This window comes from Pseudorasbora parva, chromosome 23, assembly GCF_024679245.1.
Source record: "Pseudorasbora parva isolate DD20220531a chromosome 23, ASM2467924v1, whole genome shotgun sequence".
Lineage (NCBI taxonomy): Eukaryota > Metazoa > Chordata > Actinopteri > Cypriniformes > Gobionidae > Pseudorasbora > Pseudorasbora parva.
In genome coordinates, this window is record NC_090194.1 from 17,594,937 (window position 1) to 17,739,115 (window position 144,179).

General features: G+C 41.7%; 1 protein-coding gene across 2 annotated transcripts in view; it reads right to left on the reverse strand.

Moving 5' to 3' along the window:
* zgc:195170 (uncharacterized protein LOC100170800 homolog) overlaps positions 1 to 285 on the reverse strand; it is a 1,095-nt gene extending 810 nt beyond the window's left edge. For both annotated transcript variants that reach the window (XM_067433971.1, XM_067433969.1), the window contains exon 1: positions 1 to 285. This exon is cut by the window's left edge and continues 21 nt beyond it. In XM_067433971.1, the coding sequence (XP_067290072.1) occupies positions 1 to 200 (200 nt within the window). In that variant the 5' untranslated portion in view covers positions 201 to 285.
* Positions 286 to 144,179: the final 143,894 nt, after the last annotated feature.

Below are 144,179 nucleotides of genomic sequence, written 5' to 3' on the forward strand. Positions count from 1 at the left end.
GGCGCTTCATCAGGTTCGTCTTCACTTTCACTTGTATGTATGTGCGTGTCCAAAGGTTCGAACTGATAAGGCATTGGACCTGCGCTGTCATCAATCTGCTCACAGTGCGATTCAGGTGAATCTGGTGGGGAGAAGTCTTCCACTTCCAGACAACTCTCAGAACCGCTGTAACTGCTGCTGTCGCTATCCATGTCGGTCATCTGTGTCTGTGCATTGCCGGTTTGCAAATTAGCTAATTTGAATGCGCCTAATGACACTCCCCTATTTATGCAAACCTTTCCCTCTTTCCAAACAATACCCATCCCACCTTTCGCAGTCGACCACGCCCCTTTTTGGAAACCTTTTCAAATCGAAGGTGTGAAAAAAACCCGCTGCAGCAGGGGGGTTTCATGACCCTTTAAAGCCTCCCCTGGAGTTAAGGGAAGGGGGGTCTTGGGGGGGACAACTGCCAAGCAAGGCCCACGTCAATTTCTGACAATTCACGGCAGTTTTCGGTGTCGCCTGCAAACTGCCGTGTACAGTCGTAAACCTGATCTTCCACGACAATCTACAGTGCTGCTTACTGACGAAAATCCCACTTTTCATGCAGTGTACGGTGCGCTAGGTGGAGAGCGCTAAAAAGCCGTTCTCACGGCTGTTGAAAGCGTCCTGTGAGAGAGAGCGCGCACGACAGGCTGCACTACATTCCTGTCTGTGTCGCCGCGGCCCCACCCCCTGCGTGTTTCAGCACCAAGGAGAGCATCATTCTAAAAGAGCAACACAGATAGAGCTTGCGTCTTTTTAAAGATGACATTCTATCTGTGTGTTTCTGGGTAGGGTGGGTTCATTTCACCGCGGGATGGTCATCAGCGCTGTATCTCGTGTTTGGGCGTGCAGCACGCTGAGGCAGCGCTGATGGATGACTCATGTTCTTACTGCGGGAACATGACCATCTCAGAGTTGCGGTCGCGGCTCCGTCTTGCAAAAGGCGGAGTCCCCGTGCCTCTGCCGCGATCTAACCCTCCACAGAGGGTTACTTCCGGTAGTAGCGCGGCCGATTTGAGGGTGACGGTGAGCGCGCTTCCTCCAGGGAACCAACCCGCGGGGAATCCTCACTCCTCCCGCGCTCCGCAGCCAGTAGAGCTGCCGTTGGAATGAGGTGGGCCGTCCTCGAGATGCGCACCACCCGTATCCTTCGGGGCTCCCCGCGATGACGAAATGTCCATCGCTGCATCGGAGGGAGGGTCAGAGTTGTCTGGAGATGATGTGTCGGCGCAGGGGGCTCCTTCGGGAAGACCCGCTGTGCCCGATACCGATCTGGAGATGATGGCCATGCTTTCCCGGGCCACCGAGAGGGTCGGGCTCGTGTGGAACCCTCCACCGTGTCCCGAGCCGTCGAGGTTGGACGATTGGTTTCTCGGGGTGGCCCGTGCTGGTTATCAGCGCCCCACCCCGGTTCCTTTCTTCCCGGAGGTGCACGAGGAGCTCACTAGGTCGTGGACGGCACCTTTAACTGCCCGAAACCGGCCCAGTGGGTCCTCCTCCCTCACCACCCTTGATGGCGGACCTGCAAAGGGTTACACGCAGGTTCCTCCCGTGGAACGGGCCGTTGCTATGCAACTGTGCCCTAACTTCACATCAAGGGGGAACCCGTGTCTCCCCTCCCGGGCCTGTAGGTACTCCTCCGATCTGATCGGGAAGGCCTACCAGGCTTGTGGAGAGGCAGGTTCCGCCCTACACGCTATGGCGTTGTTGCAGGTTCATCAGGCCCAGGCACTGAAGGACCTGCACGAGGGTGGTCACGATCCCGCGGTTCTACAAGAGCTGAGGGCGACGACGGACCTCGCGCTTCGTGCGACGAAGGTTACGGCGCGTGCCGTGGGACGTGCGATGTCCACTATGGTGGTCCAGGAGCGCCATCTCTGGCTGTGTCTGGCGGACATGAGGGATACCGACAAGATCAGGTTCCTTAATGCCCCCGTGTCCCAGACTGGCCTCTTCGGCGACGCGGTGCAGAACTTCGCCCAGCAGTTCTCGGCCGCACAGAAGCAGACTGAGGCCATCAGTCACATCATGCCGCGGCGGTCAGCTGCTGCCTCCACCCCGCCGCCGGCAGCGCCTCAGCCAGCTTGTCGCCGAGGGCGGCCGTCTGCGTCGGCCTCCGCTCCCGCGTCGCAGCAGCAGCCTCCACCCAAGCGGCGTCGTGGAGCCGGGCGCAAGCCGGCCGTCCCGCCCGTCCAGGCAGCCCCGAAGAGGGGCAAAGGCAAGGGGAAGCGGTCCTGAGACGGGCGACCCGGAGATGAGGAGGACTGCTCTCCGGGAGACGGTGACCGCACCGCTCCTTCCCCCGGAGGAGGGCCGGGTGGAGAATCTTGTGTTCCGTTTTGTTTCTGTTCCCAAATTTTCAATAAAAGAGCAGTTTCCTTCATCTCCGGGTCCCCAGGGGGCTCGGAGAGTTGTGGCCGGTCAAACGCCGGACCACTCTCATCCTCCTCCTGTGTCGCCAGTGGGCAGCAGCGGACGATGCACGGACACCCCACAAACTCCGTGCGGACCCTCTGCCCAGCCGTGGAATCAGGTAGGTGTCGCACGGCACACTCACACCTCTCTGCGGGCCGCCTCCACGAGACAGCCGCCCCAGACCGGTGCCTGTATTCCACCTCGCTGCCCCTCGGTGGGTACGCCGGTGGTCCCGATGATCCCGCTTGTTCGGTCTCTGCGAGCCTGGTTAGAGCTTCCCAGTCCGTCTCGCTGGCTCCTTCGGACCATCAGGCTCGGCTATGCGATTCAGTTCGCCCGGCGTCCCCCCAGGTTCACGGGCGTCCGCTTCACTTCGGTGAAAGCTGCAGACGTCCGTGTCCTGCGTGCGGAATTCGCAGTCCTACTGGCGAAGGACGCGATAGAGCCGGTCCCTCCAGCCGATATGAGGACAGGCTTCTACAGCCCGTACTTCATTGTACCCAAGAAAACCGGTGGGTTACGGCCAATCTTGGACCTGCGAGTACTGAACCGGAGCCTTCACAAGCTACCGTTCAAGATGCTCACGCAGAAACGCATTTTCGAGTGCATCCGTCCCCAAAATTGGTTTGCAGCGATCGACCTGAAGGACGCGTACTTTCATGTCTCGATTCTCCCCAGACACAGGCCGTTCCTGCGCTTTGCGTTCGAGGGGCGAGCATATCAGTACAAAGTCCTACCCTTCGGGCTGGCCCTGTCCCCCCGTGTCTTTACGAAAGTCACGGAGGGGTCCCTTGTGCCCATGAGAGAACAGGGCGTTCGCATCCTAAACTATCTCGACGACTGGCTCATCCTTGCACAGTCCCGGGAGCAGTTGTGCGAACACAGGGACTTGGTGCTCAGACACCTCAGCCAGTTGGGTCTTCAGATCAACTGGGAAAAGAGCAAACTCGCCCCCGTGCAGAGGATCTCTTTTCTCGGTATGGAGTTGGATTCGATTAAGCGGACTGCGCGTCTCACGAAGGAGCGCGTCCAGTCGATGCTGAACTGCCTGAACACGTTTCAGGGCAGGATGGCGGTTCCACTGAAACATTTTCAGAGGCTCCTGGGGCATATGGCGGCTGCGGCGGCAGTAACACCGCTCGGCCTGCTTCATATGAGACCGCTTCAGCATTGGCTTCACGGCCGAGTCCCGAGATGGGCGTGGACACGCGGCACGTATCGGGTGAGCATCACTCCGTCCTGCCGCAAAACCTTCAGCCCGTGGTCAGATCCCGGGTTCCTTCGGGCCGGAGTGCCGTTGGAACAGGTATCCAGGCATGCTGTGGTCTTCACGGATGCCTCGTCCATGGGCTGGGGTGCCACGTACAACGGGCATGCAGTGTCAGGGGTTTGGACGGGCCCGCACCTGCAGTGGCATATCAATTGCCTCGAGTTGCTAGCAGTACATCGTGCACTGAGCCGACTCAAGGGCCGGTTACGGGGCAAAGATGTACTGGTCCGTACGGACAACACGGCGACCGTTGCGTACATCAACCGTCAAGGTGGTCTACGCTCACGTCGCATGTCGCAACTTGCCCGCCATCTCCTCCTCTGGAGTCAGAAGTGTCTGAGGTCGCTTCGGGCCATTCATGTCCCTGGGGTGCGCAACCGGGCGGCCGACGAGCTGTCACGAGCTGCGCTTCCGGGAGAATGGCGGCTCCACCCCCAGGTGGTCCGGCTGATCTGGGTTCAGTTCGGGGTTGCACAGGTCGACCTGTTCGCCTCCCCAGAAACGTCCCACTGCCAGTGGTTTTATTCGCTGACCGAGGGCACACTCGGCACGGATGCACTTGCGCACAGCTGGCCCCAGGGCCTACGCAAATATGCGTTTCCCCCAGTGAGCCTACTTGCACAGACACTGTGCAAGGTCAGGGAGGACAAGGAGCAGGTCCTGTTGGTGGCCCCGTATTGGCCCCACCGGACTTGGTTCCCAGAACTCATGCTCCTGGCGACAGCCCCTCCTTGGCCGATTCCTCTGAGGAAGGATCTTCTAACTCAGAGACGGGGCACCCTCTGGCACCCGCGTCCAGACCTCTGGAAACTTCATGTCTGGTCCCTGGACGGGACGCGGAGGTTCTAGGTGACTTACCTCAAGAGGTAGTTAACACCATCACTTCAGCTAGAGCACCGTCTACGAGACGGGCCTATGCCTTGAAGTGGAACCTGTTCGTCGATTGGTGTTCTCTCCGCCGGGAGGACCCCCGAAGATGTTCGATCGCGTCAGTGCTTTCCTTCCTGCAGCAGGGGTTGGAGCGGAGGCTGTCGCCCTCCACCCTCAAGGTTTACGTTGCTGCTATTTCTGCCCATCATGACCATGTAGAGGGTAAGTCGGTGGGGAAGCACGACCTGGTCGGCAGGTTCCTTAGGGGGGCGAGACGGTTAAATCCTCCTCGTCCTCCCTCCATACCCTCTTGGGATCTTGCTCTGGTGCTCCGAGCACTGCAGAATGCCCCATTTGAGCCTTTGCAGTCAGCAGAGCTGAAGATTCTGTCCATGAAAATTTTCTTGTTGGCTGCATTGGCCTCCATCAAGAGGGTGGGGGACCTGCAGGCATTTTCGGTCGACGAATCGTGCCTGGAGTTCGGGCCGGGTGACACCCACTTGGTACTGAGACCCCGGCCTGGCTACGTGCCCAAGGTTCCCACCACTCCCTTCAGGGACCAGGTGGTGAACCTGCAAGCGCTGCCCCTGGAGGAGGCAGACCCAGCCCTAGCTTTGCTCTGTCCCGTCCGCGCTCTGCGGATCTACGTGGACAGAACCCAAAGCTTCAGGACCTCAGATCAGCTCTTTGTCTGTCACGGAGGCCAGCAGAAGGGAAAGGCTGTCTCCAAGCAGAGGATGGCCCACTGGATAGTGGATGCCATCACCTTGGCTTATCAGGCACAAGGCGTGCCCTGCCCGCTCAGGCTGCGAGCACACTCTACTAGAAGTGTTGCATCCTCCTGGGCGCTGGCACGTGGCGCCTCGCTGTCAGACATCTGTAGAGCTGCGGGCTGGGCGACACCTAACACGTTCGCTAGGTTTTATAGCCTACGTGTAGAGCCGGTCTCCTCCTGTGTTCTCACCTCAAACGGGTAGAAGCACTGAGAGGCCCGGCTCTTGTCGGCTTGCTGCGCCTTGGCGCTTAATTCCCCAGAAGCAATCTCTGTGAGTCCTCCACCGCCCTCGGTGCCGGGCGTGGCGGAGCGTCCGGCATCAGGCCCCTTACCGCTGAATCCTGGAGAACCGGTAATTGGCTGGGGCCATGTGAGTGACCCTACGGGGATCCCACACTTTTTCCACGGTTGCTCCTCTCGGAAGCCCGTGTCTTTCCCTTGGGAGAGCCCTCCTTTTTAGGGATGGAGCCCCCCTCACGGCGGCGGGCTACGGCTTAGCTCGGTCCCCACATAACTCCCGTGGTATGATGTGGTTCCGCAGCGGCCCCCCATTGGGCACGCTTTCCCAGTGTTATCCAATAGTCACTGAGCGGGTCATGCGGAACAGCAGTGATGGACTTCTCGGTGTGAGCCCCGTCTCATCAGGTAAGAGAGCTCAGGAGGCTCACACAGGGCACTGGAAGGGGGCAGAGTCCATGGCGCTTTGGTAGGGATTCCTATTCGTCGGTACTCCGACGTGGCGTCGAGAGTGACCGACTGAATGGGAACGTCTCGGTTACGTATGTAACCCTCGTTCCCTGAAGGAGGGAACGGAGACGCCACGTCCCGTCGCCATGTCCTCTGTCCCTGCCGGGGCGCCAGTCTACCTACTCGGCTCCTCAGCAAAAAAGATAATTTGATGCAATCACCTGTGTCTCATTTATACCCGCGTGGCGTGGCATGAGCACCTGGTGCAATCATTGCATGCCAATGTGCATTGGCTCGTTTAGTTAGACTCGAAGTAGATTGGCTCTCGCAAGCGAGATTCCTATTCGTCGGTACTCCGACGTGGCGTCTCCGTTCCCTCCTTCAGGGAACGAGGGTTACATACGTAACCGAGACGTTAGTAAGGTAGTTTTTGTAGCATTTAAGTTTAGGTATTGGGTAGGATTAATTGATGTAGAATAAGGTCATGAAGAATAAGGCTTTAATACTCTATGTGCTTTATAAGTACTAACAAACAGCCATTATCCTAGTAATATGCATGCTAATAAGCAACTAGTTAATAGTTAATAACTAAACCCTAAAATAAAGTGTTACTGACTTGGGTTTATCTCTCCTCATATCCACATCTCTCTTTTACTCTGTTTTTATCTTTCCCTGTCTCTTCCCCTTCGAAAGCTGAGCTTTGACTGATATAGCCTTTCCATTTCATCTATATTTGGTTAACTGATATTTATATGTTTTATGAATAACTTTTGTAGACATGTTACAGTTTTTTTTAATCGCTAACAAGCGCTTAGCTATACTTCAGATAATTTTTCTAAACTCTTAACACAGACTCACACCTACAAAACACAGTTGGCCAAACGGATAATTTTCTTCTCAAAAGAACATATTGTTAAATATACACTAACTCTTCATTTCCAAACTACCAAAACACTGGAATTCTGACTCAAGATGAAATTATTCTGTCAAAGAATAACACTTCTTTTCACTTCACAAGGTACATGCAGTCAATCAAAGTAAGATACTGGCTATTGTTAACATTACAAAAATTGCATAGACTTTTATGTTTCAGTTTTACATGTATTTGCATGAAAAACATGCAGTCCACCATTTTTACACTACTTGGTTGGGAACTGTATGTCCACATGTACAGTAATGTTCAAATTCAAAAGCATTACAGTAAAAACCACATTCGTTTTTTCCCCCCTTTACTATTTACTACAGGAGGTAAAGTAGAAACACGCTATGATAAAACAGAAAAAGTTTTACAGAAATTTACTGTATCCAATCTCTGTGATCTTCAGGATTAGGCCACATGTTTTCATCAACATCACATATGATTTTATCCAAGGGTTTTATGCACCTGGGATAAAACTGCTTGGTATGTCCACCCTTGAATCCTACACCTCTCACTGCATCTCTCACTGGGCCTGCTCTTCTCCTCGGCCCTTTGCTCTTACTCTTGCTTGTCCAGACATTACAGTGTTTGTCTTTTTCTGTTTCTAAAAACATTACTCCTCAAAGTCCTCCTGTTACTGTATACGTGTCAATGTAATATAAAAAAAACCCTGTCACTGAGTCTAAACCAGACTGGAATCAGCTGTGTTTTTAATTATTCAATTGTTTGTTTATTATCAGCTGATATATTGTTTTTTAACTGCTATCTCTGGAGAAGCAGGGGTTTTTATACTGTATCTAAGGTTTGGAATATTGTTTTTGCTATTGTGGGATGTTGTGTGTTAACATTTGTAAATGCTACAAAAATAATCCATAATTTTGTTGGGAGGTATAGCTTGTCTGTTAAGAAAATGTAAGAATTGTGGAAATGTATTAACTCACTGCATATTGTGTGAAAACGACATGAAATGTGTGAAAGGTATGGCCACAAAAGGCTGATGCTGTGCTAATTGTGTTTAGAGTTTTGAAAATGTGACAACTGATTGGACAAACTGTAATTTACTGAGGGCTACCAGGAAAGCTTGGTAACTAAGTTTATTAAATTAATTCACAATATGCACACATTCATTCATAATCGTAGGGTCTATGCCTAATACAGGCAGAAAAAGCAGAGCTTTTTTAATTTACTGAATGGTACAAATGGAATTATGTTAATTTACAATATGTATATATTCATTATTAATCTTATGCCTAATCTGATGAAAATGGCTTTGTTAATATTTCTTGTTTGTTAATTATGAATCACATTACTTAGGCCTATTATCAAGTCAAAATGGCTAAATTATATTAGTTTGCCTGATTATATTTGTCAGTTGTTTAACATTTCTGACCTAAAGCAGCTGTCAAATATGAAATGTTTAGTTTAGCTACTTACATATTTCACACTTGACAGTTAACATAAAGCGTCGAGTTACACTGCTAAAATCCGCACTCAGCCTCGGCAGATTCTGTGTGAACTTAAAGTCCACCTACTCTGATTTGATTGGTTTTCTCAAATAGTTTGACATTGATGAGCGGTGACAAACCAGTGAGGCTCAGATGAACGGACACACCTTGTTTGTGGCTTCTTCCGCTACGGATTGAAGAATTGGCAGATTTGTCCACAAAAAAAAAAAAAAAAAGATGAGCGGAAACACTTGTAGAAGCAACTAAAATGCTGTGGTTGCTTCATTCTTTTGTTAAAGCTACACTGTGTGATATTTTCTCCCATCTAGTGGTGTAAAGGTATATGACCATCCAGTGAATAATAGTTTCTGCTCCTCTCAATTTCGATTTCGTTTCAACTCCTACGGTGGCCGATTTAGTCATGGCTTTCAGTTCGACCTCTTCGGTGAGTGTTGCGTCAATTCAAGTGATGAGGTAATTTTTGAAAACTATTATAATTTGCAGTTATTTAATTTACCAAATGATCTATGATCAAGTTAATCTATGTAAAATGAATAATAGAACTGAATAATAACCATTTCATTGCTAACAACAGCTGTTCCCAGACGAATGCAAGCTCTTAGTAAAGTAACTTTTATCAGTGCTATCGTTATTCTGTATATTGTACAACACCACTAGCGTAAGGCAAACAAATTATAATGCAATTAAAATATTAATCTCATGTTATCCGTCATAGAACACGGATTTATGTTATAAGGTAAACAATACTTTTTCATCATTGACGCGAGGAAAACTATCCTAGACGTCTTTCTAGTGTTATGCACAGCACACCATGATATAATTAGCCAAGCAACAATAAAACTTCCAATATACACAAATAGGCTGAATTAATATTACCTGTCGAGAAGAAAGCAGGCAACGTCGGCGTTCTTTTTAAAATCGTTGCTCCTCATGAGCTCTTTGCATCTTGGAAAGGCCACTCCAGTATTTACTTTTGTCTTGTTGATTTGCCTGTCGCGTTGCCGTCTTAATTCTCTTTTCCGCTTCCTTGGCGACTCTGATACATATCCCGCAATGTTACTAGGTCCCCGACCGGGGTCGAATTCGGTAATCAATTCCGGGACGTGGTTGCTTTTACACAGAAGGCGACCCGGCAATGTTCCGGGAATATTGCGGGTCCGATGTGCAGTGTGAAAGGGGCTTAAGAGTGATGATCCTCCATCATCATAAAGCAGCCTCAAGCAATCCTCCTCTTCACATTCGACACGGTGCCATCGAGTGTAAAAACGCGAAAAGCGAAGCTTGAATTTACGGGTATGTCCCTCTTTGGCAAATGTACTTTCAAGATGGAGGAGCAACATGGCGACCGCCATCCGAACCCTCAACACTTATGTATTTTCAATGGTATATTATAAAATTATGAGAATGCATTATTACTTGAAAGAAGTAAATATACATTAATGAGCACATATATTTTTGAAAGAACTAAGTGATTTTAGCTAAGAATAAACTAAAAAAGTTACACAGTGTAGCTTTAACATTATTAGTTTATGGTGAAATTGAGTGTGTGTGTGTGTGTGTGCGTGTGTGTGTGCATGTGTGTGTGTGTGTGTGTGTGTGTGTGTGTGTGTGTGTGTGTGTGTGTGTGTGTGTGTGTGAGTGGGTGGGTGGGTGCATGGGTGGGGTGGGGGTTGCTATTTTCAAACACAATAGACCCTTAACCTTTTGTGTCATTCATTCATAGACTCTGGACCACAAAAACGTAAAGGTCATGAAAATAATGAATTATATATCATCTAAAAGCTGAATAAAGATTTAAATTGGTGTATGGTTTGTTAGAATAGGACAATATTTGGCCGAGATAGAACTATTTTAAAATCTGGAATCTAAATATTGAGAAAATTGCCTTTAAAGTTGTCCAAATGAAGTCTTTTGCAATGCATATTTCTACTAAAAATAAATGTTTGATATATTTACGATAGGAGATTTACAACATATCTTCATGGAACATATTTACTTATATCCTAATGATTTTTGGTTTAAAAGAAAATTGATAGTTTCGACCCATACACTGTATCGTTGGCTATTGCCACAATTATACCCATGCAACTTATGACTGGTTTTGTGGTCCAGGGTTACCTTTCATTTTTGAACTGCCATGATATGTTCAGTAATTAAACGTTGCCATTCAGAGTCGTCTGTTTCGGATAAAACTGAATGTGTTTTTAATGCCACTAACTGGAAGTTTCACTTTAAAAAGTATGTGCATTAAGCAACATGATGATCGCGTTATCTCTCAAGGCTTCAAACTGTATATTTGCTGGCTCTTTCCCAGATGATGATGATGATGATGATGATATGAAACCATTCTAAATTAATTAGTAGAAATGACCTACTCATAAAATATACAGATCTTAGTTATACTCATTTAAAAAGAAATGAATATAGAACGCACTAAGGTTGCCTAGATTATTTGAAAATAAGGTGCAATTGTTAGGAGGCTTTGAAACAGAAGGGGAAAAAATACGATTGAAAAAATATGCTCATATGGTCGTACAAATGACCTGTGACAAAATAGCCATGGAAACCTGGCCAGTAAAGGCGCTTTTATAAATGGAAAACACACACTTCATTAAATGCACAGAAATGCGTTCATGCAAAAGGGCAGTTATGTGAAGGAATGACTTGCATTATTAAGTTGGCTCAGACATTTGTATTGGGTTTGAGAACAAAGTGGTTGACGATCTTTATGATTTTACTAAATAGACAGTGGACGAGAGGTCACGTTTCATTTTGAAGAGTGCACAGTGGGTGGATTAGTTTGTTAATGAGGCCTTTGCGAGCAGAACAAAGGAAGCAAATTGGTGCTCTAAAACGCTTAGTGTTTTGTACTTTGGAGACATGCTTGTCTTTAGCTAACAAAGGAAGTGCCTAAGCCTGTGACTTTTATTAATCAGTTATTTACAATCTTACAAAATGCATGATTTCTAATTATTCCCATAATGAAATAAAGCTTCCAGGACAATTTTTTGAGTCAATTACATGATGCTCATTTTGTTATTAGTCTGGATCTAATTAAGAAAAAAATACAACAAAAAACAATTCAACCAACTAAGTCATGTGGTATGACTAACATGTCAAAACATGCAGAGACAAAACAAAACAAGGAATTCAAAACTGTCTCTTAAAAGGTCTTGTAAGACTGGAGACGAGCCATCTGGCTTAGAGAAAGGCTACTCTCTCAGAAAACAAATTACTTTTCTGGAAATTAGCATTAAAACCCTCTCTTCAACATTAGCATCTTCACCTTAGACTCAAGTTGATCTCACCTCAGAATTGACTTAATCTACATTTCCATCCCACACCCCCTCTTCCCCCATCTCTTCTCTTCATATGTTGAGATGACCAGAAATCTATCTGGTTTAATGTGTCATAAAACGCTATACATGTTTAGTATCACATACAGGAATGCTACTGCAATGGAAATCACAACATGGGCTCAGGAATACAATCCACCGTGCCATTCGCTGTTGCCGGCTAAAACTCTATAGGTCTCAAAAAAAAAAAAAAAAACATATCTAAACATGATACAGAAGCACAGGTATTTTCTCTGGGCCAAGGCTTATTGGCCAAGGCTCAATGGACTGTGGCAAAGTGGAAAACTGTTCTGTGGTCTGAAAATTCTCTTTTTGGAAAACTGAGATGCCATGTCATCCAAACTAAAGAGGACAAGAACAACCCAAGTTTTTATCAGCACTCAGTTCAGAATACTGCATCTCTGATGGTATGGGGTTGCATGAGTGTGTGTGGCATGGGCAGCTTATACATCTGGAAAGGCACCATCATTGCTAAAATGTATATCCAAGTTCTAGAACGGGGGTACTCAATAGGCGGACCGCGGTCCGGGTCCGGACCCAGACGCAATACAATTTGGACCAACGCCAAAATCAACATTATAATTTAGTTATGATCCAAGCGAGTTTTGGTGCGTGATTTCTTATAATGTTTTCCTACTAGATGTGGTTTATCTATCTTGTCGCCCCCAAAGATCCAAAAAAGGCGCTGTAATAACTGTAATAATCACCATGACAACGCACTCACTCAACTCAGGTTGTGTGTGTGTGTGTCATTCGCAAACAACGCAAGCGCTAATCCATAACGGTTACGTTACCCGTTTTCCTTGCTAGCGAATATCATGGCGTGCTCAAAACCTGACAAAAAGAGAAAAGTCGATTCTGAAAATCGCGAATTTAAGACAGAGTGGACTGACAGTTATGCATTTGTGCTGCCGGCGGGGAGCACAAAACCAATGTGCTTAATTTGCAACGAGACGGTTGCCGTTGTCAAGAGTGGTAACGTGAAACGTCACTATGAGTCAAAACATGGACACTTTGACCACAATTACCCCCAAAAATCTGAGGTAAGGGCCAGAAAAATCAAACAACTGCAATCATCATACCAAGCAGCATGCAGTGTAATAGTTAGATCAGCCACCCAACAAGAGCGTGCAACTGAAGCATCATTAAGAGTGGCATGGGTCTTAGGAAAGCACAAGAAACCCTTCTCTGACTCTGAGATTGTAAAAGAATGCATGAATGAAATAGCAATTGCCATGTTTGAGGGAACTCAAAAAGATGACATCATACAAAAAATAAAGCAAATATCTTTGTCTGACTCCACTGCTGTAAAGCGAACTGAAGTCCTTGCTGATGATTTGCTTGACCAGATGAAGTCTGCAATAAAAAAGGCTAAATGCATTTCATTGGCTTTGGATGAATCCACAGATAACACAGACAATGCACAACTTCTGGTGTTTGTCAGATTTTTTGATGAAGAGAAGGGAGAATTCTGTGAAGATGTGTTAGGCCTCACAGCCCTCCATGGACACACAAGAGGAGATGATATTTATGAAGCACTGATGCAGATGTTGAGGGACAGAGAAATAGACCTGAAGCATGTTATTTCCATTGCTACTGATGGAGCTCCATGTATGACTGGAAGAGAGAGGGGATTAGTGGCACGTTTGAGAGCTCATCACCCTGACCTCATAGCATATCATTGCATAATTCATCAGATGGTTTTGTGTGCCAGTCTTGAAGAAAAGTATGCAGAGGTCATGACAACAGTAATGAGACTTGTGAACTTTTTGAGGGCATCATCTGCTCTGCAGCATCGCTTGTTGCGCTCATTCCTAACAGAGGTGAATGCAGAATTTGATGATTTGCTCCTCCACAACAATGTCCGGTGGCTTAGTAAAGGCAAGGTACTGGAGCGCTTTTGGACATTACGGAAAGAGTTGGAAACATTTCTGTTGGATCAGAAGAGTGCAAAAGCAAAACAATTTGTGGAATTCATGCAGAATGAAGAAAAAATGGAAATTGTTGCATTTCTATCTGACATTACCTCCCATCTCAATGATCTGAACTTGAAGCTCCAGGGCAAAAACAACACAGTGTGTAACCTCACATCAGCTGTCTGTGCCTTTCAGAAGAAACTAGAGCTGTTCAAGTGCGACTTACAGCAGGACCTGCTTCACTTCCCAAAGCTTCTGAATCAAACAGCAGGAACACATCATCATCACAATCATGCTGAATTCCTGGACAAGCTGATTGAAAATTTTCAAACTCGGTTTGGGGATTTCCCTCTGGGAAAACAAGTCTTACTATGCATGGAAAATCCATTCCTTGTCAAAAACATTTCAGCATTTTCTGCTGAAGCCCTGAAAATCTGCCCATGGGCTAGTGCTGCTTCTCTTCAATCAGAGCTAATTGAGCTTCAAGAAAACCTTGCACTTCAGGAGTCTCTCTGTGACACTACCACCTTCTGGACTAAGATGGTCCCTGCAGCAGGTGTCCCTTTCTTGCAGAAGATGGCCCTTCAGATTCTCACCATGTTTCCCTCAACATACTGTTGTGAGTCTGCCTTTTCAACCATGAATATGGTGAAAAACAAATACAGGAGCACCCTTAGTAATGAACACTTACATCAGTGCCTCCGCTTGGCCCTCACACCTTTTATGCCCAAGTTTAAAGAACTGGTGGCACAAAAAAGGTGTCACTTTTCACACTAATAAGACCAGACCACAGCACCTTTTGTACATAGTTTGAACGTTTTGGGGGTTTTACCACTTTTGTTGTTGGAGTTCTTTTTTTGGATTTTGACCATCACTGTTCCGGACCCTGGACGTTAGGAAAATTTGGTGAGTGGACCTTTTAGGTTTCTAATTGAGTACCCCTGTTCTAGAACAATAACAACATATGCTCCCATCCAGATGTCGTCTCTTTCAGGGAAGACCTTGCATTTTACAACATGGCAATGCCAAGCCACATACTGCATCATTTACAACATCATGGCTGCATAGAAGAAGTATCAGGGTACTGAAATGGCCAGCCTGCAGTCCAGATCTGTCACCCATAGAAAACATTTGCCGCATCATAAAGAGGAAGATGCGACAAAGAAGACAGTTGAGAAACTAGAAGGCTGTATTAGACAAGAATGGGTCAACATTCCTATTCCTAAACTTGAGCAACTTGTCTCCTCAGTCCCCAGACATTTGCAGACTGTTATAAAAAGAAGAGGGGATGCCAGACAGTGGTAAACCTGGCCTTGTCCCAACTTTATGAGATGTGCTGATGCCATGAAATTTAAAATCAACTTATTTTCCCCTTAAAATTATACATTTTCTCAGTTTAAACATTTGATATGTCATCTATGTTGTATTCTGAATAAAATAAAGAAATGTGAATGTTCCACATCATTGCATTCTGTTTTTATTCAAAATTTGTACAGTGTCCCCACTTTTTTGGAATCGGGTTCGTACTTGTTCAGTCTATAGGTTCATTGCCAACTACTGGCCCGGCATGAATAATACAACAGTTTTAGTCATTTCCACGTATCTGTGTTACGGTCTACATGAAATCCAAATTTACATTTAGTATGAATATGTCATCCTTACTATTATCTATAAGCAATGGTGTGCTCCAAAATAATAACACATTTATAATTTAGAAGATAGAAGCATTCAAAACACTCTTTCTTCGACCAACATGGATCAATGATTTTGATAACAACACGCTGCACTTCAGCTTCTCATCAGATTTTCTGTTCAATCAAATGCTCACTAGGACATGAAGCATCCTGCACCCTACATTTTATATATAGACAGCTGATATCGATCACCTGTTCACACATTCACTATTTTCTACATGGTGAATGGCACATATTGCATTATATAGGGGCTAGGGAATCATTCAGATTCAGTGTAACTATGAATTCAGTTGAAGGAAGAGTGAATGAAGTCAAGATCATATACGGGAACCACAAAATGCACAGAACACAAAACTTATCAGACCCATTGAATTCTGCTATATTATAAAACGATATGGGGGAGATTAGGAGGAGAAATGGCTATAGGAGGAAACTGTTGCTTTACTGAGCTCAGCTGCACTGGCTGAGCTGTGATAACTAAATGCTATTGGCAGTTTAAAAAAGGGGAGGGGCTGTTTGATATGTCCCTCCCTCCTTCCTGTTTCTATGTCAACATATTAAATAATGCTGCATGCCGCAAAGCACTTGAAACTGGGCCTTTAACGGTGATCGGTTTGACAACATTGTCAACTTTTCCGTTTTTAGTTGTTGTCGTGTACATGTACCCTTAGACATAGCATTCTCCCAATGCAGAGGCTACATCCGTCAAAGGCTGCTTTCGAAGGCCAATTGTGTCATCGCTGCACAAAAAAAGGCTTTCCAAATTCGAAGGCTTCTTCAAATGCGGTCTGCAAATGCGTCCTTCATATCCTTTCAAATGAAGGATACAACAGATGGCTCTTTTGTGTCCTACCCCATAAATAATGCCACATATTTTGAGAGAAACTGCAAAATTACTAACACAACTGTAGTGTATGATATTGGAGTTATTTTGTAACTGCATAATACTGTTGTGTGTTGAATTAAATGCAGCCCAAGGGATCTAGGGCTTAGGGCATTCCATTTAAACACATTGCAAGGGTTCCGGCAGTAGTAGGCACTAATGCAACGCAAGCAATGACGTACATCTGAGAGAATGAGACACCGAAAAGTTAGCAAGGGAAGGGCATTAAACAGTTGGACAGAATTGGGACCCAAGAAACAGGGACTAAACATAGGAAATGTGCACAGGAACAACAAATTCAGAATAAGAGCCATATGTAAGTGAGATATGACAACAGTATGGGTGCTTCTCAATATCCCTCCACGTTTCATCGCTCCTCCGTCCTCTATCCTATACCCAGAAACTGATCAAACTTAGCCATCTCGTAGGACATCTCAACTCTCTAATTGCACCACGAGAAGGCAAGGATTGAGTAGTGATGAGGCTTCCTGAGGAGTCATGTGCGAGGATTCAACTGTCACGGTTCATCAATCCATCTTCTCATTCTGATTGTGTTGTGTGGTTGTGTTGGGGGCGTTATTTCTGATTATTATTTGATCAACATCTCCAGCTGCACTCATCACCTCTGTCTTCTTATACGTGTCACTGACAGCATTCATTGTCAGATCGTTGCAGGCTTCTGTGGTCCTTGGTGTCATCCCTTGTTCTCCCGGGAGATCGCCTCTGTTCCGGATCCTGGATTCCTGACGTTTCATCTGCTTCCCTGCGTCACGAGCCCGCTTTGACCTGATGCCCGCCTGTTCGCCGGTTCCTTGGACTGCCGGATCGCGCGCCATTTTTCCTGCCTCTGTTCTGAGTTTCTCTGTGGTCTTCGGACTTATTGTGAACATTGTGCAGTTCTGTCGAATAAATGAGTTTATAGCATTTGGATCTCTCAGTTTCCTTCTAGATCCTGACAACACAGATGTATCCTTTGCAGAAGTGTTTGTTTGACGTCCATATAAATTCTTCTCCCCCTTGTTGATTTATTTTTTATTATTACAAGTATCATCTATCTATCTATCTATCTATCTATCTATCTATCTATCTATCTATCTATCTATCTATCTATCTATCTATCTATCTATCTATCTATCTATCTATCTATCTATCTATCTGTCTGTCTGTCTGTCTGTCTGTCTGTCTGTCTGTCTGTCTGTCTGTCTGTCTGTCTGTCTGTCTGTCTGTCTGTCTGTCTGTCTGTCTGTCTGTCTGTCTGTCTGTCTGTCTGTCTATCTATCTATCTATCTATCTATCTATCTATCCCAAAATTCCTCAAAAAATTATCATATCATGAAAGCTTCTCTAAACGAGCTATTAACCTAATCATCTGAATCAACTAATTAACTCTAACTCTAAACACCCGCAAAAGATTCCTGAGGCTTTTAAAAACTGGTTCTGGTTCATTACTCAAAAGCGCAATCATGGGTAAGACTGCCGACCTGACTGCTGTCCAGAAGGCCATCATTGACACCCTCAAGCGAGAGGGTAAGACACAGAAAGAAATTTCTGAACGAATAGGCTGTTCCCAGAGTGCTGTATCAAGGCACCTCTGTGGGAAGTCTGTGGGAAGGAAAAAGTGTGGCAAAAAATGCTGCACAACGAGAAGAGGTGACCGGACCCTGAGGAAGATTGTGGAGAAGGACCGATTCCAGACATTGGGGGACCTGCGGAAGCAGTGGACTGAGTCTGGAGTAGAAACATCCAGAGCCACCGTGCACAGGCGTGTGCAGGAAATGGGCTACAGGTGCCGCATTCCCCAGGTCAAGCCACTTTTGGGCTACAGAGAAGCAGCACTGGACTGTTGCTCAGTGGTCCAAAGTACTTTTTTCAGATTAAAGCAAATTTTGCATGTCATTCGGAAATTAAGGTGCCAAAGTATAGAGGAAGACTGGGGAGAAGGAAATGCCAAAATGCCTGAAGTCCAGTGTCAAGTACCCACAGTCAGTGATTGTCTGGAGTGCCATGTCAGCTGCTGTTGTTGGTCCACTGTGTTTTATCAAGGGCAGGGTCAATGCAGCTAGCTATCAGGAGATTTTGGAGCACTTCATGCTTCCATCTGCTGAAAAGCTTTATGGAGATGAAGATTTCGTTTTTCAGCACGACCTGGCACCTGCTCACAGTGCCAAAACCACTGGTAAATGGTTTACTGACCATGGTATTACTGTGCTCATTTGGCCTGCCAACTCTCCTGACCTGAACCCCATAGAGAATCTGTGGGATATTGTGAAGAGAAAGTTGAAAGACGCAAGACCCAACACTCTGGATGAGCTTAAGGCCGCTATTGAAGCATCCTGAGCCTCCATAACACCTTAGCAGTGCCACAGGCTGATTGCCTCCATGCCACGCCGCATTGAAGCAGTCATTTCTGCAAAAAGATTCCCGACCAAGTATTGAGTGCATAATTGAACATAATTATTTGAAGATTGACTTTTTTTGTATTAAAAACACTTTTCTTTTATTGGTCGGATGAAATATGCAAATTGTTTTAGATTTCATGAGCTGTATGCCAAAATCATCAGTATTAAAACAATAAAAGACCTGAAATATTTCAGTTGGTGTGCAATGAATCTAAAATATATGAAAGTTTAATTTTTATCATTACAATATGGACAACTGTGATATTGTGTGGAGGTTGAAACTATTACTATATAAATTATTATATGTAATGTTCAAGAATCCTGACGTGCAAGATAAATCCAGAGGTGTAGAGTCATCATTAATTGACGATGCTTTGAAGTGATGCTGAAGGGAGCGAGAATATATAATTTCACTTGATTAAGTTCCTCTGTCCTCACATCTTTTCCTTGCATCCTTCCCTTGCATCCCGAAAGGGTGGAGCTAAGACGCAAGGAAAGGAAGCTAGGAAAGGAAATGAGGATGCACAAAAAAAGAATTGCGAAGCACCCTGTAGATTTAGGATGTCTCCTTTATTTCGCCCATCCATTTTAGGTCTTGGAATCTCTACTAACTGGCTGATAAAGGGTTAGTTCACCCAAAAATGAAAATTAGCCCATGATTTAATCAGAGTTATATTAAAAAAGTGCTGGTAAATCCAAGCATTATATTGGCAGTGAATTGTTTCCTCGTTTATGAAGTCCATAAAAGTGCATCTATTAATCATATAACTGCTCCACATGGCTCTGGGGGGTTAATAAAGTCCTTCTGAAGCGAAGTGGCACGATTGTGTAAGAAAAAGATCCATATTTAAAGATGTATAGACTAAAATAACTACCTTCCGGCAGAAAGCCATAGCAATTCGACTTCTGGCAAAAGAGTAACCCCTATTTCTCTGTTATCCTCTGCACTTAAGCGTTTGTTAATACACATACGTCATGTTCATGGGTTACTCTTTTGCTGTAAACTGATGTGTACAGTAATCCGCCGGAAGTTTGTTATTAGTCTACAAAAGTTTTCAGTATGGACATTTTTTTACACGAATTTATAAACCCCCCAGAGCAAGGTGGAGCAGTTATATGATGTATAGATTCACTTTTATCGACTTCATAAACGAGGCAACAATTCACTGGCATTTTAAAGCTTGGATTAGCCAGGACTTTTAATATAACTCAGATTGTATTCGTCTGAAAGATGAATGTCACATACACCTAGAAGACTTGAGGGTGAGTAAATCATGGGATAATATTAATTTTTGGGTAAACTATCCCTTTAATTTCATCAGGTGTATTAGATTAGGAAGATGTTCTTGTGCCGTGTTGAGGAACACTGTCCTATAATTCTTTCCACAATTTGAAGCAGTATCTGAAATGTTTCTTTCTTAAATAATTGTGCTCCCATGTTCTTCAATGAAATTCCATCGTCTTCATTGTTTGTTTTAATAGAATTGTCATTGCTTGTTTCTTGTCTATGTGATCCCATATGGCAGATTGAAGGAGGAAGATATTTGTACCTTACAGATTAAATTGAGATCAATGTAGACTAGCCAAGCATGCCCTTTCTTTTTGTTTGCTTATAGCTTTTTATAATTGCATATTGCTGCCAATACAGCTACCAAAAAGAAGCAGCTCACTTTCAATTATTTTGCAGTGGCCCTTAATATTTTATCATCAAACGATATTGAAAAGGATAGTGGCTTCGTGTTTCTGCACTCTTGGTTCATACTCATGTGTTGCAGTATGTCTATACTTGGGGGGCTCTCATTCAGTTCCCCTCTCTCTCTCTCTCTCTCTCTCTCTCTCTCTCTCTCTCTCTCTCTCTCTCTCTCTCTCTCTCTCTCTCTCTCTCTCTCTCTCTCTCTCTCTCTCTCTCTCTCTCTCTCTCTCTCTCTCTCTCTCTCTCTCTCTCTCTCTCTCTCTCTCATTTAGGAGCAAACTTTAGTATGATGACATCAGTTTTAAAGAGATAATAATATAATACAAATAATTGTGAAATTTGTATATATATTAGGGGTGGCACGGTACATTAAAATTAAAAAATGGCACGGTATGGTAAAAATTAACCGTTCGGAGCGTGTGCTTCGCACGGTTCGACACATGCGCAATATTGTACATATTCAATATTCAATAAAAACAACAACCTTACAGAACTGAATGACAGTAAAGTTAAGAATATATTCACTCCTATTGTCGTGTCTTCCATTGGCGTTTGAAAATATTCCTGTCAAATGCAGAAATTACTGTTTACATCCAGTGTTTCTGTGACTGCCCAAAGCGCAAAAATATAAGACACGTGATTGGTTGTCAGTTTCTAAGCATCTAGTCGTAACATTTTACAGTGATCGTTTCACAATGTACAAGTTTGGCAAAACAATGCAGAAGTAACACCACAAAAGCGGTGCTTACCATGTCATTTCAATTCATAACCCTGGGTAAAAAGCGGTGCTAACCCCCCTTCTAAATTAGTGTGAAACATTTCTTTACCCTGGGTTGAAAGCAGGGTTCTTGTCAGTTCATTCTGTAGTAACTTTAACCATATTTCAAAGACAATAAAAGTAATTATGAAATGAGATATAAAAATGTACTTAAGTACTACTTAAAATTCCTGATAATTGCACTTGATATACATGTAAACTATAATACAGCTAAATTGCAATTAATTTAGCATCTGATGACATTCCATTTAGTTAAAAATGTATTGTATTATTTTAAAGTGTATTATTTCTGTAATGAGTATAAAGTGTAGGCTACTTTAGGGTAGCGTCTCTTAAATGTTGCTTTGTGTTCCATTGATGCCAGAATTTTAATTTTTCCATGAGTTTTAATGGAAAGATTTTGCAGCCGTGTTTCCTAAAGTCTCTTTCTAAAGAAATTCCCTGATGTTCCAAGTCAATGTGCAAGCCATTCTCAGAGTTCACGTCTCTAATTTGGTGTTTTCCCTTCATCTGTGTACATGCTGAGACCACCTGCATTCATTTACAGACTTGACATTCAGATGAAATGCAGGATGAAATAATTTCTCACTTTTTCATGTGTCAGATGCTGAATAATTAGTTCTTGGAAACGCTCATCATTTTCGACACGAGTGGCAAAGGTTGTGTGATTTAGGAGACTAGTAAACAGCATACTGAAGCTATCATAAAGTTGACAGAATGGTTGATTCTTTTTTTATTGTTGAATGTTTTTGGCTGGTCTCTGATATTAAACATAGTTCAGGGCAGATTATTTAAATATGCTGACTTGTGTTCCCGTGGAGTTTAATTTGACAGTTGTGCTTTAGAGCGGTTGGGTTGTATGTAGCTTCCTTCTGAAGTGTCAAGCCATGATTTGGACGTGCTCTATTACAGACATAGAGATATTTTAGCTGGAGTCAGTCACTGATCAAAGTAAGCCAATCAGAATTAAGCATTCAATAACCCCACATAATTAGCCTGACAAGCCAGACCCACATCAAGATGTTTGGTCTGGAAACTCACCATAGACAGGGCTCAATCCGAGGGGCGGGATAAACGGTTGTCTTTCAAACTCCCTCTGCACGCGATAGGATAGCGCTACAGCCAACCAGAGCAACTAAGATGAAACAGAGCTTGTTGATAGATTAAACATTCGCCGTATCCGGTCAGCAAAACACATCTTCCCTTTTTAAGAATGACTTCAGTGCCGATCTTTGTTCTTTTCTCAGAGAAAAGCTTAACTCCAAGTCTTTCCGAGTCGTGGTCAAAGCTGATTCGAAAGACCGCCGTTCGCCAGTTTCTGTGTTTACTAGAAGCACGCAAACTGTCGTCATTATGGCCCCGCCCACCGACTCTATACACAATGTGATTGGCCCGGCAAGAGTTAGGCGAATACAGCTCAGAAGGGTATTGAGAGTTGCTAGACGACACTCGCGGGCAGATTAAATTTGCTAGGGTGCGTCTAGATTTCTAGGCTACCATAAATTGTGCTCAGAAAAGGCTTTTTTGAGTCTAGACCAAGTAAAACACAAAAGGGGAAAACAAATTCAGGATAATGAGAAAATTTAGTTTTGGTCATGAAAAGTTGTGTGCAGTCAATCGATTAAAACGAATTAATCGCAATTCACGAGTTCACACTTACAAATAATTCAGATAGAATAAATGGTATGCGTATTTGGCGTGCTGTCCGAGGAGAGGGCTCCGAGCTCGGTATTTGGCCCGAACCCAGAGTACTCCCCCCGTATTTCTGGTTAGGAAAGTTAACCAGGTGCGTGTGAGGTAGAAGGGGTGGTGGAGGGATGCTGCAAACTTTGTCAAGGAACGTTGGTGAGTTGACTGGGTATTTATGTGATCCTCCACTTGAGCTGATTGGTAGACATGTTGATTACTGATTGTTGACAGCTGGTTGGAATGACATCATGATTAGGTAGATCATTTGAACGTGCTTCTCCCGAACTTAGTTTTTTAAGAAACATCATTTAATTGCACATAACATTAAAATGTTTATATTGTATAGTTTCACATTAGAAACAGCTAATGTGGCTTAATTTCTTACTTTAAACTTTATCTCAAATGAACCTTTCCATGATAATAATATATTAAAAAAACGAAAAGTTTTTCCTTAGCATTTTTCACGTACAGACAACAACATTGTCAAAATGATCCCTGTACAGACGAATCCATGAAATTGTCTACAATTGCTGTATTATACTGCCAGGTCAGTAGTTGGCAATGTAACTGTATAAAGAAAAATTATGCACTACTGTACATAGACTTATATTTATATATTGTAATAAGCATTCATTTAGAAAAAGTGAAACAATTATATTTTGTGGTCTAGTTTATTCATTTAATTTAATTTCATTGTCATTACTATTGTGTAAGTTCTATTTACACATTTATACACGCATGTTGCACCACCAATGTACAATTTGGATTTTTGTAAAATGTACAAGACAATTTTGGTTTGACGCAAGCTAACTGACAACCACTGGTTTAGAAGCTGAAACCATTTAATACAATTATACAAATCACCTTGAAAACAGAAAATCATTTATTTATTATATATCAGTATTTATGTATTTATTTGGGGATGAGAAAATCCTTTACAATGGTAAGATGAAATAACATGCCTTGTTAGTCCCGTGAGTGAATCCAAAGCATTTATTAAATCTTGCAAAAGAGAGACATGAAAATTCCACACAAAAGATTGCCGCGATCCTGCTGTCAAGGTCTTATTCCTTAAGATGTTCTCAAAGCTGTCAGGGAGGAATTGCAGCTTTTGCATGTGCCGTTCTGAAATAATATCTGTGCAAGTGTTATATATCTGAAATAATCCAAAAATACCTTGACACCCACCTGACACATAAAAAAAAGTGTTCAGAGTGCAGTAAAAAAATGTTGCAGTGAAGAAAAATGGCATTGAAGCATGTAGCTCCTCCTCTCCCATTCCCCGTTATTCCCTGTCGTATCCTAGGACATTCAACTCACACTGAGTCTTTCACCTAGAGCGTGGACATGTCTCCGTTTGTGCAAATAATCTCCATGAATGTCTCAGTGGATAATGTTGCTCTTTCTGCCAGAACAGAGGTCTGAGACCTTTCAAAATGTTCTTTGTTCTCTTCCAAAATGATCCTTTCTCTCTTTCTTCCCCCCTCCACCTTTTCCCATATGACAAATACTTCCCCTCGGTCTGCGTTTAAAGAAGACACCTGATTGGAAAACAGCCACTGTGCCGCCAGGGAAACATGAATTTTGAGAGATGGATATTTGCACATGAGAGAAGCATACGGGAGTAATGAGGCCAGAGGCAGAGCAGGTTTCAGACGCTCACAAAACGCCAAGATAAATCTAAATCACTGCTTGATAATAATGTTTATTGTCATTTGGTATTTAGAATATTCAGTCAAAACACTTTTTTCCCCTTTGTGCTCAATCAATATGCATGCTGACAAATATTGCTTTCATATGCTGAACATTTATTCAGTGTTAGTTGCCGCTGTCAATAAATTCTAATCAGTTACAGCTGCAAATGAACATTTTCATCCGTCAGCAATGGAATTTGAGTCAGATCCTTTCCAACTGCACAGTTATTGTTGTCATTAGACTCAATTTTCTGAGTAACGCTGTCTATGTGAAAGTTAACACATGATTCAAGTTTACCAGGAAGTTGCTAGGATGTTCTGATTGTAATTTTAGAAGACTGTTTTATTATTGCTATATGCTATTAGGTTAAAAAGGCAGTTCTAATCTGTTAAGATTTTTGTTTAAGTGGATTTTTGAAAGCTATGGAATTTCTGTGCATTTTAACATGTTGCTGTGTGGCTGCTATGATATTCTGAGTGGTTGCCAGGGTGTTGCTATTTGGTTGCAAAGGTGTTCTTTTTCTGTTAGGTTGTGTTTCCACTGAAGCGTAGCCAGCTGAAAACATCACACTTCTTCAGGTCGCTTCTCAGATACTCTTTTGTTTGAAATGATACGGAATGTCTGCAGAAGTGGTACTAGCATCTGATTTTGCAGATAGTTTGTTCCTGAATATAAAAAATTCACCTAGAGACATGCTGGCTATATTCTGAGACCATGAATATTAGTTTCTCCTCCATTGTTGTGCGTTCGTGCTGTCATCTGTTGTCGTTATACAAGCAGGAAATGGTGATTGGTCTATGTGCTATTTTTCCCGCCCCCTCCTTCACTGTGATTGGACAGCTGGGTAAAAAGTGACAGTGATTAATGCTGCATTTTACCCAAAGCTGAACTATTTTTTTATGTCTCGGAGTCCAGAAAAACTCTTGTCACGCTGTTGCTGTTTTTAAATACACAGCACTCCCATTGAAAGTATAATTGAAAAATATGCTGGCCTTAAGAAAAAAAAATATATATTAAAATTGGTGGACACCGTGTTATGAATGGAATATAACTATTACCTTTTGCTAGGTAATTGCTCTGCGGTCACTAAAATGTTATGGGTGGTTTCTAGAGCAATATGATGCCAAGGTTTTTTAAGGTTTCCTGGAGTTGTGTCCCAATTAACGCATGTAGGTCCTGTTTACACGTAGTATTATGATACATTTTGGTCAATTGGATCATAATTCGACTTTGGCTTTTGGCTTACTCAGTTGGGGACACAGTTGGGGGCACATTTCAACTATATTACCAATCTGCCCACATTGACACTAGCCTGGATGCCAGCCAAACTTAGCCCCGCCCACAATTTTTTTAGGTCGGGCAATTCGGTCTGGCTTTGCTCCATAGAGGAGTAATTATCCCCGAACAGAAACTGTTCGGACCAATGAAATCAGGGCAGGCTTTAGACGATGACGGACAGATGATCTACAGTACCGTAGTCATCCACGTCACCAAAGAATCCTAAACGGAGAGCTTGTTTGTATCTGCATCACCTTCACAATTTCTCTCAGAAATGATGATCATGTTGGGTAAGTACTCTCTGTATCATTAAATTATTTAATTTTTTTACAACACCGGCAAAGATTGTGTATTCCAGCCTGATTTCAGCACGCGTAAAGACAGGGTTGCCAAGTTTTTACAACAAAACCACCAACTACTAGCCCTAAACAATAGCTTAGGGGGGGTTCTTCGGGGGAAAATGGCATTGGGGGGGGGGGGGGTGTAAAATGTGTGTTATTTTGGCATGGTTGCCTGCTAAAATTTGCACTCATGGGTCTATATATCACATAATAGTCGCTTCAACCCGCGGACATAGAAAACAAACCGAGGGGAAAAATGCGAACTTGGCAACACGGTGCAGTTGAACTATGTTGACATTTGACAATGCGTCGCTTCGTTGCTCTGATTGGCTGTAGTTCTATCCAATTGATGTCTTTCCTGGTTTGGTTGAAACACACCCCATAATCACAGCCCAATGGAGCAGTTTCAGACTCATATTCTGACTAGAATTGAGTATGACCACGTCAGGCTACATTAACACTATATGATAATTGAAATTAGTTGGATAACATCACCGTTTTCTTCAGAGCGGCTGGCTGTACAACCAAATCAAATTCTGTTGCATTATTTTCCTGTTAACACTGTGAAGCTACTTCAACAAGTGGACTTTTAAAAAGCACTATATAAATAAAGGTGACAAGTAGACGAGGCAGACACATTCCTGTTTACCTCTGGTGATTTAATACTCTCTTTTGTCAACTTTCAACCAATTCTCTCCTGATATCATCGAGGGGAGAGTCTATGGGCAGGTAAATGAATGTTTTGTTTTTCTTTTTTTCTTAGATCTTTCAATCTAATGGACAGAATAAGAAAATAAGCTTGTGGTCTTTTGTGGCTGTTCGACACATTCGACTACATAAGTGTTTACATTATGAAAGCAATCCGTTTTCAACTACTTCTGGAAGTGGTCCAAAGTGGACAAGCTCAAAACGTTTTAGACCATGTTTACACGTGTATTTACCTTTGTCCAATTGTGATTTGATCAACCACAATGCATCATAATACCAGGTATAAACAGTGCCTTATATACTTTAACTTTTGTACTCAACCATGTATTGTATGAGCTTTAACATTTTTTGTCATTCAACATTGGAGTCTGTTAGCCCCTCCCCCGCTGCTATGTAATTAAAGCTGCAACAGGTGAGAGCATGAAGTGTCCAAAATTCAACTCTTCAGCCTAATTTTTTGGTTAATTAAGTGCATCATTTGGGTATTTAAAGTATACATTTTCTATTTGGAATTTTCAGTGTGAACAATGTTTATATTACAAAACAGCATAGAGTATTACGATTTAGGACGCTGTAAATTTTAGAATACTTCTGTGTGGTTGCTAGGGAACTGCTATACATGTGAACGCGTTGCTAGTGTGCATGCGTTTGCTAATGTATTCTGGGTATTTGTCAGGGCGTTGCTTTGTAGATGTAAAGGTTTTCTGAGTAGTTTCTAGGGCAGTTTTTAGCTGCAAAGGTTTTCTTTGTGAATTGTAGCATACTTCTTTGAGTTACTAGGGAATTGCCATGGTGTTATGTTGTTGCTAGGGAATTACTCTGCGGGTGCTAAGAAGTCTGGGTGTACAGTTCTATTTTCTTGCATTACAATATGGTTGCTAATGTTAATTTTGAGTGTTTTTTTACTTTTTATTTTTTATCAAGTTACTTACTTATTAGGGTGTTCTGATTTGGTTCTAGGGTTTTTAGTCAATAGGATTTTCTTTTGCTTTCTTTTATCACCCACCAGATGATATCACATACTCATGATCTAATAGCATATTCCTCCTCAACGAACCACACAGTTTGATGTATCATTTGTGGCACAAGCATTGCAAGATGGGTCACATGCTGAAGTTTAGTAGGAATACTTTAGTACTAATTAGATCAAAACCACCTTTTTAACTTCATAAAATGTCCTCTAATCATAAAACAGATACAATAAGAGAAACTTTTTGATCAAGGTCAGGTTAAAGTAACTTTGTGAAGCAGATCAGGCAGCCCTCCACTGATTATTTGGCACTAGATTTCTGTATCTTCTCTCCTACAGTCACAGCAAACCCTGAAACTGCAACAAAAACAGCCGTCCTCATTGTTGGCTTGGCTTATCTCTGCCTGTCCTTGCCACTCACACAAAAACCCAGTGTTTACAGTGCAGTGGATTGGGCTGTCAGCTTCAGTAATTTAGTCATTTACCCAGCGTGCTTACTGACTTTTCTATACTGAGGTACGGGTTCGGTTTATACAAAGACACAGGTAGCTTTATGTACCATGCGGTGTTAGGGCATTCATGAGAATAAAATGGAATCACAATACAGATGCATAAGCCGTCTGTGTGAGTTCTGCCATTCACAACAGACACAAACACAAGGCTCTGGGACTTGAACGTATCCTTGCGGGGTTTGCACACATTATTCCAAATTTTTATTCAGCATTGAAGAATGGAAATTCAGCCGTTTTGTTTATGTACAGTATTTATTTTTGCCTTCAAAACCACTCTTTCAAACTTTTTGGGAACCTTTTTGTGTTCTCTATTCACTATAGAAAAATAACTTTTATCTGAGCATTCACAGCCCTTGGACTCTTCAATATACAAAGGGAATAACAAGTAACTGACCGCTGAATGAGATATTGCAAACATTCGGATTTGCAAGCGTTTGAGGAGTCATTTTTGCCAAGAATTTGGCCCTCGTAATTGAACTGCGGGGATGGAGATGACAAAGATATGATTTCATAGTACAGCAAACGTCAAGCTCTATAAAATGAGCAGTGAATTTGAAAGGCAACATATGGCCATCTTGAGAAACATGCCATGTGTGGATTCGGACCATGTTACTTGTAAATTCTGTATGATTTCACTTGTGCATGCTGCATATGGAAATCAATTCTAAACAAATCTTTTCATCCTTTTTCATTTTTCATTTTGTTTTACCAGGGCTTCACAAAAAAGTTAGCTTTTCGCGTACCATTGTGACCAAAAGTTATGTTCGGAGGGTAAGATTTGCAGAATTTTTTGCTTTTAATGACACTACAGGTTCAATCAAACAATCAAAATATGAGGATTATGTTATATTGGAAATAATACACTTAACTTGGTTAAGGTATTAAAATGACAACATTGTTTAGCAAGAAAGGCAAACTACAGCATATAAATAATATTGGTTTTATTGTATTATGCCAAACAATCTAACAGAAAATAAAATATAAATTGACTAAAATGTAATTAGTTATTAATATGGTGTATGTTCTCCCTTGTTTTTGATTAAAGGGCATTATCTTGGGAATCAAATCACTAAACCATGCATGTGTTATGCTTAACTTCTTTCCGGACCTGCTTAAGATCTTCCAAAATGTAAGCTTCATTGGAAGACCTGCATGACTTATTATAATTCAAGTTTATAATTTCCCACAGGTTTTCAAAGGCTTTTAAGGTCAGGAGAATGAGGAGGACACTTGAAGACTTCAAAATGCTGAGCATAAACACTTTGCACACAACTTCATTTAATCTGCGATGTCTCTGGGGTTGGTTATCATGTTTAAAAGTACAAATTTGCTCAGTAAATAGATCCTCCATACTCAGATACATCAGGTTCAACAGGATTCTAAAGTTTTGGTGCATTTTTAAAGTGCCAACAACTTTGTAGATCCTTCCAACACCTGCAGTAGACATACATCCCCAGTACCATTACTTTTTCCCGGCTGTGCTTAACGGTGCCACACATGCATTTGATATTAACTCTTTCCATTCTTCTTTCACCATTGACGGAATTGATCTTTTTTGCTGTTATACATTGGGACAAACAAGTATTTAGTCAGCCCCCAACTGTGCAATTCTTCCACTTACAAAGATGAGAGAAGCCTGTAATTTTCATCACAGATAAACTTCAACTATGAAGAGACAAAATGAGAAAACTAAATCCATAAAATAATATTGTTTGATTTTTAAATAATTTATTTGCAAATTATGGTGGAAAATACGTATTTGGTCACCTACAAAAAAGCTAGATTTCTGGCTCTCACAGACCTGCAACAATGTTTTTAAGAGATTCCTATGTCCTCCACTCATTACCTGTAATAATAGCACCTGTTTGAACTCGTTATCAGTATAAAAGTCACCTCTCTACAACCTCAGACTGTCAGACTCCAAACTCCATGGCCAAGACCAAAGAGCTGTCAAAGGACATTAGAAACAAATTTGTAGACCTGCACCAGGCTGGAAAGACTGAATCTGCAATAGGTAAGCAGTTTGGTTAAATCAGTATGTACATTGATGATTTAAGGGAAATATAATATCAATTTAACATGAAACCTTGAAAAAGCGCTCTGTGGTGCGGCAGGATTTTAAACAACTTCCTGAGTGGCCGTGGACAGGCGCTGAATGCTGCTGCCGTTGTGTGTGTGTACATTCATTGAACGTGTTCAAATTTTAAAGGTGTGGTGCGACTCCCTTAAAGGGGTCGCACACCGGATGCTCAGCTCAGCGCCGCGACACGTCTTTAAAATATTGAGCACCCCCATATTGCCAAAATGGTATGATCCTCGTTTCATAACACCCTCAAAGATTCAACCGTGAGATCGGTGGTCGAATCAGGCTCCGATTATCGATGCATTAAATCTTCGACTATTCGGGGTCACCCCTAACTAATATCATGTTAATACTATCCGATTGTTAAGTCTGACGTCACACGGCAGTGCTTCCGGGTCCAAACGCTCTATCTCATACCACAAGAAAAACAACAAACGGTGCTAATATACACACACAATGTGGTGTAATACTACAAAAAAGTTATAATCATAACCTTTTTCTCCATACCAAAAATTATAGATGGCCAGACATTGTTTCAATTTATTAATGTATGTGACACTGTGAGCATGGTGACCTGTTGTGTAGACTGTAAGTATTGAAAATGTTTAACTTTTTAAAATGTATAATGTTTAATTTGAATAAATATCGCTCATAAACAGGCATCGGTGGCATTCTCAAGTAAAACGAGTTGAGGCTTGGACCCAGAAATATGTATAGTGCATATACACTTTATGAGCACGTGTTCCCTGGAATCAAAATAACGATTGCTTGATCACATGTTTGTATATTGCAATGCTTTACCAATTGAGCCATGCAAAACCTGGAATATTGTGCAGATAAAAGAGAAACGCTCCTATAGGTTATATTTCATGAATAAAAATATTGTCCATAGAGGCGCAACTTTAGCAAATGCTTCTATGGGTCGTATTTCAAAGAAGTAACAAACAACCTATATAGGCGCATTGATTGGAGGACATGTTGGTAAAAACAGTCTTTTATGCTGCTTTATATTGCAAACTGATATTCCTTACTATATTATTTGAATGTATTGTCATACTTAAAGACAGTAGTTTGTAGCACTTATAGTTTTAACATGTACTACAATTTATTCTTCTAGTTATTTACAGTACCTGTAGCATCCACAATGCAACGTGGATGGAGCCCTTATGTTTTCGCAGTCATTGTTAAATATATGTGTAGCCCATATTTTTGGCCTAGATCAAACCACATAACCCCAGACTTTTCTAGGGTCAGTTTCCTGTAGTAATGGAATGTAAGTCACTCTAGATAAAAGCATCTTCTGAACCTACTGTACCACCTACTTAGTATTACATTAGATGGCTCAGGTTTCTACTATAAATAAGGCAAGACAATTCAGGTTAGAGCTCTGCATGGTATGTAATACAAATATTCCTGTGCAAGGACACAGCATCCTTCCCTAACTTTGATTCAGCAGCTTTAAGCTAATATGAAATGGTAATATTGCCATAATTACTCTGACCTACATGAGGCATAATTCATATTCACTGTATCAAAGTGCACTTTTGACCTGTCTTATATTCCCTCCTGCCGTAGAAGGTCAGGTAATATAGCAGCCTGCTGGTGCCAAGCTATTGTAATATGTCTCTTAAACATATTATTGAACTCATTACATCACAAATGTCAGGTATAACATCTGAGTCATGAATTCAACAAGGGACCAAAAATACATTAAGGATTTAATGAGTGATACCATATATACACACAATTATCTGACGCTACAAGTTTTGCAAGTTTCTTAAACTCTTATGAAGAATTTCTGAAGCAATTTGTTACTTTGTAAACACAAACTTGCATAAAGTAGCAATCAGATAACAACTGGTGATTTTGATCAACTCTTGTGTGAGTTATACATTAAATTGCAGCAACTGAACCGTGAGCAGACAGTTGACTGAGACTAAGCTAATTATAGAGCTAAAGCAGTCATAAAGTACAAAGGGCCAATACCAGCTACTCCTGTAGATCAAACTGATCTGGATCCAAGGCAGGTCTTGATCAAATACCACCAGCAGGATTTCCTGATTTTCAAAGATTTGAAAAGCAATTGGACCTAATACAGGTACTTGTGGTACTCCATGCATGTATTTGTTCTTCAATCAAAATAAAACATGTAAAAAAAACTAATATTCTATGAAACATTAGTGCATGTTAAAGCAGCACTAGGTAACTTTTCAACCTTCATAATATATTTTCAAGACAAGTCTGCCAAAGCTTGATGGGGTCTGTATCGTACTGTATCGTACCGTACTTTTAAACTTCGGGTTTCGGGTAGTAACCAGACCACAAAAAGCACTACAAAATTCGACTGCTTTACGGCATATACGTCACTTCCACCAACACCCACACTTCCTTAATTTCGGGCGTGCGGCCCAACTTTGTTCGTCGGATAATATAGTCATGTCCGAAGCAGCACAGACAAATAAGAAAGAAAAGGTTTTGTTGGAGGAAAGCAATAAGAGGAAACGAATTGATCGGATTAAAGGCAGGACGAGGATCAACATTGGACCAGAGTTTGCTCGTTGGCGTGAGCTGAAGGAGGCGTGCCCGACCGATGCTGCGATGCTTGTTACGGTGAGCTACCACTCAAACATTGAATTGAAGTATCGTATAGATTCTGTAAAACGGTAATCAAATAGACTACTATAATGACGCTGGCTTGTAAACGTGAGCATCGTGATTATTTGGCGTATGAAAAAATTAAAACCCATGAAATTATGTTCATATGACATGATGAAACATATGCATGATATCACATAGTTGATATCTAGAGACTGTACCTGGGATGAAGACATTTCACACGCGATGCCAGAAGAACACCTGCATGTGAACTCCTCCTGCAGTGTTCAGGTCAGGGTAACTGTTAGTGCTGCACCAACCCGCTTTTATGAAGTTATTTGGCCCGCCCCGCACCACTGTATATATTTTATTTCACATGGGGGATGGGAGATTACACTCAGCTCGCAGGGAGAGCTCAGCTGGCAGCTACAGGCACTCATTTAAACGGAGCTATGGTGAGCAATGTAAGTCTTTTAACTTCTCAAATTAATTTATATGAAAGTTAAGCTAGCAAAGGCATGAACTGAAACACGCTAGACTGAACTGGCATTGTGAATGTATGCCGCGAGTGTAGTCGCGATTACCTCAGCTCTCATCACGAGAGCTCATTAATCTCACTCCTGCAGTTAGTGCTCAGTGCTGTGACACTCGCGCGGTGACTCACTCATTATATTGAACAGACATGTTCAGTTTTAATTGTAGAGTCTTCTTCAACTCATTCACAGTAAAAAAGTTGGTGGCTTTGGGAATGGCCTCACTGGGCAGCGAAGCATTCTGGGAATTGTAGTCTTTCATCCCCATGAGACTAAAATACATTTTCAGTCTTTTCTCAGTCTAGAAGGCACCAAATTCAAAAATAATTTCACATTTCTACTTCATTGATGACCCAGTTTAAATAAAGGTTCATCTTCCCAGTGCTGAAGTACCCCTTTAAAATATGTCCCTTAGAGTTAAAACCAAATTTGTTAAAACCAAAGTTATACTTTGACGAAATGTATACATTTTAAGTGTTTTCTAAAGTTGTATTATTAGATAATTTATAATTTATAATACATTTTTGTTGCCGTATTAGGTTATTGTTTTTTCTTGTGTGTTTTTTTTAAACTATTCTTGTGAATATTGTGTATAATCATTATTTTATCATGATGTTTGCATTTTTGATTTGTAATAAATTATAGTACACCACCTTTTGTAACGTCACTGTGTTGAAAAGTGTGAAAAATTGTGAAAAAGTGTTAGAAAATAATTAGTAATCATGGTTTTAACCACTATACACAATACAGGAATGGTATAGTCTGTGGGAAAAACAGATAAAGAGTGTTTTATTTGAGTTATGTCAGTATGTCTGACAAAAAAATATTTTAAATCACCTGAAGTTAAAGTAATACTGTAGGCAGTTTATCTAATATAAAACAAGACTGTATAGCAAGCATTTTACATAATTCTCCCCTTAAGCAAAGCGCACAGATATTACCTCTGTGAGAAGAAATTGCATGTGTGTGTTTTTCTACACCAGGCAACACCTGAAGCCATATGGCTGATAGTAATTTGAATGATACCGGTAAGCTGAGAAACCTGTGATTTTCAGCAAAACAGAACGCCTTGTTAAATTTGCGGTCTGGTAACTAATGACCTGCAATAGTCACTAGATTAATGACCTGTGCCTAAGAGCATGTCAGCAGAAAAACATGAATTTAAATGACATTTAATGTGATATGCATCATTTCATGTTCATAATATAAAGTATCATTCAGCACTTGATTAATGATCTCAACATATGGAGTAAAAAACCTCAACGCAGCTGTCTGTGCTACAAAGGTCACATGCTGTGCTCTCAAACAGAAATATCAGACGGTTGCAGGAAAGCTGCTTTTACATTGTTACTGATATTATAGGTCCACGGACAAGCATTTGTGAGGGATGAGTCATGAGTGCTATTCAGCAGATCTTTCTGATTTATTTTTTAAAATTCTAGCTTAGTAAAATTCCATATAGAGGACATTGAGGCTAGTTGTCACACTATTCAATATTCAATATTTCACAGGAGAGGATTATTTTTGGAAGCCATTTCCTCTCATTACAAATTCTATTGAACATGTACACAATTATTGCCCAAGAACCACAGGACATATAGTAGCTTGGCATATTCCAAACATTATTCAGGGTAAAGAAATGTCTGAAAACACTTACTGTACATCCATAAAACATAATAAAAGTTGATATCTAGAGACCAAACATAAATTGCTGGTATAACTACACTCACATAAAGGATTATTAGGAACACCTGTTCAATTTCTCATTAATGCAATCATCTAATCAACCAATCACATGGCAGTTGCTTCAATGCATTTAAGTGTGTGGTCCTGATCAAGACAATCTCCTGAACTCCAAACTGAATGTCAGAATGGGAAAGAAAGGGGATTTTGAAAAATGGTTATGTCATGGTTGTTGGTGCCAGATGGGTTGGTCTGAATACTTAACAATCTCCTCAGTTACTGGGATTTTCATGCACAATCATTTCTAGGGTTTACAAAGTATGGTGTGAAAAGGGAAAAACATCCAGTATGCGGCAGTCCTGTGGGCTTGTTGATGCTAGAGGTCAGAGGAGAATGGGCCGACTGATTCAAGCTGATAGAAGAGCAACTTTGACAACCAGTAGTTACAACCGAAGTTGTAATGGAAGTATGCAGCAAAGCATTTGTGAAGCCACATCACGCTCAACCTTGAGGCGGATGGGCTACAACAGCAGAAGTCCCCACTGGGTACCACTCATCTCCATTACAAATAGAAAAAAAAGGCTACAATTTGCACAAGCTCACCAAAATTGGACAGCTGAAGACTGGAAAAATGTTGCCCGGTTTGATGAGTCTATTTCTGTTGAGTCATTCAGATGGTAGAGTCAGAATTTGGCGTAAACAGAATCAGAACATGGATCCATCATGACTTGTTACCACTGTGCAGGCTGGTGGTGGTGGTGTAATGGTGTGGGGGATGTTTTCTTGGCACACTTTAGGCACCTTAGTGCCAATTGGGCATTGTTTAAATGCCACGGCCTACCTGAGCATTGTTTCTGACCATTTCCATCATTTTATGACCACCATGTACCCATCCTCTGATGGCTACTTCCAGCAGGATAATGCACCATGTCACAAAGCTTGAATCATTTCAAATTGGTTTCTTGAACATGACAATGAGTTCACTGTACTAAAATGGCCCTCAGAGTGACCAGATCTCAACCCAATAGAGCATCATTGGGATGTGGTGGAACGGGAGCTTTGTGCCCTGGATGTGCATCCCACAAATCTCCATCAACTGCAAGATGCTATCCTATCAATATGGGCCAAAATTTCCAAAGAATGCTTTCAGCACCTTGTTGAATCAATGCCAGATAGAATTAAGGCAGTTCTAAAGATCTGAAATGGGGTCAAACACAGTATTAGTATGGTGTTCCTAATAATCCTTTAGGCGAGTGTATATGTATATCTTTGGATACAATATGCATCACATGATGTCACATGACTATACTGTACCTACATTTTCACAGTACAACTTAAAAACAGCGTTTTCAAATGTATCCACTCGGGAGAGCGTCTTTTAAAAGGTCAGTTTTCCCAAGACAAAAATGCCATCTCAGTGTGAACAAAAAGGCCAAAACTTTCCGGATTAATGTAGACATAGCCCAAGTCCTCCCGTGAAGTCATAATTAGGATGTTGTCACGGCGTGAAGAGAGGGCACATATGCAGAGGATGCGTATAACAGTTTATTAGAGAAAGAACAGAAAGTCAACTACACATCCGACGTGTGTCTGGGTTCATACATAACACAAAGAAACTGTAGAGCAATCTCCAGAGCCGTCCGTACAGCGAACTGCGGACACAGGCTGCGGGAATCACCCCCCGGTGCCAGCCCGAACGAGACGCGGAAAAAGACAGAGGAAGGCGGGCACACAGCCAGCCGAAAACCTCCTCGTCTAGGCGTCCTGAGCACAACAGCAGGAAAACAGGTAAGACACGAAACATAGACACCACCGTACCGGACAACAACACAAATCTACTGACAACCAGGGGACGACACAGCTGGGAATATAAGGGAGGAAGTGACAGGTGATGGAATTCAGCTCGTGATCAGAACACACCTGCGCTGAATCTCAGCGCTGATTGCCCTGGCCATGAGCTGCTGAAAATGACAGGACAAAACACAGACAACAGGAGGGCCGATGACACACCCTGAACCCGTGACAGATGTCAGGTCAAGATAGCGATGTAGCTTTTCTACAAAAATGTTTTTGCACAATTATATTTATATTATTATATGTGGATACTTTTTAAGACCAAAAACAAAAAGAGCGCTGATGCGGTGGATAATTTAGTGATTAATTCATAAATACTATTTAGTGCTGTCAAGCAAAATCTTATGGCTTAAATCTCACTTAATATGAACAAATGTAGCGCTACACTAGCTGTAAACCCGAATAACTTGTCAAAACTATAAAAAAGGTAATTAGTAACTTCTTTTTTTTTAAAGTTAAGACATTTCATGCTTAAGTATGCAGAACTTGCAGAATTATATTTTGTACTAGTTTGTACTACTGTCTATTCCCATTGGTCTCTGGAATTGCCAGTCTGCTGTAAACAAAGCAGAATATATTTCATCTATTGGGACTCATTTTCAGCTCAGCCTCATGGCCCTAACTGCGACCTGGAAAAACCAGAGGACACTGCCACTCCTGCAGCCTTCTCAACCAATTTAACTTTTTCACACACACCTCGGCCTATTGGGAGGGGTGGGGGTACTGGTTTACTTATCTCAAATGATTGGAAATTTGATCCCTTACCATCTCTATCGGCCAGTTCATTTGAATCACACTCAATCACTATTGCTCACCCTGTAAAAATCCATGTGGTAGTGGTCTATCGTCCTCCAGGTCACCTCTGTAACTTTGTGGAGGAGTTGGATGTGTTACTTTCTAGCTTCCCTGAGGATGGCACTCCTCTGATTCTGCTTGGTGACTTCAACATCCATCTTGATAAACACCTAGCCACAGACTTCAGCACTCTACTAACTTCATTTGACCTTAAGTTAGTATCTACTACAGCTACTCACAAATCAGGTAACCAATTAGACCTCTTCTACACACGCAACTACTCCACGGACAACACTTTAGTTACTCCATTACACACCTCAGACCACTTTTTCATCACTCTTAACCTCATACTGACTCCTTATACAACACGCACTCCTACACAGATTAGCTTTCGGCGTAATCTACGGTCACTCTCTCCCTCTCGCCTATCCACTATGGTTTCCTCTTCACTCCCTCCACCTGCTCAGTTCTCAGCATTGGACACTAACAGTGCTACTGACACTCTTTGCTCCATGTTAACATCCTCCTTAGACAGTTTTTGCCCCCTTTTCATCCAGACCAGCCCGCCCCACCCCACCTCCCCCCTGGCTGTCTGATGTTCTCCGTGAACATCGCTCTGGACTCAGGGCGGCAGAGAGGAAATGGCGGAAATCTAAAAACTATACTGACCTTACCTTGTATCAGTCTCTTCTCTCTTCTTTCTCTACAAATGTCACCACTGCTAAAACAACATACTATCACAACAAAATCAACAATTGCTCTGACTCTCGCACACTCTTTAAAACATTCTCCTCTCTCCTTTGTCCTCCTCCTCCCCCTCCTTCATCAACTCTTACAGCTGATGACTTTGCATCATTTTTCACAAACAAAACATCTCTCATCAGCAACCAGTTCTCCTCACCACAAACTGGTACACACATCTCAACAGCTAACACGAACACGCTTCCATCCTTCTCTCCGAGGCAGATATTTCTAAATATCTAAATATTTATATCTCATCCTTTCCAATCACCCTACTACCTGTCCACTTGATCCTATACCCACTCATCTCCTTCAGGCCATTTCTTCTTCAATCACTCCTGCACTCACTCACATTGTCAACACTTCTTTTCACATGGGAACCTTTCCCACAGCATTTAAGCAGGCTCGGGTAACCCCACTGCTTAAGAAACCCTCTCTAAATCCAGCACTTTTAGAAAACTACAGACCGGTATTCCTTCTGCATTTCATTGCAAAGACACTTGAGCGAGTTGTTCAATCAACTCTCTGTGTTTCTTGAACAGAACAACCTCCTGGACAACAACCAATCCGGCTTCAAAAGCGGCCATTCGACTGAGACTGCCTTGTTCTTGGTAACTGAGGCACTGAGACTGGCAAAAGCTGCTTCCAAATCCTCAGTGCTCATCCTGCTGGATCTGTCTGCTGCTTTTGACACAGTTAACCACGAGATCCTCCTGTCAACACTTAAGAAGACGGGGATCTCAGGAACTGCTCTCCAGTGGTTCAGGTCTTACCTCTCTGGTAGGTCCTACAGGGTGTCATGGAGAGGTGAAGTAAATAAGTCACATCATCTAGCTACTGGGGTTCCCCATGGCTCAGTGCTTGGACCACTTCTCTTCTCCGTCTACATGTCATCATTAGGCTCTGTCATTCAGAAACACGGCTTCTCCTATCACTGCTATGCTGATGACACTCAACTCTACTTCTCATTTCAACCAGATGATCCTACAGTCAGTGTTCGTATCGCTGCCTGTCTGACAGACATTTCTGACTGAATGAAGGAGCATCACCTTCAACTCAATCTTGCAAAGACAGAATTACTTGTTTTCTCAACCAACCCAGCACTTCATCAAAATTTCTCCATTCAGCCTGGTTCATCAACCATAACTCCATCCAGGACAGCCAGGAGTTGTGATTGATGACCAGTTTAACTTCACTGACCACATTACTGCAACAGCCCGGTCCTGCAGATTTGCTTTATACAACATTAGAAAAAATAGACCCTTCCTATCAGAACAGACTGCACAACTTCTGGTTCAAGCTCTTGTTCTCTCCAGACTGGATTGTTGTAATGCTCTTCTGGCTGGGCTTCCAGCATGCACTATCAAACCCTTGCAGCTGATCCAGAATGCAGCGGCAAGAGTGGTCTTTAATGAGCCGAAGAGAGCTCATGTTACGCCTCTCTTCATCAGACTGCACTGGTTGCCAATGGCTGCTCGCATCAAATTCAAGGCACTAGTTCTCGCCTGCAAAACAACCACTGGCTCTGCACCAATATACCTAAACTCACTTGTTCAGACTTACACACCCTCCAGAAGCTTGCGTTCTGCGAGTGAGCAACGCCTCGTGGTTCCATCCCAAAGAGGCATGAAATCACTTTCACGGACATTTTCCTGGACCGTTCCCACCTGGTGAAATGACCTGCCAATCTCAATTTGTGCTGCGTGTAGCCATGAGTCTGTAGCCATTTTTAAAAAAAACATCTTAAGACACATCTCTACCAATTGCACCTGACCAATAAAGAATGGCACTTAACTATCCATTAATTTTTGTTTGTTTGTGCCAACAAAAAAAAAAAAACCTGTACTGTGCTAATTAACTGAGACTTCTTACAGCTCTTACAGGTTGTTGGCCTTGTTTGTTTCGTTGCTTCTATTGCTCTCCCCTTTTTTGTAAGTCGCTTTGGATAAAAGCGTCTGCTAAATGATTAAATGTAAATGTAATGTAAATGTACTCATACATTTTAATAGCATTTAAACAAAACAAAAAAAAATTGAGTAAGCTAATTCATATATTTAACTTTTTTTTAATACATATTTTTGTTCTCAAACTAAGCTCATGCTCCACTTGACATCACAATATAACAAAAACTATTCTAAACTAGCATAACACATTTAACACAATACTAATCTCCCACTTAACATGAATCTTGCACACAAACAAAACATTATATAACAATTAATTTAGCACTTACTTTCCTTTTTAGTGCCATGGCAAAGCATGGAAATAGAAGTCCCAGTCCAGACAATTCAATTTAATTTTGTCTAAATTAAAAGAAACAAGTTTAGAAAAATCAAAACAATAAAACAATTGTGATTTCTTAAAATGTGTCATTTTTGTGAACTCAAAAGAAAGTTCTAAATTCGAATAAAAGTTAATTTGATTGAACTCAAACCAATTATTTTGAACATTAGGGTTTGCAATGCATGGATGCATTCCAGGTTGTGTCCAGACAGTTTAGGTTTATAATCAATAATCAAAAACCTATGAGGACTCTGAGATTAGTGACATCAGACTCCCTATATCGATGACATTCTCATGGCAGTAACAACTATTCTTCAGATCGGATAACCAAGTACACACTCTACAAGAGGCATACACTTTGATGATCAGTCTACCTCTACGGTGTCTCAGCCATGAGCCTCTTTGAAGTTCTGCAGATGAAAGTTTGAAGACAGGAGGAGCTTTTTGTTGTCTTGTCTCTAGATAAATGGGAGGCAGAGCGTACAAAGGCGATGTTTGTGGAGACCCAAAGTCAAGAGATTTGTGTTCGTGGGATGAATATAAGCGTCTCATCCAAGGTAGCTTTCAAGGGGTGTGCATATCAAAGTCGTCTTTCTGCATCAAAGCCACTTCTTTGACATGTCTAACTAAACATTCCAGATTTGTGTGTGCTAATGTTACGTGCTAGCGCAGATGAAATAATAATGCTGATTGATGTATTACATCACAGACACTTTTGGAAGATATCACCAAGCTTCAAGGTAAGAAGAAAAATCACAGCACTACAAATTGAAGGTGTTCTTTCTTTGCCTAAGGATGATATATGGAATGGATTGCTTATTTAGCCTCTTGAAATGTATAATGGATAGCTGTTATTTAAACCTTTTTATCATATAAAACATTTTATGACACAGATTTTAGGGTTGAAATGGGGACTTAGTTAAGGTTTTTAACAACATAAAAATAAACAAAATACATGTGCTGTTCATATAATTAGAATATCATCTAAAAGTTGATTTATTTCACTAATTCCATTTAAAAAGTGAAACATAATAATAATAATAATAATAATAATAATAATAATAATAATAATAATAATAATAATAATAATAAAAATAATAATGTTTATTTGTAATGCAAAAAAGTATTATTATTATTATTATTATTATTATTATTATTATTATTAAGTTTCACTTTTTAAATGGAATTAGTGAAATAAGTCAACTTTTAGATTGTATTCTAATTATATATACAGGTCCTTCTCAAAAAAAATAGCATATTGTGATAAAGCTCATTATTTTCCCTAATGTAATGATACAAATTAATGACAATAATTTGCCGACCTGACTGCTGTCCAGAAGGCCATCATTGACACCCTCAAGTGAGAGGGTAAGACACAGAAAGAAATTTCAGAACAAATAGGCTGTTCCCAGAGTGTTGTATCAAGGCACCTCAGTGGGAAGTCTGTGGGAAGGAAAAATTGTGGCAAAAAACGCTGCCCAACGAGAAGAGATGACTGGACCCTGACACACTTTCACAGTGTTATCCAATAGTCACTCTGAGTGGGTCTTGCTGGAACAACAGTGACGGACCTTCTCTACCTGAAGCCCTAACTTACCGCTCCAAAACAGGGGTTGTTCAGTGAGCTCAAGCAGAGCGCTGGAAGGGACGCATCCCAATTCGTTGGTCAGTTTCGACATACATCGAACATGACCAACTGAAAGGGAAAGTCTCGGTTACGTATGTAACCCTCATTACCTAAAGGAGGGAACAGAGACATACGTCCCGTTGCCAGGTGCCATGCTTCCGCTGAAGGACCGAGTCACTAGTTCCGATTTCAGCAGAAAAGCGAGAATGCAGTATTCTACTTCCGTATTTTTAGAAATACATAGACCACATGCCAATATTAATTGGCTCGTTTATAAACACTCTAAGCAGATTGGTCTCTGAAAATAGATCTCTGTTCCCTCCTTCAGGGAATGAGGTTTACATACATAACCGAGACATTTCACCTTTACTGTCTCCATGTAAACAACAAAAACGTGAATCTGTGAAAACAATTATGTCATGCACATGTCTATTAAATTTCAAAAAAAAGTCAAAAAAAAGTCATTATCGCAGATTTGTGTGAACATGGATCATTTTGTCATCTGTTTTTAGTACATTGTCATAAGTCATTTTGAATATTGCGGTACGGTCTCAAAAGTGTGTGACAGTAGTTGCAGAAACACCAATAAATATATGTAACGGATTCACAGAGGCAGGATTCAATTGCAAGTAACTCAGTTTATTGACAGATAGTGTCACAGAAGTCAAAACTCAGAACACGGAAGAAGTCCGGATAAGACGGAGCAGTGAGAGAGGCTCTGTTTGGCGACACGGGCAGGCTGTGAGCAGCTGTGACTCGGGAGGTCGGTACAGGTATTCCGGGAAGGGATCCAGCGTTTCACGGAAGGGGGAAACGACAACCAACACGGAGACACAAGGGGAAACATCCAACAACGCTCTGACAAAGACAAGAGAGAAACAGAGAGACTAAATAGGGTGAAGGTGATGAGTTGCAGCTGGTGCAGGTGATCAGCCACAGGTGCGTGATGAGCCAATCCCAGGCTCCGCCCTCACCTACATTCAACACGCACCCAAGAGTGAGACAGGGAATCCATGAACCGTGACAGTACCCCTCCCCCTAGGAGCGTCCCCTGACGCTCCCAGCCGACCTTACCTGTTGATTGTAATCATCAATAAGGGAGTGATCCAGAATGTCCCTAGCAGGAACCCAACTTCTCTCCTCCGGACCGTAACCTTCCCAGTCCACCAAGTACTGGAAACCGCGTCCCCTCCGTCTAGAATCCAGAATGCGATTAACCGAATAAGTTGGTTCCCCATCTACGAGTCGCGGCGGTGGGGGAACCGGGACTGGCGGATTAAGGTGGGAGTGAAAAACAGGTTTGATTTTGGATACATGGAAGGCGGGATGAATCCTCCTGTACGCCGGAGGGAGTTTGAGGCGGACTGTCACCGGACTAATGATCTTGGTGACAGTGAACGGGCCGATAAATTTGGGAGCAAGTTTATTAGATACGGAGCGGAGAGGAATGTTCTTGGTAGAAAGCCACACTTTTTGACCGACGACGTAAACGGGAGGCTTAGACCGGTGGCGATCGGCTTTAGCCTTGGTGCGCGCTCCCACCTGGAGCAGAGTCTCACGGGCTCTGGTCCATGTGCGATGACACCTCTGGATAAAGGCGTGAACAGAGGGGACCGCAACCTCGGATTCCAGACTAGGAAAAATAGGTGGCTGGTAACCTACACTACACTCAAATGGCGAAAGGCCCGTAGATGACACTGGTAACGAGTTATGAGCGTACTCAACCATAGAGAGTTGCTGGCTCCAGGATGAAGGATTCTTGGATACCAAACATCGCAACACTCTTTCCAGATCCTGATTGGCTCTCTCGGTCTGACCGTTGCTTTGGGGGTGATAACCCGAAGACAGACTAACCGTGGCTCCTAGTAATTTACAAAACTCCTGCCAAAATTTGGACACAAATTGGGAACCTCTGTCGGAGACCACGTCCATCGGGAGGCCATGTAACCGAAAGACGTGGTCTACTACAGATACCGCTGTCTCCTTGGCTGAGGGTAATTTGGGCAAGGGAATGAAATGTGCTGCCTTCGAGAATCGGTCCACGACGGTCAAAACGACCGTCTTGCCCTGGGAGGGCGGGAGGGCGGTAACAAAATCTAGAGCGATGTGGGACCAGGGTCTCGAAGGAACAGACAACGGCTGAAGTAACCCATGGGGAGGTTGGTTAGATGTCTTACCAACCGCACAGACCGAGCAAGCCAAAACAAAACTGCGAATGTCGCGAGCCATAAATGGCCACCAAAATCGTTGCTTTATTAAACTGCAAGTGCGGTTTACCCCTGGATGACAAGCAATGTTGGAGCAGTGACCCCATTTGAGGACCTCGGATCTTAACCCCTCCGGAACGAACAAACAACTCGGTGGGCCGCCGGGCGGGGGCGTTACCCCTTCTAAGGCCACTTTGACCTTCGATTCGATCTCCCATGTGAGTGTAGAGATAACTATCTTCTCTGGCAAAATACACTCGGGAGTAACCGGGCGTTCGGAAGCATCAAAAATACGAGATAAAGAGTCGGGTTTGATGTTTTTAGACCCGGGGCGGTACGAGAGAACAAAGTCAAAACGTCCGAAAAAAAGTGCCCACCGAGCCTGCCTGGAGTTGAGTCTTTTAGCAGATCTAATATATTCAAGGTTCTTATGATCCGTCCATACAATAAAAGGTACCCCCGACCCTTCAAGCCAATGACGCCACTCCTCCAACGCTAACTTGACGGCCAACAACTCTCTGTTACCAATGTCATAATTGCGTTCGGCAGGAGAAAGACGATGGGAGAAAAACGCGCACGGGTGCATCTTGTCATCTGAGGGAGAGCGCCCCCAAAGTGCGGCTCGTCCGGAGAGCAGGGTGAGGATGAATGCCACCTTGGATCTTTCCGTGTTGAAAGTCTGCGGTTGAAGAGCGAAAAACAAGGAACACTTGGTAAGGAAGGCTCTGCAATAATTGCTCTCACCGGCATAACTCTCAGGGGTAGGCAGACGTGGTTCCGGTTGCCGCGATGTAGGTGGTGTGTGGGGAATCGGCGGTGGGTCGGGCACAGTGGGACCGACGAGTTGTTGCATCTGTTGGGTCAGCTCGGCCACCCGTGCCACCAAGGTGTGTACTGCCTGTCCTGTGGCAGTTAAGTTCGCCTCCTGCTGGTCCAGTCTCTCGTTGCTGCTGGTCAGTAGGGCGTTGATACTTGCTGAATCCATGGTTGGTCAGAGCGTTCTGTAACGGATTCACAGAGGCAGGATTCAATTGCAAGTAACTCAGTTTATTGACAGATAGTGTCACAGAAGTCAAAACTCAGAACACGGAAGAAGTCCGGATAAGACGGAGCAGTGAGAGAGGCTCTGTTTGGCGACACGGGCAGGCTGTGAGCAGCTGTGACTCGGGAGGTCGGTACAGGTATTCCGGGAAGGGATCCAGCGTTTCACGGAAGGGGGAAACGACAACCAACACGGAGACACAAGGGGAAACATCCAACAACGCTCTGACAAAGACAAGAGAGAAACAGAGAGACTAAATAGGGTGAAGGTGATGAGTTGCAGCTGGTGCAGGTGATCAGCCACAGGTGCGTGATGAGCCAATCCCAGGCTCCGCCCTCACCTACATTCAACACGCACCCAAGAGTGAGACAGGGAATCCATGAACCGTGACAATATATTGATTCCATTTTTTAGGCTAAAAGATTGTCTGAAAATTGTGTCCTTTGAGTTTATTTAATTTTAAGAAATGGGTTTTGCTAAAAAACAACAACAACAACAAAAACTGCAATTTGAAGCAGTTTAGATTCTTTCTGAGCAACAAAAATAAGCAATTGAGAAAAAAAAAACAAAAAAAAAAAACGATTATATGTTTGCCTCTAAACAGTCAGGGCTGCGTTTCCCAAAAGCATTGTAAGCTTAAGTTGATCTTAGAACAATCCAATGGTCTCTACGATTAACTTAGGCTTATGATGCTTTTGGGAAATGCAGCCCAGAAAGTTTCTGTCTGGATGATTGGTCATAATAGTCAAGTGTTTTGAATGAATTATGTTTGAAATCGGCTTGGTTTATTAAAACTAATTTGTGCTGTCTTCACAAGAGTTGAAATGAACTCATCCTGAATTAACAATGCAAGCCAGGTCAAGCATAATTTTTCTCAATGTCCTGTCAGAAGAGACTTGATGTATCAACTTTACTTTAAATGCCTCCTGCGGACATGCTTTGTACTGGCTTGGGAAATTGTAAGTCTTGGGTTTGGCAGTCTTTGCTACATTTACAACTGAAGATCTCTGTGGTTTGGAGAACATGCCTGTTGCATGAAGAGTGGGAAACAGATCAAGCTTTAACACACAAAGCAGCCTGGCCTTTTAACGACAGCATGAAAAATGAAAACCCGCCTCAAGGGCTAAAATCACTAAATTTCAGTGGTAACAAATTATAGGATTTCTTTAAGCTTCATCATTTCAAAAAGAAGGAATGTCCCAGCTCTGGCCAACCACCACTTTTAAGAGACCTCCCATTCTGAGATGACTTGCATATGAGCAGTGGTGGAATGTAACGAAGTACAAATACTTTGTTACTTTACTTAAGTAAATTTTTCACGTATCTGTACTTTACTTAAGTAGAATCAATAGTGCATACTTTTTACTTTTACTTCGTTACATTTTGCAGCAAATATTTTACTTTCTACTCCACTACATTTCTAAAAAGTTTCGTTACATTTTCGTTACATTTTCTAATCAGTTTCAGGGCTTGGGATTAAGGTTTGTTCGGATAATTAATAGATAATAATAGGCTAATGTATGAACTGACGGTTGTGCTGTTGACAATCGCGCAGCCTCTCGAGGAGAAATGAAAACAAACCAACGGCGCTCATACAGAGAAATTCAGTAACATACTGCAGTGAATCTTCAAAATGTGAAGGTTTTTATATTTTATAAAGTATAATACAGTTAAAAAAAAACATCACATGACAAGACAAAGAGTGCTGTTTTCCTGAATACCATCAGGACTGAAAATGTGACACTGATTTCATGAGTTTCATAAACAATTAATTAAAATTAGTCACTTGCATTTTAGATGCAATATAAACTGCTTTTGTTCTATTACAGCAGCGAAAACATTTCCAAGATCAGATCATATTTCCACATCAGAACCACAACGCATCTCACAGCAATAGTGTGATAATGAATGATTCAGCGTTTGAATGAATCGGTTGAATCAAAGATTCAATGACCTGTTTGTAAACAACTGCCTCATTCATTAACGAATCAGCTGTTTGAACGAACCGACTCAATGACTCACTCATTAAAATTAAATAGTTAAAACAATCTCATAACATTATTTAATGCAGTTGTAATTTGTCAGTGTAAATTATTTAATTTAACAATATAGCGTTATTCTAATTTAATTTATTGACCAAATCTAAGAATATAAAGGGAGAGCTGAAGCATATCCTATATTTAAGATTAATCCTGATAAATTTGAAGATTTAAATTCATCAAAGCTGATGAAAATGTTACTTCTGAATAGATGATACGCACAATTAGCCTACATTAACCCAAAACTAACTTAATTAAAACGCCACAACCCATACTGTTACTTCTTTTTAATTATTAGAATATAGACATTAAGATAATAAATTGTTATACAAGTACTTTCCCTTTTAATACTAAAAGTACATTTAAAATGAAGTACTTTTTTACTTTTACTTAAGTAGGATTGTCGTTGTAGTACTTCTACTTTTACTTAAAGGGATAGTTCACTTTGAAATTAAATTTTGATATGTTTTAGCTTATGATATGTGTATGCTCTTTGAGGTGGTGACCATAGACCTGCATTATAAGGGGGGACGGACAAGAACGGTTTGACCTAAAATGATCAAAATTGAAACTACTGGGGAAACAAATACTCCTACATCTTGGATGCCCATGAGGTAAGCTAAAGCATTTCAAAATTTAATTTCAAAGTGAACCATCCCTTTAAGTAAATATGGATCTGGTTATTTGTACTTTTACTTAAGTACTGAGATTCAGTACTTCCTCCACCACTGCATATGAGTCACATATAAAGAGAAATCCTAATCTTTATCGCTGAAACAATTCTCAAATTTTCTTTTTACTGGTGACAATTTCAATGATCTTTAAAAAAATAAAAAAAATATAATTCTGTATTTCCTTACACAACACCTCCTGTTTTAGCTGTGTTTTGAATAGCATACAACCAGAATAATTCACTTCAATTGTTAATAGTTTTTAGTATGTACATGCACATATTCTCCTGTGATCCATTTTTTAAATATTTTTTAAGCAATACTTGAGGAGGAACACTGACCTCATACTTTAGGAAGTTTATTCCAATGCTCTTATTAAACCAAAATGCTTGATGCTTCCATGATTTACTCTTCTTTGATATATTGCTAATTAGCTACTTTCGCTCTGCCTGCAACTTGTCCCTAATTGTAATTACACATAGTAGAATACTGTCACCTTGAAAATGAATTACCCACAAATGTAATTACACAGCTGATAATACAGTTGATAGCATTTTATTTCATAGTTCCATCTTAGGAAGCAGGCCGTTCACACTTCCCTTTTTGTGTGTATTTAGGTGTAGAAATTCAAAAGCATAGAGATTAAATTGTTCATTCATCAAGTGAGGTGTGCCAAAATCATGAATGCATGAGGGAAGTGTTACAGTCTGTGGCTGCGTAAAAGCACACAATGACAACATGACTAAAGGTGACTTTAATAATAAACATAATGGAAATACAAAACTGTGATAAACAACAGGGGGGACTGAACACACCTGGGAGTTATAACCTGTAACCCTGCGAGTTGGCTGCCTGCACAAGGAAAAGTTTGCTCCCTGGTTCTGGAGGGTTCCAACGTAGTGATCATCCTAGGGTTTCCCTGGCTTATTCATCACCCTGAGGTTTCAAGGCACAACGGAGACGTCTAAAGATGGGGTCCTAATTGCTTGTTGATTACCCTTGACCTGCAAGTCCACGACCTGTGACAATTCTATTAAATACAACTAGTTCTGGGTGGTATGACCAAAAATGTATATCACAGTATTTTTCTAAATTATACCGGTTTTGCGTATATGATGTTATTTTTTTTCCCCATGCATGACCGGGTGTTAACCACATTTTCTACTGATTGGAAGAGGAAAAACTGCAGTAGATTGACTAGAATGCCCTATTTTACTGTCATGGCGAGTATATATTGTAGAAAAATTCCACACTAGAGTTAATGCAGGTTTACAAAGCCCCACAAATCAATGCTGTGGGGAGACAAAAAACAATAAAAAACAAACCTGCAACACACTCAGTTGAGGGCACCTTAAGACTTAGTTTTTGTCGAGAGTCTGTTAGGGGATAACAGCTTATGACCCAAGACCAGTAGTGAAACATGAAGACCGAGAGTCAGGAGTGTAATTCATTAAAAGAAATGAATTTAAGAATAGTTTGCCGTTTTAAAAGAAGAAGCCAGCTTCAAGTCTCACAAAGAGTTTGTAGGCAGCACACCCTCTCTCACCATCTCATTGCCCCGCCTTGTATTGTACATACAATTGTTATATTTTTTATATTTACAACAGTTATATTTTTTAAAGTCTATCCACATCATTACTTTCCACACATAGACAGATGGGAGCACATAATCGCCAAACTAGGTAGAGTAGTTGTCACCAGCATAACTAGAAAAATATCACAATGACCTCATAGGCCACAGGAAAGCGTCTTCAAGTCTGGTATCATCTGCAGAAATGTCCATCTCCAATATTAAGCCTGCACAGATCTGGCACACACACAAAACCTCCAGAGAATACCGGTTTCCTCCAAGCTTGGCAACATCTTAATAAATTATAAACAAAACATTCCTCCAAAACATGCTGATACTTTATGTGTTTTTTCTCTGTGGGAGGTAGAGATAATAGTACAGGCAATATACATCTTGATTCTTTTAGGGTTTCAGTAAAAGTAAAAATATAAAAAAAACTAACCTTATATAACAACAAATATGTGACTAGGGGCGGAGTCATCGCTGGACTGGGGACGGGAGACAGAGTCCTTGCTGGACGCTGGTCGACATGCTGGAGCCCTCTCTAGACACTCGCTATGTCCTGGAGCCCTCTCTGGACTCTCGACATGGACTGGAGACGGCACAGGACTCTCAACAATGACTGGGGATGGTGCAGGACTCTTGATGGGGTCGGGAGACAGTTCAATCCAAAAATCAATGAGCCAGTGATCCTCTAACAGGCTCTGGACGGAAACAAGGGAAGTCACTGGGCTCTGGATGGAGACCGGGGATGGAGTTCTCTCTGGGCTGAAGGTTACACTGGGTTTTGGGGCTGAGGACCAGCAATGGAAAGCGTGATGGCGATGCTGCCTGGATGGATTTACATTCTGGATCCCTCACCTTTGCCCCCAGGTCCTTGCTGTTCAATATATGTTTCCGAGCCCTTGGAAACATGGGTGGTCAGGAGGGGATGTCCCCCTTGGGGAGGCATGTGGTCACAATGGTGGAATGGCATGTGGAAGGTTCTGGCATAGGGTGAGCTGGAAAGTTCTCCAGCTTGCAGGTATGGAAAAACAACACATTTAATCATCACGGTTACCGGACAAAGAATGAATGAACAAGGAAGAACTGAAAAAGCAAACTGAAACAAGATGATTAACTGAACACCGCTGAAACTAACATAACTAGGGTAACTATGATGAAAAAAAAAGCGGCAGGAAACTAAGACAAAAGAACATGTGACAGTATGAAAACACAACTGAAAGATCAACAAAAGGATAGACATAGTGAATGAATGAATGAATGAATGAATGAGGCATTTATATAGCGCTTTCAAATGTACTACTGTACACCCAAAGCGCTTCACAGTCATGTTAAGGGTCTCTCCTCAACCACCACCAGTGTGGTGGCCAGTATCAGGTCACTAAGATCCTCAAATCTGTGAGATAAAAAAAAGAACCTCCGTGAGGATACTGATAACATGATCAACTATTATATTAACCTTAATATAAGGTCCATTCTTAACTGAAAACATGATTGCTGATATTGCACAGCATGCAATTTTTTTAAATATTTTAAATTATATACAGTACTTGTCAAAAGATTGGACATGTTAATATTTTTAATGTTTTTAAAAGAAGTATACAATTTAAAATAATGGTTTTCTATGTTAATATATATTGATAATATATATATATATATATATATATATATATATATATATATATATATATATATATATAATTTTTATAACATATAATTATATTATAATAAACATGGTTCTCTATTTTAAAATCAAATTTATTTTTGATGTAAAACTGAATTTTCATCAGCCATTACTCCAGTCTTCAGTGTCACATGATCCTTTAAAAATCATTCCTATGTGCTGATTTATTATTGGAAACTGCTGTGCTTCTTAAAGGAACCGTATGTAAGAAATGTATTTCAATTAATCATAAAATGGCCCTGATAAGTCACTAGACATTAAACAAATCGTGTTAATTTCAAATACTTATATCACTGACAACAGTAGTGGCCAAGAAATTGTCATTTAAAGGTTTTTGTTGCAGCCCTCAACTGATGTTGATGTTGACATGTTGTGTTTTGGTCTGAAGCTCCACCTTCCACCTATCTACCAATCATAAGTCAGTAGTGTTTCGGCATCCGGGTTGCCAGATCTGCTCTAGTTACCACAGCTGCAGCTACAAACGTTCCTGCTGGACCATGCAGCTCATCTGGTAACCTCAAGTCAGGGGGGAGGGGGTAAAGTGATTGAAGTACCAGTTTTGGCCACAATCTTACATACACTCCCTTTAATATTGTTTATAGCTTGTGATACTTTTTTCAGGATTCGTGGATGTATAAATGGAGCAATGGCTGATCAAAATTCAACTTTTCATTTACAGTATACTAGAATAGAAAACCATTATTTTAAATATAATAAAATTCTTTTTTTTTATTTTTTTTTAGGTCAAATAAATGCAAGAGCACAAGTTTTCAAAAATATTAATTTGAATCGCAATGTTTTCATTCATGAGGCACACAGGCAATTGGCTGATGAACCATTGATTACAATTAAGATAAAATTGATAAAAAACACAATTCACTTTAAATAAAGGGTTTACAAAACAAAAATTAACGAAGAGCGTTTTTTTTTTTTTTTTTTTTTGGATTAATATTCACAGACACTAACAGAATAAACTTAACTCACAATTGTCGGCTGGATCCGCTGCTCTAAGAAATAAACAGCTTTTCTTCTGAGGTAAATTAATCCAGGATTATTCCTCACGCATCTCAAAATGATGTAAGTACGCGCACAAATCTTGATGTGCTTTTTTGAGTTGATGTGGGCGCTGCCTGTGTTCGAATCGCATCAGTTTTTTAATCTCTTTAATTTAATCTTAAACACTAATGAAGAGGCTCACGAACAACTGTCATCTCTCTCTTTTCAAGCAGATTACATAAACAGAAAATATTTGTTTTTGACATTCTTTAAATATTTCAACATTTCTTTAGACATATGTCTCGCTTGTGTGACAAGTATTTACCAAGTTGCAGTTCAATTTTTGAAGACTATCTGATTGAATGTCACTGAGAGAGAGGCTGCAGAGAGGCAGCATATCATGTTTGTTCCCTTATCGAGGGAACTTCCCACTGCGTCGAAACGCTTTGGGGATGCTCCCTAAGCATCAGCGAATCTGAAGCCTGAATAAACACTAGTCCAATCCGATTGGTCGTGCGTGATGACGTCATTGTGACGGCGTACCCGGAAGTATAAAAGGGGGGCCGGCGCATAATGGCGGCAGTTATTGCTCTTCAGCATAGCGCTCTCTGTTTGGTCTGTCTATTTACTGTTGTCTGTCCAGTTGCGAGTGTGTGTGTGAAAGATTTATTTAAAAAGTATGGAAGAGAGAAGGAGTGCATTTAGGCAGTGTGTGCATCCGTGTCCCCGTTATCTCGGGATCGGATACACACCTGTTATGTGTGCAGTGTCTGGGTGTTCAGCACGCTCGGGCGGCTCTCGAGGGAGCCGCCTGTGAACACTGCGAGCTGCTGACACTCAGACTGCTCCGCTCTCGGCTGGCCGTGTTCGATGAGACCGGCCAGCCTCGTGAGCCCCGTGGTTCTGGACCCGCGGTCGCTGAGGCGGCTCGGCGTCGCAGATCATGGGGCTCACAGCGGGACTTGTCAGAGGGTTTCGGGACTGCCGCGGCACTTTCCCAATCCTCCCCTGACAGTTCCGACGATCTTCCTCCCCGTGTGGAAGCCCGCTTGGCGGCATCTTCCCCCGGGTTGGAGGGTCCGATGCTTGAGCTGTCTGATTCTGAGGAATTAGATGTGCTCAGCATCGAGGCGGGTGACGTTAAAACACCATACACACTGCTTCACTCATAAAATAAGGTGCTCAGGCAGTCCCCGAGGGGGCTGCCTGTAGTAACCCGGTGTTCTCCGTTCCCGTGCGGAAGCCCGCGATGCGGCTCTTCCCCGGGAGGGAGAACCAGATGCTTGAGCGATCTGATTCCGAGGAATTAGATGTGCTCAGCGTCGACTGAGTGAAGCAAACGAGAGCCCGCCACCTTTTAATGCAGGCTCGATCTCGCGTTGCCGAGGCAGCGCGTGCATTAAGGGTCTGCAACAGAAGTGAACACACGCTATATGTGTACATGTGATACTGTTTAGCGAGGCTTGCAGTCAGCCCCTGAGGGTGCTGGCTGTGGTCGTTGAGAAATGTCTCGTAGCGTACAGAAACGTGCGTTTTCGAGTGTTTCAGCCTCGCGCCTGTGGCTTTCATCTCGAGGGATGAAAGCCAAATATGTTGGGAACGATTCGAATCTCGCGTTGCTGAGGCAGCGTGTAGATGACGAGTAGTTGAATACATATTTAAACAGTATGGTCTGGTGATTAGGGCTGCATTTAATTCTGAGGAATTTAAATTAAACATTATCTGACTTTGAGGAGTTAGATATGTCTATTCAGCCTATCATTCAGCATGTTCACGTGATGGGTGATTATGGTGGCATTTATTTCTGAGGAATTAAATGGGATTTATCTAACTTTGAGTAGTTAGATTATCAGCCTATCATCCCAGTTGTGTTCACTATTTGGGTGTTTTTGGTGGCATTTAATTCTGTGCAATTAAATGGGATTTATCTGACTTTGAGGAGTTAGGTATTTCAGCCTATCATCCAAATTGTGTTGCTCCCGGGGAGCGTTCGAGATCGCCTCCTCTGTGGAGTCTTCTGGAAGTCGATGCTGCGATCCGCCATCTACGACGCTCGGGCCACATTGGCTTCCAGCGAACGCATGCTGCTCTAGCCGCCTCTAGAAAGACTGCAGCTGGGCAGCAAACGCGTTCGCACACCGAAAATCCTCCCCGACTAAGCCCTGCCGGGTGGCCGCTTCAGGGGGTCGGGCAGGAGGCTAGGTGGGTACCAGAGACCAGCCTTGAGAGGCTGGTTCCCCTAGTAGAATATATCAGCGCATAGTCATTATGCTTCTGAATATATCTGTTGGGCCCTGTGTACCATGGGCAAAGGGTGCAGACTGCAGTTCAGTGTTCCACCACCGGGGTTCATCGGTGTGGCCTGGATAGTGGTGTGCCCAGCCCAGTGGCCTGCTGGCCAGCCCCCTCTCCAGAGGAGCGATCGAGGTCGCCTCCTCTGTGGAGTTTTCTGGAAGTCGATGCTGCGATCTGCCGTCTATGACGCTCGGGCCACATTGACTTCCTGCGAACACATGCTACTCTAGCCGCCTCTAGGGAGACCTCGGCTGGGCAGCGAACGTGTTCGCACACCGAAAATCCTCCCCGACTAAGCCCTGCCGGGTGGCCGCTTCAGGGGGTCGGGCAGGAGGTTTGGTGGGTACCAGAGACCAGCCTTGAGAGGCTGGTTCCCCTAGTAGAATATCTCGGCGCATGGTTATGCTCCCGAATATATCTGCTGGGGCCCTGTGTACCTTGGGCAAAGGGTAGAGACTGCAGTTCAGCGTTCCACCACCGGGGTTCATCGGTGTGGCCTGAATAGTGGTGGGCCCAGCCCAGTGGCAGGTAGGGAACAGGAAGTGTGCTCCCTGAGGGTAAAGGAGGCTATATTGTGTATCCCTCCGCCAGACAGGGAGTCCGGCTTTACGGTCGCTACCTCATGGTTCCCAAAGAGGATGGAAGGGTGCGTCTATTATTAAATCGGAGGTACTTGAACCGTTCTCTGAGGAGATTCAGGTTCAAGATGCTCATTATCCCATCGTGAGTCAGATCCAGTCCGAGGACTGGTTCGTCACGATGTATCTAAAGACGCATATTTCATATCTCCATCCTTCCTGCCCACAGGAGGCCTGAGGTTCGCTTTCGGGGGCGAGGCGTACCAATATCGGGTTCTTCCCTTCGGCCTCACTGTTAAGCACACCACTGTGAAGCACTTTCAGAGAGTGCTGGGGCACATGGCAGCAGCGTCCAACATGATACCGTTCGGCCTGCTACACATGAGACCCCTCCAGTGGTGGTTGAAAACCAAGGGGTTTTCCCCCAGAGGGAATCATTTTCGTATGATCAGGGTAACGCGCAGATGCCTTCGTTCCCTAGTCATATGGAAGAAACCTTGGTTTCTGTCCCAGGGGCCAGTGTTGGGAGCGTCCTGTTGCCGGAAATCCGTTTCAACAGACGCCTCCCTCACTGGTTGGGGCGCGGTCATGGACGGCCGCTTTGCGAGGGGCCCATGGGAGGGCCGTCATTCCTCCTGGCACATAAATTGCCTGGAGATGATGGCGGTCTACAAAGCTCTCAGGAGCTTTTCTCCCGGACCTCCGCGGCCAACATGTCCTGGTGCGGACAGACAATACGGCTGTCGTAGCGTACCTCAATTGCCAGGGAGGGGTAAGATCGCGCCCTCTGTGCAGATTGGCGCATCTAATCCTCCTGTGGTCCCAGGGGAAACTGTTGTCCATCAGGGCAATGTATGTCCCGGGGGTTCAAAATCAGGGAGCAGACATCCTGTCGAGGCAGGGGCTGAGGCCCGGGGAGTGGCGGCTCCACCCCAAAGTGGTGGAGGCCATATGCGAGAGGTTCGGCCCAGTGGAAGTGGATCTGTTTGCGTCTCGAGAGACGTCCCACTGTCCACTGTGGTTCTCCCTCACGCATCCAGCCCTGTTGGGGTTGGATGCCATGGTGCATACGTGGCCGAGGCTGCGTCTGTACGCATTTCCCCCGATTGCTCTGCTCCCGGGAGTCCTGGAGAGGGTCCGTCGGCAGGGGGTCAGTCTACTTCTGGTAGCACCCCGTTGGCCGACGCGAGTTTGGTTCTCAGATATCATAGCCCTGCTGGCAGGTCATCCATGGCAGATTCCTCTGAGGAGGGATCTCCTGTCTCAGGCGGCGGGGACGATATTCCACCCCCGGCCGGAGATTTGGAACCTTTGGGTATGGCCCCTGAGGGGGCCAGGTACCTAGAGGCTGGCCTGTCGGCAGACGTGGTAGAGACCTTACTCAGTTCCAGGGCTCCGTCCACAAGGAGACTGTACAGCCTCAAGTGGAATGTGTTTTCCACTTGGTGTAGGGGGCGTGAGGTGGACCCAGTTAACTGCCCAGTGGCTTCAGTGCTGGAGTTCCTCCAAGATCGCTTCTCTGCGGGCCTAACCCCGTCCACACTCAAGGTGTACATGGCTGCCATTGCGGCTTTCCACACTCCTCTGGGTGATGGGCCTCTGGGTAGGCACCAGTTGGTTGTACAGTTCCTCCGTGGGGCTCGGAGGATGAGGCCTGTGGCTCAGTCCAGAGTTCCAACCTGGGACCTGGCAGTGGTTCTCGAGGGGTTGGCTGAGGCCCCCTTCGAGCCACTGGAGTCAGCAGAACCGAAAAATCTGACCCTTAAGGTGGCTTTTCTACTCGCCATCTCCTCTCTAAGGAGAATGGGGGATCTCCAGGCCTTGGCAGTAACGCCGACTTGCCTGGAGTTTGCCCCGGGTGGAGTGAAGGCCATCTTACACCCTAGGCCGGGCTATGTGCCTAAGGTCCCATCCAGGGTGGTCAGGTCTTTGGTTCTGCAGGCATTTCATCCTCCGCCTCACGTGACGGCGGAAGAGGGGAGACTTCACCTACTCTGCCCGGTCAGGGCACTCAGGGTGTATCTGGCGAAGTCCGCACAGTGGAGGAGATCTCAACAATTGTTGGTGTGTTTTGGCTCACCCAAGAAGGGGTTGCCTGCGTCTACCCAGACAATCAGTAACTGGATTGTCCAGGCAATAACCATGGCTTATCAGGTGCGCAGTTTGCCTTCACCTGTAGCCGTGAGGGCACATTCCACCAGAGGCATGGCCTCTTCGGTGGCCCTCCTTTCTGGGGTCCCCTTGCAGGATATCTGCGAGGCGGCGGGGTGGGCTACTCCACACACTTTTATCAGGTTCTATAGCCTGGATCTCCCTGCGACGCCTGGCGCGAGGGTGCTCCAACCCTAGTTGTGCCCGGTCTCCGGCTTCACACTAGGACAGGCGCTACCCTCGGTGTGGCCTAGTGGGTACTCGTTCCCCAAAGCGTTTCGACGCAGTGGGAAGTTCCCTCGATAAGGGAACGGCTCGGGTTATGTATATAACCCTTGTTCCCTGAGAGGGAACGAGCACTGCGTCGTACCGCCACACCTCGGCACGCCTGGAGCGCATGCTTCAGAGCAAAAAACTGCCGCCATTATGCGCCGGCCCCCCTTTTATACTTCCGGGTACGCCGTCACAATGACGTCATCACGCACGACCAATCGGATTGGACTAGTGTTTATTCAGGCTTCAGATTCGCTGATGCTTAGGGAGCATCCCCAAAGCGTTTCGACGCAGTGCTCGTTCCCTCTCAGGGAACAAGGGTTATATACATAACCCGAGCCGTTTTCTTTATTTATGTTTTTATTGGGAGTGTACACAAATAAAAGTAAAAACTTAATGGATTATAATGATGTATAACTCTTGCCTGAATTACCAATGTCCTGGGTGGTTTCTTACTACCCCAAGGCAATATAACTCACCCAAGTGTCTGTGATATTAGTCCATAAATATTTTCTATAGACTAAATTAAATTTTGAGCCCCAGCAAGCATCACTAATGCTTTTTTAATATTATTATTATTTGATCTATATTCAAACACCCACTGATGTGTATCATAGAGATATCACCCTAGATTGTATCTCTTTGAAAAAGATACAATTGGACATTTGTTTGTGCTTGATTTGTCTTGTACTCTGATTATCAGCTCTGATCAAACTCCTCTCTTGTCAGAACACAGCATGTGTATTACAGAAGACGCTATCAACAAAATGTTTGAATCAGTATTTCCCTGCTAGCTTAAAATATCAGTAAAACTGGATATGTGGGTGGTCATTTCATGATGAATTTACCAAAAATGTACAGTTCTTTTCCCTTAGCTCCCTGACTATTAATTCTTTAAGTGGCTCCATATAAAGAAATTAGCTTTAGCCATCCTTTCATTTCCTGACCCGAGGATTACAATTATGTCTTTATTTTTATATCCAAATTATAGAGACGGGCAATTATTCGTGGCATAAAAAAATCACCAAATCCACAGGCATTCTTGGCTACCCTGAAGAATTAATTTCACACATAGAGGCAAACATTCTCTTCTGCGGTATAGCTTGCCAGTATATGTTCTCACAGGCTGCAAAGTAATGAAAATGAATTGGAAACCATATTATAAGGCTGAGATTCAGATCCAGCTCTCTCAGCCTGTTACTGAGGCTATAAAGAATCCAATTTGCTGAAGGGCTAATAGAGAGCACGGCAAAGGCCTGGCACAATGGGGTATCTGTGTGTTCATTCATATCTATCAGCTGTCACTGCATTGGCCTCGCTTCGTCAAAACCGTGGAAGACTGCAAAACACCCTGCTGTGCAATATACATCTCTTCAAATAAACACAAAAACACAAATTTCTATAATTTATTGGGTAATTCCGTGTTTAATCTCAAAGCGGCCATGTGTAATTTTATGATTTCAAAAGGCTTCCTCTTATCTCTTATCAAATGCATGAGGCCAGATTCATACAAAAAGCGCTAAGAGAAGCAAATACAGCAGCACACTTGTGTCCCACTATTATTATCCATTCATTAATTGTTTTAAAAAAGTTTTATTTTAAGCGCTATAAGCCATGAACCAAGCCAAACAGCTATTGGGTGAATTACAGAATTATAACATTGTATCTTATGCAAAAGTATTTGAAAATGGGACAAAATTATTTTTGCACAGTCCTTATTACATATGTTACATGTACTTACCATAGTAATAACAGGCATAATAACATGCAACTAACCCTCAACCAAACCCTAATCATAGCCTAAAACTACAGTAAGTACATGCTGTTAATTAATATTACTCAGTACTAAAATAAAGTGTAACCCAGAGGTACAAGACTGTGTACTTAACAACTTTAGTGAAGGAAAACAACTACAAAACGTGAAGCATTGCAAGCATCAATTAAATTAAAAAGGATGGTGAAAAATAAAATGAGTCATATGTTGGTGAAACACCACACCCTGAAGAAAGGGTGTGGTGTTTTTGGGCCGCTGCGCGTAGGTTGTTTTTCATCCCCCATGTCTTTTAAATTTACTACTATGAAATAGCCAGTTAAATAAAGGCGTTTTAATAATTTGAAGAAGAGTGCCTTGGATTTGCATCTTTGTTCAACATTAATTTCAATCCCCGCCTTAAGAGCATATTTAATTGAACTCCCTGAGCACCCTGGACCTTTTTGCCAAGTCATAAGTTTATTATTATTATCTAATTGATAAATCAACTTTCCTTTGAGCTTTTGATATTTAAAAGGTCATGATAATATAAGATTATCCTATAAGTTTCAGAGCTGAAAACGTCCTTTTTAGTCCTAGAAAAACTTTTTTAGACACCAGGGCCAGACAACGACTGTGAGTTTCATTCTTATGTAATAGCGCTACAAAAGACAGTATACAGAATAATAAGCACGTGTAATTCAGTAGCCCAACTCACCGACTCATGGAGCTGATCGGATCACAGCCAGCAGCAATAGCAATGTGGAAGAAGATAGCAAGATATTGTGGAAGAACACAGTCGCTGCATAAGCTTCCTTTGGATCATAATATTTGGAATGTGTGATACTTCATTTATTAAGTTTCAGCTCAAATAGGGAAGAACATTTGTGTGTTTGCTTCATTTCACTGCAGAATAGTTTGTAAACAAGTCTCAAGTGCTGGTTTTTGCAGTCACAGTGTTTTTTTTTTCTCTATATTGGTTCCGACAGGAATGGTGCAACAAACTTATGTGAGTAAAACGTATTTTTTATATGTAATAGTTCTAGTCCCGGGGCTGTACCAGACCAAAACATATGCCCGTAGGAAGAAATTGTTTTTTGATCTGGGCGCACACGTGTGTGTGTGAGTGGTTTGCGCTTATATCAACCGATCGTGCGGGTGCGGGCCATGTAATACAATCGCAGGTGGATGAGAAATAAATGATTGTTTGTTTGATAAAGACAAGTTGCAGTTGCCGCTTTCAAAATAATCTCTCCCTCACGTGAACTGAACTGACAGGAGCTAGACATGAGCTGAAGCTCATTAAATATGCGAATCTTATCGAATCCTAGCAATGAGCATTTATTTCCAAGTCTCCAGTGCGGTACACCCATCAAAACCCAGCGTTCAGAAGAGAGCCTCAAAACCAGTGTAGAAAATAACCTATTACTTATTAGTTATGATGTTTTTGAATGTAAAAACAGAAAAACAGTATAAAAAAGGGGAAAAAAAAGCCACTTCATGACACCTTTAAGATATTAACTATTTTAAAATTATTGCAATATATATGTGTGGCGGCCAAAGCTCTTGTGGCATAGTTTGCCTGTCGCAGCGTCCTGATTGTTAAAATTTTCTGTACAGCTCCATGGATAATGTCATTTTTCAAAATTCCTCTGTTTAACACTATTTTAAAAGAATGCGTAAATAATGTTATTACACTTGATTATGATTGGTTAATCGCGTCATCCAGTGCTTTCCCCCTATAACAATCTGTAAAAACTGATAACACAGGCACATCCGGGTAACTGTCACTAAAGTCGACGCTTCACGCTAGATAGGAAGGTTTTTCATTGTGGTAGTTTTGATTTGGTGAGCTAATAAAATATTAAAACTTAAATCAGTCTTTTGTATTCATTTATTATCTGGGTATGCATACACTCTTTCAATACAAGCGCAGCTGCTGCCATTTTGCTACGATTGTTTTGTACACAGTAATAGATTATAAGATAACAAACAGGTATGATTATAAAACAGGTTAATCTCAAATTAATATTTCGTATCCCCATATTTATTTATGTGGTGAAATACCATGTAATAAGTAGTATGACTGTACCTTATCCTTTCAATATCCGCTACTCACAAGCAGAAATCTCCTGCGGTCTCTCTTGAAGCAAACACGGAAGTGACTTTAACTGAAATTCATCGACTGGCCACCAGAGACTAGCTCCAAAAGGGTGTCAAATCTGTATCTCCTCCATGTTGAAATGCTCAGCCTGCTCCACCCACGTCTCTTCTATTTTCCCAGTTTCAGTTATCCGGGAGTGAAGCGCTGCCAAGATGGCAACGGCTGACTCTGCCCACTTTGGGCTTCAAAAATGCTCTTCAGAAATGGGTGATGTCATGAACATTACATCCATAGGATTATACAGTCTATGGCTTTGCAGCACTAACTAAGTCAGGGTTTATTCTGCAATAACAACATGCTAGATGTACATTATCCCTTACTTAAAGGAAATATATATAAGAAATGTATTTCAATTATAAAATGGCCCTGCTATGTCTCTAGACATTAAGAAATCATGTTAATTTCAAATAATTATATCCCTGAAAACAGTAGTCCGGCCAGGAAATTGACATTTAAAGGTTGTTGTTGCAGCCCTCAACTGATGTTGATGTTGACATGTTGTGTTTTGGAGTGAAGCTCCACCCTTCACCTATCTACCAATCATGAAGTCAGTAGTGTTTCGGAATCCGGGTTGTCAGCTCAGCTCAGCTCTTACCACAGCTGCAACCTCGAGTCAGGGAGGTTACCGCTCTACAGCAATTTGAAAGTGATTGCAGTACCAGTTTTGGCCACAGTCTTACATACACTTCCTTTAACAGATGACCTCAACAAAAGCACATGCCACAGATTGACAATCTCGTAGCTCACAGTAGGTCTGTCATTAAAGGTTTATAAGTTATCGTTTAAAATCAGTTTCCCTTTTGAGATGATGAATGGAGTTTTTACTTTTGAACCGAACTGTTGCACTCTATAGATCTTGTGTAGCCCTGCCCCTTTTCAGTGCTGCACTTGTGTCCTGTCTTCCTGTTTGTGTTTCCACAGCATGAAGGTAAGATCTTACGGATTTATTAATGAACCACTCGTGTCTACTGACATTTATGACATCTGCTTCAAACATTAAAATGCTCATGATAACTTTTGCTAACTCTGCTATAAGAAATCCACTTCATCAGCTAATTACTCTTCGACAGTGATTACATAGAAATGTACCAAGCTACAACAAAAATGGAAGTTCAGAAACAAATTCTTAAGATGGCTGTGCGCTTGTTTCTCAGCCGCATAAGGTCTATGCATAAACAAAAGTGATTTCTGGGTAATTATGTTTAATCTTTCCTTTATAACAACTATGTTGTAAAATGGTTATGGAAATCCACATTTACTTTCAGATGGTAATCTATACGGAACTGATTCCCAAACCCTAAACTGTAGCTTTAACCTGCTTAAATCTTTTGGATTTCATCACGGTGTGTGAACAAAGCTCCAGATGTGTGAGCCAAACTCCAGATGTCTTATTTCAAACATTGAGTAGTTTGCTCTAGTTTTTCATGCCTATGTTGCAAAATATTGTGTTGTTAAATCGTGTTTTCACATATTTTATGAGTTCAGCACCTAGATGTCCATAAACGGAACACATTCTTCTGTTAGGAAAACACAAATTACTTTTAAAAGGATACATATTTAGGCCGTTTTCTCTAGTGTTCTCTTGTATTCACTTTTATTTTTTTCTGGTTATTATTTGCTTCTGTTCATTTGTTTCAGATCAACTCGATCCTAAATGACATATAATAAGAAAACGGCTGGTTTCTAAGAATATGAAAAAGGTGGAAAGTTCTTGTTCAGAACCATCTGAAATTTGGGCCATACTTTACATGAAAGTTAAAAGTCTGGCTTTGCGAGATGCAATTCTTTTACACACTTTAATATCTACATCCACAACCTAAATGACTAGCATTTTGTGCTATCAATTTTTTAAGGTTCCAAGTTATCCATCAATTTAAATCTTGCTTCGCCAGTCTGTTTGTGGCTTATTTGTTTAGGAAATAAAGAATACATTTGGCAGTCTGTCAGACCAGTCAGCAGTGGCAGCAGCTGAAGTTTTTAAAGCCAGTAATGATGTCGGCTCATCAGTCTTTGAGGAGTTGGAAGCGCTGATCCAATTGACTGATTGTAATAGGCCCTGACTAACGGCAGCCAACACCGTCCTAGCGGCACAATTTATATTCCCACACGTCACAATAGAGCTGAACACAATGACTGTGAATTGTGCTTTGACCACAAATGGGCCGTGATCAAACTACCTTGCCCACGTTTGGCCCTAATAGGAGGCCTTAACTGTGCCTGAAATTGGGACAATAACTTTAAATATTTTATTTGGTCTTCTGGAAAGGACTGATACATTAAAGCTGGAGCATCCTGTCAGACTGACACTGATGAAAGAAGAGAGAATGAAAGAATAAAGGCGCTGAGAATGGGAGAGAACTTTTCTCTTTTACATTTAGCCAGTTTCTGCTCTTCTGAAGAATATTTAAGTGTATGGAAGATCAAAGAGACACAATGAACTCGCTGTACCCAAGCATGTCCGAGACAAGCTCATAACAATGGAAATACCGGAGAAGCTGATGCCTTACAAAGGATGCAAAGATGCTTAAATAAACAAGAAGACAGAACAAAGACATTCTTTTATACTCAAAAGTAAAATTGGCTGACATTCTATTCATGAACTACAAAAAAATTCTCCCTTAACCAGGTTTTTTGTGTGCATGCGTGTGTGTCTGTCCTAAGCAAGTTTCTAGTAATAAGCAATATCTGAAGGTCACACTGCTACGTGGATTTTGGCTTCAAGTCCTTCTGCATGTCAGTGTGAAGTCTGGTCAAATTTGTCTTTGTATCTTATTGTCCACTTAAGGCCGTTGCATAATCCGCAAGAACAGAAAAAAAAAAAGTTCCCGCAGCTTGGTCTCGACACATCGTCTGAGCAGAACTTTTTTCTTGTGGGTGTCCGAAAACTATTGTGTGATTGGTTAAAATATTAATTTTAACTTTGTTTTTGTTCTTACCACCTCGAGAAAACAAGCAATGTTCTTTGTTCTTGCAGGGTATGTACCAGTTTAGTCAGGAAGAACCTGTCTGATTGACAAGTAGCAACCAACCACAGTTTGCTTTTCTTTTTGACATTTCAAGGTGGGTAAATAGTGGGTAAAAGGTGGGTGCTGTTCCTTATCAGTTGCCATAATTACACATGGTTGGATTCATTGACTTCAGGTGTTCATCATTTAGTTTGGCTTGTTACTTTCACAATTTATACCTTGAGTTTCTGTCTGTTCCTTTGTCAGTTCTCGTTTGTGTTTAGGCTGTAGTGGTTGAGGTTTTTCTTTGTGTTCTGAGTATTCCTTGTGGATTTAATAATGAAGACTTTGTGGAGCTATTCATCTTCTTTTTTGTGAGGTTTGTCATTACAACCCCCCAGCCATGACAGAAGAAATGTCCTCCAATATAAATGTATTCGGAGACAGGCTGAGAAGGAACTATTAAACATCCAACAGAGCAGACAACCTTGGAGAGATTTGTAAAGGAGTTTGTGGAGTCTTCCCACCTGGCCAGCTGGAGCGATCAAATGCTTAATGCCTGTTTTAGGGAGGGTCTGGATTATGAATTATATTACCTTATTCCTCTTGACAAATACCACATAGGTTGACTTTCTTAACTATGTCCTCTGGCTTAATGGTTCTGACTTTGTAGTTAATGCTGTCAATAAGAACAATTACAATCATCATTCAGTCCCTACCCGTAAACATATGGGCACTCAAGCTCAGCTTAAGCCTGCGCCCTCCACATACTTTCTCGCCTGGACCATTATAGTCATTGCTCCTGTCGTCCCTCTGGCCAAAGAAGCAGACCCTTCCATTTCTGTTGGGTTAGAGAAATTCCTGAGTCCGTTCCAGTGAGGAAATTCCCAGAGCCCAATCCAGAGAGCATTGCACTGTCCATAATGGCTCTAACATTTAGGTGTGTCTGGAGCCCCACAAAAATCCGTACCACCCCCTGACCAGAATCCACTGTCAGCTCCAGCCCCTGACCAGAGTCCAGTGTCGGCTCAAGCCTATGTTCCCGCTCCATAGTCTGCTCCAGCCCATGGACCTGCTCCATTCACAACCCCATAGCTCCTATACATTATAAAATAATAATAGTAATAATAATAATAATAATAATAATAATCAAAAACTAGGACTGACACTGAACTCAATAATAAAAATGAAAAAAAAAAACATTTACATTTACATTTGTGCATTTAGCAGAAGCTTTTATCCAAAGCGACTTACAACTCAGGAGTACAGGAAGTGATCTTTCAAGAAGAGGCAAAGAAACGCAAAAAAGTGCCCTAAATACAAAGATTTGTATACTACTCAGAGTAGCAGAAACCAGAAAAGGGAAGGAAAAAAAGAAAAAATGGATGCACATGGAAGAGATTAGTTTTTACCTGTCTTTTGAATGAAGCGAGTGATTCTGCCGTGCGTATGGAGGACAGAAGATTGTTCCACCAACCAGGAACAATGAATGACAATGTCCTGGAGAGGGATTTCATGCCTTTTCGCTTCATTAGCTGAGCGAAGGCTTCTGGTGGGGGTGTAGACTGGTAGGAGCGAGTAGAAGTATGCTGAGCTTGTGGAAGATCCAAAAGCAAGAGTCAGAGCTTTGAATTTGATCCGGGCAGCGAGTGGTAGCCAATGCAGAGAGATGAAAAGAGGTTTGACATGAGCCCTTTTGGGCTCATTGAAGACTAGACGTGTCGCAGCGTTCTGGATTGCACATGATGGAAGTCCAGCCAGAAGCACAATGCAATAGTCAAGTCTAGAAATGACCAGGGCTTGGACAAGAAGCTGTGTTGCATGCTCTGTAAGGAACAGTCTGATTTTCCTGATGTTGTGCAACACAAACCTGCATGACTGAGCTGTCTTTGAAATGTGGTCTTTGAAAGACAGCTGGTCATCAAAGATTACTCCATGATTGCTGACCGGCCCTGAAGGGGTAATCAAAGATGAACCTAGCTGGATGGTAAAATCGTTTTGTATGGTGGGATTAGCAGGGAAGACGAGTCGCTCAGTCTTGAGCTGCAGGTGATGTATTTTTCATCATCATCATCATCATCATCATAATCATCAAAAAAATATATAATAGTATAAGACACTGATTTAACTAAATAACTTTTAATTTAGAAAATAAACATATGCTCATGAAAGATACATTCATGTTTTTTTATCTATAGATTTTTATGTAGTTTATGTTCTAGCATGTTGACAGCAGTTCTTCTGAACCTAATTTTGTAGCTTTTAATTTTAACAACCATGTAGGAAGACACATCATGTCCATATTCCAAGATGACAATGTTTAGATTTATCAGGCTTAAACTGTGAAAGAATGGACCACCAAAAATGTATGCACCACTTGATGGAAATAAATGTTGTGATTGTTACTTCCATCAAGAGGTGCATACATTTTTGATCAAGATCGTTTATGGAACACTGCATGTGATTATTTTTATTTTATTTTATTTTTTGGGGCCGGCAGTACCACTACAATATACCTCACTCTTTTTTTCCGGAGGGCTCTTGAAAATGTGAAATGAGTGTATACAGGCCTTCTCTCTTTGATATTACTGCTCAGTTTTGTTGCCAGTAAAGTGCCTGGAATGTGTATGTGTGTTATTGTGTTGCCATCGGCGTTGCATATTGACATGTTGACTGATTTCCACTAATACACATGTGAATGCAGAAGACTAGAAACACTAGGTCATGCAATGAAGTTTTGCACTTTGCTGCATTCCAGATTTCAAGTTTAGTGAACTCTGACCTGTGAATTCTTTAATGTAAAGAAGAAGACTGATTATACCACAGCATGATCTTCTAGCTGAATTAAAATAACACAAACTTTCAAGCTTCCGGTTTGCAGGAATGCATTTTGTATTCATTTGTATTTGTTATGTGTTTAATTTAAGATTTTTAAAAAGGCACCACACAGAGTGATGTCATATCTTGTATGTTACAGTGTCTGAAGATAATTCCTCATTTTCAAAGTCTAGTGTGATCATGGCTTTAAGTGATTGCTCAAAAAATGCTGTGGTCCAATGAGCAAAGTTGGCAGAAATCAACTAGCTTTATTATAGAACCCCTTTATTGATCACAATTCAATCATAACACAATAATGGACCAACCTGCATGAAATTGGCAACCCATTCAAATAATGGCACAGCAGTCTCCAAGAAAGATTCCACAAACAACACCTGCTAGCCAAAAAAGTATGAAGATTTTGGGGTCTTAATTCTGTACATCCAAATGTTTGTAGACATTGTCTTAAGACCATTTAAAGTAATAATGATTATATCATGGACATGTCGACTCGAGTAGAATAGAGAGTAGAATATATATTTGCCCTCACTGGTATCCTATTTGCTTTTCTATTTCAATTGATTTGCTTTTCGCAAATGACATTGTGCTAAAGTCTACCCAGGCTCATGTGAAAAATGTGCTTGTGGATTCACAAAACTTTCAAGTAAAATGTCCAGTGAGAGCTGCTTTCAGTTTTATCATAATAGATTCATGTGAATCTGGAAACGTTTTATTATGTTGTTTGTTGTACATATCGCAACACTAATGCTATATCACATTTGGCAATAATGTTACACATAAAATAAACCTGATCAAAATATAACCAACAGTGATTTGTACATGCAATTGCTGAAACAATCATGCCATTTTAGCTTGTGTAACAGTCTAATTTGTGTAATATTCCCTGTGTTCTGTTTAACCGAGTTCTTGTTCATTGTTAGTTGCCATGGTTTCTGGATTTGAGTTAAGCACTTGTGTCTTGTTCCATTAATTATTCCTTAAGGCATAACATTATGAGCACTGATAGGGGAAGTAAATAACACTGATTATCTCTTCATCACAACACCTGTTAATGGTTGGGATAGATTAGACAGCAAGTGAACATTTTGTCCTCAAGTTAATGTGTTAGAAGCAGGAAAAATGGGCAAGCGTAAGGACTTGAGCGAGTTTGACAAGGGCCAAATTGTGATGGCTTGATGACTGGGTCAGAGCATCTCCAAAACTGCAGCTCTTGTGGAGTGTTCCTGGTCTGCAGTGGCCAGTATCTATCAAAAGTGGTCCAAGAAAGGAACAGTGGTGAACCAGTGACAGAGTCAAAGCTCATTAATACACGTGGGGAACAATGGCTTACCCGTGTGGTCCAATCAAACAGACAAGCTACTGTAGGTCAAATTGCTCAAGCCGCAGCTAAGTCAGGTGTGCATGCTGACGCCTGTCCACCGACAAACGCACCAACAATGAGCATTAGAATTGGACCACTGAGCAATAGAAGAAGGTGGCCTGGTCGGATGAATCACGTTTTCTTTTACATCATGTTGATTGCCAGGTGCGTGTGCGTCGCTTACCTACAGAACACTTGGCACCAGGAGGCACTATGGAAAGAAGGCAAGTTGGCGGAGGCAGTGTGATGCTTTGAGCAATGTTCTGCTGGGAAACCTTGGGTCCCGCCATCCATGTGGATGCTACTTTGACATGTACCACCTACCGAAGCATTGTTCCACACCATGTACACCCTTTCATGGGAACGCTTTGAGGTGTTGACTTGGCCTCTAAATTCCCCAAAGCTCAATCCAATGGAGCATCTGTGGGATGTGTTTAACAAACAAGTCCGATCCATGGAGGCCCCATCGCACAACGTACAGGACTTAAAGGATCTAACATCTTGGAGCAAGATATATAATGTGATACAAATGCCAAAACTTATTTGTTTACAAATCATGCATCATGGTAGAAATGTTTTGAGTTTGCCATCTCTGCATCTGCTTTGAGTTTGCATCCCTTTAACGTGTATTTGCAAGTGCAAGATGCACAAACTATCTTCGTAAACTTGTAATGAGGAGCACTAAACAAAAGAGAAACTTTAAAGACTTCCTGTGGTTTTCCATCAAAACCCAAGTTTGATGGTATAATGTTTGAAAATTAAGCCATAGTATAGTTAACCATAAATATTAGTATATTGTAATAAAAACAAAATGTCAATGATACATACAAATATTTTTCTTAAATACTAGATTTTTTAAAGTGAAATAAAACAATTATACTATATCTTATTTTGTATTACTTTGTTCTTTTTTGTTTGTCATGTATTATATGTGTGTATGTGTGTGTGTGTGTGTGTGTGTGTGTGTGTGTGTGTGTGTGTGTGTGTGTGTGTGTGTGTGAGCCTGTTTATATGGTTTATGAGGACACAAATTTGTATAACTACATGGGTATTACACTGGTATTACACTATACATGTGGTTTATGAGGACATATCAAATGTCCTCATAATGCAAATGGCCTTAAAAACATACTTAATGATGTTTTTTAGAGAAAGTAAAAATGCAGAATGTTTCCTGTGATGGGTAGGTTTAGGGGCAGGGGCAGTGTAAGGGGATAGAAAATACGGTTTGTACGGTATAAAAACCATTACACCTATGGAGTGTGTGTGTGTGTGTGTGTGTGTGTGTATACATATTTCATAGTTGTATTTTATGTGCAGCCCAACAAACAAGCACAATAAACCTGGAATTCTGAAAATGGCATTTTAAATCATGATCACAATTTCCCCCACATTTATGAAACATATAGAAGTAGAGGTTCATTGCAATGCCGTTGAACATTGTATTCTGAAAGGGTTTTGTTGATATCGGGTTACAAAGGCACACATGTATAGTAATGCATTGATGGGTAGTTTATAGGTTGGTCGGGGTTATTGTTAAGTGGTTGTTTACTGGTCTAATTCAAAAGAGCCCACCCATATGCCTCTATGATATTCTGGTCTCTATATGGGACCATTTTACCTTATAAACACAGATGTTTTCAACTGATAAACACCTGCATACCCTGAATATGAAGTTGTGTAGCATGTCAACTCTACTCAGACTGAAACTATTGATCTCAGACAGCTCTTGCCATTTTTGTCTGTACATCAGGTGGTCCGTGAACCATCCATGCATTTGCTGTTGAGACTACATTAGTTATGGACATAATGGCTCATGCTGTCATGATATGCTTCCTGTCATCCTTTTGCCCATCCTGCTGTGATTTAGCAGCTTGATCAACAGAGCATTTCAATGTCTAAATGTTGCTCTTGTGCTTGTTGAAAGGGGTTCAAAGATCTTAAAGGTCTTTGAGATAAATTATTTTAAAATATATCGATCGGTCTTTTCATAAATATTAGGGTGTTTCTTCAACTATTGGCACATTTGGCCCTGTGGAAAACTCACTTATAACACAGTTCCCTTTCGAAAGGGAACTCGAGCTGCGTCAGCTGACGCTATGGGGAACGCCTCCAGCGTGACCGGTGTCTGAGCTACTATCAAACCACAGCAATCCTATTGACCGGCGACAGCCTATGATGTCATCAAGGTGCGACCAGGAAGTATATAAGGGCGCCTTGCAAACATGACACCAGCATCTTCGTCTTCAGGGACTGTTTTTTGTCTGAATGCTTCAAATCAAAGGTAATCCAGATTCATTTATTTTCTGCCTGGGATTAAGAGCATGCACAGTCAAGCTCTTGTGGAGTCATTTGTTCGATTGTGTGTAATGTGAGCGAAGTTTTCAATCCGAGATCGCTCCGTTCTCGTCTAGCGCTCTTCCTGAGGGAAGAGCGTTTTTGCATCTGAGATTAGTGATGTGATCCCCGCTCACGCTGAGGCTGAGCGCGGATGCACGTCACATTCCCTCGGATGGGGTCGCCGATCGCCGCGAGGGGATGTTTCCCTCCGGCGATCTAGCGACTGACGAGACTAATCACGAATGCTCGTAGGGATGGCTGGTGAGAAGGGAAATTAATTTCTCAGCCATCCTGACTGTGTATGCTGAGCCGATGGCTGTTATGAGCGCGCTGCATGCAGGCTGCGGCCGTCATGTGGGCGCATTAAAGGAGAGATCGCTCGTTTAAACGGAACGATCGATTTCTCCCCGGCCATAAAACCGTCGGCTCAGTTGAGCTTTTCCATTCCTTCCTGATCTCCTGACTGAGATCGTGAGGGTATGGAAGAACCCATATTCAGTGTATTCACGGACATCAGCGGGTGTTAAATGCTGATGTTTGGAGGATGGGTGTTCTAGCTCCAACCCTGCCATCTGAGCTTCTTTTAACTATGTTTCAAGAAGTTTAGATGGCGGGGCATACACGGCAGCGGGTCAGCCTGGTGCTACTCTTACGCCGTGTCGGTGTTGCAAGTATACTGGGAAGACCTGCTGAGGGATCTCAAACAGGGAAAATACCCTGACCCGCGGCGCAGCTGTGCGCCATATCAGCGATAGCAGGGCCTGAGGGCCAGTGTCACAGAAGCGCGGGTGGTGGTGTCCGAGGACCCGCACACCGCTGAGATCCGGGTCCCAGGCAGGCGGGAGGCGTCACGGTATACGGACCAGTGAGGGGGCCTGAGTGCCAACATCGCCTCTCATGCTCCCCGCGGTTAAGGGCGGGGCGCAAAGAGACGGACTCCCACATAAGAGGAATAGTATCACAACGCTGTTGGCGTGAATGAAATATCCCTCCCTTAGGTGGGTGAGTTAAGAATTACATCTCATTTACTGCTCTTCTTCATTTTCTCCCCAGGCGCTTCTTACATCCGGCCCTGAGGGGGGCCATGACGATGATACTCTAGACCCCGCCTGGCTGGGCTGTGAGAAGCGCACCCTCAGGCGGTTGCGCTCCCAAACATGCATACTGTAAGTAAAACTTATGTGTGGATATCGTCGCGCAGGAGGCGAGCTGGTAAGTCCCCCTTGCGAGGGAAACATTTATTATTTATGTTGTGTGAGACTTCATGCTCCCCGCCAAGGGTTTGGGGATCACGGTATCGATGGAGGACACCATAGGGCCCTGTAGTTCCCCTGTCCGGTGGCTAGAACGATTTTTTAGATGCCGTTATGTGGTATGTCTAGAGCTAGCTTTGCTAGGAGAGAATAGCCGCCATTGTATGTACAGCTGTGCGAACAGTTTTTTTTTTTTTGCCTTCTCTCTGTGTGATGAAGCAGTATTGAGGCAACCGCTCATTCTTGTAGGAATGTGCTGTTGTTTTAGGCGAGTGTGCTCTCCTAGTCAAACAGGAAGCTCTTAGCCACCCCAGGGTAAAGCGGTCAACGTTGCCCCTCGTGGAATTTCATAGACGGGAGGGTGAGTTTAGGCTTACGCACGAACTACAGATTTATGTCTAGCCTCGCAGGGCTTAGACGGAGTATTATTGAGGTTTTTTCGCTTCCCCGAGCCGCGTATAATACTCTTATGTAGGCTGGCCCTCTCCGGGCCACTGCATCGGTTGGCCTAGGCTTTTGCGGGATGGGGGGCATTTCTTTCCAAAGAAGGAAAGTAATTATCGCCCGAGGCCCTCGGTTTGAATATTGCAGGGCTTTTTCTTTCGCATACCTAGTCAGCCTCCTCTTACATTAGAGTCGTCCGGCCAAGGCCCGCCCCCTTCTCTGCGTTTTGGGGTTTTTAGTAATGCAGGTTGGTGTGAAGCAGAATGAACAGCGACTTAGCCAGTGGTCGTGGGGCGGGGTTTGGCGTCCCACGCTTGTACGCAGGTGGGCTATTTTTGCGAAAACCCCGCTTTCCAGAGCTTGTTGTGGCTGCCACCTTCTGGCGGCCCCTGGCCCCATCCTGGAGGATGTTGGGCCGGTGGGTAGCATATTTGTGAATATTTTTTTTTTTTTGCCCTCTGCTCTGTGTCTTCTGCTCCACCTTTTAGGGCTCGGGTTGAGCTGCACTCGCAACCTGCGTGCTTCGTAATGGTTCGGTCGGATGCTCCCCTGGAAGCCGAAGCATTGCCATGGCTGACGCCCTAGCGTGAACGGTAGGCCGCTGCATGAAGGAAGAGCGGCCGCCCTGACGCAGGTGACGTAAGTTGTACTCCCCTCGCTTTGAGGGTCTAGGTACTTTCTGCTGAGTACACTGCTTTTGGCAATGTGTTTAGGCTATGTCTGTAGGCACTGCCGGATGGGACTGCGTCATCGCATGGAGGACCCCGTGAGCCTCCGGGATGAAGCCAGCCCCGGGAGGGGCATGGGTTACCAGCTGGCTGTGAGCAGCCAGCTTGGGCAGTCCTGGCAGTGGACTCTGAGCAGGAGGCCTCAGCAGGCCTCCTTGCGGGTGAGTCGCGACATCGGGCCAATGTGCGCCTGGGAGGAATATCCCCGACGATGTCGGCTTCAGCAGTACCTCGTCGACAAGCAGGACCATCATGGCCTCCCTGGGGTGATTCCCCAGGTGGTAACTGGATGTCTAGGTCTTCGTCAGCCAAGCAGAGAGCCACTGTCAGCCCGACTTGGAGCGGCCAGCATTCATCCAACCTGCCAGCGAGCATTCGTCGCTGGCATGGCTACAAGCCCAGTTAGTAGGCCTCCCTAGGCCTCCCTGAGGGCCTGCTGGGGTGCAGCAGGCCTTGCCGGGCTTCCCTTGAGGGGGTATTCCCGTGCTTCAGGTGTTAGACGGCAGGTAGTAGGCCTCACCAGGCCTCCCTGAGGGCCTGCTGTGGTAGCAGTAAGCCTCGTCTGGCTTCCCCCAAGGGGTCGTTCCTGGGCTTCAGTCACTGGATGATAGGTAGTAGGCCTCGCGGGGCCTCCCTGAGGGCCTGCTGGGATGCAGCAGGCCTCATCTGGCTTCCCCTGAGGGGGTACTCCAGGGAACTAGCGCTGGATAACAGTTCCTGGGCTCCAGTCACCAGATGGCAGGTAGCAGGCCTCACCAGGCCTCCCGGAGGGCCTGCTGGGTTGCAGCAGGCCTCATCTGGCTTCCCCTGAGGGGGTGGTCCAGGGCCTCGGCCACTGGGTGACAGGGATTAGGCCTCGCTAGGCCTCCCGGAGGGTGAGCCCCGGTTCCCGGTTCCTATGACAGTGAGCATGGTTGCTAGCCAGGGCGGCTAGCATGATCTGCTATCAGGTAGCAGGCCTCACCAGGCCTCCCTGAGGTCGTTCCCTGGTCTCAGTGCCGGCTACGAGTAGCCTGGCAAGTAGTAGGCCCTGCGGGGCCTCCCAGGGGGAATGAGTTCCTTGGACGGAGACACATAACTGGCTCAAGCTGACAGCTAGTGGTTCCTGCCGTCAGGCTTCGGTCCTAGCCGGCAGCACCTGATGGCAGGTGCATACTCTAGCACGACGAGTTTACACTGCTGCTATGCGGTCCTTACAGGACAGGGACCTGCATAGGTTGCCTACAGCATGGTACCTACCAGGCAGGCTTAAGAGCTCCCCTCTTATGAGGGTTGTCTGTGAGCTTACGGCCGCCTGGGCCTGGTCAGTTGGTCGTAGGCCCCTCGGGGCCTCCCTGTTAGATCAGCCCTGTTAGAGCACCCCTGTAATGTATGTGCTCGGTAGATCCTAGGATCGAGCAGCTGACTCCCCTCGCTAGCAAGGGTGGGAAAGCACTACGCTGAGCGCTGTTCTCCGGGATAGCCCGTCTCTGAGTTCCGGCCTGAGGCGGACACTGCCAGTTCGCAGTCCCTCAGCTTGATGCCTTTTCAGAGGCGAGTTTCCAGAGGCTCTGTTGTTAACAGACTGGGCTGGCAGACGGAAGCGTCCCGCATAGTGACGCCAGGTCAAGCCTCCCTGGTGGCATTCGGTGAAGTTCTTCCCGAATAGTGACTGGCTGGGGCGCCCTCGGGTCCCCTAGCCACATTCCCTTAAAGGAACCCCTTCTGTCGAACAGGTTGGTTCCAGGCCTTCGAGCGGCCGGGGTAGGGTACATGAAGGTGCCCCAAGGCCACAGCTCGGGCTATGACCGTAGGGAATGCTGTCACTGACAGCCTAATGTGACCAGAGGGGGAGTGGTTCAGGCTTTTCAGTTGAATTTGCTTGTCCTGACAGTTGTCACTGCCAGTAGGCATGCACTCCCCTCGGCATGGCGGCGTGGGTATATCGTTCCCCATAGCGTCAGCTGACGCAGCTCGAGTTCCCTTTCGAAAGGGAACGTCCCTGGTTACGAATGTAACCTTAGTTCCCTGAGAACAGGGAACGAGACGCTGCGTCACTTTTGCCATGCCTCGGGGCCTGCCTGCGAACAGTCCCTTCAGACGAAGAAGCTGGTGTCATGTTTGCAAGGCGCCCTTATATACTTCCTGGTCGCACCTTGATGACATCATAGGCTGTCGCCGGTCAATAGGATTGCTGTGGTTTGATAGTAGCTCAGACACCGGTCACGCTGGAGGCGTTCCCCATAGCGTCAGCTGACGCAGCGTCTCGTTCCCTGTTCTCAGGGAACTAAGGTTACATTTGTAACCAGGGACGTTTTCACCCATTAGTTTATTAAATTTGTCTGCTAACAATTCCTAATATCCTTTACCGTTTCAGTTTTCTAATCCCATAAATACACATTATTTAAAGCTGCATTATGTAGTATTTCCTCTTTGTCGCCATCTCTGGTCGAAAACTGCAATTGCAGTTATTCGCGGAATAGAGGGAATGCATCGATGTGACTTTCCCACCGGAACATGCGCCCTAAGCCGGGGCTGAGTGGCAGAAGAGCTGCTGCGTGACTGGAGATAATAAAGGAAAACGCGAGTATAGAGCAGACGATTATCACAGTTTAGACCAAAGGTTGGTCTCGATAGTGTTCCTTACAACTTACGAAAGATTCAGTGATCCATGAATAATGACATACAGCCAGGAATCATGTTTTCGGTAAATTTTTATTAGCCTGATTTCGACTGATTTATAACTCATTCATCACATTTTTCGAGTGAATCCCACATGTAATTAACGTTATATGCGGATGGGTCAGTGACTGTATTGAAGCGTATATGTGGTAATAATATACTTTATAATCACTAAAAGCTGTCACTCATTCAATAAACACAATCTCACAACCACAAACACAAACAAAGAAAGTTATATTATTCAGTGAAGCTGGTATACAATTAATCTTATTTTCCCAGTGTCTGCACTTACAGAGAAGCACGTATTTAACTGAACTCAGCACCTGGTCAAACACCCGAGCGGTGAGTGGATTCCAAATTCAACACCTGTGATTGGCCAACTGCATTGTAGAAATCTACAAACATGTCTGTGATTGGCTACATTACTCACCGAAGCTAAAACACGTTGGAAATGTAATCTTTTGATGAGTGAAATATAGATACACACTGGATCGTTTGCTAGCTCCCTTTCGTTTATCCTATTATTATGAATTCTTACAGAGGATTACAGATCCTAGACAAGCAGGTATGGGCAGCGTTTCCTCTAAAAGAAGAAGCAGCAATAGCTGGCAATGGTTTGAGTGAGAAAATGACACGCTCTGATTAAGTATGGAACAGCGATGTCCATGGGGACATCCATTACATACATTAAATGAAGTGTATGTAAGATTGTGGCCAAAACTGGTATTGCAATCACTATACCCTCTCCCCCATGACTTGAGGTTGCCAGATAGGCTGCAGGATCCAGCAGGAACGTTTATAGTTGCAGCTGGGGTGATCCGGCAACCCAGATGCCGAAACACTACTGACTTTGTGATTGGTAGATACGTTAAGGGTGGCGCTTTAGGCCAAAACACAACATGTCAACATCAACATCAGTTGAGGGCTGGAACAACAACTTTTCAATGACAATATCCTGGCCGGACTACTGTTGTCAGTGATATAAGTATTTGGAATTAACATGATTTCTTAATGTCTGTTGACGTATAAGGGCTATTTTATGATTAATTGAAATACATTTCTTACATACAGTTCCTTTAATGTTAACATCAGCAATGTGTGACTACATTTAATGTCCATTAGGGCTACCGGTAGTTCAGTTCCCATTTCTGTGCATTGTGGAGTAATGTTAGAGGTGACCTGCTTCCTCTCAGAGCTAGCACAAAATAATTGATGTTTGCCATAACGCACATTGCAAAACGAGAAAGGCACAACAAAGACAACTCTGTAACGGAATGATTTATGCGAAAAAGTGTGCTACTGTTAAATAGCCTAATCAAACATTGAAATGTCTTACCTGTCCAGCAGGAAAAAAGCTGAAAAACCCCTTCAAAACACCACCTTTAAAAGCCCTTTAAGAGTTAACGCCACCTTTAAAAGCCTTTTTAATCCTTGTTTTTGTATCGGCCCGGTTGAAGTCTCTTCTTTCTGTAGCCTCTCCGAAGTCCAAAGACTTGCATTTTACAATGGATGAATCGGAAATGGAGCAATATAACCTGCTAGCCGGGACTCCTTCTTTATGTGTACAGATGTGAAGCAATAACGCAAAGATATGCTTGAAATTCCCACGGAAATCCACCAGAACCACTGGAATTAAAAACATTATTACACTCTAACTTTTGTAAATCGAGCCACGGTAAGCAGATAGTTTTGAACACGGGACGTACTTGCTCCAAAAAATATTTTGTATAATTTTAAACCACAAAAAGTTACGGACAACAGCTTTTGTTAGGACAACAAGTTTTATTATTTGACATTTCTATAAGAAAATTGTAGAAATATTTTCACACAGTACATATTTATGTGGTTTATTGCACTCTTTTAACCATAAACAACAACAACAAAAAAGATTATTCATATTTTAAGGATTTTTTCTTTTTCGGGAATACAAGACACCTTTAAAAAGTAGTCCAAATAAAATATAGAGGCTGAAAGAAAGCAGAACGAACTCATGGGACATAAAATCATTGTGGTTACACAAACACTAATTTGCATTTGCCCATTTCATAACAGCACTCAGCGTAATGACATATTATTACTCTTAAACAGTACCTACGCCATTCTGTCGTATAACTATATAGGAATGTATTTCTTGAATGCAGACTTTTCTACCCTGTCGTGAAAAGCATAATTGATGCATATGCGTATGAAAAGTTGGACATGTTGTTTATTTATGAGAAAGGTAACACAACCCTTAGTCTAAACTCAGAGTAACTCATTCCATCAGAATGTGCCCTGCATTTTTTTCCCCTCTCCATAATTACTTCCTTGGCAAAAACTAGTATGTAATGAAACGCGTCATCTCTAACTCCACTTCCTTCAGCTCACTCACTTACATAAAAAGAGATGCAAATGACATATATTGTTACTCAAAAACTACATTGAACATGGAATTTACAGACAATGGCAGTCTTATTGATTATTGTCATCATTATCATCCCAGTTATCCCTTTTTTGTCCTTGACCAATTTATTATTTATGGTAATACTCATGGTTTTCAAAATCAATTAATCTAAATGGTCAGTTGTATGAATTAAATTGATTAGACATCACAATTTAATTAAATCATTAAAAAGTAAATTATTTAGAAAAGTAAGAATTTGTTTTTACTAGGAACATTTCTTTTTTAATTGCAGCACAGGCTGGGTAAATAATGAAGAATTATGGGATGGAGGTGACGTATTTATAAACAATCCAGAACCATAATTACTGTGGTGGTGCTTTGGCACAAACATAGACGAGCACTTGTGCTGATTTTGGTCTATGACATCTTTAGAATGCCCTTGGGTTTAGCAAAGGCTCCGGAATGGGTTTTGGACCACATTCAGAGGTTTGGAGACATTTGTAGGTTTGATGCTGGACCACATACTGAGATCAGCCGTTTACTTTGAGAAAGTGTGTGTGTGTGTGTGTGTGTGTGTGTGTGTGTGTGTGTGTGTGTGTGTGTGTGTGTGTGTGTGTGTGTGTGTGTGTGTGTGTGTGTGTGTGTGTGTGTGTGTGTGTGTGTTCATGTTTTTTCTATCCCAGTGGCAACTTCAACCCGAATGCACACTGACTCATGGGTACCCCATGAGGCAACAAGCTTATCAATCATACATCATTTATTTTAATATTTTTTTGATTTTAAATGTAAAAATGCAGAAAGTTTCCGGAAATGGGTAGGTTTAGGGGTAAAGTTAGTGTAAGCGGATATAATATACAGTTTGTGCTGTTTAGAAACCATTACATATATGGAGAGTCCCCACAAAAATAGTAAACCAAACGTGTGTGTGTGTGTGTGTGTGTGTGTGTGTGTGTGTGTGTGTGTGTGTGTGTGTGTGTGTGTGTGTGTGTGTGTGTGTGTGTGTGTATGGGGGGGTCTTTCTAAAATAATGTATGTCGCAACTAATACTGTAAATACTGCATTATTATTATTATTGTAATACAATTTTCACAATGTTTTATACATTTTTACATTATGAGAAATGTATTAGATTATAAATGAACCAAAAATAGTCATATTGTCACAATTGAAATAGCTTTTAAAACATACAAAAATCATAATATTCCTTTACAGTCTAAAGTCTTAATCTACCTGTGAAATGCAACAGCATTTTTTATGTTTTAAAAGCTAGTACAATTATGAAAATATGGCATGGAGTCTATAATAATGTATCGTAATATAAACATTATTATTACATTATGAACTCAAGATTTTGAATAATGTTTTTTTTTTAGAAAATTCTTATTACAATAATAATGAAACACCTTACATTATGTGCAGTTATTACATTATGAGTTGCTACAATGCACACTGTGTAGATTCCTCATTCTGTCAACAGACAAGGCGTTTTCTCCATGCAGAACCCTGAACAATAGAATGTGTTAATTGGCTCTAACTCACATTCATATTATTATTTCACATAACTTGTGTTCAGTATATGTAAATTCTATACAGGAGCAAATATCTCATTAACCTTAACTCATTCAAGTTCAAGCACCATTATGCAAGACGTGGGTGTAAAAAAACGAAGAATTGGAATCGTTTTAGTACATGGACAACACTTAAAAACTCATTATTTAGCATATTAGGTGAAGAATGAAAAAAGAAAAGTGTATTGACGTATAGCTGGCAGGATTTTGCAATGTGGTTTCCATGTGTTTTTGGTGGATAAAGAAATAGTTCACCCAAAAATAAAAACTATCCCTTAATTTAATAACTTACTTTACTCATCCTCAAGCAATCATAGCTGTATATGACCTTCTTCTACAGTTGAGTTTTGTAATCAAGTTTTTGAAGCTCCAAAAAGCGCATCCATCCATCATAACAGTAATCCATTTAACTCCAGTGGGTTAATAAAAGCCTTCTGAGGCAAAGTGATGGGTTTTTTTAAGAAATATATGCATTTTAAAACTCTATAAACTCTAACCACTGGCTTCTGGTAATAGCCGTAAACGCAGAGATCAGTTCAGGAGAGAGTTAAGTTCAGGAGAGAGTTGAGTTCCAGCGAAACGGGTAGCCTCTGACCCGATGTATGATGTGTAGCGTAATCGTAGGTGAGAATTTACGAACGTGGAAACAAAGTACAGTATGAGTAGTATGAATTAAAGGGTTAGTTCACGCAAAAATGGAAATTCTGTCATTAATTACTTACCCTCATGCCGTTTCAGAACAATAAGACCTCTGTTTATTTTCGGAACACAAATTAAGATATTTTTGTTGAAATCCGATGGCTCAGAAAGGCCTCCATTGACCCCAATATTATTTCCTCTCTCAAGACTCTAAAAAAGCCACTAAAGACGTAGTTAAAACTAGAGTGGCTCTACAATCATTTTATGAAGCGACGAGAATTGTTTTTGTGCCCAAAAACAACAAAATAACGACTTATATAGTGAAGGCCGATTTCAAAACACTGCTTCCTGAAGCTTCGAAGCTTTATGAATCAGCATATCGATTCATGATCGGATCGCATGTCAAACCACCAAACTGCTGAAATCACATGACTTCGGCGATCCGAAATGCTGATTTGATACACAGATTCATAAAGCTCCGAAGTAGTGAGATGGGCTTTGTAACAACGTCTTTAGTGCCTTTTATGAGTCTTGAGAGAGGAAATGACATTGTGGCCAATGAAGGCCTTTCTGAGCCATCGGATTTCAACAAAAACATCTTCATTTGTGGTTCCGAAGATGAACAAAGGTCTTACGAGTGTCGAACGACATGAGGGTAAATAATTAATGACAGAATTTTCATTTGTGAACTAACCCTTTAGGTCTAAAAAGAGAAATTGTAAATAAAAATGTTGGAGGGTTTTAATATAGAATTTTAAAATCCTTTCCCATGGCTTCATGGGATAGTAAAGTGTCCAAGACTTCAGAATCTCGCTGGAAATAGTAGGTCATCAGGGTACTGGGTATTGCAAATTTAGACAAAGGCCTACTTATCTTGCCATGTACTGTTTTTCGCCTACTGTATAGTAGGGAACAATGCGATTTCAGGTTCATCCAAAGTCTACAGTACATGCCTAAATGCATTGAGTTTCTGCCATGTGACTGGCTGGTTAGATATTAGCTTTAATGAGCAGTTGAACAGGTGTACCTAATAAAGGGGCCAGTGAGTGTCCTAAAAGATTCTATAGGTATCAATGTTTTACATGTTAGTATATTGTTAGTAATTTGATCAATGTATCAATCCATATCGATGTATTGTTACACCTCTTGTCACATATTGAAATAACTCATTCTTTTATTTTTTTATTTTTTTATTGATATTTGGATTTGAAAAGAATTCAATCATTCTGAATTTGCACCAAAGAAATACACATAAAATAGAAATCTGAAATATGAGGTGCCCAAAAATTCCACCACCGTCCACTTCATTTTTACCTCATACAGTCGCTCTCCATGACGCTATCTGCAACGCTTTTTATGTGAAGGTCAAAGCTTGTGTTGAAAGATGCATTGAAGCTCTGACTTGAATCACAGGGAAGGGCCTTAAGCACACTAGGAATGGATTTACAATTCTCCCTTCAATTTCAAAGTATTTAGAACTTTGTTACTTTGAAACGAGAGTTATTTGAACTTAAAGGGGGGGTGAAATGCTGTTTCATGCATACTGATCTTTTTACACTGTTAAAGACTTGGAATCCCATACTAAACATAGACAAAGTTTCAAAAGTTAAGGTGGACGTTTGATGGGAGTATTTCTTTGTCAAAAATACTACTTCCGGTTAGTCATAAGTTTCGGCAAGTTTTTTGAGATCATGCGTCCCCATTGACGTTAGTGGGGGCGGAATTTCCTTGTATGGGCCTTACGGACAATTCTACCGGAAGCGCGTGAGAGAGAGCGAGGGAGAGAGCGAAAGCAACAGCCTGCGCGTGAGAGAGAGCGAGGGAGAGAGCGAAAGCAACAGCCTACGCCCATCAAAGCGGGGCTTGTAGGATGTTGGACAGGTGACAATTACACATAGCACATAACAATGTCACCAAAAAAGTGGGTTTTTGGTTGCCAGACCAAGACAGTCCTGCACAGATTCGCCAAAAACCCCGCGTTAAGGCAACAGTGGATGTAATTTGCTTTTCCGGATCAGCAACTGAGTTGCGCGAATGTTTATATCTGTTCGCTGTTTCATAAACAAGGCCCAGCTCGACGCCGAATTTTCCCAATCGCCTAATGCTGAAGGATGGAGCAGTCCCAACGTTAGAAGGGTGAGTGAGACTGCTTTTAGTCACCTTACTGTCTACACAAACCACGCGTAAACACACAAACACACGTGCACAACTGCACTTCCCACATGTACACCTTCAAAGACAAAAATACGACGATATAATTCAAGTATAAATATGTAAATAACACAAGCCGCTAAGCATATTATATAGTTAGTGTATAACTTGTAACTTACCACATATAGACGTCCTGCTCTAGTCGTTTTTGCTGCTGCTCCTGTTCAACTGCAGCCTCTGGGTCTGATTCCGGATCATAGATGTATGGCTGTATCCGATTAAAAGCCATATTTTTATTTTGAATAAAGTTTTTTTCCGCTGTTAGGGATGCACTCGACTCAACACACAGCGCGCTGCTGCACACGTCATTATTTAGCTCCGCTCACACGACACGCCCCCACCCGCTCGGCTTTTTTCGGAAAGACTCGGAACAGCGCATCTTTCTTATATAATTATTAAAAAAATAAAAACTTTTCGGAGATATGCAGGATGCAATGCTACTCTATAGGTACTCAAGATTGACATGACACTGACTGAAACTGAGTGTTTCACCCCCCCTTTAACAAGATTCAGGTGCCTTTTTGAAAATCTCATTAAACCTAATTTAGCTGTCGGAGTTAGGGGAGCATTGAACAGGCCTCCTATAGTCATGTGAAGCACTACAGTTCACCTGCACGCCAATCAACGAAACAATTCAAAAGACGTTAATTTACCTCATCTGAAAAGAGACCAAAGGGCTTCGAGGTGCTGATATTTTTACTCCTAATATAATTAGATGTATTAAAGCTAATATGTTAAAAGTAATTTGATATGCTGTGACACTGGAGAAATGGAACATTAATGGATCAAATATTAATTCAGACAAATTGTTTAAAGGATTAGTTCCCCCACGAGTGATTAACCCTATAAAGCCTACTGTGTCATACATTATGAGAGGCCTCTAAATTATCAATATGAAAACAAAATGCTAAAAACCTGCAAAAATCTACTACATGCCTTCTGTCTTCTGATTGATCTTATTGTGATCCCTCCATGCGATTCTTTCATTTTTTTTAAATATCAAAATGAAAATATAACTCAGTCTTCCCACACTGAAAAATCGTATTAGTTAGACTAGCTTAAAAAAGCATACAAACTGATTGCCTTAAAAGAAAACAAGTAAAGTTAAATAGGAATAGTATTTTGTATTGACAAATGCGTAGTTAGTATAGTTCACTTACACAAGTGTTCTAGTAACACAAAAAAACACTATAGAGAGTTGTCACGATTCACCACTGTGAGTGCCCATGATTTCCATTAGAGGGCACTCCACCCAGGACTGTCACTCTATCATAAACTACATTACCCATAATTCCTTTGCATGGACTCATTAGCACTCACTGTTTACACCTGTGTCTACCTGTGTCAGGTGTACACTGTTTACACCTGTGTACACCTGTGAGGGTTTTCCTCACCCTATATGAGCCTGTGTCAACTGCAGGTCTGTGCGTGGCTATGGTTTCATGTCTCTTGCTTCTTAGGATTTCTTGCCTGTTTCCTGGATTAACCGTTTGCCTGTCTCTCCAGTTTTTTTTTTTTTTTTTTTGGACTGCCTACTGGTTATGACTTCTAGCCTGTTTGTTGACTATGATAGGAATGGGGAAATGAAGCCTTATGAAGCAGTGAGGCTTTACCCTGACTGTTTCGGGAAAATATTTGAGGTGTCGCGAGTGTCAAGACCAGCGCCATCTGGTGCTTATTTAAAATAAAGCAGGCAGAAGCCTGTGGAAGATCGAAGCTCTGTCTGATAAAGCAATCACAGCACACTCCATCGTTTCAATGCTATGTGTACAAATAAAAGTCTTACGTGTTTGTTTTTAATTCGTCCATTAAATAAATTAATTTACCAATTAAAGTGTGATAATAAAATATATGAGCTATATGTGATTCCAGAAGATCGAATGTAGGCATACTCTCCACACACACATAGCGAAAAAGGCCATTGTGTGATATATCATTAAATGTGCATATGACACTTAGCAATGATAATGCTTGTGTACAGTGAGCGACAGAAAAGTGATAACATTTTGAATTATTTTTATTAAGACATAAAAGCTGTTTTACAGTGTTGGGACTGAGTCTATTTCTTCTCTTTGACAATATTTCCCCATTTATTTATTTTGTAAAGCATACACACATTAAAAGCTATAAACTCAAAATATTCCCAGATAGGGAAAGGCCATTACTCTTTTTTTATTACTCTAAATACAAACACGAACACCCTATTCCCTAACACCAAACTTCCTAAAAAGAAGTAGGAAACATAGTGACAAATAGATTTTGGTTATTTAAATGTAATGTACTGATTAACTTTTAAAGTACAGCACTCTCCTTACAAATACATCAACCTGACTGACTGAGCCAACAACTCGATTTTGAGTTCGGACCTTCTGAGACGTGCACGTGATTGGACAGAAAGTGAGGCTTCATTTGTCATCAATCACGTGACTCTGGGAAACCAATACACACCCCGATACGGAGCTTCACTTAAAAGGGGCTTGCATGCGCAATACGCGCATCGAAGCTTCAGTGTCATAGGTAACATCACTAGACTACAATTTTGGATTACCATTCTAATAAAGCTGCGTTAGGATCTCCAACTAGTCATGCAAAGTCTGATTCATTTCCTTAAACCGGTTCTTCTCGGACAGTTTGGCTCAATGACCCGGTTCAAAAAGCCGTTTCATAGGTTTCTGACCTCATCATGCAATGATGTCACTATGCATTTATTTTATGCCTATTTAAAAACAAATTATCTGTCATGTTATATAAAGGGAACATTCAAATAAAGTAATAATCTGTATCAATGCATATTGTAACAATCAAGTAATTATTTGCGTGAGTGCATTTTCTGATTATTGCCTTTCATTCATTTAATGGTGTTTGTGTTGTTTCGTTAATTAATTTATCCTTCGCGTCGGATTCAACTGAAAAATGCGTATCTACAGTACACATTACAGCAACTGATCAACAAACGCGGATATGTTACATGTCTAAAGTAGCTAAATAGAAAGAATAAACCAGTCTTATAAACGTATACATTTTGCTTTACAATAATCTGCATGCATAATAAATTACAGTAAAATGTTTGGTTTTTGCATTTTTTAATAAAATGCTATTTAATAACAGTAGTCCTCATAATGAGCATACCGGTATCCTCAAATCCTCGCCTCGGTAATCCTTGGCAAACTTCGACAGATTTTTTTAACCGCCTCAATCAGTTCGTTTTCAGTCGGACGTGCTACTTCAGCTTTTGCGTCTTGCGTCATCAACACAAAACTAAAGTTTAATTCAGTTCGATTGTGAACCGGCTCAAAAGAACGATTCGTTCAAGAACCTAACATCACTATCTCCAACCCAAAGTCTCAGAGCGATACGATACAAGAGTACTTATAATTTACTTTAGATTTACTCTTGACTTATTTTTGAATTTGGTGAGAAAAGACAGAACATGTATTTTTGTCTCATGGGGATGAAAGACAACAATTCCCAGAATGCTTCGCTGCCCTGTGAGGCCACTCCCAAAAGCCACCGCTACTGGATTACTGTGACTGAGTTGGAGAACAGACACTACAATTAAATACTGAAAGTGTCTGTTCAATATAATGATCGAGTCGCCGCGCGAGTGTCACAGCACTAACGCTGCAGGAGTCAGATTACATTTACCGTCATGAATGAGCTGAATGAGCTTGTGATGAGAGCTGAGGTAATCGCGACCGTGGCATACATTGACAGAGTGTGTTAAGTCTGGTGCGTTTTCAGTCCATGCCTTTGCAAGCTTAACTTTCATAGAAATTAATTTGAGAAGTTAAAGGTGTCATGAACTGGCTTTTTATTTTTTTTAAATTAAAAAATGTTTCTGAAGCGATTTTCAGCATGTTTCCTATAACAACGTCTGACATTTACGTTTTTACGCAGCGTGAGAAAGTCAGTCTGCCATAAAGTCCCGACTGGTGGAGGGCTGCAGTGATGGTTGACTTTCTACAACTTTTTCCCATCTCTGCATTTCTGGAGCTCAGCCACACGCAAACCACATGAAATCTGATCAGAGAGGTCAGAATGAAACGGATTTCCAGAAATGCAATTTGAATAGGATTTCAAACCACATATGAATGTAGCTAGAATTTCATGTAGAATATTTCATGTGATTTTTTTTGACCATTTAGACTTTCTAAATCTGATTGGATTTTAATCGTATATGCACAAATATCGGATTTTGGACTTTTGTGTTCACTGAACTACTCCACTAAAGTTATTCTAAACAAATTATATTGAAATATTGGGTGACTAAATGATAACATAATAAAAGTAAAGTATTCACACATCCTCTTAAATGATGTGTAATATCCTCAAAAAAGGATATTTTGCCACAATAAACCTTTATAGAGTAATGTTTTCTCAAAACGAGGGTCTTATCTCAAAACATAAAGTGAAACTTAATACCCAAAGCTGTGAAACCCAAATATATTTGCGGATTTGATCCTTACACTAATAAGCCAAGTTCAGATTAATCCACTTTGACTCCCAGCAGTGCGAAACCGGGACGTTTATATAAATGTTTGCAAACCATTAACTGCTTAGCTGACCTGCTAAATGACTTTGACAGAGGGAAAGGCGGCTAATGTAAACGGCACAGTTTATTTACCCAGCAAACACACCACTTTACCGCACCAGCTAATTATCAACAGCTAATGGCAAATGAGTTTGGGGTGTCTGTTAGCTTTCAAAGTCAACCTTACGCTCACCCATGTTGATTAAGACCAAATGGATTGTGCTACATTCGGTTAATGTCTTCTTTGGATGTTAATGGTTTTAATGCAAGATTTTCAGACAAGAGGTAATGGTGCTGTACTCTGAGTTAAGCTGCATATTTTTAAGTCTGTATTTCTTGTGCCATTTGGAGGTATGGCCTAGCAGATATGACAGTATTGGGTTGAGGTGATCGTTTATATGTGATGCAATGTTAAAACAGGTATGTGGCATATCTTGATTATGTTTCTGTCATTTCTTGTTGTTGTAAGTTTGATAGCGATTTGATTAGTTGGTATTTTGCAAGTTCATGTCAACTAAAATTTACAGTAGACTGTTTGGTTAGGGTTAGTACATTAATTAGTATTTGCAAAGTTACTTATAGTCATGTTACTTATAGAATGTTTGTTGGAAGGCATCAAAATAAAGTGTTAGCAGATATTAAGCAGACAGTTTACCAATACTCTCATGACTTCTATTAGTTACATAGTTAGTAGAATGTCTAATGTTGACAATACAAGTAAAGTGTTAGCAAAGTACCACCTTGAATCTGTTTAATAGTTTTGAACACAAAACATATATATATATATATATATATATATATATATATATATATATATATATATATATATATATATATATATATATATATATATATATATATATATTTGAAGAATATGGTGAACCAAGCAGTTGATGGACCCCACTGACGTCCATAGTATTTCTTTCCCCTACTATAGAATTCAGTGGGTACCATCAACTGTTTGATTACCCATTTTCTTCAAAATATCTTTTGTGTTTAGCAAGAGAAAGAAATTCATACAGGTTTGGTGCATCTTGATGGTGAGTAAATGATGACTATTCCTTTTAAATACCCCCTGTGGTACATGTGTCAGGGTTTGTTGAATGGAAAGGAGTGAGGACTCAATTGCAAGAGGAATGGGCTTTATTTAATAATACAAATAAACCAAGACAAACAAAAACTACCCCAAGGGGGGGAAAACAAGAGTTGACATCCCTCGATGAGTAGGGAAACATGAGGTACATACGACGACGATTCAGCACAGGACTGCAAACACAAGGAGACTTAAAGGACAACTCCGGCAAATGTTTAAGTTTATCTTGATCATTATATCTTTGTGAGTACAGTCTATAGAGAAAAAAAAAATTAATAAGAAAAATACGAACCGAATTAGTGCTTGCAGCACGGAGCTGTTATGGTTAATGCCCAGAGCCTCCACTCAGCTAAAACGGCAGCTTTGGGGGCATAAATGTAAAGGGTGTCTTTGTGCCTCTTAACAGACACAAAATGCAATTAAAATGTCTGTCCAACATGAACAGGGCCCTTACATGACAACGAGATTAGTTTAGCCACTTAGCCATTGTTTAAATTCACCTGTTTTAGCCAGCTAGCGGTGTCTCGCACTGAAGTGCCGTGGGAATGCCGTTGTAGCCGGAAAAATACTCCAGTTGAGAAGAGCGTTGTGTGTATGAAGAGGCTCTGCTCATTGGCTCGTCGGTTCTCAGTATTGAACGTGTCCGAGAGAAACTGTTTTCGATTGCTTCTGTCCTGCTCATCTGTGGACCGCTGCTCGTTCAATTACTCACGCATGCTCAGTATCAGCGGCTCGTGAGTTCATTGGTTCTCTCAGCAAAACGTGTCTCAGTTCAGTGAACGGTTGGAGTTTCAACATATAATTCAAGAAAGTTCATTTCTATTCTGAGGGACTGTCACTCATGTCAAAAAATGAGCAACTAAAGTAACTTGTGTGGTCAGCGCTGATTTGAGACGCGAACCGTTTTACAATGATTCAGTCCAATTTGGTGTACTGGTTCGCCCGGTTCACTAAAAAGAACCGGTTAAAAAGAACGATTCGTTCGTGAACCGGACATCATGGAGTGATGATCCGATCTGGCTTACGAGTGAAGAAGAAGTGGTTTGCGTTTGTGCCTTTCCGAATTGTGAAAATTTGCAGCGAACACTTGACTAACTTACACAGACCCAACACAGCCGGGCCTATTGAAGAAAAATGCCATTCTGTGGTTAAAGACGGATGCAGCCACTGTGGAGGTAATGTAAACTTTATTTATCCTTCCATTCGGGCACACACGGCTTGAGGAAAGATGTCCAGTAATAAAATAATAAAGCTTTACACACCCGACGCTCTTCCTAACTGCATCTGCCTTTTTTTCCGGCTACCACTGAGTTCCCATGGGACTTCAGCGCGAGATACAGCTAGCCGTCTAAAACACTATTTAGGTGAATTTAAACAATGGCTAAGTGGCTAAACGCATCTCGTTGTCATGTAAGGGCCCTGTTCATGTTGGACAGACATTTCAATTGCATTTTATGTCTGTTAAGAGGCACAAAGACACCCATGACGTTTATGCCCCCAAAGCTGCCGTTTTAGCTGAGTGGAGGCTCTGGGCATTAACTGTAATAACTCCGCGTTGCAAGCACCAATCCGGTTCGTTATTTTTCTCTGTAGACTGTACTCACAAAGATATAACGATCAAGATAAACTTAAAAATTCGCCGGAGTTGTCCTTTAAGCCTAGTTCAGACTGCATGATTTTCAAACTCGTCGGGTCACTGCTCTTTTCACACTGCATGACTATCTGAGGTATCATTCAGTCACTGCTGTGTTCACACTGCACTATGGTTTGACGACAGAGGAGTTCACACTGCATGACTGTACAAGAGGAAGAATCGCCGACACCACTCTCCTTCTCCGGTGCGCAAACTACTTTTCCCAACTACACGTGCGATGTGACAAGTAAACAACGCGAGATCACACGTGCGTTAGATCGGAGTTCTCGCGCGAGACTCGGAATTGTTATTAAAAATGATAAACTGCACAAAGTTTGCTTCAAATTGTGTGCCCGCTGATTTGTGGAGAAAAAGAATAAAAGATTATGGTGGAAGAAATTGTTGGAGAGACAGAGTGAGCCAGGATTGTGTTCTGCAAAGACAGTTTAAACAATTTTGTAATGCGCTGCTGCTGTGGCTGGATGTGCAAATGTTTTTTTTTTTTAAATGTTTGGCAAAAATCGGGCAGTGTGAACTAGGCTTAAAAGGGAGCAAACAAAAAAGGGTAACAAGAGAAGACAGGTGGGACAAATGAACCAATAATCAGGAAACAAGGTGGGCGTGGATTAGACATGAGCACACGGGACAAGGAAACACATGAACATGCGTTCACACCAAACGTGACATGAACATGCAGCCAATGAAAACTCACAAGCCGCATGCTACACAACACAAGACATGAGGAGCATGAATGTCCGAATCCTAACACAAAACCGAAGCCCAACTAGACCGAAGTGCTGAGATCCGAACACCACGCCCCACACAGAACACTCAAAAGGACAGAAGAGCACGCAGCTCGAGCATGCGCAAAGCTACACGCTCACACAAAACAAATAATATATGAGTGTCAGGGCTCTGTCACAAAACCAAGAGAAAGCTATACCGAAGTGACAGAACCCTGACAACATAATCCTATAAATAATTACTTCTTTCAAGTGGAGCTTAAGAGAATCTCCCTATTTTCACATTTGGATTGTTTCAGAGATTTGTAAGCAGACCTGGTTCATGTGGAAAACCCAATATTGTTCACTCACTGTGTTCAGTTGAATTTAAAAAAAAAAAAAAAATGTTTGGCTGGTGTGAAAATACAGTGCAGTTTTATCTATGCCTGTGAACTGTCGGAATAATAATTTATCTGCAGTTGCAGACAATTTTCAATTCTGTGTTTACATATTTCAGTACCATGGACAGCAGAAACATTTTAGAGAGAAAAAAACAAAGTTGTCAATGCTGCCATGTGACTTTTATTTTACAATTAGCTTCACTAAAGAATCCCTACAATATATTACTCAGCAAGACTGTGGTAACGTCGCTGTTTCTAAAATAAATCAACTCATAAACTTAATTTCTAGTAGAGAAGCTGCACAGAAAAAGGTAATTCAAATACACATATCTCATCTCTCGCTCTCTCATTCTCTCTCTATCTCTCAATATGCTAATTCTATAATTAAATAAATTATAGGTAGCATTACTGCACAAACGTATCTCTGTGTGTGTTTAGTAGCGGAGAAGAGTAAGCGGACAAGATAAGAGTCGTAGCTGACAAAGAAACAAACATAATTTTAACCTTTTCAGTCAAATTTAGTGCTTCAAACATCAACGGCAATGCAATATGCAGGAGCTAGCTGTGCATTAAACAATTTGAATGCACTCCGTGGAGTATAGGGTAAAACGGGGCTAAAGGCTACATGGGGTAAAAGGCTCCTTTGATTTTATCTTCCACTAAAACACTAGATGGCAAAAACTTGCTGCAGTGTTTTCTAAATCATCCGCTTTTCAAGATCCACAGCAGTGCAAAGTTGATCTAATATTTGATGTTATTAAAAATGTTTAAGTATCAAAAAATAATTGTTAAAAATAATTGTCTATATTTTGAGACAAAGATCTTCATAATGTATATCAGTTTTGTTCAAGGTAACTACAGGAACAGTTTTTCAATAATAGAAGAATTTGGCTAAATTATGCGATTTGGGTTAAAAGGCGCCCCTGCTGATATTGTGCCCCTGCTAAAGGCACAATATTTAATATGATAATAAATAGTTAGCTGATTTTTCCATTTGTTTACATGACATGGTTCAGATTGTAAATATTATATATCAAGTTGGGTGTCCAGCTTAGCAACAATCCTTATATTTATGATGAAACCATCCTATTTAAAAAAAATGATATTAATCATATTATATAATAAAATATAATGTATTGTTACTATTGTAAATCTATATAAAAAATGTATGGCATCTCCTTCAATGCTTTCAGAATCTTTACTTTTAAAATGTATTTTATTTCTGTATTTTTTTAAATATATTTATATAGTAACATATTTTAATGAAAGCATATTTATTCATCAAAAAATACTAATTTCTTTCATCAAAATGAACATACATTTTTTTCACATTTTGTTAATGATTTCTTTCAAAATATTTCAAACTTTGCTAAAGTGATTATTTTAAACAATTAACGTAGACATTATTAAAAACATATTATGCTAAAATATTTGTATAAAAAATACTGTGTGCCTTTTCCCCCGTGCTAGGATTAAGACGATTTTTGTCCACACATTATATTAGGTCGCCTTAACTACTATTTACTTACAACAAAATATAAGTGTAATGCAATTGTTGTGTTCATATTTTAATGAAAAACACCTTTGCTTATATTGTGAGGTGGGATACAGGTAGAGTTAGGGGCAGGTGTGGTGGTGTGGATCAGTTTAAGGGTAGGGTTAGGTGTAAGGGAAGTGTCAACAGTGTAATTACAAATCTAACTACAGAAATGCATTACAGATATAATTACCTGCAGGTATTTTTAAAAATGTAAGTACAATGTAAAAACATGTATGTACACAATAAGTGCATTGTGTCAAATGATTAAAGTAGTAAAGTCCGCCTAACATAATGTGGGTTCAGATTTTAAACTAAATAAACCACTTTATGATTTATTTTCAGACAACATGTGTTGCTCCATATTTATATATTATTATTTTTTTTTATTTTTTTTTCTACAATCATACTTTTGGAGTAATGGAAAGGAAATTTGTCCTAATGTATGCATTAAGCTCTGTTTGCTCCTAGATAATACATTGTAAATATTGTAATAGTTAATGCCCATTATTTAACAACATGGTTACGCTACTCACCAAATCACAATTAGATGGAGTCGTTCACATTAGAAATACACAGAATGTCTTGGATTTGGCTTAATTTGTGGGCTTTTTCGCAGCAAATATTGATATGTAATTACTTGTATTTAAATATGATCAAAAGTCTCATTTATAAAGACAAAAGAACACATTTATTTCTTTTCTCAAACTTCCATAGCTGAATCTGCTCTGCTATCGAGGCATTAGACCACTATCTCTCCCTCAGGCGCCGGTATCTGTTCAAATGGCATTGACACAATAATGCATAATCCAAGCTGAGCGGCAGTTTACAGCTAACGGCTTTTTCAGTCTGCAATTATGGGCTCTGTGACCTTTTCTGCTGTTATTTAGACACAAACAAAGGCAGCACATATCTGTCTGTGAAAATAGAAGGAGTGGTGCCTTTCCTATTAATTAAGTGTGGATTCAATATTTGATTTAAATCCTAGCATATATGTGACAGTGGGTTATGTGTGTGGTTATGATACAGCAACAGAACTTACTTTGAAGGATTTGCTGAGGCTATAAATGCATTTGACTTGTGTCATAATGGGCTATGCTCCTCGTTTTGACCACTTTCTCACCCACGTGAATGTGAATTTAAACCTTAAAAGGGTAATTATAGACATGATATAGTAGGTTATCTCTTATAGAATCCATGCCACAAGGAATAAAACTGCCCTTGATCTTTAAAGATAAAAGAGTTCTGTGATGTACTAAAAAAACATACTGTACATTTCAGAACTCAAACCTTCTTCAACAGTCCAGAAAGAGAATTTACTTAATCAATATATTAATGTTCGTATTTACACTTCATATACCTTTTAGGTGTTTAGAATACTATAGTAAAACTAACAATAATATAGTAAGTTGATTCCGAAACACCAGAAGAATTAAGAAGAATTAAGAAGAATTAAGTGTATCTTGTAAAATATATCAAACTATGAGTTGTTTGAGGTTATGTGTATGGTACAAAAAAGTTAAATGGGGTTCTTTAGAACCCTTGACTCAATTTTAAAGAACCATTTGTGCCAAAAAGGTTCTATATGAAGAGAAATGCATTAAAATATTGCATAATACTTTTATTTTTAATGGGATATTTCTATCACAACGTACACTCTAAAAAAGGCTGGGTTAAAAACAACCCAAGTTGGGTTGAAAATGCACCGACCCAACAATTGAGTTGTTTTAACCCAATGGTTGAGTTGTTTTAACCCAGTGGTTGAGTTGTTTTAACCCAGTGGTTGGGTTAAATGTTGCTTAAGACAACCCAATTGCTGGGTAAGAACAACTCAACCATTGGGTTAAAACAACCCAATTGTTGGGTCGGTGCATTTTCAACCCAACTTGGGTTGTTTTTTATCCCAGCATTTTTTAGAGTGTATGTTTGCTAGCTGTTAAATAAAAAAATAAAAAAAAATAATAGAACACGTTTTTCCATTCAACTGGTTAATCAGTTAAATTGTTTAAAAACATGTCTTGAGACCTCGAGTGTAGCACTAACAGCTCTCCATTTCCTTTCGAAAAATCCAAACGTTTCCAGATAAACGGACATATCTACACTGTAAAAAAATATTGTTGGTTTTTGTTGGTTTAACGTAAAAAAGTAAGTAACCTGGTTGCCTTAAAATTTTGAGTTTATTGAAATTAAAAATTTGAGTTGATACAATGAAGGACACTTAATTAATAAATAGAAACTCAAAAATATTATTGTATCTAAACCAGATAAAAAATTTAATAAATCATGAAAATAGCACTATTTGGCATGTTTCACTGCGTCATCAGAAATAAAACACACACAATTACCCAATATGCTTACAAAATTGTTTAATAATATTTTAATAAAGGTTGTCGAATCTCAAAAAATGTTCATTGTATTAACTCAAAAATGTAATTTCAATGAACTCAAAATTTTAAGGCAACCAGGTAACTTTTTTTCTAAATAATTGTTTACAGTGTAAAGAAAATAAAATCTTACTAGCATAACTTAAAAAAATACAAAAATTCTGAATTATTGTGTATCATGTGGAGATTGATGGAGTTCTGTTTTTCATGTACAAAACTTATCAAAAAGGAAAAAATGTTTTCAAAGCTTGTATTTGTGCTTGGTTAATGGAATAGGTCATTTCTATTTTCTTTTGGAAAAGCAGCTCATGGTTCAAGGACAGGAAGTCTGCAGCAATTTATGTAAAGTATTTAAAACTAATATGTGTATGAGCTTGAACTTTTGACATTCGTAATTTCTCTCTTGTTTCTGTATTATAAATTAGTTAAGATTAGATTTTGTTGGTCTACTAGAACATTTTCCTTGCTTGAATGTTCAGAAAACACATTATTTTTCACATATTTGACATTGCTGCAGCACCTCTCTTCCGTTAATGATGCACTAAAGCAAATCCGGCATCTAAGGACTTATTCTAATGTTTACTTTGCTTTATTTCCAGGTTTGGCTCCTTTTTTGTGTTATAGAGCAGGTGCACTCTTCATAAGCCTTGCTTTAAAACATACATTTATTGACTTTTTTTTTATTTATTTTTTTTATATTTAATAATTAAAGATATAGAATGTACTGAATGCCAGCTTGCTTTTTTTGTTCATTGCTTATTTTGTTGTGATTGGTGAATCACTTCAAGAATGTTTGAGAAATGTCACGGCCATAACCATAACAGCTTCAACACACAACTAACTTACTCAACCAGGCCCGCCCCTTTAATTAGCATGCGTTGGAAGGGAATTATTTAAATGAGGAATAATGTGTCTTGTCACTTGCATATTTAGACCTATTACTATAATAATAATATCCTACTGAGTCCCATTAGTTAAAAAAATAAAAATAAATTGCAATTGAAAATCCTCTCATGCCTGAATGTGTTAATGTTATCTGTGTTGTGAATATTTGCAAATGTGATTATTTGTTAAATATTCAAAAGGCAGGAATGAATTGGCTACCAGCTGTGCTTGTCTAAGCCCATTTCAGATGATTTGTAAATTGTCTATCCAAATGCCCATCATCTCCGGAGTCTGGTATTTTTGTGCAGTCATGCAGAAAACCACTCTAAAAAAATGTGTCATTATTTGCACTTGTATGCATGACATCTGCATTTGTTGATATCTGGCAATATGTCCACTGAAAGGAACGTGTCATTGACCTCCACTCATTATTATTCTGCAGTAAAATGATTCTTACAGCACTTGGCAAGTCATTTAAAGTCTGTACATAATGTTTGTGCTAATAATATACAATAACATGTGAGAACATAGTGATTTAGCACTGTTACTACATAAAGACACACATGCTAAATTACTAAAGCAGTAAATGGTATGCTACTGTGCAAAGGGGTGATGTAGTGGTTGCATGTGTTTTGATAAGGAGATCATCATTTTGTTCTCGCATCCCTGGTTTGAGAGTTCTTCGCAGCTTGTTCTCGACACATCGCCTGAGGAGAACTTTCTTCTTGCGGGTGTCCGAGAACTATTGTGTGATTGGTCACACATTTAAAGTGGGCGTGATTAATGTGGAGAAACGCAGATGATCAGCACCTGCTTTTCTCGTAAAGTATGGAATGTAATGCCAGAACAAACTTTGTTCTTGAAGGATATTTTCATTTCAAGGATATGTTCATTATTTTCATGTAGTCGTATATTATGATATTAATCATGTGGCATATTATGATTCACAGTATAAAGTATTGAGTTTAAAGTATTAATTGTGTTTTTCACCATGAAGTATTAATGATTGAGTGTGATGTTCATTATGAATTGAATTGTTCTTGAATTTGCTTATGAGGATTTAACTCGCAAATGTACAGAAGATTGGGGAATGTGCTGAGATTTTTGCAGGACGCTATAAAGAGTGTGAAATGAAACTAAGGATAAGGATAGGTGGTACGACGTGGTACAAGGTCAAGCAAGGGTTAGACAGAGGGGGTAGGGGATCTCCTAGATGGAAAAATACCTGAGCTGTACTTTCTTTGTGTGTGTGTGTGTATGTGTTAACCTATGTTCATAGAAATGCTGCCAGGAGACTGATGACGCGGGACACCCCAATTGGAGGAGACAGTACAGAAGGAGAAGGGGATGAAGAACAAGAATATAAAATATGCATGATAAAGTTGTTAAATTCATTCAAGAGCAGCCATAGTGAAGCCATCAGGACTTTCCTGATGCTGGTCTTTGCTGGTCTGGATCCTGAGCTCAGAAACCTTTTTTTCTCGCTGTTACTTTAATAAATGTATACTTTTGATTGATAACTCGACTCCTGGCCGATCATTGAACTTGGGGAGGACTTTGGGGAAAAAAAGTCCAACATTCTTGTTCTAGCCACCTCGAGAAAGCGAACGAATTTCTTTGTTCTTGCAGAGTATGCTCCAAGCTTAACTCCTAACAAGTGGACAGATGGAGAGTGCAGCACACGCACACGCACACGCACACGCACACGCACACGCACACGCACACGCACACACATGCATGCACGCACGCACGCATACACGCACGCACGCACGCACGCACGCACGCACGCACGCACGCACGCACGCACGCACGCACGCACGCACACACACACACACACACACACACACACACACACACACACACACACACACACATATGGGGACATTCCATAGGCGTAATGGTTTTTATACTGTACAAACCGTATTTTCTATCCACTGCCCCTGCCCCTAAACCTACCCATCACAGGAAACATTCTGCATTTTTACTTTCTAATAAAAACTTATCCTGTATGATTTATTAGCATTTTGAAAAATGTGGACATGGCCAATGTCCTCATATTTCACCCTCTCCTTATAATACCTTTGTCATACCCATGTCATTATACACATGTGTGTCCTCATATGTCACATACCCACACAAACACACAAACACACACACACACACACACACACACACACACGCACGCACACAATATGTTATCTGGAGACGAAGAAATCTGAACGCACCAGAGGTGGACAAAGTACACAACTCTATTACTTGAGTAGAAGCAAAAGTACTACTGGTCAAATATTATTCCGTTACAAGTGAAAGTTGTAAAAACAGATTTTTACTCAAGTAAAAGTACAGAAGTATTTGTTTTCAAAAGAACTTAAGTATAAAAGTAAACGTCCTTTTTTATGCCAATGCATTGTTATTATTGTTGTATAAATGCACACTGTCATCATGGTTTAAGTCATTCACTGATGCTCCATCTGACGTACTAGCATATGACTAACTTCAACTCATTTAAATACTTGTATATAAGTTACAAAGCTCTTTATAAAGCTGCTGTCACTTTAAGGCCGAATGCACGGATCCAAAACACTGATACACATCTGGTATTCTCCCAAATTTACTCTTCTCTTTCTCCCAGATGTTTATATTTTTAATATTTTATAAGACATGCACCAAGTGTATGCCAACTAAAATAATCTTGATTTTTTTTTTTTTTTAACTGAAACATACTTTCAAAGCATGGCTATGGGTGCACACACTTGTGCCTAAGAACCGTCTTCTTCCATTTTGCTATAAACTGATCAGTGTTCAAAAAAAGGTGGGAAAATGTATGTGACCCTATAAGAGTAATTCCCGACAGACTGTCTAAAACAACAACAACAAAAAACCTTTTAAAGATGGAAAAAAAATCATCCTCCGACTTTCAGAGTTGCTACAGAAACGACTTTCGACCTAGATAGAAATGTAGTGGAGTAAAAAGTACGATATTTGTCTTTCAAATGTAGTGAAGTAAAAGTCAAAAGTTTCCAGAAAAAAATAATACTCCAGTAAAATACAGATACTCAAAAAGTGTACTTAAGTACAGTACTCAAGTAAATGTACTTAGTTACTGTCCACCTCTGGAAAGCACACTTGTTTCACATCTATTAGCCTCACACGAGCTCGCATTCCAATGACGTCATTATCAGAGGTTATTTAAAGCTAAGTTAAAAGATGTTTTCCCATAGCGCTGTCAGCGCAGCACTGAGAGTAGCTTTTGATAGGAAACAGTTTTAAGTCTTGGTCCTGTAACACGGCCTGATGTTCCTCTGAACGTTTTGCGACCGTACAAAGCAAACGTCAAACCTAATGAGTCCCATGAGGTGGCTGCCAGTACCATTACAGATTCCCCACCATGACATGATTAAAAACCTACATCCATCATGGTTGAAGGAGTTCTACTGCTTTCAAATGTAAACCAATCTGGATGTTGGAAATAACGTGAAAGATGACACATAAAACCACATCAAAATTACATTTATTCATCGTTCAGTGGTCCAGGTTTTGGGCTTCTAACTTCATGTTGTGTTTCTTTGTGCATTGGCTTTTAATACACTGTGTTCAATGCCTTTTTAAAGTATTAGATGCAAATGTATTTTTGACTATTTGACTATTGCACTTGATCCAACTCTCCCTCGTTTTTGAAACAGCCGTGCTACAGAAAACCAGACCACATGGATCCAGCATCCAAGTATGATGTTTCCAAGTCTGGTGGTCTCAACGCTTCCACCAAAATGCACTTCTGAACCTATTGGTACCACCATCGAAGGTACTGTAATGTAACAACAACAGATGATGTCAGTACGCTCAGTGCTTTTAGGTCACATGGTCCCTATGTGAATGAGTTTACTTACGACTGTATTGCACTGGTTCAGGGTAGCTGTGCTTGCACTGGCGTGTCGGTCACAGCACAGGAGGCAGGAATCAGAAGTAAAAAATTTTTAATTAGGTCCAGCATGAATAATCAGCATAATTAAACAGCACAGTCAGACCACAGCACATTGCTTGGAATTATCTTCTCAGAATAATATGAGGTAATTGTATATGTTTGTGTATTTTGAGACAGTGAATAATAAACAATAATTAGCTTATATCAAACACTCCAATCATTGTTTACAATAAGTGGCACTTATCATGATGACTGTCCATTATAAACATTAAATTACTTTTGGTAATAACACTTTTTACTACTAGGTGATGCATAGCGCTCATAAATGGAATTATTCACAACATCCTTTGCGGAGTCATTACACAATCAACTAACAATGATATAATTATTACAGAACGGGTCTATACACTATTCAAACATATACATTTATACACACTGGAAGCATCAATAAATGATAATTATTATACTGAACTCAAGTGAATTTGTAATATATACATATTAAATTAACATCTTAGACTAGATGCTAGGATAGTTGTCGTCACTACATGGATGAACAAACTCACTATGTCTTATTAATTATTCATCGTATGTGACATTTAATAGAAAACATTGTTTGTCTTCTCACATTATCATCAATGGACAACTTAAACATATCAATTTTAACCATGCAAATCTTAAGTTCAGTCCGCATGCGGGGGAAACCAAGTGGTCCGTAGTACAGTTGGCTCATAAGGAACCAAAAATGATTGATGTAATGTAGTGACCACTACACTGATTCGTTGTTCCTTCCTAACACACAGCCATGTCAGTTGGTTCCATGTCTGGTGATCGCAATGCTTTCAAGTCCACTGGTCTCAAGTTCAGTGGTCTCAGCACTTCTAAGCCAGCACTTGGTGGTCCCAAGTCTGGTTGTTTCAGTGTTTTTTTGCCAGGTGGTCCTTCCACTTTCCCCAGTAACCGTGATCTGGTGTGTTTGGGTCACACACATCTAAAGCTCCTCCTGAGGCGGTGGCATCCGCTACAGCCCCTCCCGAGGCACCAGTGTCTGCTCCTATGAGGCCATTTCTGAACCCTCTGCCTACCCGGACACAGCCAAGGAGGCTCATATCTGAACCCTCTGTCAGCTAAGAAGGATGTCTTTGAACTCGTTGTGCTTTCTCTCATGAGCATGGATGCTGTTTATGAACTGTCTGTGCTCCCTGTTGGCTCTGTCATGGGCACAGAGGCCAACTGTGGACTCTCTGCCTGCCGTGTCATTGCCAAGGAGGCCATTTCTGAACTGTCTGAGTTCCCTGTCACGGCTATTAATGCCTTCAATGAACTCTCTGTCTGCTATGTTTCTACCTCAGAGGCCATCACTGAACTCTCTGTGCTCTCTGTCACAGTCAGGGAGGTCATTCATGGATTCTCTGGGCCCCCGTCTCTTTTCTACCATGCCCTCCTGATGCTCAGTGATCTTCTGCCCACCCATTGTCACCAGCTCCTTCTGCTCACTGTTATCTTCTGCTCCATCATCTACATCATCTTCTGCGCCAACTAGGTGGTCTGTTGCCCCACCTGTTCCATATTGGTGTTCCCTATATCGAGGGAACTTCGCACTGCGTCGAAACGACGAATTGGGGATGCTCCCTAAGCATAACCGCATCTGAAGTATGAATGAAACCTGTCCAATCCTGATTGGTGCAACGTCATGACGTAGATGTGACGGCATCACCGGAAGCTATAAAGGGATGTCCGGCGCATAGTAGCGTCAGTTATCGCTCTTCAGCATAACGCTCTGTGTATATTGTCCTGTCTATTTACTGTTGTACGTCTTTCTAGCAAAGTAAATTAAATATATATAGAGTACAAATGGCGACTAAGAGCACTGAGTTCAGGCGGTGTGTGCCTCCGTGTCCTCGATTTATGTCAGGCACGGACACACACTCGCTTTGTGTTCTATATTTGGGTGTGCAGCATGCCACAGCGGCTCTCGAGGGAGCCGCTTGTGAGCATTGTGAGAAGCTCACACTCAAGGTGCTTCGCTCGCGGCTGGCCGTTTTTAATGACGGCGGTCAGCCCCGTGAACCCCGTGGTTCGGGACCCGCAGTCGCTGAGGCGGCTCGGCGTCTCAGATCATGGGGTTCACAACTGGATTTGTCAGCGGAGATTGAGACTGCCGAGGCACTTTCTCAATCATCCGCTGACAGTCCAGATGACCGTCCTCCCCGTGTGGAAGCCCGCGCTGCGGCTTCTTCCCCCGGGGTGGGCGGTCCGATGCTCGTGCTCTCTGGTTCTGAGGAGCCAGATGAGTTCGACATCGAGGCGGGGGATGAAGATATATTGTCGCCACTTCATCCACCCGTCAATGAGGAGTTAGTGGAGGTGTTGACCCGTGCTGTGGCCAAATTAAATATTGAATGGCCACAAGAGAGGCAGGAGATCCAGCCAACCAGCAGGCTGGATGACCGCTTTCTCTCTCGCCGGGCTCCAACACCTCGCCGGGGCTTACCATTTTTCCCGGACCTGCACAACGAGTTGAGCAGGTCCTGGAATAAGCCTTATTCAGCGCGTGTTTCCAACCCCCCGGTACTGGATTATTCTAACGTACTGGGGGCGCGCGAGGCTGGTTATGGGACGATGCCGCGGGTGGAAGATGCTCTCGCGAGCTATCTTTCGCCCGAATCGGCATCGTCCCTTAAAGCCCCGGCACTGCCCACCAAGCCATGCCGTGATACATCTGCGTTGGTGGGCAGGGCATATATGGCGGCTGGGCGGGCTGGTAGTTCCCTGCATACATTATCTATTTTGCAGGCATACCAGGCCGACCTCCTCAAAGAGCTAGATGAGGGAGAGGGTCCCTCCCCTGAAGACATTTTAGAGCTCCGTAAAGCTGCTGACCTGTCTCTCCGCATCACCAAGGAGACGGCCCGTGCCATCGGCCGCTCCATGGCATCTATGGTGACTGTGGAGAGACACTTATGGTTGAATTCATCGGGGATGAAGGAGAGGGATAAAACCTTTCTCCTTGATGCCCCGATTTCGCCTTCTGGTCTGTTCGGCGACGCCGTTAATAACGTCGTCGACAGATTTCAGGAGGCGAAAAAACAGTCAGCAGCTTTTCGGCAGTTTCTCCCTCGTCGCTCTAAGGGGAAGGCTGCCCAAAGAAGAGCGGTCCCCCCCGCGCGGACGCAACCGAGGTTGTTCTCCGCGCGGCGCTCGGGGGAAAACGATGTGGTAATCCCGCCGTCACTGACGCTTCGGGCCACATCGTTTTCCCTGGGACAGGTGCTGTCCCAGTCGCCTCAAAAAAGACCTGCGACGGAACAGCGCTTGTCCCCACACACCGAATATCGACTCCAGCTGCTCCCTGCCGGGGCTCCGCTTCAGGGGGCTGGGGACGAGATTCAAATAACACCCGAGGTCAGCCTCGAGAGGCTGATTCCCTTAGTAGATTATCTCGGCGCATGGAAATGCCTTCCGAATATATCAAAATGGGTCCTGCGTACTGTAGAGACAGGGTACAGACTGCAGTTCGATCACCCCCCTCCAAAGTTCAATGGGGTGACATGGACTGCAGTGGTGCCACAGCGGGTTCGGGTAATGGAACTAGAAGTAAAATCCTTGCTGGCGAGAGGAGCCATACAAAAGGTTCCGATGTCGGAGAGGGATGCCGGGTTCTACAGCCGGTACTTTATAGTTCCAAAAAAGGATGGAGGGCTACGGCCGATTTTAGATCTGAGGTATCTGAACCGGTCTCTGAGGAGATTCAGGTTCAAAATGTTGACTATCTCTGCCATCGTGAGTCAGATCCAGCCCAAGGACTGGTTCGTCACGATAGATTTAAAAGACGCCTATTTCCATATATCCATCCTTCCATGCCACAGGAAGTTTCTGAGGTTCGCTTTTGGGGGCGAAGCATACCAATATCGTGTACTTCCGTTCGGTCTAGCTCTTTCCCCTCGCACGTTCACGAAGTGCATGGATGCAGCTCTGGCTCCATTGAGACTGCAGGGCATCCGTGTGCTGAATTATATCGACGACTGGCTAATCCTGGCGCAGTCGTACGAGATGGCAGTTCAACATCGAGATGTAGTTCTGTCACACATCCAGTGCTTGGGGTTGAGACTCAATTCGAAGAAGAGTGTGTTACAGCCGGCCCAGAAAACGAGTTTTCTGGGGGTAATATGGGACTCGGTTTCGATGCGGGCACATCTATCTCCCGCACGAATCGAGACCACTCTAGCGATAGTCTCAAAAATAAAGCTAGGCCAGAATATCACTGTAAAGCACTTTCAAAGAGTATTAGGGTAAGTCTGGTTTCTGTCCCAGGGACCAGTGCTGGGAGCATCGTGTTGCCGGAAGACCGTTTCAACAGATGCATCCCTCACTGGTTGGGGCGCGGTCATGGAAGGCCGCTTTGCGAGAGGTCCGTGGGAGGACCGTCATTCCTCCTGGCACATAAACTGTCTGGAGATGATGGCGGTCTACAAAGCTCTGAGGAGTTTTTTCCCGGATCTCCGCGGACACCACGTTCTGGTCCGCTCAGACAATATGGCAGTCGTGGCGTATTTGAACCGCCAGGGGGGGTTGAGGTCGCGCCCTCTGTGCAGACTGGCGCATCTCATCCTCCTCTGGTCACAGGAGAAATTGTTATCACTCAGGGCTATGTACATCCCAGGGATACAAAATCAGGGGGCAGACATACTGTCGAGGCAGGGGCTGAGGCCCGGGGAGTGGCGGCTCCACCCAGAGGTGGTGGAGCAGATATGCGAAAGGTTCGGCCCAGTGGAAGTGGATCTCTTCGCGTCTCGAGAGACGTCCCACTGTCCGCTGTGGTTCTCCCTCACTCATCCAGCCCCATTGGGGCTGGACGCCATGGTACAGACGTGGCCGAGGCTGCGTCTGTATGCATTTCCCCCGATCGCTCTGCTCCCCGGGGTCCTGGAGAGAGTTCGGCAGCAGGGAGTCAGTCTTCTTTTGGTGGCTCCTCGTTGGCCGACTCGAGTATGGTTCTCAGACATCATAGCTCTGCTGGTGGGTCACCCGTGGCAGGTCCCTCTGAGGAGGGACCTTCTGTCACAGGCGGGGGGCACAATATTTCACCCCCGGCCAGAAATATGGAGCCTGTGGGTCTGGCCCCTGAGGGGGCCAGGTACCAGGAGGCGGGACTACCAGCAGACGTTATAGAGACCTTACTCAGCTCTAGGGCTCCATCAACTAGGAGATTGTACAGCCTCAAGTGGAATGTCTTCGTCACTTGGTGTAGAGAACGTGAGGTGGATCCAGTTAACTGCCCGGTGGCTTTAGTGCTGGAGTTCCTCCAAGATCGTTTCTCTGCAGGGCTTACCCCGTCTACACTCAAGGTGTACGTGGCTGCCATTGGGGCTTTCCACACTCCTCTGGGTGATGGGCAGTTGGGTAGGCACCAATTGGTTGTACGATTCCTCCGCGGGGCTAGGAGGATGAGGCCTGTAGTCAGGACCAGGGTTCCTTCCTGGGATCTGGCGGTGGTTCTCGAAGGACTGGCTGAGGCTCCCTTTGAGCCACTAGAAACAGTTGAACCTAAGTTTCTGACCCTTAAGGTAGCTTTCCTTTTGGCTATTACATCTCTGAGGAGAGTGGGGGATCTTCAGGCCTTGGCTATTACGCCGACTTGCCTGGAGTTTGCCCCCGGGGGAGTAAAAGCTATCCTGCACCCTAGACCGGGCTACGTGCCTAAGGTGCCTTCTAGTGTGGTCAGATCTTTAGTTCTACAGGCTTTCCATCCTCCGCCTCATGTGACGGCGGAAGAAGGGAGACTTTTTCTATTGTGCCCCGTCAGGGCTCTTAGAATATATATTGAGAGGTCAGCACAGTGGAGGAAATCTGAACAACTTTTAGTATGTTTTGGTCCGCCTAAGAAGGGGTTGCCTGCAGCTACTCCCACTATAAGTAACTGGATAGTGCAGGCGATTGCCTCGGCATATCAGGTGCGCGGTCTGCCTTCACCTATAGCCGTAAGGGCACATTCCACCAGGGGCATGGGCTCCTCGGTGGCTCTTCTTTCGGGCGTTCCAATGCAGGATATCTGTGAGGCGGCCGGTTGGGCCACTCAACATACTTTTATTCGATTTTACAGTCTTCACCTCCCTGCGACTCCCGGCGCCAGGGTGCTCCAGTCCTAATTGTGCCTGGGTTCCAGCTTCACATTAGGGCAGGCGTACCCTTGGTGTGGCATAGTGGGTACTCGTTCCCCAATTCGTCGTTTCGACGCAGTGCGAAGTTCCCTCGATATAGGGAACGTCTCGGGTTATGTATATAACCCTTGTTCCCTGAGAGGGAACGAGCACTGCGTCTCGTCGCCACACCGCGTATCGCCTGAGAGCGTTCTGCTTCATCGCGATAATTGACGCTACTATGCGCCGGACATCCCTTTATAGCTTCCGGTGATGCCGTCACATCTACGTCATGACGTTGCACCAATCAGGATTGGACAGGTTTCATTCATACTTCAGATGCGGTTATGCTTAGGGAGCATCCCCAATTCGTCGTTTCGACGCAGTGCTCGTTCCCTCTCAGGGAACAAGGGTTATATACATAACCCGAGACGTTCTTCAGCTTTATCTGCTCTGTGTTGGTTGTCTTCAGGTCGGCCTTCTCTGACTTGGTTGTTTCCTGCACCTTCTGCTCCACCTTGGTGATCTTGGGCATCTACTCCTCCCTGGCTCTCTGAACTGCAAGCTCTGCCTTGGTTTCCAGGCCCATCTCCACCTCATGGGCCTGCCCTCCATCCCTCCCACTTTTCTGCCTCCGCTCCATCACTCACCTAGACTCTTGGTTATGTTTTTTGTTGTTGTTTGGAGCTTCTGGAATCTACTCCTTTTAGGGGGCCTCTGTTACATGTTCCCTGTGTGTGCCTCCGGACTTCTGTTCTTTTGTCTTGTTTTTGTTGCCCGGGGTTCTTTTTCAGGTCTTTTTTTTTTTTTCAGTTTTGTTCCTTGTGTTCCCTAGTGTTTGTTTTTTCGATTAGCTTGAATCTTATCTTTACTCTGCATTTAGATCCAGCTCAACCTAGTCCAATGTTACAGATTAATTGCAATTAACTTGATTAGTACATTGGCACATCATGTAAAAAACAAAGGTAACACTTTAGTATGGGGTACACATATTCACTACTAACTATGACTTTTGCCTCAATAAACTCCTAATTTACTGCTTATTAATAGTTAGTAAGGTAGTTTTTGTAGCATTTTATTTTATGTATTGGGTAGGATTAAGGTATGTAGAATAAGGTCATGAAGAATAAGGTATTAAAAAGGCCTAGAGCCGTAATAATGCATAACCTGAGAACATAAAATATTTTAATACATATTATGTCTTCCTAGAAACTAATGAGCATTTGATTAAATGGTCCCAATGCTCCTATGATTCCCCAAAATATAAATATACTGCATATAGGCGCCGCCTTCATCTCTGCAAACCTACAGAAACCATTTGAAAAATGCTATTCTTTTTCCAATTTCATCAACTTTAAATAAGTCAAGTGTAAGTGAGGGTCTGGAAAGACCCTAATAAATGCAACGTGGTCAGACTTCCCCTGCAAAAATAAATGTCAGACTTTCCATAGTAATATATGTCTGGAACATCATAAATCAAAATAATCTTGTGCAGTGGCGAGGCCACTTTGGGGGTAAATGCAAACCAGACTGGTCTGCAAAACAAAGGCACCTTGACTGGACCACTGCATAGTCCAGGGAGGACTTCATTTATATGAGCTAAAAATATAAATGCCATAGAGCGCCAACCCCTAGTGACATAATGAAATAATATTTCAGTACATAATGGCAGTATTAATAATTTCAAAAAGAGTACACATTTGTCTATTCCCCACAGAGCATGCATGCAAAAATGCAGGTTGCGCTCGAAAACAACTACAAGATGGTTCAGTTAGTGCTCCTGAGATTGCATCTGAGTTTCTTTTTGACAGCATAATTTGTGGTCATTTGAATTTGAATTGAATGCCTTTTTTAGTTCCAAAGAACAAATTTGAGCATTTAACTTCTTAAAAAAACTCCTATTTGAAAACTCATATTTGTATTGCTGTCATATCCTTTTCACTTAGCTACTGCTGTGATGTTTGAAGGTATCGGTTGATTTCATTCCAGTGTTTTTCAGGTGTCCTGTGTGTTGCCTTTTAGAATAAGTTTTAATGCTTGAATGTTCAAAAAAAAACATTGTTTTTCTCATATTTTACATTGTTGTAGCTTATCTCTTCTCAGTCGGTCAGTAACGCTCCCAAAGCCAATTATGGATGCAAGTTTCGCCATCACCAACACGATTCAACAGAACTTGAGACCATAATTGGTAGCCCGTTTTAGTTCCTGTCTCCATGAAGCCCCTCATTCTGAAATGCGTAATGTGCTCAGATTGGTCGGCTAGACCAATGCTGTGTTGTGATTGGTCAATAGATTCAACATACACTACTAACTAACTCAACCAGGACTCAACGCAAGATGCTAGTAAAGTAACAATAGGAAACTCCAAGTACCATGTATAACCAAAACACCGGATAGAATACTGGTTTTGGTTTTGTCAGAGAGAAAGAAAAGCGTTCATGCTCGCTGTTGTCAGATTTCAGTAATTTAAATCCTCCAATCAGAGCTTTTCTGTGAAAAGAACACGTATACAATGCGGCGTTTTACCTAAACATTTTCACTCTGGCAACCATATGCACGAGCTCTCTCTCGTGTGCAGATGATCTGAAACCACCAATAAACAAGTAGGCTGCATTTTAGCAATCTCCATTTAAAATGTTCTGCTTAAAGTGTCATTCAGTCGGTCTGTGTTCTGTCAGGACGGTCAGGACTCAAGAGCCGCCTCGCTGAATAACTGAACTGCTGCTGTGTCCTGTGAGCTGCTGAAATAAACCAATCAGAGCAGAGCTCAACATTAATATTCATGACTCTTCCAAATAAGGCAAAAACAGAGCATTACATCCAATTTCTAGGGTTGTAAATGGACCTGTAAAACTGTATCTGGACAATGTTTGCCGTTAAATAAGCCACATACCCTCTATGCAGATATCAGAGAACAATTTAACATGTTTCAACTCATTCTAGGGCACCTTTAACTCCCGGACCTTGTTTCTGAGAATTGCATATACGTGTAAATGTGTTTTTTGCATGATTGTTCTGTATTTTTCCTTATGTATTTTAATTATTACAGTGAAATTATTGTAAAAGTGAGACACCAAAACATTGTAAATGACATTTGTAAAATATGATTCACCCCCCCCCCCCCACACACACACACACACTATACTATTTTAAATGGCTAAAGATATCCAAAACACTATACAAACAGCAGTACAAATTTATTTTACAGTGTCCTTGTTAGATATGTTACATAGTAATAACAGTAAATCTTTCATATGTTAATTACATGCAAATAAATCTCAACCGAAACCTTTCCCTATAGCAAGTAAATGTTGTTAACTCTTTCCCTGCCAAACGAAAATTTCCGTTATTTGTGAGACAACGCTTCCAGGCCAATAACGGAATTTTCCGGGTTTCAGTGTTTTCACTGTCGGACGCTAGGGGGCGCTATTGCGCATCTTCTGAATGAGAGTACTGAATCTCCTGATCAAAACACACGCGAGTAAGACGCAGTGAAACGAACGATCGCATGTATTTATATGCATATGAAAAATAACCTGATCATCATCAATAAACAGCATATGAATCAAAACTGCCTAATGTTACTGAATGAAATGTGGACCCAGGATGAGCTACATGAAGCCTCGTTCACACCGCCAGCGACACGCAGCGACAAAGCGACACGATCCCATTCATTTCAATGGAGCGCTGGCGACTTCCGGCGACACGAGCGACAGTGACCGTTGGCGATAGAATGTGGGCGTGTCAAGCGACACGAGACGTGCGACAAAAGTTCAGAAATTTCAACTTTATGCAAACGAGAAGCGATTTTCGCGAGCGACAACCAATAGGAGTGAAGTCAGTGGAGTGCACGTGATCCGTCTGCTTTACTGCGGTGTCCGGAGGAGTTGTTGATATTAGCTTTTAGCAAGCCCCCTGTTCTTTATAATATGTTTCTGTGTAGCCTACATACAGAGACACATTTAAAAAAATGATGCATGGAAAAACGTGTCTGGGATTGTGGGGATATAAAGTAAGTTTTGACTAAACTGCATGCAATATGGTCTACCTATTACAGTACAGTGTGTATGTATTCTAATAACTTGCTCTGTTCTGCAAAACACTAGTAATAAAAACGGTACTATAGTACAAATATATTTAATGACGTTTATATGCAACCCGTGTAGTGGGAACGCCCACTAGCGACATGAATCTCTGGGGCTGGCGACATGCAGCGACAAAATCGCTGGCGGTGTGAACGAGGCTTGACTGTGCAAGCATTAGGGGTGTTGATGGACTCGATCTACTCCATCTGCGTTTGATCATCACTCTGAATCTGATCTGGAAACAGTCTTTCACAAAAATGTGATTTTCTCAGCTTTTTGTTCAAAATGTTGCTTTTTTATGAAACCTACCCATATTCAAGTGTTGATAAAAAAGTTTGTTTGTTTGTTTGTTTGTTTGTTTGTTTAAAAGAAGAGGGTCAGCTCTTTATTTTGATATATTGCATGCTCAGATATTCATTAAACAAAATATTCTATGGGCTATTACATTTTTGTGAAAATTGTCAAAAACCCTGGCGGTGGCTGGCAACTTTTTTAAAAACGCTGGCAGGGAAAGAGTTAATTAATATTATTCAGACTTAAATATTTAAATACACTGTAACAATGACATCTTAAATAACAGGTAACCCAATCAGCTTTAAGACTTCATTGACCAACACTGACAACTGTTAAATCAGCTCAGAGAAAACATAATTTGTCCTTTGATTTAACTTTTAACAAGATATAAGATATAATAATGTGACACAGCCTGTGTAATCTGGGATCTAAAATGAGTGCGTGATGGATGACTAACCTTCAGTCAAAGACACACGATCAGCTTTCTGCCGCTTCAGCTCAGCTTTGACTGCTCATTTTATTACTGGAGTAAACAGCCCCTGTAATTGGCTGGAAATATGTAAGGGTCACCCCAATCAAATTACCAAGAGGCCTTTTAAGCAAGACATAAATATTTATTTATATAGCATAGTAAATACTACAATTACATTATAATGATTACCTTTGTGGTCAAACAGGCTTTTTTTTTTTTTTTTTTTTTTTTTTTTTTTGTAAAGAAGACATTTTGTAATCTTCCAGAGAGAGAGAGAGAGAGAGAGAGAGAGAGAGAGAGAGAGAGAGAGAGAGAGAGAGAGAGAGAGAGAGAGAGATTTGACTGTCATTATTGTTTGATCCATTGTTGTTTGCTTATTCTGTTGAAGTTGTGCTCATTTAAAGTAATAGTTCACCCAATAAACAAACCCTTATGTCAATGCAGCTCTTTCCATTTTCATCTGTTGATCACAAAATGGAGGTGTTTTGAAGATCATAGTCACTTTTTTCCATGCAGTTATAAATGGTGGAGGCTAATTTTGACATTATCTGTCGAAATTAGCTTCAAACTATTGAAGAAAATCAACTTATTTTAAGAATTAAGTACATACCTGTGTCCCATGTTGTCCAGGCAAGCCTGTTACTGCATAATTTCCCCATTACAAAAAGCATAACATTCCATTTTGTGGCAGGAGGAAATTACATAATTTACTTAAGTCTGATTGGAATACAGGTCAATAATCTTTTAATTGATTGCAGTTTGTTCACCAATTGTAGTTTTAACAGTATAAATCTCAAGTTCATTTTAAATGTCATGTTTTTGAAAGAAAAATGATAGCTGATTTGATTCATTTTTTGGAAATACATAGATTTATCAATAACTACAAACCAGCATTTAAGTAAGTGGAACTGTTTAGGCTATATCGACAAATGGTTACTGTCACGGGTGTGTGCAGGCAGGAAGATGAATACAGCACATAGTTTAATAACAACCACTCTCAGAGCAGGCAGACAGGCAACAACACAACATATCTAAATATGACAGTGACCAGACAAAGATTGAGGGTGCGTCTCAATCAGCTCCCTAGGTCAGTAGTCAGGGCACGGATCAGGGAGTCAGCCCTCTGACTTATGTCCTGATCAGTGCCCTGTCTACTGAACCAGGGAGCTGATTGAGACGCACACTGAGTGAACAAGATTAACTTAAATAGCATACAGAAACGAGATGATTAACAAGACACGGCTGGGATGAATGAACTAACATCAAGATTTAAATTCAGAGGCAAAAAATAATCTATGCATGACCTGCCATTTTATTCGCATCTAAATATGAGGAGGGCGCTCTCACAGAAAGTCCAAAAGCGGATTTGTAGAAGCAATACTGTCACGCTGGAGCTGCAGCTGAAGGAAAACAATCGTTATGAGTGTTGAAAACGTGACGACGACAATCAGACGATTGCGACAATATATTATTTATGTGTTTTTCAAGTCATCTCAGTGTAGCCTATTTATTGACAATAACGTATCATATGAATAATGCAGCTTTTTTAATGTTTAGTATCTTCTGCTCACCACGGCTGCATTTATTTAATCAAAAAGGGTTAAACAGTAATATTGTGAAATATTATTACAAATTAAAACAGCCTTTTTCCTATGTGAATATAGTAATTTATTACTGTGATCAAAGCTGAATTTATCATTACTCCAGTCTTCAGTGTCACATGATCCTTCACTAATCACTCTCATATGATGATTTTATAATCAAGAAACATTTATGATTATTATCTGTGTTGAAAACAGTTGTGCTGCTAATGTTGTGGAAACCATGATTCATTTTATTTTTCAGGATTCTCTGATGAATAGAAAGTTCAATGGACAGCTTTTATTTGCATTTATTAAATACATTATTATCTTTTATAATATTAAAAATATCACTTGTGATCAATTTAATGCATGTCTGATCAATAAAAGTATTAATTTCTCTTTTTTTAATTTCACCACGAATGTTTAGATGGTTTCCACAAAAATTAAGCATCACCATGAGCAGCACAACTGATAATAATCATAAATGCGTGTTGATCATCAAATCCTCATATGAGACTGATTAGTGAAGGATCATGTGACACTGAAGACTGGAGTAATGATGATCAATTCAGCTTTGATAACAGGAATAAATCACACTACTATATATTCACATGGAGAACAGCTGGTTTTCATCAGAATATATATATATATATATATATATATATATATATATATATAATTTTTTATTATTTTTTTTTACTTTGCATAAAATCTATGGAGACTTAATGCACAAGTGTTTGTAGTAAACCAATCATAAAATTGGCATAACATATAGGAGAAAAATATTATAGATATTAGAGGTTATTGTTCAGCAGTGTATTTGATATCTTACCAAATTAGAAGCAAGAGATGTGATAAATTATATCGGTCCAAAAAAAAAATTGGTTTTACGTCATTTCTGTCCCCCTCATGTCAGGGTCTAAAAAGAGACTGAAAGATCCAAGTGCGATAACTCATTTATTGACAGAACTGCACGAAGCACATAAAGTCCGAAGACCACTGAAACTCAGAACGGGCAGGATACAGGACGGTCAGGCAGGTCCAGAGAATGGTGAAGGCGGTGAGTTGGTCAGGGCTCGTGACGCAGGGGAAGCAGTGGGCAGAAGAGCCGCGGGAATCCTGGAATCCGGAACAGAGACGATCTCCCGGGAGAGACAACACACACCAGGGACCACAGAGCCTGCAACGATCTGACAGTGTTTGCAGTTAGTGCCACGTATATGAAGGGAGCGGTGATGAGTGCAGCAGGTGATAGTGCTCAGGCAATAATCAGAAACCACACCCCCAACACAACCACACAACACACAGTGAGTGAGACGACGGATTGATGAACCGTGACAGTACCCCTCCCCCTAGGAGCGCCTCCTGGAGCTCCCAGGAGGACCTACCTGTCGATTGTAATCATCGATAAGGGAGTGATCCAGTATGTCCCTAGCAGGAACCCAACTCCTCTCCTCCGGACCGTAACCTTCCCAGTCCACCAAGTACTGGAATCCGCGTCCCCTCCGTCTCGAGTCCAGGATACGATTTACCGTATAGGTTGGTTCCCCATCTACGAGACGCGGCGGGGGAGGAACCGGGGTTGGCGGATTAATGTGGGAGTAAAACACGGGCTTTAATTTGGAAACATGAAACACGGGGTGTATCCTCCCGTACGCAGGAGGTAGTTTGAGGCGTACTGTCACCGGACTAAGAATTTTGGTGACAGGAAACGGGCCAATAAATTTGGGGGCCAGTTTATTACTCACGGAGCGGAGAGGAATGTTTCTGGATGAAAGCCACACCCTTTGACCCACGACGTAGACGGGAGGCTTAGACCGGTGGCGATCGGCTTGGGCCTTGGTGCGCGCACGCACCTGGAGCAGAGTCTCGCGGGCTCTATTCCATGTGCGGCGACACCTCTGGACGAATGCGTGGGCGGAGGGGACCGCGACTTCGGATTCCAGACTGGGAAAGAGTGGTGGCTGGTACCCTAGGCTACACTCAAATGGCGAGAGGCCCGTACCCGACACTGGTAACGAATTATGGGCGTACTCAATCCAAGAGATTTGCTGGCTCCAGGACGAAGGATTCTTGGAAGCTAAACATCGCAACCCTCTCTCAAGATCTTGGTTGGCCCGCTCAGTCTGACCATTACTCTGGGGGTGAAACCCTGAAGACAGACTAACCGTCGCCCCCAGTAATTTACAGAATTCGCGCCAAAATTTCGAAATAAATTGGGGCCCCCTGTCGGAAACCACGTCCATCGGAAGGCCATGTAAACGAAAGACGTGGTCAACGACAGCTACCGCTGTCTCCTTGGCCGAAGGTAACTTGGCTAAAGGAATAAAATGAACCATTTTCGAGAACCGGTCCACGACGGTTAAAACAACCGTCTTGCCCTGAGAGGGCGGGAGGGCGGTGATGAAATCTAGTGCGATGTGGGACCAGGGTCTCGAAGGGACTGACAGCGGTTGGAGTAACCCATCGGGAGGGCGATTAGAAGTCTTACCAATGGCGCAGACTGAACAGGCCAAAACAAACTCCCGGATGTTGCGAGCCATGCGAGGCCACCAGAATCGTTGCTTGACCAAAAATTTAGTTCTATTTACCCCTGGATGGCAAGCTACATTGGAACAATGACCCCATCGTATAACGTCGGACCGAACTCCCTCTGGCACAAATAACCGACTCGGTGGCCCGCCGGGCGGAGGCGTTACCCCTTCTAGGGCCGACTTGACCCTCGACTCGACCTCCCATATGAGTGTGGCGACAACCAGTCTCTCAGGTAAAATGCACTCGGGAGTAGACGGGCGTTCGGAGCGGTCAAAAACGCGCGACAAAGCATCGGGTTTGATGTTTTTGGAACCCGGGCGGTACGATAGAGAAAACTTGAAGCGTCCGAAAAAAAGGGCCCACCGAGCCTGCCTAGAGTTGAGTCTTTTAGCAGATCTGATGTACTCAAGATTCTTATGATCGGTCCATACGATAAAAGGTACCCCTGACCCCTCTAACCAATGACGCCATTCTTCCAATGCAAGTTTGACTGCCAACAATTCTCTGTTACCAATGTCGTAATTGCGTTCGGCTGGGGATAAACGATGAGAAAAAAACGTGCACGGGTGCATCTTGTCATCCGAGGAAGAGCGCTGGGAAAGAACTGCACCTACCCCCGTCTCTGACGCGTCAACCTCCACCACGAACTGTCTAGATGGATCAGGGGTCACCAGAATGGGAGCCGAAACAAAGCGGCTCTTGAGTTTGGAAAATGCAGCCTCGGCTGCACCAGACCACCTGAAGACAGTTCTGGAGGAGGTCAACGCCGTCAGAGGCGCGGCTAGTTGGCTGAAGTTGCGAATAAAACGCCGATAGAAATTGGCGAATCCCAGAAACCTCTGCAGGGCCTTACGAGAATCTGGACTTGGCCAATCTATCACAGCCTTAACTTTGTCAGGATCCATGCGCATTCCCTCGGATGAGACGATATAACCCAGGAAAGGAACAGACTGTGCATGGAACGCGCATTTCTCCGCCTTGACAAAAAGCCCATTCTCTAGCAACCTCTGAAGCACTAGTCTGACGTGTCGGACATGTTCCTGGAGAGACGAAGAAAAAATCAATATGTCATCCAGGTAGACATACAGAAACTGATCGACCATGTCTCCCAACACGTCATTGACTAGTGCCTGGAAGACCGCGGGGGAGTTATACCCGAAGGGCATTACCAAATATTCAAAATGGCCCCTAGGGGTATTAAACGCCGTCTTCCACTCATCCCCCTCTCTTATGCGCACCAAATGATAAGCATTACGTAAGTCCAATTTCGTGAATACGGATGCTCCCTGTAACCTCTCGAAGGCTGAAGACATCAACGGTAAAGGATAGGTATTCTTTACCGTGATGTTGTTCAACCCCCGGTAATCAATACAAGGTCGCAGAGAACCATCCTTCTTACTCACGAAAAAGAACCCCGCCCCCGCTGGAGAAGAAGAGGGGCGGATGAACTCGGAAGCTAGAGAATCAGAAATATATTTCTCCATGGCCTCCCTCTCAGGTAAAGAAAGAGAGTATAACTTGCCTTTGGGCGGAGACTTGCCTGGCAGTAAGTCTATAGCACAGTCATAGGGACGGTGGGGAGGGAGAGAAGCAGCCCGGGACTTACTGAACACCTCCTTCAGGTCGAGGTACTCCGCGGGCACGTTAGATAAATCCGCCGTCTCCTCCTGAAACATAGAACGAGACACAGACGAACGAGCAGAAACAAGACAAGAGGCATGGCACTGATTACTCCAACCAATAACTGAGTTGTGTCCCCAGTCAACCCTGGGATTGTGTTTCAGCAACCAGGGATGACCGAGGACAATGGGGATGAGGGGGGAGTCCGTGATGAAGAACTTGATAGTCTCAGTGTGATTGCCCGATATGACCAGAGTGAGGGTGTCAGTGGTGTATGTGATGGTGGGAAGTGTCTGTCCGTTGAGGGCGTGCACAGCAATGGGGTTGGGGAGGGGGGTGAGAGGAATCTGGAGCTGTGAAGCGAGGTGGCGGTCCAGAAAGTTACCCTCTGCCCCGGAGTCCACCAGCGCCTGGCAGTGATGAGATCCATTAGCCCACTGCAACCTACCCGGAAGGAGAGTCGCGGACGAGGATTTCCCCAACGCAGCTCCACCCGACAGTAACCCCCGTTCTACTGTCGGGCTCGCTCTTTTAACGGACACTGGTTGAGGAAATGCCCCGCCGCACCACAATAAAGACACAAATCTCCCCTCTTCCGGCGTTCTCTCTCCTCCCGGGAAAGCCGAGCTCTCCCCACCTGCATGGGCTCGTGATCGATGGGTGGGCTGACCGTGTCGTTAGCCAGATACTCCCGATACTCTGGTAATCTCCCTGTCTGAAAACGTTGGTCACGGTACTCTAGGCGTGAATCCACTCGCACAGCCAACTCCATGAGTCTGTTAAGATCAGTAGGTAGCTCCAGTGTGAAGATCTCCCGTTGGACACGGTCAGCCAGCCCATGCAGGAAATGATCCCACTGCGCCTCCTCGTTCCATTTGCACTCTGCCGTTAAAGTCCGGAACTCGATGATGTAATCGGAGACGGGTCGATTGCCCTGGCGAAGCTCCGTCAGTTTCTGGGCTGCCTCACGGCCCACTATGGCGCGATCGAAGACCCGTCTCATCTCCTCCGAGAGTGCTTGGAACGAGGAGCAGCATGTGTGTCGGTTCTCCCAAACCGCCGTTCCCCACAGCGCAGCACGGCCCGCCAGCAGATTGAGAACTAATGCCACTCTGGAATTCTCCGTGGCGAATGTCATGGGCTGTAATGAGAAGAACAGTGAGCATCTGGTTAAAAAGGATCTACACAGATTAGACTCGCCTGCATAGCGTTCTGGCGTAGGGATGCGGGGCTCGTGCTGGCCGCCGATGTTGACTGGGTTTTGGGGAACCGGCGGTGGGGCTGGCGCAGCGGGTTGTCTAAGTTGTTGTAGCTGGTTGGAGAGCTCGGACACCTGCGCCACGAGAGCCTGTACCGCCTGGGTGGTAGCTGTCACCTGTTCATCCTGGCGATCCATCCTCTGAATACTGTTAGCGAGATACTCCTGCAGTCCTGCCACTCTCGCTGGATCCATTTGTGGTCAGATCGTTCTGTCAGGGTCTAAAAAGAGACTGAAAGATCCAAGTGCGATAACTCATTTATTGACAGAACTGCACGAAGCACATAAAGTCCGAAGACCACTGAAACTCAGAACGGGCAGGATACAGGACGGTCAGGCAGGTCCAGAGAATGGTGAAGGCGGTGAGTTGGTCAGGGCTCGTGACGCAGGGGAAGCAGTGGGCAGAAGAGCCGCGGGAATCCTGGAATCCGGAACAGAGACGATCTCCCGGGAGAGACAACACACACCAGGGACCACAGAGCCTGCAACGATCTGACAGTGTTTGCAGTTAGTGCCACGTATATGAAGGGAGCGGTGATGAGTGCAGCAGGTGATAGTGCTCAGGCAATAATCAGAAACCACACCCCCAACACAACCACACAACACACAGTGAGTGAGACGACGGATTGATGAACCGTGACACCTCACTCCTGAAAAGATGGCTACGCCCCTGGCTTAAACCAACCAGAGCATTGTGATCCAGAGCTAGTTGATAGATTAAACTTTCGCCGTATCCTGTTAAGGTGCTCGTGATGTGATTGGATGATGTGATTGGCCTGACTAGAGTTTGGTTTTCACAGCTCACAAGTCTATGGAGAGTTGCTAGGCAACACTCACTGCAAATTAGATTTACTGCAGCTAGGGTGTGTCTAGCTTTCTAGGCTAAGGTCGAATTTCTTTACAATTACAATTTAGATGAAAAACAAAACAAAACAAAAACTGTTGTTTTAAACAGATGTAACAATATTATGGGTTTTGCTGTATTTTTTGATAATTTCCCGGCCTTACTCAGCATAAGTGCGCATCTTTCAAAAACAAATAATCTTAACAACCCCACACTTAATATACAGTAGATTTTGATCAGGAGATTCAGTATTCATTCAGAAGATACGTAAGAGCGCCCCCTAGCGTCTAACAGTGAAAACATGGAAACCCAGAAATTTCCGTTTTTGGCAGGGAAGCGTTTTCTCAGAAATAACAGAAAATTCTGTGTTTGGTGGGGAAAGAGTTAAGCCACCTCGTTAAATATGTATGAATTGAAGTGAGATCGGGTTGGATAGTCACTGTGTCAGATTTTTTTTTTAAAAGTACTCCTAAAATGACAATTGACGTTTACGAATCACCACAACGCCCTACGTCAAATGGATTTTGCCAAAATTGGGTTTATATCGTGTCGTCTGAACCCGACATTACTCTGCCACATTGCCAAACCAAATAATTAATCAATTTAGTTCCCATAAACAAAAGGGTGATATTTTTAATTACCTGGAGAGCAGCTGGGAGAAGTAATCATACAAGGTGATGCATAATTCAGAGAGCTGACTCTGTGTCTCACACTGCAAAGATGATCTGTTGACATGGGAACTAAAATTTACATGTCAAAGAATGTTTGTACAGGTTCTGCGTTGGCCCTCCGCCACATCCAGAGAGAGTTGTAGCTCACACTCTATATTTGAGAGGTAAGAAGCTCTGCCTCCGTTTTGCAAGTCTCATGGTGAATGTAAATGTGACATTGCTAATTTCTTAAGAGAGCTCGGGGTTATATTTAGTGGTTCTTGTTTTGACAGCACAGCCCTTAGCCATACACTGCTAAATGAATTATTAATCATCGTCATTTACTCACCCTGACTCAAATCCAAACCTGTATGACTTCAGTACAACACAAAAGAAGAAATTACGAAGCATGTTCATGCTGCTCTATTCCACACAATGACAATGGATATCAAATGTGGATGTCAAACTTCAAAAAGTACAAAAAGCACTATAAACACTACTATACACTTTTGTGTTCTATGGGGGGGGGGTCACATAAGGTTGGAACAAAATTCCTTTAAACTGTTCAGTGAAAATCTTTATTACACATTCATTAGATTATAGTAAGCCATAGCTGTAAATGTCAAAGCTGGATTTGCCCTTGATTAGCCGATTTAAAACTAGCCAGATTTTGACTTCGTAAGCTTCACTTTCATTATAATCTGCCACATTTCAATACCAAAAAATTTGTGATTATAAGCAGGGTTTTAAATTAACACCTGCCAACCAGCCAAATGCGGGTAAAAATCAACTGTGGCAGGTAACTGTCACTTGATTTGTGCAAAGATTTTCAATGTTACAATATACTGGGGTGTGACACTAGCCAGGGATAGATGTAACACTGAGAGGTCATTTGCTGAAATAAGTAAGTAAGGTAAAGGGATAGTTAACTCAAAAATGAAAATTATTTTTCATTCATGAAATCATTCAAAAGTCATAATTTACTCACTGGCTATGTGTTTTCCAGATGGGCTACCAATGCATAAGTCTGTCGGCAGGCCGGTGAATCTCAACTAGTAAACAAAAATATTCCTTTCTTGATCTGGACACGTGTGTGTGTGTGCGTGTGTGTGAGCAGGTTAACATTCATATCCACCGATCAGGCGGGCCAAGTAAAACAAAAATAATATTCCAATCAGTCGAGGGTAAGAAATAAATCATTATGTTTGTTTGATAAAACGCTTACAAGTCCTGTGATTGAGAGAATCATTCTGGTTGCCGCTTTCAAAAATATCCCTCCCTCATGTGAACTGAACTGACAGGGTAGCTGAAGCTCATTAAATATGCAAATCTTATCCAATCCTAGCAGTGGGTTTACTTCCAAGTCTCCAGTGCGTCACGCCCATCAAAACCCAGCGTTCAGCAGAGAGCCTCAAAACCAGCGTAGAAAATAGCCTATTACTTATTAGTTATGATGTTTTTGAATGTAAAAACCACACAAACATCATCAGTTGACCTCAGACAACAGTATATAAAAAAAAAGCCAGTTCATCACACTTTTAACTAGCATTTTTCAATAACTCACATAATCTGTGATTATGTATTTGTAGCAGACAACTGTGGCTACCATGAATAAAATTTGAGACAGTTACCACAAAGAACCATTGAGTTACTGATGCTCAAACATAAAGTGTTTATAACCATCCCCGGTCTCCCCTATTGTTTTTGGAGATACAAGGTTTCTGCCCGACAGCAATGACATGCCAGTTTTATATTCACTTACTTCAGGCTGTTGTTTTCTATTTGACCTGATCATACTATAAAGTGTTAACGACCGCAATCTCTTTTGTATAAATAAAACTAATGAAACTGCAATGATCGACCAAGATGTCCTGCCTTGCTAAACCATCCGCAAGATAAGCTTTGTACATCTGACTTAATTAAATCAGATGACTGCCTTTCTGGGTGGAAGCTTCAAATGTTTAAATTACACGAGTAAGTAAGCAAGATTAATTAATATGATAATCAAAAAAGGTGAATGTGCTCCACTGTTTGCACAAGTTTAGCAACTTCCCAGAAATTAAAGCAGATCCTGTGCATTTATTCTTCTGCAGAGATGGACTAATTAACTAAAGTAACGCAAGTATGGCAAATTAATTTTGCCTCCAGGACTGCGATGGGGTGGCGCTGTATGCGCAATGTAAACGAGTCAAGAAAAAGAGTAAATAGCACTTTATGCATTAACAAGCAGTTCTCATTATGGCACAAACAAACCTCCATCTCACAAAAACAAATTGCTTTAGATTTTGCTGGGTAGTTTCAGAATACAGATTTATTCTGAAATAAAGACGTTTGCTCTGACAGTGATGAATACGTGCAGTTCCAACCTGTGTAATTCTAGCAATCGGAGGCCAGACAAAGTTAAATTGCTGCTGAATAAGATAGGCAAACAGCAAACAAACCCGTTACAGAGTTTTGTTCCAGAATTTTTGCATAAATAAATAAATAAATAAATAAATAAATAAATAAATAAATAAATAAATAAATAAATAAATAAATAAATAAATAAATAAATAAATAAATAAATACATTTATTAAATGAGGCAATTGTGTGCAGTTTTCTTGTTGTTTGCTTCTCCTTCCCTGAATGTTAATGAAAAAATATATTTAATATATACTGTTTTAAGTAACATCTTTTGATTATAGCAATTTGGTGATCACATTTTTGTGCACAACTAAAATGTATCACTGAAAAATATATAAAACATATATATTTTTTGAAAATATATTATGAAACTGTTATAAACTTTTAGGATAAAATGTATTTATGTGTATGTATATATGTATGTTTGTTTGTTCAAATTTGCACCTCCTAAACAGTGGTGGAACTAGACTTTTAGTCTATAGGGGGTCTGTAGACCTCGAAAAAATATCATGTGTAATATATATATATATATATATATATATATATATATATATATATATATATATATATATATATATATATATATATATATATATATATATATATATATATATATATATTCATTGTTTTGATTGATGCAACAATATATTCTTAATAAATAAGAAACCACAATTCTCAATTCCAACTGTTATTCCACAGCAAAAACTACAAGCTTAAAGGGTTAGTTCAGCCAAAAATGAAAGGTGATGAACAGAAAACAGAGTTGATGGTGAACAGAAAACAGAGCTGATGGTGAACAGAAAACAGAGCTGATGGTGAACAGAAACAGAGCTGATGGTGAACAGAAAACAGAGCTGATGGTGAACAGAAACAGAACTGATGGTGAACAGAAACAGAGCTGATGGTGAACAGAAAACAGAGCTGATGGTGAACAGAAACAGAGCTGATGGTGAAAAGAAAACAGAGCTGATGGTGAACAGAAAACAGAGCTGATGGTGAACAGAAACAGAGCTGATGGTGAACAGAAACAGAGCTGATGGTGAACAGAAAATAGAGCTGATGGTGAACAGAAACAGAGCTGATGGTGAACAGAAAACAGAGCTGATGGTGAACAGAAACAGAGCTGATGGTGAACAGAAAATAGAGCTGATGGTGAACAGAAAACAGAGCTGATGGTGAACAGAAACAGAGCTGATGGTGAAAAGAAAACAGAGCTGATGGTGAAAAGAAAACAGAGCTGATGGTGAACATAAAACAGAGCTGATGGTGAACAGAAACAGAGCTGATGGTGAACAGAAACAGAGCTGATGGTGAACAAAAAATAGAGCTGATGGTGAACAGAAAACAGAGCTGATGGTGAACAGAAAACTGAGCTGATGGTAAACAGAAAACAGAGCTGATGGTGAACAGAAAACAGAGCTGATGGTGAACAGAACATAGAGCTGATGGTGAACAGAAACAGAGCTGATGGTGAACAGTAAACAGAGCTGATGGTGAACAGAAAACAGAGCTGATGGTGAACAGAAAACAGAGCTGATGGTGAACCAGAAACAGAGGTGATGGTGAACAGTAAACAGAGCTAATGGTGAACAAAAAACAGAGCTGATGGTGAACAGAAAACAGAGCTGATGGTAAACAGAAAACAGAGCTGATGGTGAACCAGAAACAGAGGTGATGGTGAACAGTAAACAGAGCTAATGGTGAACAAAAAACAGAGCGGATGGTGAACAGAAAACAGAGCTGATGATGAACAGAAACAGAGCTGATGGTGAACAGAAACAGAGCTGATGGTGAACAGAAAACAGAGCTGATGGTGAACAGAAAACAGAGCTGATGGTGAACCAGAAACAGAGGTGATGGTGAACAGTAAACAGAGCTAATGGTGAACAAAAAACAGAGCTGATGGTGAACAGAAAACAGAGCTGATGATGAACAGAAACAGAGCTGATGGTGAACAGAAACAGAGCTGATGGTGAACAGAAAACAGAGCTGATGGTGAACAGAAAACAGAGCTGATGATGAACAGAAACAGAGCTGATGGTGAACAGAAACAGAGCTGATGGTGAACAGAAAACAGAGCTGATGGTGAACAGAAAACAGAGCTGATGGTGAAACAGAAAACAGAGCTGATGGTGAACCAGAAACAGAGCTGATGGTGAACAGTAAACAGAGCTAATGGTGAACAGAAAACAGAGCTGATGGTGGATCAGGAGGCAGATAACGTTTTCCGGGCACTTTTGTGGACACACCGGGGTCGACGCAGAAGTCCAAGCCGCTCCATGGCTGCAATGCAAGACGGAACAGCAGCGCAGCCGAGAAGCGGAACATCCCAACTTTATGCTGGACGCTGATGATGCTGGCCCAGTGCAAACTTAAGCCACCATGCAGCTCAAGCCCGAGGGAGACCACCAGTGAGCAGCTGACACCCAGAAGAGAGAGAAGCTGCGGTGAGCAACATGAAATGTCCTTCAAACCAAAGCCAACCACAGCAATTCAAACATAAACATCAGAGAAGCGGTGGAAAACGGCGAAACGACGAACAACGTCCTTTCAGTGGCTGCCAGCAATCAGCAACAGTCCCAATTGTAGCTCTGACTGTTAGACTAGTCACAAACATAATAAAATAAAATAAAATCTAAATCTAATAGTACAGTAATATGATTTGTAATGGTTTGAAGCTTAACAAAGCTGTGTTTTGAAATTGCCCATCACTATATCTTTATATTTAATAGATTCTTTAGTTGTTGTTTTTTTGCGCACAAAAACTAGACTTTTTAATAATGTATTTAGTACCTTTTATGGGTCTTGAGGGAAGAAATTACATTGTGGCCAATGGATGCCTTTCTGAGCCATCGGATTTCAACAAAAAAAACTTAATTTGTGTTCCAAAGATGAACGGAGGTCTTACGGGCGTCGATGCAACTAACGCGTTTTACAACTAATGTTAATATTCTTTTAAGTTTCAGCATTAAAAGCCTAAATGAACAATGTGCAGTGCCGCCGCATATCAAAATAAATGTTATTTTGCAATAGGACGTAAAAAATGGAAATAGCGATCTAAATTTTAAGGTGGCACCCAGGGTGGCCGGTCAGATGTCAGGGGTGTCCAGTGCCACTGCTTCTAATTGGATTACAGTTGCCTAAATATCATACATTTAGTACATCCTTTGTTTTAATGAGATTTAAAATCCAAAGGACAAAATGAAGCTCTTATCCTTTTTCTTTTATTAAACATTATGATTTATATGTTGTGCAATACTTACAGTTAGATGCTGGGATTTGAATAAAATTGTATATATATATATATATATATATATATATGTTTTGGTGGTCCAGGTTAAAAAGTCACTGCAGCGATTTTTCCTTATAAGAATGCCCTGTGAACATCGATTCTAAGTTCAGAGGATCTGAAAAATAAGGCAGACACCTGTCATCAGTTTTTTTTAAAAGTTGCTGCAAAGCCTGACAGATTTTTATCCACGAGTTTCCAGAGAAAAGGGAGTTTTGTCATTTAAAGTTTAAAATCTACAGTTTCCCTGCATGTCAGTAGCAGATGACTGAGAAACTGAAAAGAAAACCATTTAAAATTGTGTTTAACCTTTAAGTTGTTTGAAATTGACAGTGGTAGAGGCAAACCAGGCTCTAAATTTAGAACCTGCATTCCTCTGGGAGTAAATAAGTTGCCCACATGCATAAAAATACAAGCATTAACATTTGGAGTTAAGTCGCAGCTCAACGGGCCTCCCAGAAGAGCTGCTGATGAGCTCCAGTATTAATGCTAATGGCTGATTTTTTTGTGATGATGGCACTCCATCAAAGTCAATTCATGCTGCAAGACCTGAAGTGGTGCTTTAGGCTCATTTTCATGCTTCATTTATCAGTAATTAACATAATTCATGCGTGGACATTTCACCAGTCGATTATTTGCTAAGTCACTTGAACATGTTTTGTAAAGGGTCAGTTTATCTGATTTTTTTTATTTTTTTTATTAGATTTTGAACATTTTCCAATGTCCTATTCAAGCGAGTGCATGGTTGGAAAATTTAGCTTGGTTACAGATATTGGAATAGCTAGGTGTCTTTGCAATATATAAATGTATTAACATGCCCACAAAAAGATCCTATTCATTCCTACCACTTAACAGGGGGAGGACCCCCAAACTTTTAAATCCTGTCATTATTTATTCAACCTTAAAGGTGCCCTAGAATGAGTCAAAACAATATTTTAAATTGTTATCTGATATCTACATGGAGGGCATGTGCCTTTTCTAGGGGAAACATTCTCCAGATATAGTTTTACAAGTCCATTTACAACCCTAGGAATTGTCCCTTGAATGATGGTCTGTTGAAGAATGGTCTGTTTTTTGCCTTACTTGGAAGGGTCATGAATATTAATGTACAGTTGTGCTCTGATTGACTGTTTTACTGTGCGGCTAATATCAGTAGCTTCAGTGATGGCAAACACATCTAAGTTATACTGGCCACAAATTTTAAAAAGTAAACTGGGAAGCACATAAATATGTTGATTGTACAGTACATTAAAGTTTTGGGGTTTTTTTGGAACAAACTGAGTAGATGCCTTGTCAAATTACTAGTTTCAGCTTAAGTAATGGAGAAGGTGATGTTATCTAGAAGGATCGAGTGAGCTATCTGTAAGCAACTAAACCAACATAGTTAGCTTCTGAGTTATATTGGCTAAATTAAAATTCTCTCTGACAGAAGGGTTTGCCATATGTATCTATGGTTGTATTTTGTAGATTTGTATGACAACACTGGCAGGAAATAATATTAACCTTTGTCATTTGACATTTTTCATGCTGTTATGTATGCTACTTGGGGTTTCCTATTGTAACTATACTAGCATCTTCCGCTGGATCTAGACAACACAGGGGTATTATCACTAATGTTGTCTCACTAAGAAACTTTCAATTAAACCAGAAACTGTTTAGACAGTCAATAAGTGAATAATATCACAACTTACTGCTTGCAGGTATATGGTTTGAATTGCCGCTTCTCCAGTATTAGATGCTAAGCGAAGCCTTCTTGATATTGTTCAGGTTAGAAAAATTGTCCCTGGTGAAATGGGCTGAGCAAATGAACAACTTTGAAAGGTATGAAAAGTAGTTTCATCCCCTGCACAGCCTGGAAAATAACATTTATTTTCATGATCTGCCATTTTTGCTATCCTTGCGGAATGCTTGTTTCTTAAAGGTGCCCTAGAATGATTTGAAACAATATTTTAGATTGTTCTCTGATATCTAAATAGAGATTATGTGGCTTATTTAAGGTCAAAAATTGTCCAGAAACGTGTTTACAGGTCCATTTACAACCTTAGAAATTTTCCCTAGGATGTAATGCTTTGTTTTTGCCTCATTGGGAAGGGTCGTGAATATTAATCTGCTCTTATTGGCTGTTCCCTTTCAATTGGTCATGTTCAACGTACGTCGGAACTGACCGATGAGTTGGAATCTGACTTCAGAAACCAATCTACTTTGAGTCTGTAAAAACGATCCAATGGAGATTGGCATGCGATCTGGCAGAGGACAGATGTCAATTGCTGAATCGGAGAGAGGGAAATATGGAACACCAAAAGGGCCATAATTCGTATAATTGTTTTCCCTCTCTCACTGCCCTCTGTCCTGCATGCACGGGGTAGTCTCGACTCAGGGGTTGTGCAGGAACCCTGCTCCCTGGGTCAGGCGATGTCCACACTAGTGGTCCAGGAACAGGGGGCTAAACCTAGATATGTGTGAGCCCGACAAAGTTCGGTTTGCAACGCCCCTGTCTGTCTGGCTGGCCTCCTCGGCGGCGCCATCGAGAACTTTGCCCAGCAGTTCTTGGTGGCCCAGAAGCAGATGGAGGCGTTGCAGCGACGACCAGCTGCTGCCTTCACCCGGTCATCAGTCGGGTGAATATATATATATATATATATATATATATATATATATATATATATATATATATATATATATATATATATATATATATATATATATATATATATATTTTTTTTTTTTTTTTTTTTTTTTTTTTTTTTCATGTTTAGCAGAAGAAAGCTCAGTCAGCTGATACAAGCTTGACTGACGTGACATGCCAGAACTGAAGCTATACGCTTTATTTTTTGAGTGAACCATCCCTTTAACGTCATGGAATGGCATTAAGAAAATAGTTCATCCAAAAATGTAAATTCGGTCATCAAGTTATTCCAACCCTGTATAAATGTCTTTGTTCTGACAAAAACAAAGGAAGATATTTGGAAGAATGTTTATTTTTTCCACTAGTCAATGGCTGCTGAAATCTGCTTGGTTACAAACATTCTTCCAAATATCTTCCTTTGTGCTCAGCAGAAGAATGAAATTCATACAGGTTTGGAACAACTTGAGGTTGAGTGAATGATGATCGAATTTTCAGTTTTGGGTGAACGATCCCTTTAACAACCCATTTTATGCCCATATTTACTGTGCCATATTAGCTAATTTACTGTTAACATTATCCAATGGCCTATAATCTCACCTAAAGGATTATTAGGAACACCTGTTAAATTTCTCATTAGTGCAAATATCTAATCAACCAATCACATGGCAGTTGCTTCAATGTACTTATGGGTGTGGTCCTGGTCAATACAATCTCCTGAAATCCAAACTGAATGTCAAAATGGGAAAGAAAGGTTATTTAAGCAATGTTGAGCGTGGCAATGGTTGTTGGTGCCAGATGGGCTGGTCTGAGTATTTCACAATTTGCTCAGTTTCTGGGATTTTTACGCGCAACCATTTCTAGGGTTTACAAAGAATGGTGTGAAAAGGGAAAAACATTCAGTATGTGGCAGTCCCGTGGGTGAAAATGCCTTGTTGATGCTAGAGGTCAGAGGAGAATGGGCTGACTGATTCAAGCTGATAGAAGAGCAACTTTGACTGAAACAACTAGTGTTGTCAAAAATATTGATATTTCGATATGTATCGATACTGGAATATATGAAACGATACGATACTCAGTTTCTATAGTATCGATACTGCGCTCTTCTCTCCGACCGAGAGTGAGTTGACATGCACCCGCATATTCTCATTCAGCCCGGTTAACTTCTGAACATGGCGAACGTGCGTTCTGCTGGATTTTTCCTCATGACAACGTGTTAGTGTTAGTGTGTGATTGGTCTGAATTTCGTGAGGGATTGCACATAATTCTACTAATCCCAGCAGATTTTGTCGCTAACATCTGAAGCGTGCACACACACACCATAATAAAGCCGCGTCTGACATACCATGCCCAACCCCCCCACCCCCGCGTAATCTACGGCCATGCATACAAGTGCAAACATTTGCTTCTTTTTCCAGCGTATTATTGGTCAAATACACTCAAAAGATTTCTCAGTGAACATCTTGAAGAGTATTAACGTAAACACAGATGTAAACAGGAAGAATGAGTAACAGGAACAGTGTTTAGGATGTTTAGTGTTTAGGTGCGTTAGTCATAAAGGGACAGCAGTTATATGTTATTCAAACTACAAAAAGAACAATGATCACACTGCTCTTGACTGATCAACCTGTGTAACTTTAATTGTTTCATCTGTAGGCTATTTTATTTTTTTACAAAGAACATTATCCAATGTTATTTTAAATGTAATTACTTTGCATTTTTTTATTTAGTTTCTTACCTAAATGTTAGACCTACCTGAAAAAATAAAGCAGTCTATTTCATTTATCTTAATTGGTATCTTTTATTCTATTAATTAGTAATTATTTGTGCTATTGTTTGTAATCTGTTTATTTGTTCTTATTTTATTACTGTTTACTCATCTTTTTAATTTCAATTTACCATTCAAAATCAAGCTTCCTTGTGCTGTGTGTAAGCTATTGCAACACAATTACGTATTATCAAAAATAGCATTGAATATCGATGTGCCATGTTTTGACTCCACCCCTCAAAGAATCGGAATCGAGAATCGAAAAGAACCGAAATCCAAAGTAAGAATCGAAATTGGAATCAGAATCGTTCAAATCAAAATGATGCCCAACCCTAAGGAACATGCTGGCCACGTGAGTTTTTAGTAAAAAGATAAAACAATGAATAAAAACAAAAGTTCTGTTGTCATATTATTCATATTATCTTTTCTTTTTTTTACCGTGTTATCGATTTAGTATTGGTACCGAGGTATTTTATTCTGGTATCGTATCGAAGTCATAATTTTGGTACCGTGACAACACTAGAAACAACCACTTGATACCACCGAGGTATGCAGCAAAGCATTTGTGAAGCCACAACAAACACAACTTTGAGGCGGATGGGCTACAACAGCAGAAGACCCCACCAGGTACCCCACCCATCTCCCCTACAATTAGGAAAAAGAGGCTTAAATTTGCATAAGCTCACGTAAATTGGACAGGTGAAGACTGAAAAATGTTGCCTGGTCTGACGAGTCTCAATTTATGTTGAGACATTCAGATGGCAGAGTAAGAATTTGGCTTAAACAGAATGAGAACATGAATCCATCATGCCTTGTTACCACTGTGCAGGCTGGTGGTGGTGGTGTAATGGTGAAAAATGTTGCCTGGTCTGACGAGTCTCAATTTATGTTGAGACATTCAGATGGCAGAGTAAGAATTTGGCTTAAACAGAATGAGAACATGAATCCATCATGCCTTGTTACCACTGTGCAGGCTGGTGGTGGTGGTGTAATGGTGTGGGAGATGTTTTCTTGGCACAGTTTAGGCCCCTTAGTGCCAAATGGGCATCGTTTAAATGCCTCGGCCTTCCTTAGCATTGTTTCTGAACATATCCATCCCTTTATCCTAGGGATGGATATGTTCCCCCCTTAATAATGCACCATGTCACAAAGCTTGAATCATTTTAAAGCCGCACTTGGCTACTTTTGCTCTCGGGGTCCCCTACAGTTTGGAAAAAATAATGTCCTCAACTACTGTCGTAAGATCTGTCATCCTACATCAGGGGATGCCATCGCGCGTGCATTTGTTGACATGACAACCCTGATAGCCCTGAACTAGTGATGCGTGGCTCGTCTCATAACCCGCGGACCCCGTATGTCTATTTAATGGTCGCGGGTGCGCGGCGGGTTGTAAAAATATATACAGTGGTGCGGTGCGGGCCAAATAACTTCATAAAAGTGGCGAATTTTGTAGTTCTTTTTGTTCTCGGGTTACTACCTGAAACCCGAAGTTTAAAAGTACGATTAAAAACGATACAGACCCCATCAGGCTATGGCAGACGTGTCATTCAACCTATTGTAAGTCGATTTATCATCACAAGAGTCTTAAAAAATATATTATGAAGGTTGAAAAGTTACCTAGTGCTGCTTTAAATTGGTTTCTTGAACATGACAATGAGTTCACTGTACTAAAATGGCTCCACAGTCACCAGATCTCAACCCAATCGAGCATCTCTGGGATGTGGTAGAACGGGAGCTTTGTGCCCTGGATGTGCATCCCACAAATCTCCATCAACTGCAAGATGCTATCCTATCAATATGGGCCAACATTTCTAAAGAATGCTTCCAGCACCTTGTTGAATCAATGCCACATAGAGCACAGTATTAGTATGGTGTTCCTAATTATCCTTTAGGTGAGTGTAAATATATATACACAGCATTGATGATGTCAGCACAAATGTTAAGTTTTTTATTTGCAAAGCAATAATGAAGAAATATATTTTATATACACTGATGTATCATGCATAATAATACCAGAAATGTAAGTAAATGGGGTCAAATTGTATTTATTGTGGACTTTAATGTAATACAGTGATCATAATATTAATAAAAAGGTAAACACAGAAGGTTTGTCATGCACTCCCAAGCAAATATTTTTTGTTCTTTCATGTCACAGACAAAATAAAAATATATAACGGATCAAACACACTGAACTGCTTCTGTTTGCCTGCATGATTATGAGATGCAAAGTTGCACAAACGAACAGCAGCTACACACAATAATTTCAGTTGTTCCATTTTACGCCTGCCTGTAAATCTGACATTTGAGCATATAAATAAACCTACTCTCCAAGACAAAGAAAAAGGCCATAGCGGGTTATTGTCTACAGAAGGTGTAATATAAATAACAGTGCATTTTGTCAACAGGATATTGTCAATGAAAATAGAAATGTCATTTTGAAGTCATAAAAAACAAAGCTTTATTGCTGTATTTGTGTTGTTTTATGAGTGTATGAGTTTTTGCGGCCAACTAATATTGCTTTAGTAAAATTCCAGGCTAAGTTATAGTTTTTTTCCCCCACTGTAAGCAACAAAATGATAACTAGCAAAAGTAATTACAGGCTTAAACTGTCCATCATGTTGGCAGTATCGTTGCAATGCCAACATAACTGTTTGTAAGCAAGAAGCAGACAGCTTGAGTCCCACATGGTATGCAAATCGCTTGTGTCTACGACCAAAACGACTGTTATTACACTTGACCTTTACAGTAAATTGCTCTAGGGTTCTGTTTGTGACAAATGCGGCTTACCATTGGCTGTGTCCTGCTCTGTTTATATGGCATGAGTGCCTCCTAAAGTTGGGTGATGTCAAGGATGTGGTCTGACATCTGCAGCTTTCTAAAAACGTATACCCACCACATCGATAAAAGTTCACAGGTTCATGGCAACGAAACCTGAACATGTCAATGACTGTTGCAATTATACCACCAAAACGGCTGTTAATATAAGCTGCCCAGACCACCCACAGAAGACCGTCACACACAGGTAGTAATACACTTCAGAAGGTGGTGTGCACTGGATGTGTGCATCTCCAAATCCATTAAAGGGGTGATGAATTAAGAATCAATGTTCCCTTGAGCTTTTGATATAATGACATGGTAATATAAGAATATCATGTAAGTTTCAGAGTTGAAAACTTCCTTGTTAGTCAAAGAAAAGCTTTAATAGACACCAGGCCCAGAAAACGATTGTGTTAGCATCTTGACGTCATAGACTGACGAAACACCGCCTTACAGAATAATAATAAGCATGTCTAATTCAGTAGCCCAACCCACCGACTCATGGAGATGTTCGGATCAGGCTAGCCAGCTGCAGTAAAACATGCCAAGGAAGATAGCAAGATATTGTGCTATTCCTGGTTGTGGAAGAATAGAGTCACTGCACAAGCTTCCTTCAGATCCTAATATAAGGAAGGTGTGATACTTAATTTATTTTTAATTCGATTCCAGATCACGTGGGGAAGACAGTACGCGTGTTCGCTTCCTTTAACTGCGGAATCATTGAGATTGGGGGGGGGGGGGGGGGCACTCAGTTTCAGTTAATCTCATGTCAATCTTGAGTTATAGAGTAGTATTGCATCCTTCATATCTCCAAAAAGTCTTTAGTTTTATTTTTAAAAGAAAGAGAGGCTGTACCGAGTATTTTCCGAAAAAAAAAACGAACGGCTGGAGGTATATCGTGTGGGCGGAGCTAAAGAATGACGAGTGCGCAGCTACTGCACGAGAGCTTCTGAAAGCTGACATCGTCATGCCTGGAAAAGAAAACGTTAGCCTAATTAACCATGGCTATGAATCAGATTCAACTAATACATATATGATCCAGAATCGGATCCGGAGGCTGAAATAAATTGCACAGGAGAAGACGCAACATCAGGACGTCCGTCTCTGTGGTATGTACTGTATTTAGTGGCTTGTCAACATTTGCGTTTGTTTACTCGTGGTTTATGATAACATGATTTGGTTTATGGACTATTGTATGTGACTAAACGTTAGCAATAGCAAGCAAAAAGATTTTGCACGACAGATATTACTGATGTATAAAAAAAACAATGGAGTAGCGAATTTGAATGAAGAAGCACGCTTTGTGTGAACGTCCCCTAGGTTTATGTTTGGGTGGTTTTACAATAAACAAACTGACACCTATAGTGGTCAGCTAAACAAATGTATTTAAACACACACCATACATCACATGCTCCATTTAAAAATTAACTATACACGTTGTTTACTGATGTTTACTTACACGACGATAGCCAACAACAGACATTTGAAGCTGTTTTACTCACCACCTGCTTCCAAAGCACGACCGTGAACCTTTATCGTTGGGACTGCTCCGTCAAAAACACACTTCTTTGGAAACATTGTTGATTTCGTGAAGTCCTGTGACAGCAGTGACCGTGGAGATCCACTTTTGCGACACGATTGAAGCGTGATGTTGTGATGCTTCTTGTCATTTCTGCGTTCAAATCGGTTCAAATGCAGCGCTGCCTTCCCGGAATGCTATGCGGACCCGTTAAAGTCGTTTGATGTCACCCATAGGAATAAAGCGGAGCGCGGCGCGACAGAAGTGTTGCACGGACTAGTGGATCTGCAGCTGAGAGCAGTGTTTATGGGCGTGCATTTTCTCTCTCGCTCTTGTCAAGCGCGTGCACACCCTTATGGGAGAAGAGCCCGTACGGCCCATACAAGGACATTCCGACCCGTTGATGTCAAGCGGACTCGTACTCGAAAAACTTGTGAGAAATCGGAAGGAGTATTTTTGACACAGAAATACTCCATCAAGCTCAGTATGCATGAAACAGCATTTCACCCAAAAGCCAGTTCAAGACACCCTTTGAGGCAAACTTATTCATGTGATATAATTACATATGTGATCTTACTTCTTTTATTATTTATTTGTTTTTATGTTAGGTGGGATATCTGTAGTACTTAAACCACCATCCCAAGATGTTGGCAAAAAACATTTCATCATAATATAAGATAATATAAAACTATCCCGATATTAGAGTGACAATTACAGAAGAATAAAATAAAGCATATTTTGTTACCTTTTGGCGCTTGGAAGGGTTCCATTTGAGCGGATGTTATCATAACTGTCCTTGTCAGATCTCATTTCACCGTACATTCAGCATCTGGCTCATATTCACCATCTAAAAACATATTCTCACAACTATCATTTTCAACATCTTCAAAATCAATATTTTGATTGCTGACAGCTTCTTTACCAGATCCACCATCAAGTGACAGTGACATAAATATTTGATTGAATATTGAAATTGTTATACCAGGTCTACCTTCTCTTTGATCACAGATGGGTTACAATTCAGCCAAGAAAAAAAGAAAAAAAAAACAATAAGATGGCTATTCCTCTCGGCAGAGTGCCATTCCATTTGAGTGTCAGAGCCCAATAAGTATGACAAATTCCGCAAAGAGTTTACTGATTTTTTTTCCCATGAGTTAAAGGGAAGTAAAGTAAATAGTACGTAAATATTTATAGTACTATCTTGAATTCTGTGCTTCCACCCATAGATGCCTCTAGACGCCCATTGCTTCGTTCAAGTTCGTGAAGCTAAATTAGTGTGTTGTTGTTTATCTTAAATATTCCAATAATGCACTGTTTATTGCACAAATCCTTGTTCCTCAGTTCGAACATAAAGCTGCTGCAATTTATTATTCATAACAATATACGGCAAACCTGCTGGCCTCTTAAAATCGAAAGCCTTTTCAGCATCTCAAGAGGAACTATTTTATTACCTTTACATCGCAAGCTTGAAGGGCTCTGCAAAAGGGAAACTGCAGACTGTTGCCCCCAAACAGTCTGGAAAAAAAAAAGATTTCCAAGATATTTGTTCACCTCATAAGAGCGAAAACAAATGTAATTCAATTTAGGAACAGATAACAGGTTGATTTATAATTGCTCTTAACACTGAGCCACCCCGGTAATTTACTTAGTCTTAAGAACTGAATAATGGCTTCAAAAAGAATGAAACATCTAAAGAGCATAATTATATTTTTAGACAATGAATAATCTTCAGATAATTTAAAACCCTTGGGACAAAAAAAGGTTGTGCTGCTTTCTGATTGGTTCATCTTCTTCACAGCAGCCCATCTAAATGTTAAAAAGTTAAAAACTTGATTTTATACACAGTGGGCCATGCTTTTTCCAAAGGCCAAGAGAGGCCAGTGTTATAAGTGGGGCACTACAAAAGGTGCCTCACATGACTGCCTAATCCTCAACATGCACACAAAAATGTGTTGCTCCTCAAGGCAATTATGCATATGTGCGAATGCCTGAGGCAAAATGTAGCTTTCTGCCATGTAGAACAGCCGATGAATGTAGACCAGCTTTTCTCAAATAGTGTGTTTTATCTCCGGTGGTTGCTGAATAACAAATAATCCTCACAGTGAAATATGTAGCGCAGCTCCTTGACATTTGTTATGCTATTTGAATATCCAGGAATAGTCATTAATATTTGAAGATATAAGATTTGCTTGAACTGTTCATACTTGAATAAATACTGAAATATACAGTCATGTGAAAAAGAAAGGACACCCGTTTGAATTTGATGGTGTCACGTGTCTGGTCGTTTGCAGGTCTTAAAATTAGGTGAACAACCCCAGGTGAACAACAATACATGACATTACACCATGTCGTTTTTTATTAAAAAAATAAAAATAAAAAAAAAATGGTGAAGGCATGGGTGACAAAGTAAGTACAGCCTACACAACGCCTTTTAGCAACTTGAAATAATAATCTCTGAACTTTATCAATCTCTCACATCAGAACTCTTACATCACATGGATGAACTTGATTATTTTCTTTTTCAGCCATTATGTTGTAGATTTGCTGTTGTGGTCATTGTTTTGTTGCATGACTCAAATTCAGCCATTCTTTACCTGTCGATGTCTTCACATTTGACTCTAGAATACTAAAAGGAAGTTTCTGTAAGATTGTGGCCAAAACTGGTATTGCAATCACTATCCCCTCTCCCCCTTCCCCCTGACTCCAGGTTGACAAATAAGCTGCAAGATTCAGCAGGAACTTTTGTAGCTGCAGCTGTGGTAACTAGAACAGATCTGGCAACCCGGATGCTGAAACACTACTGGCTTTGTGATTGGTAGATACTTGGAGGGTGGAGCTTCAGGCCAAAACACAACATGTCTAGCCTAGAAATCTAGACGCACCCTAGTGGCAGCAAATTTAATCTGCCCGCAAGTGTCGTCTAGGAACTCTCAAGACACGTCTGAGCTGTATTCCTCTCACTCTGGACGGGCCAATCGCATCGTGTATAGAGTCGGCAGGCGGGGCCATAATGACAACGGTCGAGTTGCGTTTGCGTGCTTCTAGTAAACACAGACACTGGCGAATGGCGGCGGTCTTTCGAATCAGCTTTGACTGCAATTCTGAAAGACTTGGAGTTAAGCTTTTCTCTGAGAAAAGAACAAAGAACAGCACTGAAGTCATTCTTAAAAAGGGAAGATGTGTTCGGAGTTTAGCCGACCGGATACGGTGAATGTTTAATCTGTCAGCAAGCTCTGTTTCCCCTTGGTTGCTCTGGTTGGTGTAGCGCTATCCTATCGCGTGCAGAGGGAGTTTGAAAGACAACCGTTTATCCCGCCCCTCGGATTGAGCCCTGTCAATGGTGAGTTTCCAGACCAAACATCTTTATGTGGGTCTGGCTTGTCAGGCTACAACATGTCAGCATCAACAGCAGTTTACTGACTACTGGACTACTGTTGTCAGTGATATAAGTATTTGTAATTAACATGATCTAGTAATGTCTAGTGACATATCAGGGTCATTTTATTATTAATTGAAATATATTTCTTGCATACAAAGACTGCAAGGTGTCCAGGTCCTAGCAACGCTTCTAAACATGCCATACTTGTCCATTTACAAAAAACAAAAAAACTAAAACAAAAAAAAAAAAAAAAATTGTACTGTCATGATTTTTAACATTTAACAAGTTAAAACTGAGGCCTGTAGAGTCTGAGATGTAGCTCTTGCATTGTTTCTCTGAGCAGTGCATGACCTTGGGTTGAATTGGCTGGCCTATGCACTCCTGGGAAGATTGGCAACTGTCTTCAATGTTTCCCACTTGTGAATAATCTTTCTGACTGTAGAATGATGTACTTCAAATTGTTTGCTAATGACCGTATAACACTTCCTAGACTGATGGCAGCAACAATTGCTTCTCTAAGATCATTGCTGATGTCTTAACACACATCCTAATGCTCCAGACCAGCAAACTGCCAATACCTCTGCTTTTATTAAGTTGGTCATGCTTGCTGAGTAGCAGTTAATCAGATGCATTTGATTAGTAGTACCTGACTTCTGTTCACCCACATCTGGTATGCGTTGAATCCCTGATCTGGCCCAGTAATGTGTTGCTGTCTGGATACCCTCTTAATTCCTATGGAAGCAGTAAGGGTGTACATAGTTTGTCACCCATGGCCAGTTTTTGTTAAATAAATAATGAGATGCTGTAATTTGTCATGTGTTGTAGTCAGGGTTTGAAATTAACTTTTTCACTCACTGGCAAATTTGACTCTTAATTATTTTTAAACTACCAGCCATTCAGAACTTCTACTAGCCAACAAGAAAAAAATAATGAACCAGATTAACTATGTCACAGCTTATAGCTATATAGCTCTTGCATTGTTTCTCTGAGCAGTGCATGACCTTGGGTTGAATTGGCTGGGCTATCCACTCCTAGGAAGATTGGCAACTGTCTTCAGGGTTTCCCACTTGTGAATAATCTTTCTGACTGTAAAATGATGTACTTCAGATTGTTTGCAAATGACCGTATAACACTTCCTAGACTGATGGCAGCAACAATTGCTTCTCTAAGATCATTGCTGATGTCTTAACACACATCCGAATGTTCCAGACCAGCAGTAAACATTTTGTCCTCAAAGTTGATGTGCTAGAAGCAGGAATAATGGGCAAGCGTAAGGATTTGAGCAAGTTTTTCAAGGGTCAAATTGTGATGGCTAGAGGGCTGGGTCAGTGCATCTCCAAAACTGCAGCTTTTGTGGGGTGTTCTCGGTCTGCAGTGGTCAGCCATCCAATCATGTTTTCTTTAACATCATGTGGATGGCCGGGTGAGTGTGCTTTGTTTACCTGGGGAACGCATGGGACCAGGATTTGGGTAATATTCACTTCGGAAACCTTGGGTCCTGACATCCATGTGGATGTTACTTTGACACGTACCACCTACCTAAGCATTGTTGCAGACTATGTACACCCTTTCATGGAAATGGTATTCCCTTGTGGCTGTGGCCTCTTTCAGCAGGATAATGCGCCCTGCCACAAAGCAAAAAAAAAAAAAAAAAAAAGGTTCAGGAATGGTTTGAGGAACACAACGAGTTTGAGGTATTGTCTTGTCCTCCAAATTCTCCAGATCTCAATCCAGTCGAGCACCTGTGGGATGTGCTGAAAAAACAAGTCCGATCCATGGATGTGCCACCATGCAACTTACAGGACTTAAATAATCTGCTGCTAACATCTTGGTGCCATATACCACAGCACACATTAAGGGGTCTAGTGGAGTCCATGCCTTGATGGGTCAGGGCTGTTTTGGCAGCAAAAGCGAAAGCAACACAATATTAGAAAGGTAGTAATAATGTTATGTCCCTATTTGTTGCATAGGGACGTGTACGTTCAAGTATGCCAGATATGTGCAGTTTCTGCACAATATGCTGTATTTATATCATGATGACTCACATTTGTGCTAAATCTGTGCAGATTAGGTGTACACAAACTTCCCCAACAGAGTGAGTAAGCATATTATTGTAACCCGCCAAATTGGATAGTGATTTGACAGCGTTACCCACCACAATTGTTTTTTAACCGCGTTACCCACCACAATTGTTTTTTACCCGCATTTGGCGGGTCGGTGGATGTTAATTTCAAACCCTGGTTATTGTTCTGATGTTGTATTTACCTAATTTTAAGACCTAATAAGGACTAGATTTTTGTATTATGTCCTGATAAGTAAAACCTTAGAATTCATTTGGGTTAGGGGTTTTGTCAAATTTACTGGTAGTTTGGTACCAGGCTGATACTGAAATTGTAAAATTGTCTTTCTGCAGTCTTACTTCAGTATACCAAGTTCTGTGAAGCGGACCACTATTAACATTACAAGAATAAACTTTCTTACAAAAGAGATCCCAAAAGAGACTGACATTACCAAGGCTCAAAACCCACAAACTTTTCTCCCCACAAAAGTGCCATCTTGCTGAGAAAAACAACATCTCTAACTTAATAAGAACTCTATAAAGTCCAGAGGGACTAACATGCCTTCATCTATCAAAGCAATGCTCAGGTGTCACACTGGAGATGGTCAGTATGTACCTTCACTTCCTCTGCTGTTCACTCTGTGCTTTTCTCACTCTGACAATGTGTTCTTCTCCTGTGTTCTTCTGTTCTTCAGCAGCGGGAGATTGCAGAAAAAAAGTGATAATAGCTAGAGAAATGGAAACTCGGAGAGACCTTTCAAAAGAGGGTTTGTTGTTGTTCCTGTTTTTAATAGTCTTTTATTAGTGCTAGATAAAGCCATTAAAACATCGTGAGTGTTTTGAAACTTTGAAATTTTGAGTGTTTTGAGTGCTCATCGTGAAATGAGCTCAAATGAAAAGTAATTTATATGTTAGGAAATTTACATTGTTGAAATTCACTAAATAAAATAAAAAAAAGGTTTACATCTGCTTGTCACAAATACAAGGAGGATTTTATTTTATTTTATATATTAACATAGTGTAAACTTGCAGTAATAATTGCAATAGATCTGTGTGCATGTTTTTTTTATAGCAATTATATATAGCTTTAAAATAGCAATACAGATCATAACCTCACATTTATTGACAAGTGTCACATCTAATTTTAAAGTTTGGATTGGTACATAACTGGCCAAATATATTTCAACAGTTCCTTTGATTGCAGTAAGAATTCAGCTGATTACAATCATATGCACAAAATGTACAACTTATTCTATGTGCAAAAAAAAAACACAATCTAATTTTGTAAAAAAAAAAAAAAACCTTCCTCATATATTTATTGTTAATGACAGACCTCACAATGCACTCAAATTGCAGCGCTCAGATTAATGTGACCATACTGAGAATAAAACATGCATTTACACGCTCTGTCATTCTGTATTAACTCACTGTTGCCCTGTCTAGGGCACATGGTTATTTGTGACTACAAAGTATGTGTGTAATCCCCATAAATAGCGTATGTATGACATTAAACCGTGAGCCCACCCGTGGATTTGTTCAAGGTTAGATATCACACTCAAATACAAGTTGATGTTCAATCAATACCAATCTGTACTTTGAAGAATGTATTTTAATTTAAGAAAAATACACTCTTAGGTCTTTATTCACATTTTCAATGCAAGTGTATATTATATTCTTAAAGTTATTGAAAACAGATAAAAGTTTAAACCCAAGGGCATTGTTTGTTATGGACCCAGAGAGACGGAAGATGTATGACCGCTTTCAAATTTAATCAATCTTCTTATATTTCTGCATCCTCTTATCTCTTAAAGCGTTTCCTTTGAATTAAAGTGAAAATGAGTTCATGGCAGTCTTACAACGGAGTTCTTTCTAGGCCACAGAATGGTGTTTAAAAAGATTCGAGGTGCCAACTGTCTGCACTTAAGCCTGAATATAGACCGAAATTTCACTTTAGCTCAATTGAACGCTTTCCCATTCTTTGTAAATAAATAGCATCCAGATGGGATGTCTTTTCTTCCTTTTAAAAATGGGGTTTATAAATCTCTGACCTCAATATCCATTGATGTGAAGGAGAAAAGCAAAATGAGTGAATGACTTTGCTTTTTGACTATTTCCACAGAGCATTTTAATTAACTAATCATGCAGTTTATATGTATTAAGATAGATTTACTCTGTCAGTCATCATGTTTCGAGGTGCCAAAACCCACAAAACTCTAAATTTCAATTAATCCCAGAGCACATACAGTAGAAGTGGCCACAGCTAAACCTGGCAAGGGACCTGACTTACTTTCCCAGCCAAAAATGCTCATAACGGCCTCTAACCCTACACTTAGTTTAATTGAAAAATTAGAGAGTAGTCCTGTTTTTCAAATTAATTCAAATAATGCTCTTCCTCATGAGTTCCCTTTGTATGACCACTTCTGCACACATGGTTTTACTCGTAAAACATGGGTAACAGAGGATAACACATGACTCTTATTGAGAGTTTGGTGAGACATTTAAGATGTGCATGTGTATGATCATGACCCCTGTCCCTGCCACCCATAACCAAAGCATCATTGCATTATGGGAATATCTTTATAATGTCATTATGTCATTGGAGGATGTAGTATGTCCAGATTACATTCATACTACACTCAAAATATATATAATATTACAATATATACATTACACACACAAACACACACGCACGCACGCACGCACGCACGCACGCACACACACACACACACACACACACACACACACACACACACACACACACACACACACGTAACACTTACTAATAAATGCCTTATGTTACTTTTGTGTGTGTAATATTTGAAGGAGTTTTGGTTCCTTGCCTGTCGCCTTTGGCTTTTGGCTTGCTCAGTTGGGGACACTTAAATTTCAACTATATTACAGATTTGCCCGCATTGGCACTATATGATAATTGAAATTTGCTGGATAACATCATCGTTTCCCCCAGAGTGGCTGTACTGACGAATCAAATTCTGTTGCATTATATTCCTGTTAACACTGTGAAGCTGCTTTGAAACAACTGGACTTGTAAAGCAGCTATATAAAAAATGGTGACTTGACTTGACTTGACTTGTATGATAATGTTTGTTACTGTATAGTAAAAATATAGTCAAAACTAAATTTATTCAGACATATTCAACATGTTATCACATTATCACAGTGTATTCGCTATAGTTTAGAAAATGGTAATAACATATGGCAATAACTTAGAGTTAAACTCTGTCAGATCAAATTAATCTTGATAATTTCAGATAACTTTGATAGAAAAGTAAGTAATTAGATTACAATCAACCAATTAGCTGTCAGCTGTTAAATTTAAATGCACAATTAGATAATACCATTTTAGGTCAACCAATTACCAAGCAATACTTCATTTTGTTCATCTGTGGTGTAAAATGTTGCATTAGCAATTGAAGGAAAACGCTTAAGCAAAACGTCTTGGGTTATGAATATAACCCATGTTCCCTGAGAGGGAACGAGACACTCCCTTACGGAGGGAACACCCTTAGCGTGACGCCACTGAAGCTTGAATGAATAAAGGCCAATCCTGATTGGTGTTGCATCATGACATAGCGAGTGACGGCATACCCGGAGGTATAAAGGGACGCCGGCACAAGCAGTGTTAGCTTGCTGCGATGAAGCGAGCGCTCTGACGATAGGCTGGCAATAAGACGCAGTGTCTCGTTCCTAGCAGGTCTATGATGTCGGAGAACTATACTCTGGATGGCCACCGGGGTGCTAACCAAGAGCAGGCCCCCCGATTGCTCTGCTCCAGAACTCCTGGGAGCAGAGCAATCGGGGGAAATGCATACAGACGCAGCCTCGGCCACGTCTGAGACATGGCATCCAAGCCCAACGGGGCCGGATGCCTGAGGGAGAACCAAAGTGGACAGTGGGACGTCTCTCGAGACGCAAACAGACTCACTTCCACTGGGCCAAACCTTTTGCATATGGCCTCCACCACCTCGGAATGGAGACGCCACTCCCCGGGCCTCAGCCCTGCCTCGACAGGATGTCTGCTCCCTGATTTTGACCACAGGAGGACCAGATGCGCCAGACTGTACAGAGGGCGCGATCTCAGCCCCCCTGACGATTCAGATACGATACCACAGCAGTGTTGTCGGATCATATCAGGACATGGTGGCCGCAAAGGTCCGGGAGAAAGCTCCTCAGAGTTTTGAAGACCGCCAGCATTTCCAGGCAATTGATGTGCCAGGACGAATGCTGGGTCCCCCACGGACCTCTCGCCCCGTGGCCTTCCAGGACCGCACCCCAGCCAGTAAGGGATGCATCTTTTGAAACGGTTTTCCGGTAACACGATGCTCCCAATACTAGCACTAGGGACAGAAACCAAGGTTGCTTCCATACGATGAGGGAACGAAGACATCTGCG